We start from the raw sequence: 144,179 nt of genomic DNA, 5'->3' as shown, positions 1-144,179 counted from the left end.
AGATATCCCCACAAAAGATTGCTGGCAATGGCCGAGAGATAGCCGGGACTGACCCACTCTGGTGATGGGATGGCCAAACACCCTAATAGTTGTGCCAGAAACCCCTTCCAAGTACTGAGGAATCTGGATGCAGACATCCACGGCTAGGCCCCAGGTGGAGCGCTGGGAGTCTAATTAGCGAGAAAGAGGAGGTTTTATATGAGCGAGAATTGTTGAAACCAAGGTTGGATAAAGCACAGGGACAAATAGCCAAACGAATGGAAACACATGAACTATGAACCAAAGGCTGAGGGGCCCCCAACTGGATCAGGCCCTCTGAATAGGTGAGACAGTTGATTGGCTTGATCTGTTTGGGAGGCATCTAGGCAGTGGTACCAGGTCCTGGACTCGCTGCATGAGATAGCTGTTTGAAACCTGGTACTTATGCAGATAGCTTGGCTCAATCTGGGAGGAGGGGACTGGACCTGCCTGGACTGAGTCTATCAGGTCGATCTCAGTCCTCGGGGGTGGCCTTGATCTGGAGGTGGTGGGAATGGGGGTGGGCTGGGGGAAGGGGAGGGGGGCAGGAAGGGGGAGAACAAGGGAATCTGTGGCTGTTATGTAGAGCTGAATAGTATTGTAAAATAAAATAAATAAAAAAATCAAAAAAAAAAAAAAAGAATTATAGGCAATCGCAGAAAGCTGAGAATGGGAGAAATAGTCTTCCCCAGGGAAGAACACACCAATTGGCTATCAGGTACCAAATGGTCAGCCCTGAAAACATATTTATAAGTAATATTATATGGACTGGACAGGTCATATTTAGGAATATATATGTATATACAGAAATCCATGCAATAACAATGAAAGAAGAGGCCATGAATCTGAAGGAGGGTCAGAATGGGTGCATGGGTGATTTGGATGAAGGAAAGAGACAGGAGAAATATTGTGATTCTATTATAATCTTAAACATAAAATTTTTTTAAAGAATATATATGGAAAATACTAGTAAAGCTTGAATATTGGAGGTGGGGTAATTCAATGCTTGATGTCTAAGTTCCAAAGTGCCTGGCCAGCTCTACCTATCTGGGTCTGATATCCACAGCATACAAAGCATCACATAGGCTCAGATCTGATATATCCACAGCTGTTTCTATGCTTAGGAGTCATCCCATAGTACTGTAATCTCCAAGGTACTGTGGGACCCCATCACAACTGAGGCTACACATTCACCAGTGACCCTCTTTTTCAGGTTCTCCAGCCCTACCACACAGTGTCAAGTCTTAGCTACTCTCAATGACCTCAGCTACTCTCATGACTTCAGAAATAGTTCCACCTGAGTGATACACATTTCTAAGTTCAGCTGTCTGAATAAGATGCAGCTTTGGTCCCCTCTAGACCACAGCTTCTATATACTGAACTGAGGAAATATTAGCAAAATTCACTTCAATGATGTTGGTCTCTTTCTAATCACTAATTTCTCAACTCCAGCTAACCAGAATCATTTGTCCCAGTAAAGCATAGGTTTTACTTCACTACTGGTCTCTTGTAAATCATTTCTGATTCTTTAGTCCCAACTGATCAGAACCACAGATTTTTTTATTCAAAACATTACTCAAAGGGCCCCAGTAGTACTCTCTCTGAAACTTCACAAGCTGGGCCTCCATCATCTGCATTGGCCTTAGCATTTTTATATTCCACGCTCTCACAGAATAGCCCACTGAGCTCTGACCACTTTTCCAGACCAAAGCTAAAGTGCTACCATAATCATCCAAAAGACACATGGTCAAGTCTGTCACAGAATGTTTGTCTTATTTGGGATGTTTATTGCTGTGATAAAACACAATGACTAAGAACAATTTATGAATGAAAGAATTGATTTCAACTCACAAATGACAGTCCATTATTGAATGATGTTAAGGAAGAAACTCAAAAGGAACCTGGAGGCAGGAATTGAAGCAGAAGCCATGGAGGAGTAATGCTTACTGGCTTGTTCCTCACAGCTTACTCAGCCTGATTTCTTATACAACCCAAAACTGTCTGAGTAGGGATGGAAACACTCACAGTTGGCTGAACTCTTGGATGTCAATCATTAACTAAGAAAATGTCCCACAGTCTTGCCTACAGGCCAACCTAGTAGAGGCAATTTTATGACAAGATTCATCTTCCCAGATAACTCCAGCTGTGTCAAGTTGAAAAAAAAAACAGGACATAGGGTATCACTATGTAACTTCAAACAATGGATTCTCTTGCCCTAACTTGTCAAGTGCTTAAATTACAAATGAGAACCTCCATTACCAATCTATTCTCGCATATATATGTTCACTCTATCTTCTATTAATGTTATATTTCTTTCATAGGATTTCCCTCTACTCAATAGTATTACTTATTGTTTGGTTGTTTGCTTTTCAGACTGGGTCACATGTAGTCCAGGCTGATCAGAACTTACTATGTAGCTGATGATGACTTTGAACTTTTGATCATCCTGAGCTACAGTAACATCTATATACCATTATGCACAGTTTCCAGAACTTTGTGTATTCTAAGCAGGCACTCTACAACTTGATCCATGTCCTTAGCCTCAAAAATTATTTTTTTTACTTCCTTGTTATCTTCTTTCTGTCTAGACAGTGAGCTCCATAAGAGATCACATCAATCTAATATATAAAATAGAGGCCAATGCTAAGTAAGTATAGAAAGCAGGTAGAGCCCTGAGTTAATGTACATTGTTAACAAAAGCACAACCATGACAAGAACCCCAATACCTCAGACCCATATAATGGCAGGGCCTCCCCCTCCCAACCCCAATGATGCCCATGAGAATAGCAAGGCTTTCCCTTGGTCTGAGTAAAGATGGTGACAGTATGTATAAAAGTATCAACCATGGCTTCCTACTCTTGGATTGCTTCAGACTAAGAATGCTCTATAAAGAACCCCTACAGAGATTAGATCATTTGGCTCTATATAATAAACTTGCTGAGTTCCTAGTCTGCTGCTACATCTCCCTCGGAGCACATGGCCCACCTGATTCCAACCTTTCTATACATGTTTCTAACACTTCTTCATTCCTTGTCACCCTCATCAGGACCCAAAGTCACAGAGGTCATGACTAAGCTTTCAAAGGGCTGTGGATTCAGAACTGAGGCACAGATAAGCAGTATTAGATGTAGATGTAACCAACTGTCTTATTAAATAAGAAACACAGAACCAATGCAAAGAAGAAAGCCAAGAGATCAGAGCTAAGAGCCTTACCTGTCTGCTGCAGCTAGCCTCTTCAGCCAAGAGAGACCTACTTCCTGTGTGTTTGTCTTTATATAGACTTTCTGTTCTGCCTTCTCATTGGTTGTAAACCCAACCACATGACCACCTCATCACTGCCTGTCTGTACAGACCTCCAGGTCTTCTATGGTTGGTATTGAGATTAAAGGCATGTGTCTCCAATGCTGGCTGTATCCTTGACCACACAGAGATCTACCTAGCTCTGCCTACCAAGTGCTGGGATTAAAAGCTTGTACCACGAACGCCCAGCTCACTATGGCTTACTATTAGCTCTGACCTCCAGGCAACTTTATTAACATACAAATAAAATCACATTTCAGTACAAATAAAATATCACCATATTTCCCCTTTTCTATTTTAATAAAAAGAAAATATGAAAAAGGTTATAACTAACATAAGAAAAACTATATACAAAAGTACAATAACTATATACAATATATACAAGTAACAAATACCTAAATGATGTCTAGTCCATTTGTATTTGACAAATTCAGAGAAAATAATTCCATTATCTTCCTATTTTGGTAAGTCCAAAATGTATCTAATTCACTTTCTATACTAATTAATCTTCAACTATAACTAACTAATCTTCAACTCCCTCAGAGATCCAAGAAGGAAAATAATATTACCTAATAAAAAATAAAAACAGGAAGTGCATGCAAGCAACTTCCAAAAAATTTGTGAGTTGACAGAAACAGCCAGCTGCCTGGACAGTCATCTGAGGTTTCTCCGCAGTGTTGGGGCATCATCTTTAGCCTATAGGCTTAGCATATCTGACAGACTCATTTGTGAAGTAGGATGTACACAAGGTCAACAGTCTGACCTCACATTTGGTGAGAGCATTCCATGTGCCAGAAACACCTGAATTCCACTAGTGTCATGTCATGATTCAGGATTTTAAATTCTGGAAATTGTTGATGGTTTTTTAATTCAGCTGTCCATTCTTCTTGGCTGTGTATATATGTGGCTTCATCTCAGCATCCCATTCTTCTTCACATCCCTCTATTAAATGCCAGTCTACTATTGAGAGGTGTGAGCTTAGTTACTCTTCAAGAATAACTGTTTCAGCTGCTGTTCCATTGCACATCAGAAGCCATCGGCCCACTGCCTGTTCAGATGCCTTCGAAGAAAAGGGCACAGTACCTTTTCTGGATTGTGAAGGTCACTTCAAGGGATGGTGCAATATTGTCCTGGCCTCAGAAGATGCCTTTTAATAAAGCCATAACCACACTTGTTTTGGCAAGAATCGGTAGTCCTTTGTTTCATGCCCTGTCTGTCCTATTTGTCAGCAGTTGATTCAAGGATATTTTGTTGTCCAGTGGCTAACTTTTGCCACAATGAAAGTTAACTCCATATGCAGTTTTTTTCAGTGCCCATATTTTCTCTGAATTAGATTGGTACTGCCAGGAGCCGACATGTCTCATAGTCATAACAAAAAGAAAAATTTTCTAAGTTATTAAAACATTTTAAATGCCGTATTCTGTAGATCTCTGAAGGGTTTGAAGATGACCTGTCTATCTAATATATCTGCTCAATCTTGAAAACATACCTAATATGACTACAAGTTCTATTGTAATGTCTAACTACTAACTTTCATTTCTTTTTATCCTAATAGTTGGTAATAATAACATTCAAGGATCAGAAAATTGCATTATTTGTTAAATGAATGGTATAAGTATAATTAGAAATATACATATAGCATTTTCTAACAATATCAATTTCAATATATATAATTTGTATATAATATAAAACAATCCAATCCAATGTAAAGTATTTAAAACTAGTAATTGTCTTTTTCTTTTTCTTTCTTTCTTTTTTAAACAAGAACCTTAAATCTAATCTCCTTTGCTTAGCCTTTTTCCTAACCCTTGACTGTAGAAGGATTCTTAAAAGTTCTTATTAATAAAATCAAACCCGAGGCCAGTTATTGGGGTCCATGCTGGTAGATCAGAGAGACAGAACAAGCCACAGCTATCTCACCTTGACAATTCCTCAGCTGGTCCTGTTTCCTCAGACTGGAAGCTTCTGAGTCCTCATCCGGAATGGGTCTCAGCTGAATTACTGCTCAAAAGCCTGAATGCTTAACCAGCCAAAATCTTCTAGTTTCTGGTCCTCACGCCTTATATATCTTTTTGCTTTCTACCACCACTCCCTGGGATTAAAGGCTGGCTTTCTGGGATTAAAGGCGTGTGTCACCATGCTTGGCTGTTTCCAATGTGGCCTTGAACTCACAGAGATCCAGAGGGATTTCTATCTCTGGAATGCTAGGATTAAAGGTGTGAGTGCCACCATTTTCTAGCCTTTGTATTTAGTGGCTGTCTGTTCTCTGACCCCAGGTAAGTTTATTAAGGTACACAATATTTTGGGGAACACAATACTACCACATCTCCTCTCTTCTTGTAACCAACCCCCCTAAACAATGAAAATTATCCCAGACCCAAAACCCATTAAAAGACCAAAAAACCACCTGCCCCACACCACCTCTTTGGGAATGTGGGCGTCATATTCTTAAAATTGCTTCCTGCTTGGTATGGGCGAAGTAATCTTTATCCTGAAAGAAAATTTTTGGATTAATTGTCAAGTCCTATATTATTTGTCCAATCTCTGCATAAAAGGAAAGTTTAGGGCTTGTCATAAGTCCTTGCTCAAGTAGTATGTCAGGCTGGATCATCTCAGCTAGTCATCTCGAAATTGTCCTGACCAGTCTGTAGTCCAAAGTCAATCTTTCCATGGTGTTAATCAGCTTAATGGCTTTACCATAGTCCATGTAGAATCATGGTTGTGGGTTCCCATCATCCTTTTGAATATTTCAAAGTTGCTGTTAGGCATGGTCATGATTCCCTGCAGACTTTTTTTGTGTGTGTGCCTCCTCTGTGGTTTGGAGCAATCACAGTCTGACAAATGTCTGTCTCTCAGAACCATGAACATTCTTCCCTAGAACAGAAAATCTTCACAGCAATTTCTCCCCACCATTTGTCTTCCCAAACTTTTCCAAACTGACCTTTGCTGATGCTTTCTTATAACATGATGGTACTGCCAATTCTTCTCTGAACCAGCAGCAGTAAACCCTTCGTCTCAGGTAGCAGCATCACTCCAGTCACCAACACGATGAAAAGGAGCTGGCAACATGGAGCAGTAGCCACTGCTTCCATGGTTCCACCACTGTTTGTGGCTCAGTCCGGGCCGAAGCTTCTCCCAAGCCTCCTAGGCCGGCCTCAAACTTGGGATCCTCCTGACTCTGCCTTCTTCAGTAAATCCTACCGGCATGTGCCACCACAACCGGCAACTTATAGCTCAGGTCTGAGCTGGAGCCTGCAAGGCCCTAGCCAAGTAACTTTTTCAAGAATTTGTAGCATAAACGTTGGGCGCCAGATGTAGCATGAATCTTAAAAGTTCTTATTAATAAAATCAAACCCGAGGCCAGTTATTGGAGTCAATGCTGGTAGATCAAAAAGACAGAACAAGCCACAGCTATCTCACCTTGCCAATTCCTCAGCTGGTCCTGTTTCCTCAGACTGGAAGCCTCTGAGTCCTCATCCAGAAGGAATCTCAGCTGAACTCTGTTGCTCCAAAGCCTGAAAGCTTAACCAGCCAAATGCTTAACCAGGCCAAGCGCTTCTAGTTTCTGATCCTCACGCCTTACATATCTTTCTGCTTTCTACCACCACTCCCTGGGATTAAAGGCTTGCTTTCTGGGATTAAAGGCATGATGAGTCACCAAGCCTGTCTGTATCCTTGAACACATGGATTTCTGCCTCTGGAATGCTAGGATTAAAGGTGTGTGCTACCACTGCCTATCCTTTATGTTTAATATTGTGGCTGCTCTTTCTCTGACCCCAGATAAGTTTATTAGCATGCACAATATTTGGGGGAATACAATACCACAGTTAGATATGAATCAACCAAACCCAATGCTATGTAGCTTGTGTGCCCCAAATATCTTGCCTAAATAATAGGGTTATTATGGTACTTCAATTATTGATTCATCCTGAGAAAATTTTTCCCAAACCAAAACAAATACTTTTTTGGTGGAAATGAAGATATGCATAAGAAGTTTGCTATGGTGGTTTGATAGTCAAGTTTAAAGGCAGTTTAAAATAATGCCACCCTTTAAAGTCATCAATAGTCTCACCCAGTTGTGGACTCCATGACTGAATATAGACTTGCCAAGCAAGATGTGATCATAGGAGCAATAGATATATGAGTGTTGTAGTAGTAACAAACCACTTTCTTATTGAATTGGAGGCCTGTTCCTCAGGGAATTCATACCTGGTATTTTAAACCTGATTTATTTAAAAAAAAAAAAAAAAAAAAAAACAGCTAAAGGAGATCAGAGATCATGAGGTACAGTTGGGGGACACAGACACGTACACTTACTACTCTTGTTTTTCTAAACAGAGATATTGTCAAACCATCTTCAAAATATTTAAGTTTATGCTCACAGCTGAATCTCTTGGTCTGAGAAGATTCTTTTTACAGTGGGCAATGTTAATGTAGAGACTGATAAAATGATGAGAATCAGTGACTGTTCAGTGTTTAGCCTCATATGGAAAATCTATATCACCTCTTTCCAGAGCTTAGGGAAGATGGTATAGGAAGATTGTAAGAGCAAGAAAATGAGGAGAAGTGCCATGAAATGCTGTCTTCTGAACATGGCATGTCCATTACAGTTATGAACTCAAAGTATCTGTGGTTACCTGCACAAGACCTACACAATATTGGGCTTGTCAACAAAATTTTGACGAATGAGGAGGGACCTGAGATTCCCATATTCCTATCTCCCTGCAGAGTCATTATTTAATGACTACTAAAGAAAAAAAGAGTCATTTCTTCCATGATATTGATACTAGTTATTTGCCCATTCTCCAGTAAACATTGTTCATGTTCATTTAACCAACACAAATTAAACTCAATAGGTCGCTTAAAAAAAAAAGACATGATATAGGAGGGAAACTTATGAAAAAGAGGTCAGCAGGAGTACAAAGGGGATGAGAGAGAGCTAGAAAGAGTGATATGATCAAAATACCTTTCATTCATGTATGAAGTTGCTCAAGAATATTGTTTTAAAGAAGGAGAAATAAAAACAATTCTTATCTAAAGAACCAAGCAGAATGCTGTAAGAAGCTTTGGGAGAGATATCAAACCATCCTTACAGAATGAGGGTGATGAGAAGTGGAAGGATTTACTTTAGCAACAAAGGGAAACATGATTCAGACAGACGAACAACACAGGCAAAGGCCCACAGACAATCAAGGGTAAGACATATTTGAGAAGTAATTTTACTAAACATGGCTAAGACACAATGATAGAGGGACTGCAAAATTCAGTACTGAAGTTCTAGAGAGAACTGAGATCATTGTGGACAATTGGAGAAATTTTAACAGAGCCAAAGCTATGGCAAGGGGGTTTCTGGTAATCAGATCATGACCCTGCAAATGAATCCCACAAGGACAGATTCGCAGGTGACTGGTTGTTGAACTAAGGTCAGGCATGAAGCAACTTTAGTGCCAGTTCTTCACTTAGAAAATCTGACTGATAACATTAAAGAAATAACTTCCTGCACAAATTCTCTCAGCAATTGACTCTCTGCATGAACTTCTAATCTCAATTTTTTGATACAAGACTAAAGGTTCAGCCAACTAACTATTTATGTTTAGGTCCTGGGATGCTTTTAAGGTCATTGACCCTTGAGCAATTGTGGAGCACTGGAGCACTATGTGCCTCCCGCCTGCTCAACATGGAGCTTGGCTGACAGTCAATCCCAGTCACAAAGGCTGCCCAGTCAGTGTAACATTCTAAGTCTGAGAGAAACTGTGTGACTTCACGTATGTTATCAGAATGGCTCTGCTTTTTATTGTTTACTCGGGAATTGCAATGTGACCTTCAAAATGTAACTCATATACTGTACAAAGATTTCTGACATTATTGAGGGATTTCTTTTTGCCAGGCAATGCTCTTAGCACTTAATGTGAATTGAAGTTTCTCACAGCAGGATAAAGAGGTTCTGTCCATTTTAAAGATAAGACAAGTAAGCATGGTAAGCTGAGTATGGCCACCTACAAGGCTGTCCACATCTTGGACCCCAGAACCTGTAGGAATGTTACTTTAAATGGATATATATATATATGTAAAGACAAAGGAAGAAGAGATTTCAAGATGCAATAATAAAAAAAGTTGCCATCAGAACATGTGTGCTCCTTTCCTACCCCTCAGATGGAAAAAGTTTACTTCTTGCTGACATCATGGGTTTTTTGGGTTTTTTGTTTGTTTGTTTGTTTGTTTGTTTTTTACATACCCTGGGTGAGGTCTTGGAGTAGACTCTCCAAAGATTGTGATAGGATTCAGTTCATACCATGCACATGAAAGCTCATAATACTATAGTGGGTAGCCATTCCAGCTTTGATCTGGAAGTTCCAACCCCCATTGAGGCTTCGGTAACTGTCATGCCTACAAGGTGGGGCCAAGAGAGGGCCCTGAAGACCCAAGATCCGGATGCGCAGCTCTCTGTTCCTGGACCCTGGAGGCTGGAGGTAGACCGAGCAGAGTTCTCCAGAGAACACCGCTGGACTGTGATACATCTTGCCTAGACCCTGCGACCTACCTATCCCTTCATTTGTAAGTTACACCACTAATAAACCTCCCTTTTAACTACATGGAGTGAGTGGCCTTAATAATTTCACCAATATAATACCCTGTAATGCCAGGTCCAGTGAATATGATTTCTTTTCTGACCTCTACAAGTACCAGTCACACACATAGTGAACAAAAATGCATGGAAGCAAAATACTCATAGATATAAAATAAATAAATCTTGAGTGTGTGAGGGGAGGGTGTAATTGTAATTAAACAAAGGACTTTCATCTAGTGCTGTTAAGAAAGTGAACTTGGAATTAAATGAAAGAAAGGCATCTCACTATACAGAATGCCAAGAAATCCACCACATTCCTTGGCTCAAGATCTCTTCAAAACCAGCAAGCTGGTGGCTAGTGGCAGCTTCTTTTTTCTTTGACCTTTACCTCTGCCTTCAGGAATCTCTGCTGACTCTGATCTGCTAGCTCCTTTGTCTAAAGACCCTGTTATGACATAAGCAAAGAGACAAACCATCATTTGAGTATCCATTACTCAGTCATATTTGCCACCTGCCTCTTTTGCCATTTAAAGTAACATCCCTACAGGTTCTAGGGTCTAAGATGTGGACAGCCTTGAAGGTGGCCATACTCAGCCTACCATGCTTACTTGTCTTATCTTTAAAATGGACAGAACCTCTTTATCCTGCTGTGAGAAACTTCAATTCACATCAAGTGCTAAGAGCATTGCCTGGCAAAAAGAAATCCCTCAATAATGTCAGTAGCTACTCTTACCACAGACTTATTTATCCACCTTTCTTTGGGCCTAGTGTCTCTGCCTTGACTCAGCCCCCAAACACTTCAATGCTTACAGTCATCTGTCTTCAGTTTTTCTCTCCGCTACACATCCTACACCTACACTTTCTGCCCTCCACACCAACAATATTGTAGAGCCACAGAAGTATCAATTTACAACAAAGTCAGTAGACATACAGTAGAGAAATAACCCCCACAGTATCTGGCACTTGAACATCCTCATTTGGTGTGCTGTTTGGGAAGATTTAGGCAGCACAGCTTTACAGGAGGAAGCCCATGGAGGCAGGGTTCAGGGGTCTTTAGATTAAAAGCCTCCAGACACTTCCAGTTTGTACTCTGCTTTATGTTTATGGTTGAGATGTGTGCTCTCAGCTTTCTGTTCCTGCTACTATGCTTCCCTGACATGATGGACTCTTATCCCTCTGGAACAGTAAGCCTAAATAAACTCTTTCATTAAGTTGCATTGATCATGACATTTCATCACAGGAACAGAAAAGTCACAGTGATTCCACTATAATCCAAATACAGTGTGTCTAGTGTACCCCCAAACACCTGCATTACCTTTGTATCCAATTCCTGAGCCAAGAACTCAACCTTGTTTATCTCTCAACCCCAGAATTTCTGAAAGCTGGATGACCACAGGCGCTTGCTAATACCCAATGAGTGAGTTAAATAACGGACACATATAGAACAGTGCATGGTTTGAAGATTGTGCACCAGTAAGAGCCTCATTCTCATCACGAAAACACTTTCTGGCTATCTGTAAAGCAGTTGAGATAATATGAACAGTTTGCAGTGTCACTCAGGACATTTCTAGAAACATCTGAGCCCCTACCATCCCAGGGCGACACAGACAGCACAGAGGGAAGGAACCCGGGAGGACAGGCAGAGCAGGTGTACCATATGCCTTTCTCTGCAGTGCGGCCCTGTGACTTGGCTCCCATTTTAGTTGAGATATGTTTTTTCTCTTGCAGTGTAATTTCATTTACCCTTCAACACCAAAAACATGAAAAGAAATTAAATAAAATTTTAAAAGGAAATAAAAGCTACTGCGGAAAAGGGCCCTTCTCCACACTCCCCATTCCAATGTCTGCCAAGCCAATTAATACCTCCCAAATGAATGTTATCTCCCTACTATGTTAATGTTATGTTAATAAATGCAATTAAGATAACATTTGGGAAGTGTTAATTGGTTTGGCAGATGAACGTGTACAAGAAGCACACATTCCCTATTTGTGGAGGCAGAAAGTGACACAAAGTTGGACAAAAGGAAACTTAATCTGCCTTCAGTCTCTCTCTCTCTCTCTCTCTCTCTCTCTCTCTCTCTCTCTCTCTCTCTCTCTCTCTCTCTCTCCTACTCAGTCTTTTTCTGTTACATTACATGAGAAACATTTAAAATGCTGATTTGGATGGGTTTGCAAAGATCAGGAGATTGTCAGATGTTGTAAAAAACAGTGAGATTATCTTTTCCATAAGAAGTAACTACATTGACTCTTAAAATGCTATGTGCCACATATGCTATACACACTGCCTCTGTTTAACTGCATCTATAGCATCTATGCAAATAAGCTATTATACTACTCTAGGAAGCAGATTGTTCCAGAAGCCTAATTTCTAGACTATTTTTAATGTACTTCAGTTTTTGGTTGGGGATTTTTGTTGTTGTTTTAACATATCTGATGATTTGAGAAGTTTCTCTTTTTTTTCTACTTTAACTAACAGAAGAGGGTGACCTTTACATGCTGTGTTAGAAATTATACACACACTCACAACATGGTATGTTACTTTGCAAAACAGTAATGAACCTAAACCTCCATCAATTTGGAAGAATTTTTGCATTATCTTGTATTTATAAGAACATCACACAACCTTAGTCTGACACTAGAACATGCTTGTTAAAAAAAAATGTACTCTATGATCTATAAGTTCAGATCTTGTACACATGTCATCAAGGTGTGTGCTGACCCACTCTCCCCAAAAGTCAAGTGGGGAAAGTTAGGATAAAAGTAGGAAAGGGGTTTCTTGTGTACCATACTGGGATGATGTGGGAAATCAGGAAGGAGTCCTCAGTCTTTTCCACCTGGGGTACTAACAAGGTCCCTTTGTGGGAAGAACCTGGGCATGGGGATAAGATATGTGTGTGGCTAAGCTGTCTTCTTTAAATGTGATCTGGTTGATCACTGTCCCACTGTATAGTTCAACAAGGTCCTTCTTTCTTCTAGTGTAGGGGAAGCTGTGATCACTGAAGTGGGCAATTCAGTTCCAGTGGTGAAGGCTGCTCCAGTTGAGCAGGCAGTCCTGTGATGACATGATCTGCCTGCAAGCCTACTGTCCCTGGAACCCGAAAATACATTAGTTATATACTTATCATACTGGTGTCTACCAGCCTTAGATATGTACCCTTAAATGATCTATGTCTCTGTATATGTTCCCCAAAATATTGTGCACCCTAATAAACTTATCTGGGGTCAGAGAACAGAACAGCCACTAGATATAGAGGCCAGAAAATGGTGGCACACACTCCTTTAATCCTAGCATTCCAGAGGCAGAGTTCCTCCGGATCTCTGTGAGTTCAAAGCCACACTGGAAACAGCTAGGCATGGTAACAAGAGCCTTTAATGCCAGGAAGTGATGGCAGGAAGCAGAAAGGTATTTAAGGCATGAGGACAAGGAACTAGAGCTGGTTAAGCTTTCAGGTTTTCGAGAAGCAGTTGAGCAGAGATTCATTTGGATGAGGACACAAAGGCTTCCAGTCTGAGGAAACAGGATCAGCTGAGGAATTGCGAGACCTTCTAACAATTCATGCTACATCTGTATACAGAGTTGAGCCTAAATTTAAAGGAGTGTTTAAAACAAAACAAAACAAACAAACAAACAAACCAGAGCAAATGAAAGCAAGGGGGCCAAGTTTTTTATCTTGCTTTGAGTTACCCACCAGCCATGTGCAGCCCCAGAACCACAGAGCTTCTCAGCAAAGTATCACTAAGTCCCTGCTATACACAATCTGCCAAGGTTCCTTCCAGTGAGGGAAAATTATTAGTGTCTGCCTCAACCAACTGATGAGAAGTAGTCTGAGACATTATGAGAGATGATGCTCTACCATGACTTCAAACTTGGTGAGCAGTATATGACCTCTCCTTGAAGGCACTCCCTGCTGTGGATTAGATATGTCTTGAATGAGTCCCCTGAAGCACACACTTTGGTATTTAATGTCCATTGTGAGATATGCAGAGGTGGGAAATGGAATATGACCTCGTTATGTGGTGGGGGTGGTGAGAGTTGATTAGGATTAGAAAAGTCCATTAAAGTGCAGCCTCCTTGCCTGAATACTGATGACCATATAAGATGAGGGGGAGGTAAGAAGAGATACACTCACAGCTTTTTGACTCCTGCTAAGAGGTATCTTAAGCTGTCTTGACCTTTTGCCAGATAGATGCCCTTGAACCTGAATGATGTGAGTTAAATGACCCTCTTTTGTTTATAAAGTTACCCATCTTTAGACATTTTGTTACAGTAATGAAAAACTAATACACTATCTGTGATGTATGTAAACTTTTTAAAAAGGGATTTCCAGGGAGTGGAAAGAAGAAGGATAAAAAATGTGAAAAATCATGCTCATTTCAAAATTAAGCATGACTTCATAAGTACTAAAATGTACATCTCAAATTAAAGCATGTAATGATTACCTAGAGAAAAGATAACAGTTAGTAGCCAGTACATAGTCACCAATTTGTTGCCAATGAGCTGTGCTGACCCTGTATAATCAGAGAGAATTTAATAGTCCTTCAGAAATACATGTGCTTTCTATACTAACTGCACAACTGTGCCCTCCTCCAAATGTAGAATGCTGGGACTTTCCACTGTGGGCATTAGTAATTTCTTTTTTTTAGCATAAACAATACAAATATTTTAATTTTCAAATCATGAACTACAGAAGATCAAGTAGCAACTACTGATTTACAAAAAAGTCATTATTAGCATTTAGAAATAATACTTATCTAGAAGTTCAGGTGATTGTGAGTCATTCCACATGGGTGCTGGGATACAACTCAGTTCCTCTGCAGGAGAGCCACAGCTCCAGCTCCATCAATGACATTTCTTTGCTAATGTTACATAACTTCCCAACAATGACTATATAGTAGGTGGTATATAATTTAATAGAGTCATGCCAATTTTACTAACTATAGTTTTTTATTTCAATAGGATCTCAACATATAGATCTTCTGCCTCAGCCTCTGGTGTAATGAGGTTACAGGGATACATCACTAATCAGTAACAAATACTCACTGACAATCTGTCAACCCATACATCTAGGATCATTTGTTCACTAGTAAATTGAATTATTTTCACTGATGTGAAATCGTTTTGCTTGAATTCTTTTTTTTAATCCAAACAAGAAATGTGTAACTTCTAAAAATTAAATTACTTTTACAAATTGCATTCTCTGATTTTCTTGTCAGCTTGCTTTAAAGTTATCCATGTGTTCAATGTGCTGGCTCGAAGTTTGGCCCACACCAAATGGTTATTTAAGCCAAATATCTGAGCAGCAAACTGGGCAGATCCTTCTGGAGAAAGTATAGTTGAACAGCCAAGACCACTGGGCAATTGAAGAGATGACCAGACATCCTGAGCACCCCAGTATGGTGTGATGGGGGCACAGCTGATAACTGGATATGCAGTATTACCAGACATCACTGGGCCCAAACCATTGCTTCTGCCTTCCACTTCGACAAATACAGTTTGTATGCCATCACCTTCATTTCTGCTTTAATCCTTGAAGTTTCATCTGGTCCTTTATGGACAGATGGAGAGCGCTGCTTCTCTTTCCCGCGCAGGATACACCTACATCCCACCTCGGATAATGGCGACAGCTGAGGTACTGAACATTGGGAGAAAACTCTATGAGGGTAAGACAAAAGAGGTCTATGAATTGTTAGGTAATCCAGGAAGAGTCCTCCTGCAGTCCAAAGACCAGATTACAGCAGGAAATGCAGCTAGAAAGAACCACCTGGAAGGCAAAGCCGAAATCTCCAATAAGATCACCAGCTGCATTTTTCAGTTGTTACAGGATGCCAGTATCATAACTGCTTTCAGCAAGAAATATGGAGAGACTTCTTTCATTGCACCCCAATGTGAAATGACTCCAATTGAATGGGTGTGCTGAAGAATAGCAACTGGATCTTTTCTCAAAAGGAATCCTGGTATAAAGGAGGGGTATAAGTTTTACCCACCAAAAGTGGAGATGTTCTTCAAGGATGATGCCAATAATGACCCACAGTGGTCTGAAGAGCAACTCAGCACTGGAAAATTTTGTTTTGCTGGACTTGTTGTAGGCCGGACTGAAGTGGACATCATGAGTCATGCTACACAAGCTATTTTTGAAATACTGGAGAAATCTTGGCTGCCCCAGAACTGTACACTGGTTGATATGAAGATTGAATTTGGTGTTGACGTAACCACCAAAGAGATGGTTCTTGCTGATGTTACTGATAATGATTCCTGGAGACTCTGGCCATCAGATCGGAGCCAGCAGAAAGACAAACAGTCTTACCATGACCTCAAGGAGGTAACTCCAGAAGGACTCCAGATGGTAAAGAAAAACTTTGAGCGGATTCCAGATAGAGTGGAGTTGCTTCTGAAATCTGACAGTCAATGCATGGTCATAGTGCTGATGGGTTCAACTTTGAACCTTGGGCACTGTGAGAAAATTAAGAAGGCTTGTGGAAATTTTGGAATTCCATGTGAACTTCGAGTAACATTAGTAATTTCTTAAGTGATACAAGGATATTACTTTACACTGGCAATCGAATGTTAAATGAAAACTGTTACAAAATACCCTTCTAATATGAATGCATGTGTATGCAAATGTGCTTGCCACTTTACAGTAAAAGAATTATTTAGTTCAAATTCTTTAGTTTTCATAACCCTGATTCCTCTCTCCACACAGCTTGGGTCAAGGAGGCATTCCCCAAATACCCAGTGTTTAGAATGAGTCCATTCAGATTGTTTTGTTCTCTGAAGTGGCAATGATGTCTTCACCCAGATTCCACATAAAGCCTGTTGTGTACTGTTCTGTACTCTTAACAGATATGTTGCTCATGTTGGGCATCTCTCTCCACACAGCTTAGAATGACTCCCCAAAATGGAATCATGCACAAGTCCTCATCCTCTAAGAAGTGAAGTTATACTCATAATTTTTCTTAGTGAAATTGTAGCACCCCGATTTTGTAGCAGGGAGAGAAGACTTTTAATATGTATCTGGAGGACTGAACCTTATCCCTCCAAAGAACACAGCATGAAGCCCTAACCTCAGTAACCAAGGATTTGACTGCTTTGGAAATCAAGCCTTTAAAGAGGTGATTAGATCTGGAGGCAATTGGGCCCAGCCCTAATCTGGTCTGTCCAGAGTCTTTGGAAGGCACACATCCACAGTGTGTGAACATAAACAAGATATAACCAGAGGACACTCCTGGGTAAGCCCAGGAGACAGGCCTCGGGAGAGACCAAAGCTGGCTTCCCCGTGAACTGTCCCCCAACACTCTGAGAAAATACATTTCTGTTGTTGAAGTCACTTCCCACCCTGTGGTATTTTATTGTAACAGCCTTAGTAGACTCATACAGCAAGTGAGTGTTACTGACTAGGCTGGGACTCCAAAAATGACAGCCCTACAAGTGGCACTTTGAAGTAAAGCAATTTAAAGAAGCTGAATTAAAAAGCTGCCACAAGGTCTCACTGACCTGCCCCCATCTCTTTTTAAAGAGCAAGACAGGGCTCTCTTAGTAGCTCCAGAGAGCCACTTGCAAGAAGGAAGCTGAGAACACACCCAGGAGACTGGCAGATTCTGTCCCAGGCAGTCTGCTTTTCAGGCCTATTCACTTTCCACTAAAATAAATAAATAAATAAATAAATAAATAAATAAATAAATAAATAAATAAATAAATAAATAAATGTTTTTTCTCCTTCCATGGGTGCCCTGGCCCGACTTCCCCCCACCTTGAAATGTCAGCCATCTGGCCTTCTTTGAGTTTCACCTCATGTGACTCCCATGTAGCTGCTTAAACATTTATACATGTGTGTCTTTCTTCCTACTCCATCAACACCCATTTTATTTTCTCAGACTCAGCAATCAACTCCCACAGGGAGAATGGCAAGTTCCCTCAGCCCCAGCAACCATTGGAAAAGGATTCTGGCGGCACAAAACATGGCCACAGGAAGTAGAGTGGTAGAGCCCGTGGCCAATATTGCATTGTTGCTTCCGGCTGAAATGAAGTCTGCAAGCCTTGTATTTACCTGCACACGAGAACGAACACAAGAGCACAATGGAGAAAGCTTGCTTTGATTAAAGTTGGTGCACCCTCGCCAGGCTGAACCATGGGGCATCTGCCTAGGTCAGGTATCTCAGCACACACAAGACATCTACCTGAAATCCCACTTTACTTTTAGTTACATTTCACTGAAGTTGATTTGAATGAGCACCTCAGAACAGTTGCTCAGTTCATCATGAAGAAAAACTTAAAACACCCTGGTATCAGTGTTTGTAGAAAGCTAAGACTATGAATAAGTGAATCTCCTTTGTTTGGTTTGGGTTTTTAATCTTTTTTTTTTTTTTTTTTTTTTTTTTTTTTTTTTTTTTTTTTTTTTTGGAGGGAGGTGTCTTAGTCAGTGTTCTACTGCTGTGAAGAGACACCATGACCACAGCAACTTTTATAAGAGAAAGCATTTAACTGGGGCTGGATTATGTTTTAGAGGTTTAGTTCATTATTCAGTATTGTCATGGCAGGAAACATGGTGGCACTCAGGAGGAAATGGTGCTGGGCAGGGAGGCGGGGACAGGGAGTGTAGCTGAGAGTTCTACATCTGGATCCACAGACAGCAGAAACAAAGAGTGAGCCACTGGATCTGGCTTGAGCATCTGAAACCTCAAAGCCCACCCTCAGTGACATATTTCCCCCAGTAAGGCCACATGTCCTAATCCTTTCACATAATGGCACTCCCTATGAACTTACGGGGGTCATTTTCATACAAACCACAACAGAGGTGTTTGTTTCTCTATTTGGAATGTATTTATTTTTGCTTCATTTCTCATGCTAAAAGATTCTGGAAATCCAACAATCCAGAGGTCCCTGCACCTCAGCTTTCCCACAGCCATGCTCTGGCCTAATGTTTCCGTATTGTCCTCTCCTTTCTTGCCCTCCATGAGCAGCATTCAAAATATGACCGTAGTTCCTCTGATTTTATGGCACCCTAGTCCAGGTTGTCACAACACTCACCAACACAATGATGACAATCACCTAAGTACCTGTTCTTCCACTTGGCTTTGATTATGCCTTTTCCTACAGGAGAAGTGTTATTTGCTTCAGTTTGTTTCAGGGAAGAATGCAGCTAAGAGACCCAGGCAGGCTTTGAACTCATATTTTTGGTGACTCAGCCTCCTCAGTGCTGTTTTACAGGCATGTGCTATTAGTTCTGGGTTGTTTCTTTTGATTTTCCTCCCTTGAGCATGTAGCTCAACCCTGTCTTAAATGTCTTTATTCTCTACATGCAGGTCAGGGACTAGAAATCTAAGAATGTGAAGCCACTGAGAGGAGTCTGGGTAAATCCCTCTTCCTGCATGATGACAATTCTCCCTGTTGCATTCTCCTCTGGCCTTCCTATGTGTGTGGGAGAAAGGAGAGAGGAGGTCAAGAAGTCCATTTGCATGTACCTTCTAAGAGAACAGAAGTTCTATGGGATTAGAGTTCCACTTGTATGATTCCACTTAACCATAATCACTCCATACAGACTCAAAAATAGTTGAACTGAGGAGTTTGAGTTACTGAAGATCAGCTACAATTCAATCCATCACGGTTGGAATCCCTAAGGTAGGTGACACACAGGCATACAGACAGATGGCAGACATTGACAAATGATGATCTAAATACACTATCTCAACTAATGAAGACTAAGGAATTAATAATGGCCTAGTAAATGACTGTGGGGGGCAGAGGACACCCAAGTGTGTAAGGTCCTGACTGAACATGTGTCATTAACATGGGCATGACCACATCAAGGACCCTAGCTTCAGATACAGAGGAGAATGGCAAAGTCTTGTCTTCTGGTTCATGTGTAGATGCTGATAGTGTGTATAGAAAATATCCACATAGCTCCCCCAAGAAAATTAGATATTTATGGCCTGAAGGCTGTTTGCTCCCTATATAGACTGTTCCTACTAAGATTAGCTAAACATATCTTTTTGAGCCAGCTGTATACTATAAGCCCTGGGGCCTTATCTGTATGTAATGATCCTGCCTCCTTGTTCAGCTGTATGAAATAATTTGCCTCCCTGTTCAACAATATATAACAAATATGCTGAACTCCTGGGGTGCTGCAGTTTCTTCAGCAGAGATCCCAGTCCACCTGACCCAGCTTTTCTGTTCATATGTCCATATATCTGTCTTTTCTCCTTTCCCTATTCAGGTCCATCCCTGACACCTAACAGCAAGGCCATCACTTTTCTATGCTGTGTTCAAATGAATATATTTCCTTCTATTCCATCTCTCAGAGCTTTTCCTTTTGAGGCTTGCCAATAACTCAGCCTCGGCAATAATGTTGCCTATTTGCAAGTTCTTCCAGCCTTGGTCTTAGCCGATAACAATGATCTCACACTGCAGACAGTGTGAGTGAGAATGTTCAAGAGACTTTCCTACTCTACTCTCCTATTGCTCATCAGCCTTGTCCAGCGCCCCACTCTCCCCTGCAGCTCCAATTGTTTCCAATCCTTTCCAAATATCCAAAACCCAGCAACAATAAAACAAGATTCTTAATAATTGTCTCTTTTCACAGTTGTTGCTGCCAACTTAGAAAACTTCCCGTTTCTTTCTTACTGTACATTTTGCAGTGAAGAATCTTCCTCTGACCTGGAGAGATGCCTCAGTTGGCAAACTGTCTACAGCACAAGCATAAGGACCTGAGATTATATCCCTGCCTGGGTAGCCATTTCCTTCCTATTTAAGCATTCCATCCTATAGGGAAGCACTTTAGGACAGAAGGTAAATAACCCAAAATAGCTTCAGCAAGTCCATGAAACTGAGCAGATTCACTAAGCTCCTCCCTCCCAAGAGTAAACAATAAAGACTGCTGAGAATCACTCTCCTCAGATGAGCCCAGCTGCAAAGAAGACTCTGAGGCCAGATTGACTGCCTGGAAGAAGCAGAAACTAGCCCAGCTGCTGGGGGAAAAGGCTTAGATCAACTGAATAAATTGAAAAGGACGCTCTCCAAACTGTTGAATGGCCTATTGGCCAAGAAGTGTGCTCCAGGTTCCCAGTTTTTGTGAGCTGTCACCCATGCTAGGATGGGCTTTGGTGATGCAACTGACTGAGTCATTTCTGTTCCTGTTAGTTATCCCTGACCTATATTCCTATAATTAACCCCAATAAGACTAATTAGATCACCAGGTTGGACTGTGATGTTATCAATACTTTGGTCTGTCATGGGCTCCATATCTGGGGTAAGTAGACATGTGTCCTGTAGGTCTTTAGGAAAAGTCTTGACCAGTATGAACATAAAAAGGCACACATATATAACCTCACCAGTGGGGATAAGAATTTGTGCTGAGACAGATCCACAGAACTCATTGGCCAGCCACTGAATGGCTTTTTCAGTCCAATATTCCAAAATCCTTCCACAATCCTCCCAACACAATTTGATCAGGTCTGTCACAGCAATAACCCACTATTGTGGCACCAATTTCTGTATTATTTATGGTTTCTATTGCTGTGATAAAACATCATGACCAAAAACAACTTGGAAAGACTTATTTTGCTTACATGTCCACATCCCTGTTCATCAAAGGACAGAAACTCAAATGGGGCAGGAACCTGGGGGCAGTGGTTGATGCACAGACCATGGAGGAGTGCTGCTTACTGACTTGCTCTTTGCAGTTTGCTCAGCCTGTTTTCTTATAGCACTCAGAATCACCCAGCACAAGAGTAGTACCACCCACAACGTGCTAGGCCTTCCCCCATCAATCACTAATAGAAAAATATGCCTTACAGGCTTGTCTGCCTTTATCATGATCATATGGATGTATTTTCTCAATTGAGATTTCCTCTTCTCAGATGACTCTAGCTTGTATCAAGTTGAAAAAAAATAGCAAGTATGTGTACTAAGTCTGCTCAGTTACCTTGTACATGGCCTTAAGTCCAGTCTGCATAGGTGCCTGGCCCCACGCTTGTGCACACAAGTCAACTCCCTCACAAAACACTTCTTAAAATAGGAGCCCAAACTGGAAAAGGTACCACATATTTTTTTCTGTCTGTGACACTCCACTTTTAAAAACAAAGCTACAACTCCTTGTCTCCTGAATGCCCCTCTTCTATTAAATGGGTGCAGGCCTGAGAATACCTAGTTTATACTGACAGCTGATTTTGTGATCTTTAACCAGTTAGTTGTTTCATGCCTCTGAACCATAATTTATGTAAAATAAATCATTTGTTTATGAATATTTATTTACTTATTTTGTTTTTCTGAGACAAGATTCTCACTCTGTAGTCATCACTGGCCTGGAACTCACTATATGAATCATGCTGACCTTGAGTTCACAGAAATCCCACCTCCTCCCTCCCACATAATGGAATCAAAGGAATAAACCACCATACCTGGCCATTTATAGATCTTTTTTTAAGATGGTGAAAATGTCTGACATATGTAAAGCCACTTGTGATACATAGTGATGCTGTGGGATGTTCTGTAGGTCCTGTGGGAGCCCATTCTCAGGTTCTTTGTGGCGTTACCCAGCAGGTCCGTATAGAGGATGATTAGGACCATGGGCCTGAGTGCAGGTGTTTGAGATGGTCTGCACTTGGCTGTGCTGGGGGATGATCTGTATGTCAAGTTGCTCTGATTGGTTAATAAATAAAACCTGATCGGCCGTGGCTAGGCAGGAAAGATAGGTGGGACTAACAGAGAGGAGAAATAAAAGGACAGAAGGGCAGAAGGAGACGCTGCAGCCGCTGCCATGACCAGAGACACTGCAGCCGCCGCCATGACCAGCAGCATGTGAAGACGCCAGTAAGCCACCAGCCACATGGCAAGGTACAGATGTATGGAAATGGATCAATTTAAGATAAAAGCACAGTTATCAAGATAAGGACAGTTAGCAGGAAGCCTGCCATGGCCATGCGGTTTGAAAGCAATATAAGTGTCTGTGTTTACTTGGTTGGGTCTGAGCGGCTGTGGGACTGGCGGGTGACAGAGGTTTGTCCTGACTGTGGGCGAGGCGGAAAAATCAAGCTACATAGTGACAGCTCAGAAAATGTTGTCATTAGTGTTATATGTCCTAATGCAGATTCTCCCTTTCCCACACAGTGATATCATGATCCTGCCTTTGAACAACTTTTTCCTTGGACTTTAAGACTTCATTCACTTTCATGGTAGCTCACTGCTTTCCTCTTGGTTTTTAGTTGACTGGGATTTTCTCTGATATTTGACCCTCCTGTGTACCACCTGTGGACTTGATATACCTCAACTCAGTCCTCATCCCACTCACAGTGGAGATGCTGTGAACAGAGAAAGATGACCTCCCCAGGAAACTTGCATCCAGGTTCATGTCCATTCCCACTTCCTATCAGTTGTTTACTAAGTTGTGAGTTGAACACCTGACACTTGACCTTGCCATAGAAATAGCCTAAGAGAAAAAAATTGAACAGTGAATCTGTTTCTGGCTGTCTTCAAATTTATTTTGCTTATAATGCTTTAAATAAGGAAAGTAGATTTGTTGAAATGCAATGAATTTAGGTCTGTCTGTGTCTGTTTTCTGGTTACCTACAAATCATATTTCTAATCATCCACAATGTGCCCTTTTCTCCTTTTTTGCAGGAAAAGTAAAAGCTCCCAAATGTGTCCTTGGATTAATCGTAGAACCTATAAATTGGTTACTTGATGTGGCAAAAGGAGTTTCTAGATATTGTTAAGGGAAAGAGCATTGAAAGGAAACTCCTTGGTCGTCCGAATGGGCCTCATCCAATCACAGAAGCCCTTAAAAGCCAAGAACGTTTCCAACCCATGGTCAGAGAATAATCAGTGGTCTCTGAGAGCCACAGTGTTGGTGTCTTAAAGATGGAGGAAGTCTCCACAAGCTGAGGAAAGTAGGCAGTCTTTAAAAGCTAGAAAAGGCAAGAAACAGATTCCTCTCTATGCTCCCCAGGAAAGAAACTGAGTAGGTAGCTTGTGCCAAGACATTCACTACACTCAGAGGCTGTGACAGAAACTTTAGGAACTCAAGGCCAGGCTGAGCTATATAGTGCGTTTCAGATTAGCATGGGTTAAGTAGCAGAGAGGTTGGGGGGAGGGGACTGAGACTACAGTTCTGCTTGCTCCTGTACTTTAGCCCAGTAAGATCTGTTTTGGACTTTTGACCGAAAGATATGGTGATTAAAACCCATGCTCTTTTGAACCATGGTATGTTCATTTCTTTTAACAGTGAGAGGAAATCAGTAAATTTGTTGTTAAATTTATGCTTTGAAGTATCATAGAATTTTCTTCAAATTCGTGTTGGTCGGTGGGAATTAAATTTCACCAAGACCCAGGAGACAGGTGTAAGTCTGGTGTACTGTGGGCGCGATCAGTGAAGTGAGAGTGGGCATCCTCAGTGCAGGTTCAAACGAAGTCTCCCTGCAAATCTCTTAGGGAAGCTGCACAGCATTTCCTGTTCACAGTCAACAGTCTGTAGGATCGCTCCTTTACCTGTGGTGTTAGACTCAACAAAGCCAAGTGAGGCTTTCCAGAACTGCACGCCATTCTTACAATGTGCGCAATAATCATATCACAGAAGCGACTTTGGTGAGCTGTGGCCCAATTAGGTCATTTATTAGCTTCATGAATTTAAATAGCCACTCATTACTCATTTTCATTTGTCTGTATCTCATATTGCGAACCTAGAAACATTAGAACATTTATTGAGATCATCTCTCAGCTCTCTGTATTTCTCCAAATTACTGTACTCTGTCAGAATATACACTTCAAGAAAAAAATCCTGCTTCATTGCTGATATATAAACTGAAATACAGAGTGTTAGTCTCTTGTTCCTGCTGTCCCCTCCACAGGAAATGGCTTCCCTTTACTTCCTTTTAACATTTATATCCCTTGGCTAGTAAAATCCTATTTTACTTTCAAGTCCCAAATGTCACTTTTCACAAAACTGCTTTGACCACAGCACCAGGAGTTAATTTTGCTTCTGTCTAGAAAACTAGCACCTCCTAGCTATGGCTAAGCACAGACAGTTATTAATCTCCTTTTTAAAATGTCTTGCATGCAAGCAGACTACAGCCTCCTGCAGATGGGGCCATGCTCCTTGCTGTTTGCCAATAGTAAGTGCTTAGTAAGCGCTCTCATCTCACTCTGCTGCAGAAGTGGCATTCTGGCCCTACCTCACACCCATTGCCTCTCTCCTCTGACCTTTCCTCTCCTGCCTCTCAATATACTCTGTGGCAATCTTTATTACCTATCTCTGCTTTCCATCTAACTTCAAGCTGTCATCCAGTCTCAGCCTATCAACTCAGCTCTCTCTTATTTTCAAAAATTCCTTCATAAACCCCACATCAAATGCTAGCCACATCACTGGATTTTTCCAGGGCCATTTGTCTTTGACCAAGTAGAGTTGTTAACAACTATAGACTTGTACTTCAATATCTCCGACTCATGTTCCCATGCTCTGCCCACTTCAGTTGAATTTCCACCCTGTCACTTCCTAAATGTGCTTCTGGAAGACTGCTAGGTGCTGTCCAGTCAACATAGCCAATGGTTTCTCTAATACTTCTCTTCTAGACATTAGGTTCCATCACTGACAATGACTCCCTTCTTGAGAGGCTCTCTCATGGTTTCCCTTGGCCTTTTACTTCTCCTCGCTCATGCAGCTAACTCCTCCCAGTGATAGGAACTCTAACCCAGACTCTCCCCTGTTTGCTCAAAAGAATTTTCTAGATTCTTTCCCTCTCCAAAGCACCAATTTTCGTGGGAGAAAAAAGGCAAATTAGGCTAAGGTACTGGTTTATGTCAACTAGATATGTATGCCACAGTTATCTGAGAGGAGGGAATCTCTATTGAGAAAATGCCTCCACAAAATCAGACTTTGGGCTCGCAAGCCTGTGAGCACCAAACCTGCTGATTCTGGGTTCTCTAAGAAAGCAGACTGCATAAGCTAGTAGGCAGCACTCCTCCATGTTTTCTGCTGCATCAGCTCCTGCCTCCAGGTTCCTGAGCTGTTTGAATTCCTGTCCTCACTTCTTCAATGATGAACAGTGATAGAGAAGCACAAGCCAAATAAGTCCTTCCCTCCAACTTGCTTGTGGTCATGGTATTTCACCATAGCAATAATCACCCTACTTAACATAGTGTTATTGTTTGTGGTGCCATGTTTGAGTTCCTGCCTTGGCTTCCCTTGGTAGACTGTAGTTCAGGATATGTAAGGCAAACAAAACTCTTTCCTGCCCAAGTTGCTTTTGGTAATAGTGTTTCATATCAGCAATACTAGCCCTAACAAAGACATTCAGTAAAGCCATAGTTCTCAAGAAGTTCATCTCCTACTGCAAAGGGCTCATGGCAGACTACCTTATCCTGAGTTTTTGATTTCCTAAAGGAAGTGAAAACCCCTTGTCTCTGGGCTCTAATACACCCTACACTGCTACCTCCTACCTCTACACACTCAGAAATAGTTTTTCACCTGCTGTACACTCCACACAAAGCAGGTCTGTCTCTTTCAGAACATCATCCTTCCCAGTACCTGAGACATGAAAGTCATTCAAGATGGATTCAATGTAATTAGTTGAAAGCAGCTTGCAAGATAATTGAAAACAGTTCTTCACACTGCTATTTCCATCACAAAGTTTGTTGAACAGTTGTAAACTGATTAATGTGATTTCAATGGAATACTCAGTGCTAAAGGTCATCCAGTTGCATAGCAAAGATTAGAGAAATAGGAACTCAGGGCAGCTGTGAAAACCACAGCACACGCCTATTGTTTTTACTAATGTATTATTGGACACATAAAATATTCATCTGCTATAAAACTCAAAGGGCACATAACTGAAGGAAGAGTGTTTCTTACTCTCTTCATTTAAGCTATCTCCTTCTGGAGACATCTGACTGATTTCTTCTATTTTACTCTCCTGTCCTTGGCTTTGGTATATATAAAAATTCTGGGCTCTGGGCTCTAATCAACCCTAAACTTCTACTTCCAACTCTGCACACTCAGAAATAGTTTTTGACCTGCTACAAACTCCACATAGAGCAGGTGTGCCTCATCCAGAGCAACATGTCATGTTATATATATATATATATATATATATATATATATATATATATATATATATATATTCCCATATCTCAGCTTTGTAGCTATTAAAGTATGGGATCCAGTGCCTCCCTTAAGAGGCACACTCTGGAATTTTTTTTTCTCTTGGCCATGATCTAGAGAATTCACATATTTCTCTACTTGAATTAGAGTTTAGAATTGGAATTCTTTCTTCCAAATCATTATGCTTACTAGGTTCTTTTGCACTTGGATACTACTGTTGTGGAAAATTGTTTAACTATGCAAAATGTATTGCATTTGTTTATGTTGCAGAATATTTGTCTAACTATGTAAAGGTGTGTTGCATTTGTTTAATGTAAATATGTGTTGCTGTTTTACCTTGCCTGCCTAAGGCACCTGAGTGGTCTAAAAAAAGACTGAATGGCCAATAGTGAAAGAGAGGTATAGGCAGAACTTCTGGGCCAGGAGTGTAAGGAGGATGAGGAATTTAGGCTTGGGAAAGAAAAGGAGATGACAGGGAAATGCCAGGGACCAGACAGACAGACACAAAGAAGTAGGAAAATAAGACATACAGAATGAAAGGAAGGTAAAAAGTCCTGAGGCAAAATATACATGAATAGAAACAGGTTAAATTGTGTTAAAAAAGCTAGTGGGACAAGCCTAAGCTAAGACTGAGCATACATAATTAAGTCTCCATATCTTTATTTGGGAGCTGGTTGGTGGCCCAAAGAAAATTTCAACTACATATTACCAATCATTAAATAGAGTGATAAATCTCATTATACAGTTATCTTTCCCCATGTACAGAGTATTGAAAAATCAAATCTATCTTTTCACATACTGTTGAGATCCAAGATATCACATGTCCACTCCTAAGACAAAAAGTGTCAGTGTCAGAATGCTTGGGAAAGAATGACAGGACATAAAGCAAACCTTTTCAAAGATAGTCATAAATTTTTAGTTATACTTTACCTCAGTGTCCATAGTGCCAACACTTTATTTGTGTCTCTGTGGATCCAACAATGGGCTAGCAGACACTACTAAAGGTAAAACCAGAAGCTAAAAGATGATTGATTTGCATTTATCATAGCCCTCTTGTTCCCATGGCTCTACCTCTGACCATACTGATACCAGATAACAAGGCTCCAAGAAGGAATCAGACTTAGTTTTGGTGTCTCTTATCATCCCAACAATGAAAACACAGTACCTGTTTGAATGCCACTAAAATGCATTCCAAAACTTTCAAATTTTGGTGTTTGAATGACGCATTTATTAAAGTAACTTATCAGTGTGAACTAATGTCAAAACATCCATTTAACCTTGTATATATACACCCAAAAGACTCTACATCCTACTACAGAGATACTTGCTCATCTATACTCATTACTGCTCTATTCATAATATCCAGGAATGGGATATAGCCAGGGTGTCCATCAACTGATAAATGGATAAGAAAATGTTGTGTGTTTATTATGATGGTATTTTATTTGTACTGAAATGTGATTTCCATTGTATGTTAATAAATAAAGTTGCCCAGGGGTCAGAGCTATTAGAGCCATAGAAAGAGTGTGGCGGCGGTGGTGGTGCACACCTTTAATCCCATAGATCTTTATGTGTTCAGGGATACAGCCAGCATTGGAGACATACACCTTTAAGACCTGGAGGGCTGTACTTATAGGCAGTGACTTGGCAGTCATGTGTTTGGGTTTACAACCAATGAGAAGGCAGAACAGAAAGACTATATTAAAGACAAACACACAGGAAGTAGCTCTCTTTTGGAGAGGTAGGAGCACCGCAGGAGTAAGGGTAAGGTTTTATCTCTGAGCTCTGACCTCTTAGCTTTCTCTTTTACATTGGTTCTGTGTTTCTTATTTAATAAGACACTTGGTTACATCTACAGTTTATGAAACAGGATATGAAAAGCAAAATAAAATAATAAAATGTGAAGATAAATGGATGGAAGTAGAAAAAAATCATTTTGAGTGAGGTAACACAAACCCAAAATAACAAATACTGCATATTTTCTCTTATATGTGTATATTGGATTATAAGTTGTACATATCTGTAGATGAACTTCCTTGTTGGAACTGCCAGTTCACAAATATGAAAACTTGGCCTTAGCTTAGGCTTGTTCCTAACTAGTTCTTATAATTTACATTAACCCATATTTTTTAATCCACATTCTTTTACATGGCTCAGTTACCTTTACGCTGCACTGCCCATCCTGTTTCCTCCCCATCTGCCTGGCAACCCCATTTTCTTCTTCCCTGAGTGCTCTCTCTCTCCAGAAGTCCTGCCTAACCTCTTCCTGCCTAGCTAATGGATTTTCAGCTCTTTATCAAACCAATCACAATGACACATCTTCACACAGTGTAAGGAATATTTTGCAACACATATATGTCTTCAAGCCAAATAACCATTGAGGTTAGTTAGCTAATAGGGGACCAGGGAATCCACAACAAGCTGCTCCATTTCTCAACATATCGTCTACCATTTAGTTGAATTTAGCTGCTGGGGCTGATGTGTAATACCTGCTTTACTTTTCTAGTCAGTGGAACTTTCAGGACAAGGGAACCTATCTCTACGCTTCTTTGTTGGCAAATCATCCCTTGAATCACAAACTTCTAGAAAAATCCTACCAACTTGGATGGTTTGTGAGATTTCCTCAGGCATAGCTGCCAGGAAAATGGACAGTAGAAGTCAGAAATATTTAACCAGAGAGAGAAAATCAGCAATCTTTGTGCATCCTTATGCTCCATACCTTTGGCTGAAAAAGATTGTCAATGGAGGCAACTCTCTTGTTACCACTCAGAAGCTCAACATAGTTTGCAGAACCTCTTTTGCCATCTCTACTACCAAGTAAATAAACAGAACCTGCATCTGCTGTGGGATGTTCTGTATGTCCTGTGGGAGCCGGTTCTTGGGTTTCTTGTGGCTTTACCCAGCAGGTCCGCATAGAGGATGATTAGGACCACAAACCTGAGTGCAGGTGTCTGAGATGGTCTGCACTTGGCTGTGCTGTGGGATGGTCTGTATGTCAAGTTGCTCTGATTGGTCAATGAATAAAACCTGATTGGCCGTGGCTAGGCAGGAAGAATAGGTGGGACTAACAGAGAAGAGAAATAAAAGAACAGGAAGGCAGAAGGAGACTGCATGGAGGGGCCACCAGGACAAGGAAGATGTAAAGTACCGGTAAGCCACGAGCCACGTTGCAAAGTAAAGATTAATAGAAATGGGCTGAATATAAGAGTGAGAGCTAGACAATGATAGGCCTGAGCTAATGGCTAAGCAGTTTAAATAATGTAAGAGTCTGTGTGTTTATTTTATAAGTGGGTTCAGGGACTGGCGGGACTTGGCGGCAGGAGCTGGAGAGAAATTCTCCAGCTACATGCACCCTACAAACGGCATCTGTACTTTAAATGTTTGTTGCCTGCATGGTCTCCTGTGTTGTTTCTCACAGATTAGTCGTGACACGGAAGCTAATCTCCTACAATGAGTGTGTCCCCTCTATCCCGCCTAGGTCTAAGAACGTGGAGCTCAGTGAACCTCATGGCACCATCACTCAAAAACCTGAAGAAACACCCAGCACTGAATGAACCGAGTCACACACACACCCTGCAGCATGAACAAAGGGGTGAAGTAGAAAGCACATAAGCCTTCATCTGTTTTCTTTTTGTCTCGAACTTCTTTGGAAGGTGAATGGTGTGGTGATGTTTTTCATACTTAATAACATGTGGGCATCTTTTCTTCTTTTTTGAAATGGGGTTTTACTCTGTAGCCCTGGCTGGTCTGGAATGCACTATGTAAACCAGGCTAGCTCAAACTCAACAGAGATCCTCCTGCTTCTTTCAATGCTGGGAGTTAAAGGTGTGCACCCCATGCCTGGCCCATATTGACATTTTAATGGAAAAACACATTCTCAAGGGCCCATGATTCCACTGTAAAATATTTTATTATAACATCATTCTTTATATTGCATTTATTTCTCTCTTTATCCATCCATCTCTCTGTCTCTGTTTCTGTCACTCTCTATCACCTATTCTCTCTCTCTCTCTCTCTCTCTCTCTCTCTCTCTCTCTCTCTCTCTCTCTCTCTCTGTGCATTTTTGTATGTGTATGTGAGGGTGAGTGCCAATGTGTACATATGAGGCCCTTTTGATGTCAGTTCTCTCCTTCTACTGTCTGGGTCCTGGGGATCAACACATGTCATTAGGCTTAATGATAAGTGCCTTTACTCACTGGGCTGTCTTGCTATCTCTACAGTATTATTCTTAATATGTATATACTTTATGTAAAAATATTGTTTATATATTGTTGCTATACAATAAAACCAAAGCAAAACTGAAGGTCAACAAATGTGGGAAACAAAATTAGAATGATTTATTTTTTTTTAATCTCAAAGACAATTTTATTAGGGATTAAGAGAAAACATACTACAGGTTAGTACAAAATCCTGGCAGTTGCCAAAAGAGATGGATAAAATGTCACACTTCTTAAGTTAGCCATGGGCTAGAAATAGTTTATTAAGAACAGCAAAAGCAGTTAAGAATACTTGCTGCTCTTGCAGTGGACTGAGGTTCAGTTGTTAGCATCCACATGACAACCTGTAGCCATCCCTAACTCCAGTTCCAGGAGATCTCACACCTCCCATTGTCTCCACTGGCACCAGACATGCACATCTTTAAAATAAAATACTAAATTATTAAGAACAATTTAAGTGCTATACCCCAGTTGATTCTCTACCCTGGTTCAGTAGTAACTTGAAGATGTTATGCTTCATAGTCCTGTTCCACTCTTGTTCCTGCTCCTGTATGAAAAGCCTTCACTGCTGAGTCATCCCTCCTGATTTTAATTATGTATTTTGAATAGTGACTTACTTAACTTAGTGTGGGTATAGTCTTTTTGGTCTCATTACTGACTTTTGTCTCTGTGGTAATGACATATGGTATTAAGGACTGACTCATATATTTAACATAAGGACTATAAATATATGAAAATAAGACAAATATCCTAGAAAATAGTTGAGTTGGTTTTCTTAACTCTTTGGGTCTTTCGGTGGCCCACCACCCAGATCCCAAGTAAATACACACATAGAGTCTTATTCTTTCTTATGAATACCCAATCTTAGCTTGTTTTGTTTCTAATCAGCTTTTCTCTACTTAAATTATCCTGACTACCTTTTGCCTCTGGACTTTTATCTTTCTCTATTCTATATTACTTTTTTTATTTCTTATACCATGGCTTGCTGTGTAGCTGGGTGGCTGGCCCCTGGAGTCCTCTTCTCCTCCTTTTCTTGCTCCTTATCCTCTCTTCCCAGATTTCTCTTCCTATTTACTCTCTGCCTGCCAGCTCCACCTATCCTTTCTCCTGCATTGCTATTGACCATTCAGCTCCTTATTAGACCAATCAGGTGTTTTAGACAGGCAAAAGAGCACAGATTTACAGAGTTACAAATGCAACATAAAAGAATGCAAACACATCTTTGAATTATTAGACAAATGTTTTATAGCATAAATAAATGCAACACATCTTAAATTAATATTTTACAACAAATACTGTTTATTATTTGCTAGGTTTAAATTGTACATACACAAATTATATATATATATACATATATATATATATACATCCTTACATAGTAAATATCTAAAATTTATCTGAATTGAATTCTTTTGAATATGAGTAGTTTAAATAAAACCTATGGTGGGATCTCCAGTTAGTTAAAATTCACTTGTCTTGTAATCTTGATTCTAATGTTGGATTTACTCAGAATGAAATATATGTGTATGTAGAATATAAAGATGCATGTACATACAAAAGCCCTTTAAAATAGAATTCATCTTTTCCTATAACCAAAATGTTCTCTACCTATAAAATAGATTTTTGCTAGCATTAGCATCATTGCTCAGGTTTGTATTTTCATGTTTCTGATCTACTGTTATAGCTAGCTATACATGTAAATTTCTGTCTGGTCCTTCCTACCCCCTCATAAACCAGTAAATTTTAAAGTTATGATTAATTCTATAAAGTATAGACTCAGTGATCAAATCAATACAGCCAGCATATACAGAATAATTCATTCTACTCACAAAGCATTTCTATTTGTAAAAATGTAAATTGTACTTCACTGTAATAAAATCTGATGTAAGAAATTTTAGAAGAAAGGAAAAAACTATTCCCAAAACAGAAGTGTTCTGATGAGCTGAAGAAGGAGCCTCAAAAGCCTGATTTTTTTTTAAGATTTATTTTTATTTCATGTATGGGTTCACACACACACACACACACACACACACACACACACAATGAGTGCAGGTACTGAAAGAGACCAAAGACTTCAAATCCCCCTGAAAATGGAATTCAGGGTCTGTAAGCTACTTACAGGGGCTGAAAATCAAACAGTGGGCCTCTGCAGGAGTAGAAAACACACTTAACTGCTGAACCATCTCTCCAGCTCCCAGATAAACAATTTCAAGATGGTGAGACAAATGCCCAATGGCATGAACTGGCACTGCCTGTCCACACGAGGCTCTTCCGGTTTCAGTGTGCCAAGCATGAGCTTTGTGATGACTGCATTAACTCAACAGTTCATCTCATCTATATCACATAGAACCCTCTTTTGTACCTCCTGTGGGGAGGTAACATGGCTGTTGCTTGCTAAGAACACAACGTTAGTATATGTTCATTCTCATATTCCTCTCCTCTCCTTCCTCTCTGCCTCTCCCTCTCCCCTGCCTCTGTGTGTGTATGTGTCTCTCCCCACTTTCTGTCAGTCTCTCTTGCTTTCTTTTTCCTCTCTATGCCCACGGTGCCAACAAAAATCTTTAACAATGACAAGTATGCAATGGCTAAAAGGATAGGACAGCTGTCACTTGGGGTGATTATCTATTGAACCAAAATATGTAGCTATTTATTATTACCATGAAAACAAAAGCACATAATTAAATTCTTGTAGAGACTTTAAAACCCTTGAGAATGTCTGCAAATTTTCTAGTATCTTTAGGCCCTAATTCAGGAAATGTAAATGAAAAGAGGTTCCTGATTTAAAATGAAGGGGGAAAAAGACAAACAAGGCCAAGTAAAAATTCCAGCCCTAGAAGTAGGACATGGTGGCACATTCATATAAGCACAGCATTCAGAAGGAGAACACATGAGGATCAGAAGTTCAAGGTTTATTCTCAGCTTTATTTATTGTGAGTGGGCCAGGAATGTTTATCTTATAACCTTACTAGCAAGATTAAATAAACTCATAGTGATCAAATTCCCTGTGGGATTATCCTTAAAGTAAGTTAGGAAATGTTTTAATGTCTTAGCTGAACCTCCTGAGAAACAGGAAGAAAAGTGCCTTCTGACACCAATGTGGAGTGCAGAGTTCTGTTATGGGCTACAGGAATAAAGGCAGGCAAGCATGGGCTGTGCTGTAATCATCAAGGTGTGCTTTAATACAATATGAAAAACTAGAGTATACTTCTAAATTTAAAATACACAATTGTTCTATTTTTAGGACATGGACAGACTCTGCCCTCATTTGTACAAACAAGACATGTATAAACAGACTAACTTGGGGTTTGTTTTAATATAACCTCACTTCCTGATTGTGGTCATATATCAATGAAAGTATCTCTGCTGACACTAGTCACGTAATTGGAAACGCAAAACTTTAGAACCTCAAATATGCATTGCAAATAAAGAAAGCACCATGTTCAACCCAGACAAACCTAATCCAGAGCAAGTCTACTGTTAATAATACAGCTGGGAAATTCAGAAATAGACTAGGGAGAGCCATGTATATGCTAGGAAAAGTGGATGAATTCAGGAGGATTGTAAATTCCAGGCCAACCAGGGACTCAGAAAACAAAACAAGGAACACATGGTGTCACTAACTGTTCTTGGTTTGCTGTAAAGATTAGTCTTACTTTATCTATGAAATGATTATAACGATAATGTTGGAAAGGAAACTATCAAAAGGATGTCCTTTATGTCTAATTTTTTTCCTACCCAGCTGTTTGGAAATTTTCTCCTCTCATTTCCAGGCTTAGGCATTCGGTCCTACCAACTATATGCCACAACATTTTAGACATGTATTAACGAACAGTAATGATTAGGCTTCTGGCAACACAGCTAGCTAGGGTTAGAAGCTATTGCATAAGACAATGCCACTGTGTTGAGTGAGCAAACAGTGTTCTTTCAGTCCCCAGGAGGTTACTTCTACTAGAGGACTTTAAACACTCCACACCCCATCATGGCACTTGGCAAGGCAGAACGGGAAAGGCCCTTTCCTGAGGACAAAGGCCAAAACAGCACAGTTGTCCCAGCAAATTAACAGAGGTAATATAACTGAGTGGGAGGAAGTAGACATCTCTGCTCAGATCTAGCTGGAGATGAGGGGTGGGAGGGGAAGGGAAAAGAAGAAGAAAGAGGGGGAGGAGGAAGAGAAAGAGAGGAAGAGGAGGAGGGAGAGGAGCAGAAGGAAGAGGAAGAAGAAGAAGAAGAAGAAGAAGAAGAAGAAGAAGAAGAAGAAGAAGAAGAAGAAGAAGAAGAAGAAGAAGAAGAAGAAGAAGAAGAAGAGACCATGAACCCTGTCCAAACAATACAGAAATGCCACTGAGGAATAACTAACAGTGAACAAAATATAAGCTTCCCTTATATGGTGCTTTATAAAGACATGAACATAAACTACTATGTTTTTTATTTGCTTTTGAGTATAGTACAACCAATATATTTTGCCCTCTTTGAAGTTTCAATTTATAAATACATAAATATTATCATTGTCAACTTATAGAAAGTCAGGATTTGTCTGATTTTTTTTTTTTTAGCAAAATAGTAGTTACCAAAATGGCTAAAATCAGATCAGACAGAAAGGTTTATATGTTGTAATATATATATACATGTATGTATAAAATGTGTGTATGTGTGTATGTTGGTTTAATGAGAATGGCATCTACAGGTTTATATATTTGAATGCTTGGTCCCTAGTTTAGGGAGGGATTAGGAGGTGTGACCTCGTTGGAGTAGGTGTGGCCTTCCTGGAGGAGGTGTAACACGAGGGGTGGGCTTTGAAGATACAAGCGCCCATAGCAGGCCTGCACTCAATTTCTCTGCCTCCAACTTTTGGATCAAAATGCAGTCTTTCAGCTACTGCTCCAAGTGCCAGGCCTGCCTTACTGCTTCCATGCTCTCACCATGATGGTCATGGACTCAGCCTCTGAAACTCTAAGGATTTCCCCAGTTAAATGCTATCTTTTATAAATTGCCATGGTCATGTTGTCTCTTCACAGCAATAGAAAATTAAAACTATATACATGAGGTGTATGCATGTTTGTATGTATGTATTCCATTGCATGGGTTCGAGTTGTCATGCATGTGCTATATCAGAAACAGATAGACACATTTGTATCTACTCACATGTCTGTGGCAAAAATTTGTCATCTATTTTTTGCTTTCTTTGATAATCCTGGCTGAGACAAGAATTTTTGGGCTTTTTATTCCAATTTTAATTGTGAACAAATTTCAAATTACATATTACACATCGTGCATATATATGTATAGACATATATATTTCTCTCTCTCTCTCTCTCTTTTTTTTCTCTCTCTTTCTGTGTGCAATTAATCTATAGTGGTAGCTACTGTTTTGTGTGACCACAACCTGTTTTTCCCTTCAAAGAAGAAACTTGGAAATGGTCTTTGTGATTCAAGACGCATGATGAAGAATCTCCATTGTCAAATTGAAACATTCATAATCACTATGGAAACACATTTGATGTGTCTGTGTCTTAGTTAGGTTTTTATTGCTGTAAAGAGACACTATGACCATGGCAACTCTTATAAAGAAAACATTTAATTGGGGTGGCTTGCTTACAGTTTCAAAGGTTTGGTCCATTATTGTCATTACAGGATGTATGGTGGCATGCAGGCAGACATGGTGCTGGAGCTGAGAATGCTACATCTTGTAGGCAAAAGGAAGTTGACTAAGACACTGGGTGGTATCCTGAGCATAGGAAACCTCAAAGCCCACCCCAGCAGTGACACACTTCCTCCAACAAGACCATACCCACACTAACAAAGCCAAACCTCCTAATAGTGTCACTCTCTATGAGATTATAGGAGCCAATTACATTCAAATTACCACAGTCTGTGAAGGTGCTTCTAGAAAAGTTTAACTGAAGAGGTAAGACCCATCCTGAATGTGGGTGACCTCATCCAAGGGGCTTGACTTATTATGTATATACTGTCAGAAACATGGACAGACACATTTGTATCTTTCCTGTAATCTAAATTTCCAGAACACCAATATGTTCTCTAGATGCAGCAATTTCATTGGCAAAAATCTGTCATCTATTCCTGCTTTCCTTGATTTTCCTAGCTGATGCAAACCAACATTGTTGGGCATTTTATTGTAATTTTAATTAGGAATAAACTTCAGATCATACACTATACATCACATGGTAACTCTGTGTGTGTGTATGCCTATGTGTCTCTGTGTGTGTAGGTTATGAGGAATTAAAAAGGCAAGAAGTTTCTAAGAGGCCCAAAAACCAAAGCAGAAATTGAGAAGGACATAATAATATCCAACATAGTGATAAAGTAAGGAGCTCAAACTGAGCTTCAAGCAAGAAGATGAATGATGTAGGTCTGCAAGCAAAGCTGCAGAGCTGAGCCCAGCTGCAGAGGTGAAAGGGTATAACCAGGTCCAGACACAGGAAAAGAATGAGGAATCAAAACCCAGTCCCAGGGTGAACAGGAGGATAACCAGATGGCAGTTAAGTGGACTACACCAACAGCAAGGACAGAACCAGGCTGAAGCCGTGGGGACAGTTGCTAGTTCTCTGAGTATTGGTCTTAGATGTACATACCAGTGGTCAGATGGCAGGTTGGCAGGGACCCTGAACATTATGGTGGTAGGTAGTCACCTCTTTGTGGAGTGTGGGTAAGGAAGTTACACATTTTCTTTGAACTGGTATATCTAATAAGTTCTTGGGCCCAGTTTCCCTGATGAAATTTTAATATGGGGGCTGGATACATGGTTCAGAGGCTAAGAGCACTTGTTGCTTTTTCAGAGGATGCAGATTTGATTCTCTGTACCCACATAGTGGCTCACATCTGTAGCTAGAGTTTTCCTGCCTTGCCCACAGTCAGGACAAATCTTTGTCACCCACCAGTCCCACAGCCGCTCAGACCCAACCAAGTAAACACAGAGACTTATATTGCTTACAAACTGTATGGCCGTGGCAGGCTTCTTGCTAACTGTTCTTTTATCTTAAATTAACCATTTCCATAAATCTATACCTTGCCACGTGGCTGGTGGCTTACCGGTGTCTTCACATGCTGCTGGTCATGGCGGCGGCTGCAGTGTCTCTCCGCCTCAGCCTTCTGCTTCCCATAATTCTCCTCTTTCCTTGTCCCACCTACTTCCTGCCTGGCCACTGGCCAATCAGTGTTTTATTTATTGACCAATCAGAGCAATTTGACATACAGACCGTCCCACAGCACACATCCATGTCTAATTCCAGTTCCAGGAGATGTTCTCTCTCGCCTCTGCAGGCACCAGGCACACAAATGATATGCAAGCATACATTCAGGCAAAAACACCTATACACATAAAATAAAATATATTAGCCCCCACTGACTTTCTTACGGGCCAATCTCATGGAAACATGTTCTCATTTGGAGGTCCTTCTTCCCAGATGACCTTACCTTAAGTGAAACCAACAAAAAAAACAAAACAAAAACAAACAAACAAACTAGAAAAAACAAATCAGCACATAGCTTAATGGGTAGAGTTCTTGCCTAGGATACCAGAGGCCCTTACTTTGTTCTCCACACCTACCTAGTCTGGGTAGTGGAAAACAGGCCTGTAATTCCAAGACTCATTTGTGAAGTAGGATGTACACAAGGTCAACAGTTTGACCTCACATTTGGTGAAAACAGTTCATGTACCAGAAACACCTGAATTCTACTAGTGTCATGTCATTATTCAGGATTATAAATTCTGGAAATTGTTGATTTTTTTTTAATTCAGCTGTCCATTCTTCTTGGCTCTGTGTGTGTGTGGCTTCATCTCGGCATCCTGTTCTTCCCCACATCCCTCTATTAAATGCCAGTTTACCATTGAGAGGTGTGAGCTTAGTTACTCTTCAAGAATAACTGTTTCAGCTGCTGTTCCACTGCATATCAGAAGCCATCAGCCCACTGCCTGTTCAGCTGCCTTCGAAGAAAAGGGCACTGTACCTTTTCCAGATTGCAAAGGCCACTTCAGGGATGGTGCCATATTGTCCTGGCCTCAGAAGATGCCTTTTGATAAAGCCACAACCACACTTGTCTTGGCAAGAATCTGTAATCCTTTGTTTCGTGTCCTGTCTGTCCATTTTGTCCTGTTTGTCAGCAGTTGATTTGAGGATACTTTGTTATCCAGTGGCTAACTTTTGCCACAATGAAAGTTAACTCCATATGCAGTTTCTTCAATGCCCATATTTTCTCTGAAGTAGATTGGTACTGCCAGGATCTGACATGTCTCATAGTCATAACAAAAAAAGAAAAATTTTCTAAGTTATTAAAACATTTTAAATGCCATATTCTGTAGGATTTGAAGATGATCTGTCTATCTAAAATATATCTGCTCAATCTTAAAAATGTACCTAATATGACTACAAGTTCTATTGTAATGTCTAACTACTAACTTTCATTTCTTTATATCCTAATAGTTAGTAATAATAACATTCAAGGATCAGCAAATTGCATTACATCGTTAAATGAATGATATAAGTACAATATCCTGAACAAGATTAGAAATATATGCATGGCATTTTCTAACAATATCAATCTCAATATATATAATTTGTATGCAATATAAAAAATCCAATCCAATGTAAAGTATTTAAAACTAGTAATTGTCTTTTTTTAAACATGAACCTTAAATCTAATCTCCCTTGCTTAGCCCTTTAACTCACTCTTAACAACAACTTGTAACCAACCCTCCTAAACAATGAAAATTATGCCAGACCCAAAACCCATTAAAAGACCAAAAAACCACCCTCACCACACCACCTTTTTGGGAATGTGGGCATTGTATTATTAAAATTGCTTCTTGTTGGATGTGGGCTAAGGTATCTTTTTTTTTCCTTTAGAATTATTTTATTAAATCATAAATGTACAACAGTTTCTTAACTCTATACACGCACTTAAATTTTTCAAGGAAAAACATTATGTCTTATTACACCATGATCCTGGCTAATAGCTTTTTAAAACTTTTGAGAAAAATCTTAAAAAAGGTTTCACATGTCACCTGAAACTTACAAATTTAACATTATCAAAGAAGGAATGCTTCTACACTCTTACAAAGACCACTAGAAAGAAACAACAACTAAAAAGCTAAGAAACTGTCTCAAAGGAATTTTTTTACAATCCTTCCTCCACAGTAAGGTAATGTTATTAAATAATCCAATCCATTCACAAAATGGCTCTGCATCTGCTCTGGTGTCTTCTGCCATATCACTGCATATTTATGCATGACTGAGATAAGAGTTTCCTTAACATTGTTATTTCGAGAACCTGAAGCTGTTCTGTTACCTCTGGGCTCTCATCCTCTCCTATTTATACAGTGAAGGCCATGGTAAGTAGGAAGAAGCTCAGTATCGGCTCCTCCCACCATAGCCCCCACTTCCACCACTTCCTCCAGGACCACAGTTTCCTCCGCCATATGGTCCTCCCATGTTCCTGCTACCAAAGTTTCCACTCTTCACTGGGCCATAGTTAGAAGGTTGATGGTTATAATTTCCAAAATCATTGTAATTTCCACTTCCATAATTTCTTCCTCCATTGTTGTCATAACCACCTCCATAGCCCCCACCCTGGTTGCCATATCCAGGTCCTCCACCACCACCATATCCTCCTCTTCCTCCTCCGTAACCAAGGCTACCTCCAAAATTGCCACCTCCAGGTCCTCCTCCATACCCATTATAGCCATCCCCAAATCCACGTCCACTTCCATATCCATCAGATCCCCCCTAAAGTTGCTTCCTGGTCCTGGTCCAAAATTGCCACCGCCACCACAAGAATCCCCGAAACCAAAGTTTCCTCCTCTTCCACTCCTTGAACTCTGGACTTCCTGCATTTCTTGTCTAGACAATGCCTTTCTAACTTCTGCATTGTGACCATTGATGGTGTGATATTTTTGCAATACAATTTTATCCACAGGATCCTGGTCATCAAAAGTAACAAAGCCAAAGCCTCTTTTCTTTCCAGACTGCCTATCAGTAACTATTTCAATAGTATCAATTTTTCCATATTCTTCGAAATAATCTCTAAGGTGGTGTTCCTCAGTATCTTCTTTAATTCCACCAACTAACAGCTTCTTCACAGTCACATGGGCACCTGGTTTTCCAGACTCCTCTCTTGCTACAGCACATTTTGGCTCAACTACCCTGCCATTAATGGAATGAGGCCTTGGGGCTAAGGTATCTTTATTCTGAAAAGAAAAATTTGGGGTTAATTGTCAAATTCTAAGAAAGGTAGCTATATCCTTTGTTGTCCAGTCTGTGTATAATGCCAAAGTTCAGGGTTTATCTCAAGTCCTTATTCAAGTAGTCTTTGAAACTGGATCATCTCAGCTAGCCATCTCAAAATTGCTCTGAGCACTTTGTAGTCCAAAGCTGATCTGTAGATGATGTTTGTCAGCTTAGTGGTATTATTATTGTCCATGTGGAGTTATTGTTGTTGTGGGGCCCCATCTTCTTTACAGACCTTGAAAGAGCAATACTCAACTTCATATAGAAAAACAAAAAAACCTGGATACCTAAAAGAATACTGTACAATAAAGGAACTTCCAGAGGTATCACCATCCCTGATTTCAAGCTCTACTACAGAGCTATAGTAATAAAAATAGTATAGTATTGGCATAAGAAACAGACAAGTGGATGGATGGAATCGAATCAAAGACCCTGATGTAAATCCACACACCTACGGACATCAAATTTTTGACAAAGAAGCCAAAATTATACAATGGAAAAAATAGAGCATCTTCTACAAATGGTGCTGGCATAACTAGATGTCAGCATGTAGAAGAATGCAAATAGATTCATACATATCACCCTGCACAAAGCCCAAGGCTAAATGGATCAAAGATTGCAACATAAATCCAGTTACAGTGAACCTGATAGGAGATCAAGTGGGAAATAGACTTGATCACATTTGCACAGAACACAACTTCCTGAATAGACCTTCAGTAGCAAGACACTGAGACTGACAATTAATAAATGGGACTTCATGAAACTGAAAAGCTTATGTAAGGCAAAGCACACTGTCAATAAGACAAAATGAGCACTGGGGAGGCAGAGCCAGGCAGATCTCTGTGAGTTCAGGGCCAGCCTGGGCTACCAAGTGAGTTCCAGGAAAGGCGCAAAGCTACACAGAGAAACCCTGTCTCGAAAAAACCAAAAAAAAAAAAAAAAAAAAAAGGCAAAATGAGAGGTGAGCCTACAGGATGGGAAAAGATCTTCACCATCCCCATATTTGATAGAGGGCTAATTTGATAGAGGGCTGATCTCCAAAATATATAAATAATTAAAGAAATTAGACATCAGAAAAATAAATAATCTAATTAAAAATGGAATAGAGATCTAAAGAGAGAATTCTTAAAAGAAGACTCTCGAATAGCCAAGATACATATAGAGAATTATTCAATATCCTTAGCCATCAAGGAAATGCAAACCAAAATGACTCTGAGATTCTTACACCAATCAGAATGACTGAATTCAAATACACTAATGACAGTTTATGCTAGAGAGGATGTGGAGCAAGGGGAACACTCCTGCACTGCTGATGAGAATGCAAACTTGTAAGGCCACTTTGGAAATCAATATAGTGGCTTCTCAGAAAACTGAGAATCAATCTACCTCAAGACCAAACTATACATCTCTTGAGCATATCCCCAAAGGAAGTTCAATCAAGGACACTTGCTCAACTATGTTCATAGCAGCTTTATTTGTAATACCCAGAACCTGGAAATGACCTAGATGTCCCTCAACTAAAGAATGGATAAAGAAATGGTGATATATTTACACAATGAAGTATTAAGAAGCTGTTAACAAACAATGGTATCAGGAAATTTGAAGGCAAATGGATGGAACTAGCAAAAATCATTCTGAGTGAGAAGACCCAGACCCAGAAAGATAAACATGGCATGTACTCACTCATAAGTGGATATTATTGTAAAAATAAAGAATAACTGTGCTACATTCCACTGCCCAGGAGAGACTAGGTAACAAGTAGGGCCCAAAGGGGAATGCATGGATTTCCCTGGGAAGGGGAAATAGAAGAGATCTCCTGGGTAGACAGACTTGAGGTGAGTGTGGATGGGAACATGAGGTATCGATTTGAGGGGTGGGTAGAGCAGGGAAGTAATGAAAGAGACGACTTTATGGTGGGGGTATTTTGGGGTCAGGTAGAAACCCGATGTAAGGGAAACTCTCATGAATCTACAAGAATGACTCCAGCTAAGATTCCTTGCAATAGTGGACAGGTAGCTTGAATTGGTAACTACCCCAGTTATCATCGAACAGCCTTTGTCCAGTAACTGACAGAAACATGCAGAGATCCACAGCCAATCACTGGGCTGAGCCCAGATAATCCTGTTGAGGAGAGGGAGGAAGGATTGTACGAGCCAGGGTGGTTAGGGTCATTACAACGGAACCCACAGAAGCAATTGGTCTGCTCACCAAAGCTCACAGATTATGGACTGAAGGATAGGGAGCCTACATGGAACCACCCTAGGCCTTCTGCATATGGGTGATGGTTGTGTGGCTTGCTCTGCTTGTGGGACTCCTGGCAGTGGGAATGGGGTCTATCCCTGATGCTTTGCCTGGCTTTTACTGGTATTTTGGAACCCTAATATCCTCTCTCTCTCTCTCTCTCTCTCTCTCTCTCTCTCTCTCTCTCTCTCTCTCTCTCTCTCTCTCTCTCTCTGTGTGTGTGTGTGTGTATCCATGAGCTTGTGCAAATCATTTATGAAGGATATACTCCCAGAGAAGGGAGTGTTGATGTGAGCAGGGGAGGAAATCAGGCAAACTCCATTTCTTAGCCAGATTCTTCATTGGGCTCCTGTTTTTTTGTTTGTTTTTGAGGCTGATTGCCACATAACCCAGAATGACTTGGAATTCACTATGTAATCTAGGCTAGTTTTGAACTCCTGATCTTTCTGCTCACATTTCTCTAGTGCTGGGAGCTCTCAAGGTTCAATCACATTCCAGACAACAAAGTAGGAACTTCAGATGCTCATACCTGCCTCTCATTAGCTAAATTCCATCTCTAACCTCAGGCATTCCTGCCCTCTGCACAGTTGAATAAAGCAGTCTCAAAAGCCAGAGAAGGCAGGAGAGCCCCCAAAACAAAAGGAGGGCCATATTGAACCAAGAAAAGGGAACCATTGAAGAAAACATCCAACATGGGATTTGGGGGAGTTTGGCTGATTACATCCCTCTCTCAGTGGCAGCACCCTGTGTGGTCTAAACCCTTGAAGGCTCTATGCATGCTGCCACCATCTCTATGCATGCATATATGCATTAGTCCTGCTGTTTCTGAAAGATGCTATTTCCTTGGAGTCATCCATCTCCTCTGGCTCTTGCATCCTCTCCACTTCTTCTTCTGCATATTCCTCTGAGCCCTGAGAGGAGAGGTTTGATGAAGACATTCCATTAAGGGCTGAGTGTTTCCACTGTTTCTTACTCTATGCACATTGTCTATCTGTGTGTAGCTGTGTTTGCTCCCACCTCCTGTAAGAGAAAACTTATCTAATTATGGCTAAGTGACACACTGATCTCTGGATATAGCACTGATCTCTGGATATAGATATATGTTTCTAGAAGTCATTTTATGACTACATTCCTTTAGTAGGACAATAGTATTTGATTTTCCCATAGGTTCATGGCCTATCTAATCTCAGGTTGTTTGCCACCTATGAAGGGCCAAGAACTGGTTTCATCTCATGGAATAGGCATTAAATCCAATCAAAGTGGTTAGTTACTCCCACGATGTTTGTGGCACTATTTTATGAGCATCTCATGCACACAGGTCACTGATATAGATTGCAGGGTTTGTAGCTAGGTTGGTGGTTTTCTTTTTCTTCTGGTAGAATTCAGAGTAACTTCCCATACCAGGAACACTAGTCAGGAGAGGTGAATACTCTAGAGGGCACCAGATTGATTTTTCCATGTTCAATGAGCTATGTGAGTATTCTCTTCAGCAATAGGATTCCACTACTTACCATCAGTTTGAGCAGAACAACCAATAGCCTTGGCAATAGCCTGAGATGTTTGGGGGTTTTCGTGAGGACCCTTTAGGCAACAACTCAACTAAGTGTAACACATTTCTGGATCTGGATGATTCATTGGGTAGCAAAAATGTCTAGTTGGGTCATTGTCTCCTCCATTATTTGGTGAGTCTGCTTAGATTTCGTGTGTGTGTGTGTGTGTGTGTGTGTGTGTGTGTGTGTGTGTGTGTGTTAATATCTGGTCATGTCTTTGTTTGATTCCTTTTTTTTTTTTGATACCCTTAGAGAAGTGTCATAATTGATGGTTCACTTGTTGAAAATGTTTTTAGAGATCCATGAGTGGCATAGAGAAATAGAGACAGATTGAGAGAAAAAGGCTAAGAGGGGATTCCAAAAAGTGCTGAGAGAATCCTATCCACATCAAATCACTAGGACCACAGGGAGTTGGAGGTGTGGTAGGTCCTCCTACAAGTAGGTTGCAGTAAGATAGAGAGTGTGTCTGAAAAGACAGAGATGAAAGGGTTAGGGGGGAGCCTGGAGATGTATGAAATGTAGGGCCCTCCAGGGAATGGAGGTGGGAAGAGGGGCACCTACAAACAGGTTACTAAGGGGCCAAGTGTGAGAATGGAGAGATTCTAATGGAGGGCCAGAAGGATAATGTGAATCACATACCTGAATGTACCTGAACCCAAGTATGGTATTGCTACTGAGGTCTCAGGTTGAAGTGTTTCTAGGTATCAGGAGCTGACACAAACGAATGGGGATGTGTTAGAAGCACATGTGAAGGAGCAAAGTTGGGTCCACACCAAGCTTCAGAAGAGTCTCTGGGGAATGAAAGTATTCTGGTTCTGGTTTTGTTTCATTTTATTATTAAATTTCTGATGGGGGCTGGTAAGGGTACTTCAGTGGTAATGTGTGTGCTTAAATAGATACATTTCTGGCTATTTGTGTTTCACATGGATTGACTTTCAAACTTATGTCACTTAAAATACCTTAATATCTTCCTTTAAAAGAATCTTCCTTTATTTGAAAATAAATGAAATTTGTATTTCTATGGACAGTAATCAAAGTGATCTTAAATAATAAAGTATAGAATGGTTGTTGTCTCATTTCTCAAGGAATATCATGAAAATGAAACACAGATCAGACACGAGGTGGTGATTCTCATTTACAACTATTTTTACTGACTATGATAGGTGGCTTACCCTAAGTTTAGCCTTAAGCACTAGGCTGGTATCAAAGCAGAAAAAGAGACAGACAAAAAAATACTACTTGATATCCACATTGTTGGAATTTTACAGTAATGAAAGGAATTGCTGTAGGAGATAGTTAAAAAGAAAGAGTGAGGATTTTCAAAGGAGTCATCTTTCTTTCATTCTTTTTTATTATGTCTTTGTAAACCCTTAGCTTCTGAACTTTTTGCTCCACAGGCAATGCAGCTGGGAAAACCACGGGTGGTCTCATCCTGACTCCATAGAGATGACTCACTCCTGGTCACTGCCCCTGAATACACAGCCCAAGGCTTGAAGAAATCAAAGGAGTTATTTTTACAAGAGGGCTTTTCTTTCCTTTACTGTTCAGGGACATTATGGGAGTGTCTAGCTGGAAACTGGGATGACTGAAATGAGTGTGGCAAGAAGAGACAGTGACCCAACACCCTTTTGCTTATCTCTTCTCTTGTGTTTCAGTCCTTCCCTCCACAGCTAAGCCTTTCTCCACATGGCAACCGAAATAGCAACACCTCCCTGTCTGACTGAAAATTTCCTGGAATCCCATGATGACAAAGTTAGGAAATACAAAGGGTTTGTTAGTTGGTTGGATATTGATTTGTCTTGAAGAAAAAGACATTTCCCATCATGTTAGTGACAGGGAAAGGAGAGGAAGAAACAGCACGATAAATGAACACTTGGTCAGCTGAGGAGCACCGTTTCTGGGCTCTTTTTCCAAACAACCCAGCATGGGTCTGGGTGGTATAGAGCTAACGTGCTCAGGAAGGTCACATCCTCTACCACTTACTATATGTGTGTAGAAAATTATGAATTTAATTAAGAAACTCTGGAGCCTCTGTGGTAAAGAGCATGTACTGCTTTGCAAAGCACCTCACAGTCACCTGTAACTCCAGCTCCATGGGATGTGATGCCCTCTTCTGGTCTCTGGAGGCACCCTTATCTTCTACACACAGAGACAGACATACCCATACATATAAAAACAAATATAAATAAAATTAAAAAAAAAACAAAGAAAATCTGAAATTGTCATACATATACACACATATCATTTCTACATGTAGACTTCTCAGTGTTTCATCATGGAAGAAGTATAAAATCATTACAAATGAGTCATTATTCTCCTGGCTATTCCCACATGCCAGCACTACCAGGAAGATGGACCTGTTGTTAGTGAGATACAATCTAAACTTTAGACTAGACATTAAACTAGACTTCAGACTAGATATTAGACTTTACCTTTTGAAACTTTGTGGCCTTTACATAATGTACATTAACAATGGCAGAAGGAAAGGCCCAGAAAGGAGTCCTTTCATAAATGTGTTTGTTCTTCTGGGCTTTGACGAAAGTGACTATATCACATAAAAGAACCTTTATTTAAGGTTACATAAACTAGGTTACTTTTTCATATTACCCAACTATTCAAGAGAGGATATATGTATTTTTAATTGCTTTGGTTGAGTATGAAACCCTGTGAAATAATTTTATTATTAGAGCTGTGTGCAGTTATATTGTTTATTACTTACCAATTTTTTTGAGTCTTTGATCAGTGGTTCCACAGCACTTATGCAGGATCTTGTGGACTTGTTTTACAAATGGGCTTTCATGTGTGTTAACAGCAATATCTGTTAGAGACAATAGCTGGACACTTGGAGTGAGTGGTAAAATCAGATTATACTCAGGAACTGTTGCAATAGAGGCAAGAGACTTCCTTAAGGCAGGTATAGTTGCAAACACTTGTAATCCTAGTTCTTGGGAAGCTAAAGCAGGAAGATCAAGAGTTCAAGGCCATTATCTGGGCAGATGGCTCAGTAGGAAAGAGCACTTGCTCTACAAGCATGAGGATGTGAGTTGAAATATTGCTGAAGCTTGCTGGCTGACAGTATAGCTCTAAGGTCAGTGAGAGATCCTATCTTAATACAACAGAGCAGAGAGTGACAGAGCAGACCACCTGACATCAGCCTAAGATCCCTGCATATATAGACAGGTATGCATATACACACATGGGGTGATATTTTAATTGTGCTGAAATGTGATTTTATTTGTATGTTAATAAATAAAGTTTGCCTGGAGATCAAAGGTCACATAGCGAGGTCACACAGTGAGCCATAAACAGAAGTCAGGAGGTTGTAGCCCACACCCTTAATCCGATCACATGGCAGGCAGTGTCTCTGTGTGGTCAAGGACACAGCCAAGTGTGGTGACACGAGCCTTTAATCCCAGTACCAACCATAGAGACCTGGAGATTTGTATAGACAGGCAGTGACAAGGAAGTCATGTGGCTGGGCTTAGTGCCAATAAGAAGGCAGAACAGAAAGGCAATAAAAACACAGGTTAGATGGGAAGAAGCTCACTCTGGGGAAGTGATGGTGGTAAGATGGTAAGATAAGGCTAGTCGTGGCTTTTCGCTAGTTCTCTGATCTCTTTGGCTGTTACCTCTGTATTTGGCTCTGTGTTTCTTATTTAATAAGACTGTTTAGAAATTTGTCTATACACACATATATAGCTACAAATAAAAATAGCTTTAATTAATTAAAAAAATAGAGTTCAAGTCCAGCCTTGACTGCAGAGTAAGAACCTATCTCAAGAATGAAAAAGGAAAAGACCCATCAGAGAAGGAGAGAAGAACTTAATTTTGATTGTCAATGTGACAGGATTTGGCATCACCTAGGAAACAACTCTGGGCACCAAGAAGGACATATTCAGAGATGGAGGGAGAAAGACTTATCCTAAAATTATATGGCACCTTCCAACATAAGGCTAAGATATAAAGAGGCAGAGAAAGAAATTGAATCCTTTACTTCCAGAGTGTTTCAAGTTGCCACTTTGGCCATCCTCTGTTGACATCAACCTGAAGCTTCTTTGGTCTTTCAGTGCAGACCTGTTAGAAAAGCACACTCTCAGCATAGCACAACAAAACACCAGAAAAAAGCAAAAGTAATTGAGCAAGGCAATTTCTTTAGTTAAAAAAAGGTGTTCCACAACCCAAACTAGGCTACTAAGCAGTGCATGTAGCCCAAATGGCCTCTGTCTTTTGTCTTTAATCCAAGGGGGAACTTGGCTGTTACTATTGGCTGAGGTTCAGTCTCATGCTCTACTCCTGACTGGAGAACTTGGAAAGAAGCATGAAAGAAATGAGTTTCTGGATCATCAAGTTCCAGGATGCATGGGCCTTTGCAGAAACAGAAGTTTTACATGATTAGGAAAAGTAAAAGATTTACATGAACATTTTGCAAGGGTGGGAAGATCTGTGGCATGTCGGCCCTTAGTGGGTTAGACACCTTTGATTACAAAATAAATAAATAAAAGCTATTTTCACATATAGGATACCAACATCTCTCTAGTAGGCCTATAGGTTGGGATGAAGCAGCTGTGTGGTCTGAAAAGCTAGTGGGATACCGATAGTCACTGTTGAACTACCCAGTCCCTATCATGTGAGCCAATCTAATAACCCCTTTAAAATATATATACACTGCTTTATAGAGGCATAACTAATGCAGATTTTGGTACTAGGAATCATTCTATAATTTTATGACAAATGAAGATTTGATCAGCTGAATGAATTGCTTTAATGGGCTTGATGATGTGTAGAGCTGGCTCTCCAACTGCACTAAAACTACAGTTGCTGAGAACTCTCCTGGTATCATGGAAAGTCCTAATTGCATGTAAAGTTTGTGAACATTTCCAGAAAACTAAAGAACATAATGATGCTGGCTGGCTGCTTCTGGTGTGTCTAGGTAAAGTAATGAATGAAAAGCATGAGCTCAGAGATGCAATTTTCCAGCTCCAGATGTGTATAATCACTGTAAAGGCTAAGTGTGCCCTGTGAGACAGTATTTTCTATTACATCCATAAGAGTGAAGTTGCTGAAAACCAAGTACAAGCCTTCATCAAGTGTACAACATAAGCTTATGTTCCAGGGATGAAGTATGCCTGCAGTTAAAGCGAGAGCACTAATTGGAGTAGAATGGGACTCTGTAATTTGGTATATAGGTGTATGGAAAAAGACTGACAAGGCTGATAATTTTGAACTCTTAAGATTTCAAAGGACTTGTTCTCTCTGAGCAAGCGCCTTTCCCCGCTGTTAAGTGTAGATACAAATATTTGGCAGACCTAGATACCATTTAGGATGGGCCCTTTACCTCATAAGGCACATTGGGGAACAGCTCCAATATTCATTGTGAGACATCAATTTTAAAGAATAGATACCATAATAAATTTCTCCTCAAGATTTACAATACCATATGGGAGAGAGGAGAGCAGGGATATCAGGGCTTTGTTAAGCCCATCAAGGGAAAGCTACTTTCTCCTGGTCAAAAGAAAGGTATTTCAGCCGGGCAGTGGTGGCGCATGCCTTTAATCCCAGCACTCGGGAGGCAGAGGCAGGTGGATCTCTGTGAGTTCGAGGCCAGCCTGGGCTACCAAGTGAGTTCCAGGAAAAGGCGCAAAGCTACACAGAGAAACCCTGTCTCGAAAAACCAAAAAAAAAAAAGAAATGAAATGAAAAGAAAGGTATTTCTGTTCTACCTTTGACCATGGGTAGAGACAGGACATTCTAAATGACCTAAAACACCATGCTCTATTTCCCCTATCTTAAGACAATCCAACTGGCCCTACCAATCACCTTACCAGCAAACCACTTTTTGGAAACATTGACACATCAGAGGAAAATTAAAGGAATAATTATTCCCTTGGTGAGATAATTAACTGAGATAACCCAAGACCTCCTCTCTAAATGCATCTGTTTACAGATCTTTACTACAAATTATGTACACTTTTCTGAGTTTTATTTTTAAATGATATGCCTTTTCCCCCAGTTTCTATCTCTTCTTTGGATTGCTCTGGTTCTTACACTCTGAGGACTTCCTGCTTCATCGGGTGCTTGGAAACCTCCATTACTGATCCTGCCTGCTCTCTAGTATCTAAATTAAAAAATCACACCTTTCCTTCTTTCCTCTTTTCTATCTTTCTCCTCCTAGCAGCTGGTGAGATTTATAGCTTGTCTACTCTATTGTTTTTCTATTAAACTCTAATAAGTTGGTCATTGAGTGTCTTTATAATTCTGTTTTTAACTTCTTTTATCAATGAGGTTAAGAATGCACATAAGAGAACTATCCAGTAATACCACCCTTAGTGGCACATGCAACACCAAGCCTGCCCCTTGTAGCATTGTCCTTTCAACCTTCACTTGAGGAAACCAATCATGCATCATCTATGGTAAAAGGCATGACTCTTTATAAAAGAGATACCACACAAAACAATGCAGATGCCTCTGCTGTGGATATCACTCTATATAAATAAAACACTGATGGCCAGTGACCAGGCAAGAAGTATGGGTGGGACAAGGAGAGAGGAGAATTGGGGAAACAGAAAGAAGGAGGGGAGACACTGCAGCCACAGCCAGGAGAAGCAACATGTAAAGACGCCGGTAAGCCACCAGCCACGTGGCAAAGTATAGATTTCTAGAAATGGGTTAATTTAAGATATAAGAACAGTTAGCAAGAAGCCTGCCATGGCCGTACAGTTTATAAGTAATATAAGCGTCTGAATGATTATTTTATAAGTGGATTGTGGGACTGCGGGGCTTGGGGAACCTGGAGAGAAGCCCTCCAGCAACAAATGGCGCCCAACGGCTCGAGTTTCCACCTTAAACCTAACAATATTTAATAACCAATTCTAAACAGAGCCAAAAACAGGTTCCTGCTTCTTGTCTCATACAGGCAGCTAGATGCCGCAAAAGGCAGGTGTGAACACTGGCGGGTTCCTGGCGTGTGCACTTGACCAGCAGTATGGCGGGAATGAGGCGTCTGCCAGGGGCACATTAAGCTCTGTGGTAGATTTAGTCTTTACTAGTACTAAAAATAAAAAAAGAGGTTTCTGGGCTACACGCTGCTTTGATAAAAGCGTAGACCCACTATTTCTGAGACTTAATGACTCCCAGAGCTGGAGAAAATGTACCACCGCCATGTTAAAAAGCTGAAGGGGGAGGAGCCAGCAGCCACAGTGCTGTTTCAGGCTTAGAAGGCAACAATTTAAAGCAATAGGCTCACAAAAAGACTGATTCAGATAAAATCGTTTACAATGTGTGTAAAATATACGTAGGCGTCAAAGAGACAAAAAAAAATAAATTAATATAAAAAGCCACATAAAGATGAATATTACACAGAGAATCTGGGTTATGTTGTCTTTGGGATTTTTAACTACAAAAAAACATTTGATCGAAAAAGATGTTAAATTAAACCAATATGCATATTTTAAAGGTACCTTGACTTCAAAATTTGGATTTAAGGATATGTTACTTTGGAAAAGAGGTTCTGCTTTTGTTTCCACAGAAAGCCAGAGGCTATGGATTTATTCCAGATTAAGATACATCAGGTTTGACCAGCCAAGACTCCCTGAAAGGTCTCCAATGACACCATGGCCCAGATGATCCAACATCCAGAGCGGTTTCAAGGCAACTGGTTCACACAATACAGCCTCACGGACTACCCCATAGGCCTAAAATTTTCTTTGCATCCCCATAAGATACAGCGCCCCCCTCAAGCAGGAAGTAGTGAGAGATGCTACGCCCAAATTCCCAAATATACCAAGCTGGCTTTAGAGGTGGAATTGGCTCACTCCCCCTCTAAATCCAGACATATTGCTTTAAAAAAAATGGTTAGTCAATTCTTGTGTCCCAAATCAAAAGAGCCCTCTGGTGTGGGACAGAAAAAAATCAATATTTTTATTTAAGACAGGTTGATTATAAATGTGATCTCTTTCTAAAAAAGAAAAGGGGATATGATATAGATATATAGGAGGATATAGAGATGATAAGATAAAAGGGTAGATTAATGAACCTACTTTTAAAGAACTTGTTTAAAATGTTTTACATTGGTATAAATTTTAGTTTATTGATACAAACTTGAAGTTAATTTTGTTATACTGTACATATATATTTCTATTCTTGTTTGAGGTATGTTTATGTAACTCATTTAAAATTGTAATGGATAATTAAAAATAGATTAATAATTAGTCATCTATGATAATCATATTTGTAGCCATGTTAGTTAAGTCTTCTAGGTATACATAGATATATTTCAGATAGATGGGTAATCTTCAAACACTTCATAGACCTAGAGAATATGGCATTTAAATAACTTAGAATTCTGTTGACGTGAGACACAATTGCTCCTGGCTGCACCAATTGATCCCGAGAGAATGTTGGGCTTCTAAGACATTTCCATTTGGAAGTTTGTCTTTTTGGCACAAAATGGCCTACTGGGCAAAGAACTGCCCTTGCCTTGATGGCTGACAGTACAAATGCAATGCTGTCCTTTCTGGACAAGCAGGACACAAGGAAAGCGACCATTGTACTCTGCCAAGACAGGGTAAGATGGTCTCTCAGAATTCCTGCTTCTGAAAATGGTCTGTCAGATACTCTAGGCCTGTAGCCAATTTGAATGCACCAACAATGCTGAGAAACATTAGGTGACTGTCCAGGCTGCCAGCTGTCTCTGTCTACTCTTGCAAGACTCCCAAAAGTTGCTTGAATCCATCTTCCATTTCTCAGGTATCATTATGTTCCTTCTCAGATCTTTGATGTGGTTAAAGACTAGATAGTTGTAATTTCCTCAGTTATGATAAAAGATAAGTTAGATATAAAACCTTAAACTCACAAATATAAGATAGATAGGACATCTTTAATATTGTAACTATAATTCTTGCTTGATAATTGTTTTGTTATATGTAATTTTACTATGTTAAAGTTAAAACCTTCCTTTTTAAAAAAAGAAGAAAAGGGGAAGTGCTGTGGATATCACTCTATATAAATAAAACACTGATGGCCAGTGACCAGGCAGGAAGTATAGGCGGGACAAAGAGAGAGGAGAATTGGGGAAACAGGAAGAAGGAGGAGAGACACTGCAGCCACAGCCAGGACAAGCAGCATGTAAAGACGCCGGTAAGCCACCAGCCACGTGGCAAGGTATAGATTTCTAGAAATGGGTTAATTTAAGATAAAAGAACAGTTATCAAGAAGCCTGCCACAGCCATACAGTTGGAAGCAATATAAGTGTCTGTGTTTACTTGGTTGGGTCTGAGCGGCTGTGGGACTAGCGGGTGACAAAGATTTGTCCTGACTGTGGGCAAGGCAGGAAAACTCTAGCTACATGCCTCTGTGGACCCAATCATTTTTGCCTACAGAGATAACCAGACTCAAAGTCTCAGTAGGCCCCCAATACAAAATCTGCACAGTGTAACCTCTGAGGGGTTCTCTATTTCACACAAACAGCACATTGAGATCAATTTTAGTTACTTCACATTATATGAAACAATGTTCTTTCAGGCTGTGCTTTATCCTGAGAAATTTCATTTTCTAAACATCCTTTGCCACTATTTTGAGTACAAATGCATGATCACAATGACTCTAAACCTTAGAGGACACATAACACTATCTGCTCAGCACTACCCATGAGGTATAAACTGATCAATAACATCCCTAAAAGTGACAAAAAAAAAAGTCACCTATAAGATTATCAAAGGAAATAGGACCATATGAGACATGTACATGTTAAAGTCAAATCAGGAAAACTCAGATCAAAAACTAATTGGGCCCTGCAGAAAGAATGAAAAACCATCATCTGGATCCCCTAAGGAGGAAGATGCCTAATATTATGATGGCAATGGAATCCACCAATCTGTCATCAAGCCAACAATTGTGTGCATCAACCAACCAATAGGTGAAGAACTTCAATGGTCTCAGCAGATCCAATGGTCTCTCAGATACCCCTCTTTTGATGCAGCCTCTTAAAATTGTGGTCTGTTCATCTACACCTGGAGCTGCACCTATGCTTTACTACAACAGTCTCCATGGTCATGTGCCTGATTTCTGCAGCTAAACTCTTGAGTCTCATCCTTCAGCATGCAACTTAAGTCTATCACAGCAATGTTTCCAGCACACCTCAAACATTATTAGTAACCCTGACTTGTAGTCAGACTCAACTGAATCCTTAACAGCTTCTCAATTCTACCTCTTAGTTAGGCTGTGTGGTGGTTTGAATGAGAATGCCCCTTATAGGCTCATATGTTGGAGTACTTAGTTCCTAGTTGGTAGAATTATTGGCAAGGACTAGGAGGTATGCCATTGTTGGAGGAGGTGTCTCACTAGGGGGTGGGCTTTGATGTTTCAAAAGACTCATACCATTCCTAGTGCCCTCTCTCTGTGTCTCATGGTTGTTGATCAAGATGTAAGATCTCAGCTGTTGCTTTGTCCAACCATCATGGACTCCAACCTTCTGGAATCATAAGCCAAATTAAATGCTTTTCTTTATAAGTTGCTTTGGTAATAATGTTTAATCACAGTAATAGAAAAATAATCAAGACAAAAGATGATACCAGGGAGCAGGCTATTGCTGTAACAAACCTAACTATGTGGGGGGTTTTTGTTTTTGTTTTGTTTTTTGCTTGTTTGTTTGTTCATTCATTCATTTGTTTGTTTGATTGTTTAGAGGAATATAGAAGTCTTTGGGACTTTGGACTAGAATAGCAATTGAGCAATCTAAGCAGAGCTTAATGGACCATCCTAATAGGATAGTGGAAGACAGTAGTGTGAGAGCAATGTGGACTATGGATGCCAAGACCAAGAAGTTTCTGAGAGGAACAATATTAGAAGCTGGGCTAGAGATCACACATGGTATTTTGGTAAAGAATGTGGCTGCTTTTTGACCTTGTCCTAAGAATATGCATGAAGATAAATTAAGAAGTAGTAGACTAAATTGCTTAATGAAGGAGATTTCAAGACAGCCTAATATTGACTCGGTTATGTGGTTATTAGTAATTACTCTTATGCAGGTTTACCATGTGTGGTGGATTGTAAGAAAATGGCACCCAAAGGAAGTGGCTCTATTCAGAGTTATGACCTTGTTGGAGTAGGTGTAGTCTTGTTGGAGTAAGTGTGTCACTGTGGAGTTTTGAGGTCTCATATATGCTCAAGACACTACCCAGTGTAACAGTCCATTTCCTATTGCCTTCTGATCAAGATGTAGCCAGCACCATGCTTGCCTGGATGCGGCCATGCTCCCAACCATAATGATAATGAACTGAACTTCTGTAAGCAAGCCACTCCAATGAAATGTTTTTCTTTATAAGAGTTGCTGTGGCCATGGTGTCTCTTCACAGCAACAGAAAACATAACTAAGACACAATGAAAAAGAGCAAAAGGGACAAAAAATAAAATAAAATGTATGGTTTAAAGAGAAAAAGAGCACCAGGAAATTTAATGTTGGAGCCAAGGCTTGTCCTAAAAGAGATGAGACTATTAAAAAGATCCTAGATCCAAAATGGAATAAAGAGAGTGGTACCCTCCTGGCAAGATCCCACCCATCAAAGCTTCTAACTTGTGGAAATGAAAGGCCTAGGGAAATTTGTAGTCTTACAAAGCAACAACAGAGGAATCATCTTCTGTGATTCAAGGTGGCCCACTCCATAGCAAGTAGGCAGTCAAACGTGGCCATGTTTTGTACATGGTTCTGACTTTAGAGTCATGAAAGATACATAAGCAAATGTGTTATGAAATCTTCTTCTATGGTTAAAGGCAATTTCTGAGGACAGGCATGTGGCAGGGCAGGAGAACCCCTGCATTAAGGTCCAGATAGGGCATTAAGTAAAGCTGTGAAAGTGAAGCCTGGGTTGCAGTGGAGAATCCAAGATTTGTAGATGCCAGAGCCATCAGATGTCTTCCAAGTAGAGCTAAATGCATAAAGCAGAAGCATCCCAATAAAGAGAAGTGTGTTTCCCTTGGCAAATCTGGAAGGAATGGAGTATAGAAAAGGCTATCTAAGACATTTGATATCACACATAGAGTTAAATGATTTGGAATTTGCCCAGGTGAGTTTTGGTCTTGCATTTGTCCAATACTTGCTACCTATGCCCCCATTCTTCCCTTTTGAAATGGTAATGTGTATTGTGTGCCATTGTATGTTGGAAGTATGTAATTTGCTTTTTGATTTCCCAATAGTTACAACTAAGAGATTGCCTTCAGTCCCAGAAGAGACTTTGAACTTTCAAGCTGTGTTGAGTCAGTGAAAGACTATGCACACTTTTGAAGTTGGACTAAATGTTTTGCATTATAATATACCATGACCTATGGGGGATAGGGAGTGGTATTGGTGATCTGAATAAGAATAACCCCCAAAGGTTTACATGTTTGAATATTTAGTTCCCAGTTGGTGGAACTATTTGTGAAGAATTGTGGGGTGTGGCCTTGTTGGAGAAGGTGTGTCACTGAGGGTGGGCTTTGAGCTTTCAGAAGACTGGCACCATTTCTAGTCCGTGCAGATCAAGATGTGAGCTCTCAGCTGTTCCTTCACTATTATGGACTCTAGCCTTCTGAAACTTTAAGCCTAACTATGCACTTTCTTTTTTAAGGTGCCTTGGCCATGGTGTTTTATCACAGCAATAGAAATGAAACTATGACAGGGTTATTTGAAACTTCTTGAATTCTGCTCTGGTTTTTCTAATCCTTTGTAGTCATTCTGTAAGATACACTTATACAAATTAGGTAGATAAAGATAGATTGATGAATTGATTGACTGACAAATTTGTATGATGTAATATATAGCCTGAGAGTTAATGTCAGAAGTTAAGATTAGAACAAGTTTACCTTACCTTGTTATTATGGGAATCTGAAGTACTTGGAAAATTACTGCCATAAAATTGCTGTTCTTTATGACTCTACTGTTATTCAACAAATTCTGACAATCTGAAAAGAAAAAACTGTGTTCATCTGTGTTTCTAACATGCCATTCTTATGATACAGGTGTGGGGAATATGTATGCTAATAGAATTTAAGGGTATGATAGGATGAATGGTAGACAGAGCATAAAATTAGGTCAGGCTAAATTTGTCAATAGGTATCCGTTGAGCAGAGATTCTGAACTTAATGTTTCAGCTCACATAATTATAAAATGTACTCACATTGTATTCAATTGGTTGGCTGAATGTAGGTCAAAAGATAGGTCTCCTGTAAAGGAGCTGGAAATGTGTGATAGCCTTTGATTAATACTGATGAAAGGACCATTGGGAAAAGTACAATGCTGAAGTAGATCTTCCATGCAAAACCTATTCCTCCTTAATGGGAGAGTCTAGAAGAATATTATAAGAAACAGATTTATTAGAGGAGCACCAGCATATCTGAAGAGTTTTGTTATTGATTTTCTCTGTTTGCCAGACTTTAACAAGGAAGCTGCAGTTGGTCAATTGGATAACTGAAAATACAATATGTCTAATTCAAGCATTGAATAGTAAGAGCCAAGTGACAGCATTGAATCACCATCAAAGGCAAGGTGAAAGCATTTACTATAATGGTCAGTAGAAACAAAGAAATGATCATAACAGTCTGATGGATAGACCTATGGTACTGGCTAATTGAACATGCTGTATCTAGAAATTAATCAGATAGGAATCTGACTAAATTCTTGTTCATTCTGTAAAAACGAAATAATTCCTGAACAAATGGAAAAAGTATTGCCTTGAGTCATGACAACAGAGAATCATGACCCCTCAACCATTTTCCAGGCTTAAAAGAAGTATAGCCTCAGACCCCTTGAATGAAAGAGAGCCAGGTCCCCTTTAGGAAGGACCTTAATACACTACAGAAAAGTTTTACTGTTAATCTTTCTCCCTCATCTCCCCAAAAGGTTCATGGCCTTTGACCAGGTTAACATTAAAGACAAGGAAACAACTAGACCTTTCAAGATTTATTAGATCCTAGCTCTGAACTGATATTGACTCTAAAGAATTTCAAACTAGCTAGTCAAATTAGAGGTTTATAGAGGTCAAGTTATGAAGTTTTAGCCAAGGTCCAACTCACAGTGAGTCCTTTGGGTCTCCAAACTTATACTATGGCGATTTCCTAGTTCCAGAACACATAACTGGGACAGTTATACTCTAAAGTTGGCAGGATCCTTGCACTAATGCCCTGACCTGCAGAGTGTTATTCCACAAAAAAAAATGTCAATGGACACCATTATATCTGTCTCTACCTGGGAAAATAGTGAACTCAAAACAGTATTACATACTTGGAGTTTAAGTTTTAGCTCTTATAGCCACCCCCCCCCCTTTTTTTAGTTCCATTTTCAATTATCCTTTAGCTGAGGACAAAACTATGCTAAGCTAAAGACACAGAAGTAAGCTATCATCTCAAAGATACGAAAAATAGATATTATATTTATGGCATAATAAAACACATCAGGATCCTCTATAAACCTTAAGATGTCTTTGTATGTCTTTAAGGTGGATAAGCAATTTTTTGAGTAATCATATTTTTACTTAGTTTACAGTTTTTAGTATTGTATCTATCCTAGCTTGACAAAAGTAAGGAATTTGCAAATGGTGTTTTTAGAAGACAAAAAAAAAATATCTAGAAAAAAGTGTTCTTAAGGAGTCAAAAATTATAAAATGTTCATATATACATGCTTAACCATACACACATCAATATACAACAGGCATCTTAAATTTAGACCTATGCTACAATAGTGATTAATAACATCTAAAAGATTTATAAATGAAGTGCTAACATTTTGTTATTTAAGTTTTTTTCTCATGACATAAAATTAAACATAAAGGCAATTATATGAAAGCTATTATCATGGACACATTTGATAGTGGCCATGAGACAGAATGACAATATAAACAATTCCAAGGATCTCAAATACCATGCAACAAGATTTCACTAAGAGAATCATTAGCTTTTAACTGTTCGCTGAATTTTCTATGTGAGGCTCCAAAGTAAGTGTGAAAGGAAGGAGTGTTTTTAGGAAGAGAGCTTAAACATTTGGAGAGAGATTTTTCACTGCAGAGATCAGAGAAGGGTAAAGAAGAAAGAAGAAGAATATTGTTAAACAGATGTGTGGCTGAAGGCATTTTTGCCTGGCTGCAGGGAATAACATGAGATTTTCTTTTCCTTTGTGCATCTGTGATTGAAATTGGATAATTTTTTTAATGGAATTCAGGGATGAGTTGGGGATGCTCACAAACTGAAATTGGCCAAAAATCAGCTAAGAGAAAGAGGAACTCATTGTTTTGGAGAAACTGAAAACCTACCTACTTGTTCTTATCAGGAAGTCTGGCTGGGAAGAAAAACTGCAGGAACAAAACCTATAAGAGAAACAGGAGCTCAAAATAAAAGATTTATTAAAACCTCAAGCAGTAAAGTGTGTGGATGATAGGAGTTCTGGAGTAAGAATCTTTAGTACTGCCAAAGGGAGTTGCCTACTTTTTTAATTTCTGAAAAAATCCCATAATATATATAGTGTGTATGTGTGCACTTGTGTGTGTATTATCATGCGTGTCCAGGAGTTGGTTCTCTTCCCCCACCACATGGGCCCTAGGGTTGGAACTCAGGTCATTAAGCTTGATGACAAGAACAAGCTGGAGTGGCTTGTTGTTCTTTTGCTCTTTTGGGGCACCTGCCACCAAGCTCCCAAATAAATCACATACAGAGGCTTATTCTTAATTATGAATTCCCAGCCTCAGCTTGGCTTGTTTCTTGCCAGCTTTTCTTAACTTTAAAATTAACTCATCTGTCTTTTGCCTCTGGACTTTTACCTTTCTCTATTCCTGTACACCTTTCTTTCTTACTCTGTTGCTGGTCATGTAGGCTGATGTTCTCTTTCTTCTCTTGTTCCTAGATCTCTCTCTCCCAGATTTCTCTTTCTATTTATTCTCTCTGCCTGCCAGCTCCACCTATACTTTCTCCTGCCTCGCTGTTGGCCAGTCAGCTCTTTATTAGACCATGAGGTGTTTTAAACAGGCACAGTAACACAGGTTCACAGAGTTAAACAAATGCAACACAATCAAAAGTAACACACCATAAAATAATATTCACCAACATTGGCTAGGTGTCTATTATTAATGATTTAAAAAGAGGAGAAAAATCCTGTACCATGAGGTGATCTTATTCTTGCACACCAAGAGGGAGATTTATCTCCATATGATATGTTCAAGGGGAGAAAGGATTCAAGTATGTCCTGTCAGCCCTTTCTGTGAGCTATGGGGGGAGGGAAGACTGCAGATGCTTTGGTGGGGCTGGATCTATAAGGCTCTTTGGAGCAGTATCTGGAAAGTCTGAATTCTATCATTTAACATGGTTCTCACTTTACTAGCTTGAATAGTAGAATGGCCTTTTAAAGACACAGCAACAAAGAAAACCATGTAACAGTATCTTAGATAGCTGGGATAGAATTCTTCAGAAGGCTGTTTCTGCTTGGGAAAAGCATCAAATGTATGACACTGATTCTCCTGTATCCAGGATTTAGGGGCCCAATAATCAAGGGTTGGCAGTGGAAATGGCATCACTCACCATCACCCCAGGAACCAGCTTACAAAATTTTGTCTTACTATTACTGCAGCCTTAAGCTCTTATTGCCCAGAATTCTTTGTTTCATAGAGAGAGATTGCTTCTAAGAAGAGGCACATTTTATTGAAATGGAACCCAAGACTTTCCCTTTAGTAACTTTGGGCTTCTGATGCCCTTGAGATCACCAATTAAAAAAGGAATTACATTATTTGAAATAATTAAAGTCTCATTGAGAAAGAGGCTTAAAAGATACAATTTTGAATGTCATAGTTAGCTTCCTGTTATTATCATAACCCTCATGACTGAAAAAAAACTTACAGGAAGAAAAGGTTTATTTGGCTTACACTTCCACATCACTGTTCATTATTGAATAAGTCAAGACAGGAATTCAAGCAGGGCAGGGACCAGGAGGAAAGAGCCATGCAGGAATACTGTTTACTGGCTAGCTCTTCATGGCTTTCTCAGCTTGCCTTTTTATAGAACCCAGAACCACCAGCCCAAGGTTGGCCCCACCAAATATGAGCTTGACTCTTCCCTATAATGTAGTTGGACTTTCTTTTTACCGCTAGCTCCCAAATAATGACACAGCGACTTATTAATTATGAAAGCTTGGCCTTAGCTTAGGCTTGTTCTCAACTAGCTCCTGTAACTTAAATTAACCTATTTATATTAATCAATGCTTGGCCACATGGCTTGTTACTTCTCCTCATACTGTACGTCTGACTCCCTCTGTGTCTCACTGGCAAATTCCATGCCTCTCAGATTATTCCCCCAAGTTCCTATCTCTGCCAGGAAGTTCTGCCTATCCTCTTCTGCCTAGTTACTGGCCATTCAGCTCTTTATTAAACCAATCAGAAGGTGCCTTGACAGAGACACAACTTCACAGTGTACAAAAAGATTATCCCACAACACCATAAATCACTAATTAAGAGAATGCTTTATTCCTAGATTTTATGGAGGCATTTTCTCAATTGAGTTTTCATCCTTTTTGATGACTCTAGTTTGTGTCAAGTTGAACATTAAAGTATCCAGCACAGTTGAATCCTTGCCAACTTGACACACAAACACACCACTATTAAGCCCCAGTATTTCCTTTCTTACTCATGCCCAAGATCACACATTAATATCAACATCACATTACAAATATTCCAAACTTTAAACATCCCACAGTCTATAAAAATTCAAATATTTTAAAAGTTCAGTCTCTTTAAAATATCTGGTCTTTTTCAAGTTTCAGAGCCTTTGAAAAATCCACTCGTTCAACTGTGAGCTCCTATAAAATCAAAAATAAGTTAAATATGTTCTTACTTCAAGAGAGAAGAAACAGGGCACAGTTACAATGTCATAAAGTAAAAAACAAACTCCAACTGTGTAAATAACTCAATGTACATTATCTGTGATTCACTCACAATTTTCTGAGCTCTTCCAAGAGGCTTGAGTCACTTCTCTGGTTCTGCCCTCTGCAGCACACACAGCTTGTGTTATGAGCTCAGGCAGGCTCTACTCCATGGCTGCTACTATTCTTAGTGCTCTTCCCATGGTACTGACATCTCCAAAATTTGGGAGTCTTCTGCAGCAACTAAGTTACACATTCATCAATATCCTCTTCTGGGCTCTCTGCATGGTGCCAACCTCAACTTATCATCATGACTCCTTTAATTTTAGGCCTTCAACTGCTACTGAGAATATACCTTCAAAAAATGGCCACTCTTGGCCTCCCACAGTCCTAAGCTTCAGCTGCTCTCCGTGACCCCTTCATGCCTTCAAAACCAGTACCAACTGGAAGACCCTTACACTATCAAGTTTGGCTGCCAGTGTGCAGTATAAGCTTGGCCATCTATGGAATAAAATTTCTGTGGCTGACTCTTAGGAAATACTTCCCAGAAATTTTCACTTCAATGATACTGGTCTCTTTTTAACCAGGACTAATTTCTCAGCTCCAACTAACCAGCATCAATTATCCTCATAAATGAAAAGTTTCACTTCAGTGGTACTTATCTCTTGTTAATCATGGCTGCTGACTCTACAGTCCTATGACCAGAACTACAAAATCCTAATTCAAAGCAACTAATGATCCCAACAGAATATTTAAAGTTCCCTCTGAAACTTCATATGCCAGGTTTTCATTTTCTGCATTTCTGTCAACACTCCTTTCTTCCAAGCTCCCACAAAGCAGCTCATCAATCTTTGAACATTCAATATCTTTTCTAGCCCAAAGTTCCAAAGTCCTTCCACAATCCATTTCAAAACAACATGGTCAGGTCTGTCACAGCATACTCTACTCCCATTACCAATTTCTGCCCTAGTTTAGGGTTACCACTACTGTGATGAAACACCATGACCAGAAGCAACTTGGGAAGGAAAGGGTTTATTTGACTCACACTTCCCTATCACTGTTCATCACTGAAGGAAGTCAGAAAAAGAACTCAAGCAGGGAGGGAATCTGGAGGCAGGAAATAATACAGAGGCCATAGAGGAGTACTGTTACTGACTTCCTGTGGCTTGCTAAGCCTGCTTTCTTGTAGAATCTAGGATCACAAGCCAAAGTCAAACAGTGAGAAGACACAGTGTACATACACCTTATGCACAGCCATACACATATGCTAAATAAATAAATAATACATTAAAAATAATTTTAAGGACCCCTGCTGAATTGGTGTCTTGGTATCTATCCTCTGACTCTCTGTGAACCACACTCTTGGAAAACTCTGAGCAAGTGTCATAGGACTACATCCTGAACCTTAGCTAGCAAAGCAGTCTACATTTGTAAGGAAGAAGCATTGAATTAGAACTGCAAGGATTCAGTAGGATGGAAACCTGGTCAAAGCCAGAGTCTGCAGAGGCATGAAGTTCCAAGTGTTTCACCAAACATCAGGAAGGACCACCCAAGAGTAGGGTTTGCATTTGCTACTGGCCTTCTAAAGTATTTTCCAGATGTGAAATAAACATCTGCAAGCTGGTCTATGATGGAATGCCTAGTGACAGAGCCACCATCTGTGACTTGACTTCCCAAAGTATCATCCAGAAGGAAGAACTACATTTACAACCTGACAAATGAAAAAATATTAATAATTGTGACCAGCATCTTTCACCTGACCTGAGAAGAACCCCACAACTGAGATCAGCATCTGTGACCTGCTCTCCCAAAGGACCACCCAAAGATGAAAGTATCATTCACAATGTGACTAGCATTTGTGACCCAACCTTGTAAAGTATAACCTAGGGGTATGACTTGTATCTGGAAGCCTGGGAAGGAATTCCAAGTCTTGAAACTGAAACCAACAAATAACCCAGACTGTGTTGATACTCTATTCCCTATTTAGCTCTCTCCAGTCACATTTGTTCCTCCATATTTCAGGCTGAATATAAAGGAGAAAGTGAGCTGAGCACTAGCATTAATAACTGTTTCATAACTGCAGATACCTCAAATTCTTGCTGTCAGGCTTTTTCTACCACAATGGATGGGAGGCAATAAATCTTCCCAAGCTTAAGTTGTTTGTTGGGTATTGTCTCACAGCAAGTAGAAAAGTAACTAAATCAAACGCTAAATGTACCAGAAAGAAAGTATACTGAAACCTACAAGACAGAAATATGAAGTTATGTGTAAAGGTAACCTATTAGAATAGCAGCAGATTTCTCAATAGAAACTTTGAAAGTAAGGAGGACTTGGTATGCAATATTAAAAATTCAGAAAAACAACACCTGAAAATCCAGACTACTATATTTGGGAAAGTAAGAGGAGGAAGAAAAGGGATCAAAATCAAAACATTGCCATGAATGAAGGAAAAAGAAAAACCTATCACTATCAAAATTGGGTAAATGAATTCATGACAACAGAGTTAGCACTACAAAAATTACTTGGAGGAATTATTCAGACTGAAGAAAAAGAAAATTAAATCCATGAGGCTACAAAAAATACTAGAATAGTGTTTCAGCAAGTCAAGAACAGAAAAATACTAAATATTGATAGGAATTAATAAAAAACTTCCAATAAGACCTCTAATATTAGTGGACTTAGCCCACCCATTCAAAAAACCATGATTGAAGGGATAGATTTTAAAAATAAAATCCATCTACTTATTGTTGACATGAAACAGTCTTCACGATCAAAGACACATGAAATCTTAGGAGAAAGTATGGAAAAAGAAACTCGAAGAAATGGAATTAACTAAAATCAAACCAGTGTTACTATTGTAACATCTGATGAGATAAATTTCAAACCAAAATTATTAAGAAGTGTTAAAGCTACTTTGTCCTGGCTAAAGGAACAGCACATCAAAAGGACATTATAATTCTATACATATATGCACTAACCACAAAAGTGACCCAAGTTCATACAACAAATGACAATAGATGTAAAGATACAGATTAAACACAGGACAATAGTAGTGAATGACATCAATATCACACTCATCAATAGACAGGTCATCTCAACAACAACAACAACAAAAATCAATTGATAAATAGTGCAGTTAAATGGCTCAAATGGATCTATAAAACATTTATTCCAAATATTCCAAAATGCACATTCTCCTTAGCAACTCACTGAACTTTCTTTAAATGAATCATTTGACTACACAAAGCAAGTCTTAACAAGCCTGATCACCAAAGTTCAATCCACACGATGAAATGAGAGAACTGAAGACTGCAAGTTGTCATCTGACCTCACATGCCCTTATGGATCCAGTACTTTCTCATTTTACCACAAGCAAGTTCTTAGGACAGGGACAAAAGGCAAGCAGATTCTTTGTCAAACGATCACACATATGGCTTCTACCACAGTTTTTAATAGAGGACTTTTCCACCTCTGAAGCTTCATGAATGATGCCTCCACCATTCAAACTAGTCTAAACACTACTCTCTTAGAAGCTCCTATTAGAACATCCCATTAATCTCTGGTTATAGCATTTCTCCGCGAATTTCCAACGTCTTCCATGTTTCTCAAAAAAAGTACAGGCAGCTTCTTCACAGCATCAATGGCTATCTGATACCAACTTCTGCATTAATTACTTATTGTTGCCATGATAAACACTATGACCAAAGCAATTTATAAAGGGGAGAGCTTATGTTGGATTATGGTTCCTATAATAAAGACCATAATGGCAGGCTACACTTTATTCTTTCCATTATTACTTGGAATAGCAACAAACTGAAAACAATTCAACTGGTTCATCCAACAACAATAATTTAGCCAAATAAATTTGAGGAGTCATAAAATTCTGTACTTAAAAAAAATAAAAAGCCTTATAACAATATGTTCTGGAAATAGGTTTTAAAACTTGGGGCCAATAACAGGAATGACCTGGGAAGAGTACAGAAAAGTAGAGGCTCATGAGAATTAGCTACTTTATTCTTAATTCTACATTTTAAACTGCAGTGTTAGTAAGATTATATATAGGCACTAGTAAAGCCAAGTAGAAAATAATTAGAGTTGTGGAAACTGGAGCAAAGACAAGACAATTTCTGAATCCCCTAATCCTCATTTCCATAAAGTTGAACATGAACTGACTGAAACAATTTGTTAGCACTAGTGCATAGCTCTTACTTTAAACAAATCATGATGACTCATGCCTGTAATCCTACCACCTAGGAGACCAGCTTGAGTCACACAGTAAGACCCTGTCTCACAAACTGTTAAATAAACAGAAAAGGTTTTGCTGAAAATTTTTCATTTGCCTAGTTGGGTATTCCCATCACTGGGACACTAGAGCAGGAGTCTTTTGAGTCTAAGATTAGTCAGTGCTACAAAGCTGAATACTGCCATAAACCATTAAGAAATTATGGAGCTAGAAGAGTGGTTCTTTGGGTAAAGGGTCTGTCACACAAACCTGGCCACCTAGGTTTGATGGTATGGTATAAAGAAGGAAAGAGAAAATCAACTACACAAAGTTGTCCTTTGAACTCTACATGAACATGGAACATGCCATTGTATGTATGTATATATTTTTTTTAATTTAGTTATATATACATATATATATACATATACATATATATGTATATATAACTAAATTAAAATATTAGGGCAGTAAAAATTTTAAGAAAAAAATTCAGGAATATTGACTGTAAGAGCTTTCTGACAATTAGTTTTAAGTTTTGCAAAAACACTATGTATTTAAAACTGAATTACTTAAACAAGATAGTTCAAACTATTAATTGTTACATTGTAATAAAATGAGGTTTAGGTAAAACACATTTACTAAAACAATTGTAACTAAAATAACTTATGATGTTATATAATGAAATATAGTACATCATACCTTTTTGAATATTTAATTTTAGGGACTGCAGAGATGGTTCAGTGGTTAAGAACACTAGCTAGTCTTCTGGAGGGCTAAGGTTCAATTTCAAGCACCAACATGGTAACTAACAACTATCCATAACTCCAGTTCCAGAAGATCTGATACATTCATCTAGCCTTAATGAATACCACGTACATGCACAGTACACAGACACATATGCACCTAAAAAACCATAGATAACAAATATTTGACAGAATAATCGCCCTATAATTTGTTGAAAAAAAAAGAATTTCATGCTAAAGTGTGAAACATTTCCAATCCCAATTATTTTGGATAAGAGATTCTCAACCTGTGTTAGAGTATCCTCTCTAACTTGAGATATGAACAACTGCCACTATACTAAGGACTCAGAAGTCAAATTATTAAACAGTGAAGATAAAGGAAGGAGCTGGTAAAAAAAAATAATAATTTTAAAACACTGCCTTGGTGCTCACTGGAGACAGAGCTTACTCCAGAAAAGATGAGCAGCAGCTACAGAAAGGTAGTGCCCAAAGCAATATGGAGACACACCAAAGAGAAAGCCAGGGTGAAAGGGTTATCCAGTGCCAAATCTGAGAAAGTCTGGGGATCAAAAGTGACAGTAATATAACTTATTGAATAATCTAAGAATCTATGAGTACTTAAATACTGTTCATGCTTAGCTAATAATATGCATAGGGAATAGAAAGCTCTTCTTACAGTAAAATGACAACTAATAGTAGCTCCAAAGACGGTTCAGCAGTTGCAAGCACTACCTAATCTTCCAAAGAACCTGGGTTTGATTTCCAGCATCTACATGTGTTGGCTCACAACCAACAGTAATAGCGGTTCCAGTAGATCTGGCACCTTTCTGGCCTCACTGGACAGCAGGCATTTACATGAATGCACAGACATGCATGTAGGTAAAGCCAAAATACCCCAATATGCACATACAATAAATAAACAAATAAAATTTTGCCAACTAATAAAGTTATAAAGAATGATAAAATGAGTGTATATTTAGTGGATACTAAAAAAAACAGGATAGTTTCTCAAAACATGCCCACAACCTAGCATGCTGCAGCACATCTATAATTCCAGCAGACAGCATGTTGAGGTTGAGGCCAGAAGATCCTAGATTTAAGGCTAGCCTATGTATACATCAAGAGTTTGCCTCAAAAAACAAATGACTACAATTAGTAGAATAAAGGCTCTAGTTTAGCACTAGAGAAATCGAAATGATCAGAGCTGATATCACTTTTGACTATAGATTATATAGATCAATGCATAGAATGAAAGATACAAGACCATGAAATATAAATAATGAAAGAATGTAAAAAGTTCATTCAGAAGTAATTGTGCAATTTTTTGGCATGGAAGGGAACACTTGCCCTTGAAGCGCTATATTGGACTGCTGAGAACACAGTGCTGCTTCCTTTAAGTCTTTGAATCAAGTCAGTCTCTTGAAACGGCTGCTTTTCAGTTCAAACACGAACCACTACCCCTTGTGATTGCAGGAGACTAAAACATATTTATGATATAGTTCACACAGGTGCTGACTTACAAATGCAAACATTGGAGCAGAAGATAAAGCTCCCATGAGGCTAGACCTGTGTGTCTTTGTTATTGCTATAATATTTCATTAATGGTCAGAGTAATGCTGATGTCAATATTCCTACAGTCACAGGAATGAGAAAATGAATCACCAGGCAAACTATAATACAAAGACATTCTGAAAACTGTTTCTCCAATACAGTAATGATGCCAGCCCCTGTCATGAATTTTAAAACCTAAGGTTTCCTTTGCTATTAAACATTGAAGATGTGAAAAAGTTTAAGTGATTTTGAAAAGAATTTTTTTCTCTCTTTGATATAAAAGAAAGACAGAAATGGGACATATGCTTATCTTGTTATCTTTTGAGTAGTTCAAGAAAAAAATTTACCTCTGAGTTTGTTTATTGATGGCTAAATACTCTTGAGTATGAGGCCTGCCCTGAAATATGGTTAATATACTCAGTGACACTACATTAGAAAACCTAATTTTTCCTTTGCCAGCAAGGTGTCAGTTGCAGGTAGTTTCTTGGTGAAGAGTGGGAGCATATGTCTATTTCACCCTCTCCATGCTGGGACCCCATCTGACTTGAACCTGTGCAGGCCATGTGTATCTATCAGTCCTATTGTATCTGCAAGTTACTGTGTCCATGGAGTTATCCATCCCCTCTAGCTCTTACAATCGTTCTGCCTCTGCTTGCACATAGATAGATCCCTGATTCCTGAGGGGAGAGGTTTGATGAAGACATCTCATTTAGGACCGAGTTTTCCAATGTCTCTCACAATCCAGTTGTGGGTTCCTGTGTTAGTTATAAGAGGAAGCTTCTCTGAAGATGGCTAAGTGACATATTGATCCATGGGTGTTATAGAATGTCTCTAGTAGTCATTTTATTGCTATATGTCCTTTAGCAGGATAGTATTTGGGTTTCCCCTAGAACCATGATCTTTCTAGTCTTAGGACCTTAGCCAATGAAGCAGTGTCAGTTATGGGTTTTATTTCATTGAAATGGATCTATAGTCAGAGTGGTTGGTTACTTCCACAGGCTTTGTGCCACTATTTCACCAACAAAACTTGCAGTCAGGAATTGGGTTGATGATTTTTGCCTCTGGTACAGTGTAGAGTGTAGAGTACCTTGCAGAACCCTGGTATTTCTTGTTTCTGGTCCTTGTTTTTATTTTTTGATGTTCATATTGTTTTAGATGCTAACCCTCTAACAGATATATAAGTAGTAAACATTTTTCCCATTCCGTAGCCTGTGACTTTGCCAGAATGATGGTGTTCTTTGCCCTTTTCAAACTCGTGGGGTCTCACTTACTAATTGTTGGTCTTAGGGCCTGTATTTTTGGTGTCTTATTCAGAAAGTCTTTTCTTGTGTCGATAACTCCAAGCCTATTCCCTTCTTTCTCTTCTATCAGATTCAGAGTATCTGCTCTTATATTGAGGTCTGTGATCCATTGTGAGCTGAATTTCAGGCAGAGTGAAACACATGAATCCATTTGAATTCTTCTCAACGCAACCATTCAGCTTAAATAGCACCATTTGTTGTGGCCGCTGTCTTTTCTCCAGTGTGTATTTTTGACTTCTTGTCGGAGATCAAGTGTCCATAATACTTATAACTAGGCCTTCCATTCAATTCCATTGATCAAATTGTCTGTTTTCATGCCAATGCCCTGATGATTTTATTACTATAGTAATGTATAAAACTTGAAATCTGCTGGGCGGTGGTGGCGCACGCCTTTAATCCCAGCACTTGGGAGGCAGAGGCAGGCGGATCTCTGTGAGTTCAAGGCCAGCCTGGTCTCCAAAGTGAGTTCCAGGAAAGGCGCAAAGCTACACAGAAAAACCCTGTCTCAAAAAAAAACAAAAAAAAAAAAAAAAAAAAAAAAACTTGAAATCTAGGATGGTGATACCTTCATCAGGTCATTTTTATTCAGGATTGTTTTAGCTATTCTTAGTATTTTGTACTCAGGATGGTGAGGCAGGAGGTTTACAAGTTCAAGGCTTGCCTGAACTACATAGTAAGTTTAAGGCCAACCTGGAAAACTTAATGAGCATTTGTCTCAAAGTAAACTCCAAAAGATGCTGGGGATATTGTTTCAGTGGTAGAACACTTGTGCCATATAATCAAGACCCTCGGTTCAGTTGGTGCTGCTACAGGACATGCTACTTTGGTGGGTAATCACAAGCACAAAATTCTGCCTTGGACTTAAAAATTTGGTAATCAGTTCCCTCCTGTCTTCTGACAGCAGGATCACCTTGGTAATTTAATAAACTTTGTGCTGTCAGCTCCACATTTTATGGATTTGAGTTTGAGGAAATACTTTGGGAGTTATAGCAGGGTTTTACTCACATCTGCCATCATTAATAGTGGCTTGTGAATCATGAGGTTATTTAAATATTACTTCAATTTAAACCTCACAGGGAATCAAATGAAATTTATGTTGTGATTTTAATTTTTAGAATTATAATTTTAAAATGAGTTTTAAAATTATTGTTATTAAGTGAATAAGCATACTGAATAAATGTGATTACAGTCCTATGCTGTCAGGCTCAGCTGAAATTACATAATTATTGAATGTGGTAAAACCATTTATAAGTTCTGAAAGATGGCAACCTTGTTTATAGTTAAAACTAACTAGAAATTCTTAATTTTTCATTAAACATGGGACTACAGCTAGGTGCTGGTAGCTCTCATCTTTATTCTCACGTCTCAGAAGGCAGGGGCAGGCTGATCTCTGAGTTCAAAGCCTGCCTAGTCTACAGAACAAGTTCTAGGACAACCTGCACTACTCAGAGAAACCTTGTCTTGAAAAAAAATGGGACTAGAGTAGTGAAGAAACAATCTTCTCTCTGCCATTTAATTTTTATATTTATTAATAAAATTCCATAGTATTGTTTATTTTATCATAAATCCTATGTCTCAATTTTATTATAAATCCTATTTCACTTAATAGATGACTTTATGAAAAGTTCATCTAAGTTGCTATTCAATAAGAGCTAAAGTAACCCTGAGAATATTTTGCAAAAGATATTAGAGACATAAAACACTATGAAATACCCCATAGCTATGTTCCCTGGTATTAATTGTAAATATTATATTCTGAGGTGTTAGACATAACTCAGAAAATTTAAAAGTGTATTAAAGGTAATGCAGCTTCATGTCCCTATAAGTGAGCAAGGAAAACAGAGTGGAAAATGTCAGTGGCTGCAAGATTATCAGCCCCACAATGTGTCCCTAAGCTTCGGATATTGTTCACACCTATGTTCAGAGGTTACGCCACACAGCTGAACAGCTATGAATTATACATGCTTTGAATATATGGGCTGTTTGGAAAAAACATTGCTCTTTCTAATTTCTTGATGATGTGATGCCCTTTAGGCATGCAAAGAAAGAACTTGGCTCATTTAAGGTATCTTCTCTTCCCTCTTCCTTCCTCTCTGTGTTGGGTACCTACATCATTATCTTCTGTAGTGAGCACCCCTGTAACATCTATAGTAAGTCACATCTCAATTTCTCATTCAAAAGTGCGTCAATATCTTAGTTGCAGAAATAAGTGAATAGATACATCTCTATTATTTTTTTAAATTTTACGTTTTGCTTCATTCAACTATACTTTTATATTCTGAAGATCAGTGTACACTCTTTCATAAGAATATAACCAAGATACACCTTCTTAGGTTTCTGTTGTTTTGATAAATACCATGACCAAAAGGAACTTTTTGAGGAATTAGTTTATATCAGATTAAAGCTTATAATTCATCATGAAGAAAGTCAGGGCAAAAACTCAGTCAGGAACCTGGAGGCAGGAATTAAAGCCGAAGCCATGGAGGAATGTTGCTTACTGGCTTGCTATCCAGGCTTATGTTCCACTATCTTTCTTATACCTCCAAGGTCCACCAGCCAAAAAATAGAACCATCTACCAGTGGGTTGGGCCCTCCTGCATCAGTCATTAGTCAAAGAATGCCACACAGACTTACCTATAAGCAATCTGATGTAAGCATTTCTCAACTGAGGTACCTTTTCCCAGATGACTTTAACTTATATCAAGTTGACAAAAATCTAATGAGGAAACCCCTTTTTATGCTTAGGTTGACTGGAAGAGATGCTAATTAAAGGAACTTTCAGTTGCAGATGACTAGTTCTAGAGATTTAATATGAAGCATGTTGACTAAGGAACAAAGCCAGGCTGGAAAAATGGCTCCCTGGTTAAAAGCCTTGCTGTGCATCATGAAGACATAAATTTCAGTCGTAGCACTGCTGTAGAACACCCCATTTCTACACTGTGAATATGTATTACTTCCATTGGTTAATAAAAAGCTGACAGGTCAGTACCTGGGCAGGAAGTTAGGTGGGAAAGCCACACTGGGAATGATGGAAAGAAGGAGGGTGGAGTCATGAGAGATTCTAGACAGCCACTTAGGAAGCAGGACGTGTAGAAAATGAGGTAACAAGCCATTAGCCACATGGTAAAGTATAAATAGAAATATTGATTAATTTAAGTGTAAGATTTAGCTAGTAACAAGTCTGAGCTAATAGCTAAGCATTTATAATTGATATTCAGCCTCTAAGTCAGTTATGTAGGATGGGGCGATTGGGATAGGAAACATCCAATTACATAGCACAAACCAGATGTGATCTCCCATGCACCATCATTAACCCCAGCTCTGTAAGGGGCAGAAAAAGGAAGATCACTCAAGCATTCTGGTTGTCAGCATAGCCAGAAAAACATGAGCTGCAGGTTCTGAGAGAGAGCCTGCTTCAAGTAGGTGATAGAGGAGGATGTCATGGGCCATAACATAAATACAACAGATGGCAGTCAATAATTTGACTCACCAGTTGAATAACTCTCTGATGGAGAAATCTTGTTAAGCAAGGCTTACGTGATCACAGACTCTGAAAAATGGTTGTTTATGTCTGTAATTGTTATCATGTGCCACTACATTTCTTCCCTAAAAAAAAAAAAAGCTATGGGTATTTTTTTCCACTGCCTGTGTGTTTATCTCATAAATATATTTCATCAACTGGGCACACATATAGCTGTGAATGGTCAGAAAGAGGATTTCTGCTTAAATTGTATAATTTTGATGAATAAAAATACTAGGATATTTTTTCATAACTCAGACTGACATAGGAAAATAACAGTATTCTCAGCTACAATGACAGTTTTTACACATTTAGCTGATTTTAGAATTTAAAGGAAATGCAAAATAGACTAGTTGCCCCTGAAAACAAATTACACACTGGCAAGTTCCCAGATGTCTGTTTGTTGAACCAAAGTCAGACTGGTAACATTCAGACAGATATAACTCCCTGCAGCAACTGACTTTCTACATGTACTCAGGTTAAGATACAAGATTCAAGGTTCAGCCAACTAAGTATTTATTGTTTAAGTCCTGAATTTCAATGTCACTCCCTGTCTGGGAACACTGACCACTTAGAGCTATGTGCTTGCTTACTCACTGGCTGGTCAGTGTGACATTCTAAGCCTGAGAGAAATCATGTGATTCCTTACGTCAGAATGGCTCTGTCTCTTATTGTTTACTCAAGCAATGCTATGTGGTCCTGAATATGTAACTCACTTATTGTCCAGAGTTTGTTCTGGGAAAAAAGAGTGAGTGAAGAGTAAGTGAGTGAGTGAGTGAGTGAGTGAGTGAGTGAGTGAGTGAGTGAGTGAGTGAAGAGCGAGTGAGTGATGTAGAAGAGAAATGAAAGATATGAGGGAAGAAATATAGCAGGGTGGAGAGAAGAAGGTAGGTAGAAGAAAGATGAAGAGAGATGTGTAGAGGGAGAGAAGGGTAGAAGAAAGGTCTGTATGAGAGAACTGTGTGAGAGAGTGCGTAGAAAGAGCTGTGTCAAGACAGAGAGATGGTCAGAGGAAGATTTTTTAACATAGACAAATGACAGAGAGGTAGCTCACATTCAAATCTCCAGTACCAACATTTAAAAAGACAAGATAACACTGCCGGGTGGTGGTGGTGCACGCCTTTAATCCCAGTATTCAGGAGGCAGATCCAGGTGGATCTCTGTGAGTTTAAGGCCACCCTGGTATACAGAGTGAGATCCAGGACAGGCACCAAAACAACACAGAGAAACCCTGTCTCAGGAAAAAAAAAATACAGATAACACTTGCTTGTAACTCTAGTACTAAGGATAGGTCATGGAGATAAAATCTCTCAGGGAATGACTGGCCTGCTACTTGAGCCAAAATGTCAAGCCCCAGGTTCACTGAGATATCCTGTCTCAAGAAAGTAATGTGGGTGAATATTAATAGAAAAAGAAACCTGACATGGAATGCTGGCCTCTGCATATATAAAAATGCATCTCCCTCCCTCCCTCCCTCCCTCCCTCTCTCTCTCTCTCTTTCTCTCTCTCTCTCTCTCTCTCTCTCTCTCTCTCTCTCTCTCTTTCACACACACATACACACACACACACACACACACACACACACACACACACACACACACACATTTAAAAATGAGGGAAAAACCCAAATGTCTTAGTTGTGTTTTATTGCTGTGAAGAGACACCATGACCACAGCAACTCTTAGAAAGAAGGCATTTAATTGAGGTGGCTCACTTACAGTTTCAGAGGTTCAGTGTATTATTGTCATAGTGGAGAGCATGGCAGTATGCAGGTAGAAATGGTGCTAACTACATTTTGATCAAAAGGCGACAGGAAATGGACTGCAACACTGAGTGAAACTTGAGCAAAAGAGACCTCAAAGTCTGCCCCCAAGTGACACACTTCCTTCAACAAGGCTAAACCTCCAACAGTGCCATTCCCTATGAGCTTACAGGGGCCAATTACATTCAAACCACCACAGACACCCTTGTGAAATTCCTGGCCTCTCTCTCTTTTCTTAATTGCTGAGGGAGATTCCATAATCCCTTTCTTCTATCCTTGACTCTAAAGTCACAACCATATGGCTGAAGCTGCCAAGTTCTTCTGCTTGCTGGGGTTATAACAAGGCTCCCTAGTTCAATTACATCTTCACCAGCTTTCTGTTTTCAATAGTTTTCTTCACTGCCTAAGACTGTCCTGAAAGCCAATCTGTAGACGAGGCTGGCCTCAAACTCCGAGATCCACCAGCCCCTGCCTTCTGAGTACTGGGATTAAAAGTGTGCACTAAGACTTTTCAGACAAGGGTAAAAAGCAGTCATATTCCTCACCAAAATATCACAAGACCATTTTCCAGGCCACATACTAACATTCTTCTTTGAAACCTATTAAGCCAGGTCCCCACAGTTCAAATCACCCCCAACACCAATGTCTTTCATGCTCCTAGTATGGCCCATTAAGGCACACTTAAAGCATTCAACTTCTTTTCTAATCTATAGTCCCAAAGTCCATATTCTACCAAACAAAAACATGGTCACACCTTTTACAACAATACCCCGGTCTCTGGTAACAACTCTGTGTTAGTTAGGGTTTTATTGCTGTGAAGAGACACCAGAACCATGACAAATCTTATAAAGGAAAACATTTAATTGGGGCTGGCTTACAGTTTCAGAGGTTCAGTCCTTTATCATCATGGTGGGACATGGCAGCATACAAGCAGACATGGTGCTGGAAAAGGAGCTGAGGGTTATACATTTTGATCCACAGGCAGCAGAAGGAGACTGTGTGCCACACTGGACTTAGCTTGAGCATATGAGACCTCAAAGTCTACCCCCCTACACATACACATAATGACACATTTCTTTCCAGAAGGTCACATGTGGTGATGTATTGTGTCACCCAATATACTGTGTCCCCCAATAAAATTTATCTGAGGATCGTAGGAAAAAGCCAGCTACTATATTAAACATAGAAATCAGGCAATGAGAGCACGTACCTTTAATTCTATCATTCAGGAGGCAGGGATCTGTCTGGATCTCTGTGAGTTCAAGGCCACACTGGGAACAGAGTCAGGCATGGTGACACATGTCTTAAATTCCAACACTTGTTAACTACAGAGGTCTGGAGGTCTGTACAGAGCAAATGAGATAGCAGAACAGAAAGGCATATAGGCATGGGTATACAGGAAGTAGGTCTGAGGTATCAGTGAGGTGAGGTTAGCCTGTGGCTTTTCCAATTCCTCTGATCTCTCAGGCTTTCATCCCTATATCTGGCTCTGGGCTTTTATTTAATAAGACTGTTTAGCAATTTGTCTACAGCCACATCTATTCCAACAAAGCCACACCTCCTAATAGTGCCACTCCCTATGGGCCAAGCATTAAAACACATGAGTTTATGTGGGCCATTCCTATCAATCCACCACAACAAGCCATTAGAAAACATCACAAACAGAAACCCTGTCTCAAAACAAAACCAAGAACTACAGTAACTGAGGCTGTAGTCTCAACCTTCCTAATATTGTGAGTCTTTAATACAATTCTTCATGCTGTGGTGACCCCCAAGAATAAAATTATTTTGTTGCTACTTCATAACTGTAATTTTGCTACTGTTATGAATTTGTAATGTAAATATCTTATATGCAGTATATCTGATATGGGATCCCGTCCCCAAGGAGATTGCAACCCACCTGTCGAGAACCTCTGAACTAAGGATTGCTGAGAGCAGAAGAAATAATCTTCTCCTGAAATGAGCATGTAAATTAGTTATCCAACACCAAATGGTCACCTTGGAAAACATACATACAGGTAGCATTATACAGACCAAGCATGTTGCATTTACATATTTAGAAATATAAATTGAGAGAGAGAGAGCGCAACAAATAAAGAATGAAGCCATAAATTTGAAAATGTACATGATGCAGTAGGTAGGAAAGTTTGGGGGAAAGGAAAAAAGATGTAATTATAATATCAAAATTTTTAAAAATTAAAATTATCAAAAAAAATTTCTTAATTTGTATTGAACATGGGTTTTTTCATACAGTGTATTCTGATTATGCTTTCTGTTCCCTGCATTCCAATAGTTTCTCCCCACTTCCCCTTGCATGTAAATCCACCCCCTTTCTGTCTCTCATTAGAAAACAAACAGGTTTCTAAGGGACAATAATAAAATAAAACAAAAAGAACAAACTGGAATAGGACAAAAATAGAAGGAAAATAACCCAAGAAAAGGCACAAGAAACAGATATAGACAGAGACAGACTTGTTCACACTCTCAGGAATCCTGTAAAAACACAAATCCTAAAGTCATAATATCTATGCAAAACACATAGGGTAAAAATTAATAAATAAATAAATAAATAAATAGCTCTGATATTCCATGCCATTGAGATAAGGAAGCTTTAAAGATTCTGATGAGTTCTGACATTATGAGACAAGGGAAGCTTTAAAGATTCCATTGAGTTCATTTTCTGTTGGCCATCTGCTGATGGGTATGCAGCCTACACTTGAGCAGTTTGTTTCCCCAAGTGAGACTCCCTTGGAGAAAACTAATTTTTCATTTGCATTTAGTTACCAATTGGAGATAACTTATGGGTTAAGCATGAGGCCTGTATCCAATTCTCCTATAAGATCTAGGGCCCTGTCTTAGTTAAGGTTACTATTTCAATGTTGAAACACCATGGCCAAAAGCAAGTTGGGGAGGAAAAGTCTATTGGGCTTATACTTTCATATCACTGTTCATCATTGAGGCAAGTCAGGACAGTAACTAAAATAGGACAGGAACCTGCAGATAGGAGCTGATGCAGAGGCCATGAAGAGGTGCTGCTTACTAGCTTCCTCCCCATGGCTAGCTCAGTCTGCTTTCTTACATAACCCAGGACCATCAGCCTAGGGATGGCCCCATCCACAATTGGGTAGGTCCTCCCCATCTATCACTAATTTAAAAAATACCTTATAGGAGTATCTTATGGAGGCATTTTCTCAGTTGAGGTTCCCTCCTTTCAGATAACTCTAGTTTGTGTCAAGTTGATATAAAACTAGACAGCACAGATCCTGTCTGGTGATGAATCTTGCAGGCTTTGTGCATGCTGCCTCGGTATCTGTGAGTTCCTATGTATGCTGGTCCTGCTGCATTTAGAAGGCCTTTTTTCCTTGGTGTCCTCTATCCCCTCTGGTTCTTTCACTCTTTCCATTACTTCTTCCACACGGTTCCCTGAGCCCCATGAGGAGAGATTTGATGGAGACATCCCAGTTAGGGGTAGCTTTGCCTTGCATTTTCCTAATCAAGAAAAAAAAAAAAAGATGCTGGGTACAATTGAAGTGTTTCTGAGCCATTTGAGTTTCCTCTTTTGAGAATTATCTGTTTAGCTCTGTACACCATTTTGTAATTGGGTGATTTGTTTTCTTGACATCTAGTTTCTTTAGTTCTTTGTTTATTTTGGATATTAGCCCTCCATCATATGTGTTCATGGTAAAAATCTTTTCCCATTCTGTAGGATGCTGTTTTGTCCAAATGACACTGTCCTTTGCCATGTAGAAGCTTTTCAATTTCTCTTCTATTTAGTTCAAATATCTGATTTTATGCTGAGGTCTTTGATCCATTTGGAGTTGAGTTTTGTTCAGGGTGATCAGGATGGATCTATTTACACTCTTGATCTCCTACACGCAGCAATTCAGTTTGAGCAGCACTATTTGTTGAAGACACTGTGTTTTTTCCAACGTGTGTTTCTGGTCTCCCCATCAAAAATCGGATGTTCACAGGTATGTGCATTTATGTCAGGGTTTTCTATTTGACTCCCATGATTACTGTGGCTGTTTTGTGCAAACACCATGCAATTTTTAGTACTATAGCTCTGTAGTACAACTTGAAATTGGGAATGGTGAGTCCTCCAGCAGTTCTTTCATTATTCAGGATTGTTTTAGATATTATTGGTTTCTTGTGTTTCTATATGAAGCTGAAAATTGCCCCTTTCAAGATCAGTGAAGAATTGTGTTGGAATTTTGATGGGGAATACATGGAATCTGTAGATTGCTTTTGGTAAGGTGGCAATTTTAATCCTATCCCTACATGAGCATAGGATGTCTTTCTGTCTTCTGATATTTTCTTCAAAGTCTTAAAGTTTTTATCATACAAGTTTTTCACTTACTTCATTAGAGTTACCCCATGATATTTTATATTTTTGAGGCTGTGGTGATATTGTGTGCCCCAATATAGTGTGCACCATAATAAACTTATCTGGAGTCAGAGAACAGAACAGCCACTAGACAGACATAGAGGCCAGAAAATGGTGGTACATACACATCTTTAAAACTAGCATTCTGAAGGCAGACGGATCTCTGTGAGTTCAAAGCCACACTGGGAACAGCCAGACATGGTGACACACCTTTAATCCCAGGAAGTGATAACAAGAAGGAGAAAGGTATATGAGGCATGAAAACCAGGAACTAGGGTCTGGTTAAGCTTTTAGGCTTTTAGCAGCAGTTCAGCTGAGATTCATTCCAATGAGGACACAGAGGCTTCTAGTCTGAGGAAACAGGATCATCTGAAGAATTGGCAAGGTGAGGTGGCTGTGGCTGGTTGTACTTATCTGATATTTCAGCATTCACCTCAATACCCGGCTTCAGGTTTGTTTTTATTAATAAGACCTTTTAAGATTCATGCTACATGAGGCTACTGTGAAAGGTGATTTCGTTCTCAGTCCATTTGGGCGTAGGTGCCACCATCTTGTATTTCCATTTCAATCTCCATTTGGTCAATGGGTGAAGCAAAGATGGAAACATTAAAACCCAGTATGCAGCCCTAGATCCCCCTTCCCTTGTCATGAGTTCTCAGCATGGGACAAATACACTATGATGGACATGTATCAGCAGAATCCCCATGAATTTTTGCCTTAGCAATAAAATTTGTCCTTGCTTCCTCTAGTGTCATATCAAGATGTATGTAAGTATGACCTGTGGTAGTTTGAATGAAAATGGCCCCATAGGCTTGCTCATGAGGACTGGCACTATTGGGAGATGTGGCCTCACTGGAATAGGTGTGGTGTTGGAGGAAGTGTGTCACTGTGGATGGGCTTTGAGATCTCAGACGCATAACCCAGGCCCAGTGACTCACTCATTCCACTGCCTATGGATCCAGATGTAGAACTCCCAGCTCTTTCTCCAGCACTCTGTCTGCCTGCATGCTGCCATAATTCCTACCATGACAATAATGGACTAAACCTCTGAGCTGTAAGCCAATCCCAATTAAATGTTTTCCTGCTGTGGATATCATTGTGTAAATAAAATGCTCATTGGCCAGTGGCCAGGCAGGACAAGCAGAGAAGAGAATTCTAGGAAGTGGAAGGCTGAGGCGGAGAGATACTGCCAGCTGCCGCTATGACAAGCAGCCTGCCACGGCCATACAGTTTGTAAGCAATATAAGTCTCTGTGTTTACTTGGTTGGGTCTGAGTGGCTGTGGGACTGGCGGGTGACAAAGATTTGTCCTGACTGTAGGCAAGGCAGGAAAACTCTAGTTACATTTTCCTTTAAAGGAATTGCCATGGTCATGGTGTCTCTTCACAGTAATAGAAACCCTAAGACATCACCCAACTTTTTTCCAAAAATTCTCAAAAGTGATGTGCAGCACTGATTCACAGATCCCATGAGCCAGCTGAACAAATCTCCAGATTCTTCATCCTGTGGAAGAAAATATATTGGTGTTTGAAATTGGCTATGGTAGAAACATTTATACCACAGAAAATCAGGATTTTCTCCCTCTGGAGATCCGACTGCTGAACATTTACCACAATACTACCAACTGCACAAGCCAAACTGCATGTGCTATCTTAAGTTTGTGCCTGTTGCTGGGGTTCTTGGACTGGGTAGGCTTCCAGCTTCTTAGTGCCTTACTCAAAAATGAAATAAAAAGTATAAAACTGGAGGCAAAGTAGCAAGAATACCTTATTTAAAGCAAATAGATAGAGCAGGTCAGATTCGCTGGTAAGAGTGACAGTGGCTCACATGTGTGGGAGCATCCAAGGGCCCCAGGTTATTGCCTGGGGTTTCTTTTTATAAGATCTATAGGGAAAAGATGTTTGTTTACCAGGATTAAGTTTGAATGGTTCTCTATTTTTTTTTAATGTATTACAGTTATTTATTTATTTATTTATTTACTTATTTATTTATTTATTTATTTATTTATTTATTTATGTGTGTGGGTGTGTGGGTGTGTGTGGGTGGTGTGTAGTGTGGACACATGTATACATGTACGGGCATGTACATATATCCACATACCAGCATGCACTTGGGGGTAGGAGAACAATTTCCAGGAGTCAGTGGGTTCCTTCCATGTGGTTTCCAGATATTGAACTTGGGTTCTTAGGCTTGCATTTACACCCTGAGCCATCTCACTGGCCCTGATTCCATATCTTGATTGGCAGACCATGATATAACCTCATTTCTAATGCACATGCCCTTTCCTATATTGCATTTGATTTTATTCATAGGCAAGCCCAATTATGCATAGGCATCATATGGTAAATAAGGAATTCTGTCTAATAGTTCACCGTGAGGACATAGTTTGCCTTATTGCTAATACACTCACAACCAGGTTAGGCCTGATCAGTCTGTACCCATAGATCCAAGATGCATTGCAGGATATGGAAAGGGGATGTTCTCATGGGGCTGATATGGGGTAGTTCTGATTGTGACTTGACATAGTCACCTGGAAACTAGTCTCAATGAGGGACTATCCAGATCACATTGGTCTCTGGGCATATCTGGGGAATCATGATTATGTCAAATTGAAAGGACCTGCCTGTTGGTGGCACCATTACCTGGATTTGGTTCTTCAACTGTGTAAGAATGGAGAAGGTGAGCTGAACATAATCATGCATACATTCATTCTTTCTCCTCTTGACTGTGAATATCACTACCTGCTTCGAGTTTCTGCCATTTGAATCCCATAATGATAGACCAATGCGGAACTGTTTGCTAAAATAGCCCTTTTCCCATAAGTTGCTTTTGATAGCATATCTTATCATGGCAACAGGAAATTAAGACAAGGAATATATCTTATTTTTTGTTGTTTAAAGCAGGTCTAATTACAGGCTGGTGCAAGGTGGAAGTTATTCCTTATGTACCGCTATATCTTTGTGTCTTGTTACCATTAACTTGTTATTTAATACTACAGGCAGAATTTGAAAACCTTCCACTAAGGATCATATTGTTCTACTCTTCATTTTGGAGTACAGACTTAACACGTGAATTAGAGCTAGCTATCAGCAAAACTTGACTGGACTTGTTAGTCATTTAATAACGGCAATTTGAGCCAGGCATGGTATCACATATGCCATGGTAGCACTTGAGAGACTGAGACAGGAGAATCATTCTGACTGTGAAGGCAGCCTGGACTACATAGTTCCAGGTCAGTCTGGCTTATAGTGAGACCCTGTTTCAACAAAAAAGACAATTTGGCAAAGTATGGTGGCTCATACCTGTAATCCTAGCACTTAGGAGGCTGTGTCAGGAAGATTCCACAAGTTCAAAATCAGCCTGAGCTACAGAGTAAGACTCTGCCTCAAACAACAATTTTTAACAGGCAGTTTACAGTTCTCTACATAATTAAAATGTACAAATTTCAATAGTCAGGTGTGAGGTTCACATTTGTATTAATAGTCATAAAAACCACTGCTGTAAATACAGAAGGAACCTGCTTCCTGTCAGTACCAACAAGCAACTCCATTGCTCCAGTAGTTACTGTGGATAATGTTAATTTAGCTACCGATTCTGGAATTTAATCACTATCTTTAAGGACTTAAGAAGTTTTATTTGTTTGTTGATTGTTTTTGTTTGGTGTTTGGGTTTTTATGGTGATGGGAACTGAACCTAGGTCCTCTTCTAGGCAGATGTTCTACCTCTGAGCTATATCCTCAGGACCCTTAGGGTTTATAAAACTAAGTCATCAGTTTACAATTTGGCAAAGAATAAGGATGTATATGCTTGGATCTTAAACACTGATTCATTTCTATATTAAAATTCTAATTTGAATCTCTATAAAAGGAATATTGTCTTACTGGGCATCGTAGTACATACTATTAATCCTAGCATTCAAGGGGCAGGCAGATCTCTGTGAGTTCAAGGTCAGCCTAATCTATGCATTGAGTTCCAGGCTAGCAAAGACTATATAGAGAGACCTGTCTCAAAAAAAAATATTGTCTCTATATCATCACCCTTCATAGAAAATTTTGTTAATTGTGCTATAATTATTGACTCTTGTCTGGGAAGAGACTTCAAATAGACTCCAGGACAGTGAATAATGCTCCCTTCTCCTGTCCTCATAAGTCCCCATGGCAGTCTATCGTGCTTCTGAAAGAATGGAAAAGGAAGCAAGGAAAGGGGAAAGAAATAGAGAAGGAGGGAGGGAAAATAAAAGAGAGGGAGAGAGAGAAAGGAGTGAGAGTGTGTATCCAGAAATGGTAAGAATGTGTGGAGAGGCTGGAGGAGCACAGATCTGGCTTCAGCTGGAAGGAATGAGAAAAGGCTACTGCAGCTGTTGACAATAGTTTCTAGATTTAGTTGTAAGGAGTTGAGAACTTGTCATCCATTTGAAGAAAAAATTGTCTAAATTTCTTTCAGTCTTGCAGAAACAGTTACTCCAGCTTCTCCTTGCCGGAGCTCACCAGCTCTTCCTCGCCTAGCTTTTCCCTGTGCGTGCAACCAAGGGAAGAGCCATCAGTGAGGTTAAACTATTACTGACCATGAAGCAATAACATTTTGAATAGCACTTTGGGGGATAGAAGGAGTTAATCCATCTCTCGGCCATGCCGAGAGCTTCACAGCTTTGGAATATTTGAGGCCCTGAAAATTTAGACTATTTATTAAGAGAATGAAAATGGCCTAGTAAGTGACCTCATTCACTAGGCAGAAAGAACATGATTACACATGACATTTGAACATAAGGTGTCAAGAAGGTTTTACTAAGAACAGTATGGTGTTGAAATCAGTTCACATCAAATTGTTGCGTAAAATAAAGCACAGGGCTATGCCTCAGCCAAGGAGACTGGTTGTGGGAGTTTGAAAAAAAAAATGTCCCACAAATGGAATGGCACTATTAGGAGGTGTGCCCTTGTTGGAGGAAGTGTGTCACTGTGGGGGCAGGCTTTGAGGTCTCTTTTGCTAGTTTCCCTCAGTGTGACAGTCACTATTGCAGTGACTTCCTGTTTCCTGCAAGATGTAGCACTCTCAGCTCCAGCACCACATCTGCCTGCATGCTGTCATGCTCCCCACCATGTTGATAATGGACTGAACCTCTAAAACTGCAAACAAGCCCCCTCAATGACATGTTTTCCTTATAAGAGTTGCCATGGGAGGCCTTGCCTTCTTGGGGGGGAGGATTGGGAGGGAAAGACTGGGGGAGCAGGAGAAGGGAAGAGGGGGATCTTTGGTGTATAAAATGAATAGAAAATTTTTCTTAATAAAAAAAGAGAGTTGCCATGGTCATGGTGTCTCTTCACAGCAATAAAATCCTAAGTAAGACACCAGTCATCATAAAATCCTGCTTGCTGAGCTGAAGAGACGGCTTGGCAGTGAAGATCACTGTCCGCTTTTCCAGAGGGTCAGGATTCGATCCTCAGAACCCACATGGTTGTTCACAACTGTCCATAACTCCACTTCCAGAGGATCCAGTGCTTTCTTGTCACCTCAAAGGGCAGCAGGCATGCATGTAGTACACAGACATACATGCAGGCAAAACACTGATACAAACAAGTAAATAGGCTGCTTGTTGATTTGGACCCAATGAGATTATCTACAAATAAGTCCAATGTTCTGTTGTTCTGTTCAGACAGGAAGAAAAAGTAAAGAGTAACAGGGCCCCAGAGCATAGTAGGTCCACAGACATTAGCAGGTTCCCAGACCTTAGCATAACTGACTCTGTGATGAAAGTACCATTCAGGCAGTAAACTCAGCATATAGACAGTACCACCTGCCAAAATGAAAACAAAGAGCAAATCCATTAAAGTCCATAGTTGTGGGAAAGTCTCTAAATGTACTAACTTTCCTCTTTGGACTTCTATAGTTCTGCTTCTGGCTAACTGTACTTGTTATCTTAAGTATGTCAACCCAGAGCATGGTTTTGTGTGTGTGTGTGTGTGTTTAATAGCTCACCCTGAAAAAGGTTAGGAGCTACACTGGGATCCTGAACAGTTGGTGTCATTGCCAGCCAGCTAGTAAAGACTTTCTATTGGTTTAAACCCATGTTTAAGAAGTGTTCTCTGGTGGATATCCCACAACATAAACTTCATATCCATCAATATATTTTGCATGACATCGTTAATAATTTCTGGGAACTCAAATGGCTACTATTTTTAGGAATTAATCACACGGTGATTAAGGTTCTTTTGTTTATAAGTAAGAGCAATTATAGTTTCTAAATATGATTACCTAATATCTATTCTAGCCACACGGTCTTGTAATGTGATTTTAACACTTTTCACAGAGACACAGGGTCTCCTTGAACCTGGGTGAATTCAATAATTCATGAAATTCCATGAACAGGATGAAATGCAAATGACAGCCAGTATACATACTAAGACTAGGGACCCCAGGAGCAATGAGGCTTCTGCCTTGCCCATCTCCTAGGGACCTGAGCCTCTGGAGTCCAGTGACTTTCTTTGATGCTCCATCTATCCTGAAACCATCATAAAGCAGAGACCAAAGAGAGATTTAAAATATTCTCATGTAGCCCCCTCTTCCATTCCAACTCCTGGAGTTGTGAAGTTCTGATTCTTCCAGGCATGCTAGCCTAGTGGGCTGGTTGGTTTTTTCCAACTCTATACAAATCTATACATATTTGCATTGTTTTTTGCATTACTTTCTAAGGTGCCACAATGGAACATTTAGCTCTATATTCAATAATTTTTCTATCCAAAAATTCTAAATTCTTTCTATAATCTCCCCCAAAAAATTACATGGTCAGGTCTATCACAGTAATACTCCATGATCCTGGATAGTTTCTGTCCTTATTTGTTTTCTCCTTCTGTAGTAAGACACCATGACCAAAAGCAACTTGGGATGGAAAATTTATTTGGCTTACACAGCTCAGTCATAGTCCATCACTGAGGGAAATCAGGACAGTAACTCATGGCGGGAATCTGGAGGCAGGAATTGAAACAGAAGCCATGAAGGAATGTTCCTTACTGATGTTCTCTCCCTGGCTTGCTCAACCTGCTTTCTTATGGCAACCAGGACTACCTGCCTAGGGGTGGCATGATTCAGTGTGCCACAGACAGGATCCGCACTGATGCTGAGGCTCCTGTCACCATCAAAGGTCATGCAGCTGCCTGGGACCTAACACCACACCTGGGGCCATGTGGGGGTTTTAGGACCATGCTGCCATTGTGTCCATACTGTTCTAAGTGACCTACACTGCCAATAGGGGTCATGGTGACATTCAGGTCCAGGATGCTGCCAAGGACCATGTCTGTAGCTAAAAGTTTTCCTGTGTCCTGCCTGGTCCTGCAGCCACTCAGACCCAAATAAACAGACAGAGGCTTATATTATTTTTAAACTATGGCCATGGCAGGCTTTTTGCTAGCTAGCTCTTATATCTTAAATTAACCCATTTCTATAAATCTATACTTTGCCACGTGGCTTGTGGCTTACCAGTACTTTACATCTTGTTTCTCCTGGCAGCAGCTAGCAGCATCTCCTCTCTCTGCCTTTCTCCTCCTGCTCTCTCTAGTTGGAATGTCCTGCCTAACCGTATTCTGCCTTACCATTGGCCAAACAGCTTTATTTATCAACCAATCAGAGCAACACATAGTCACAGCAAACAGAAAGACATTCTACAGCACTTCTCCTTTTCTATCTAATCAAAAAGGAAGGTTTTAACTTTAACCTAGTAAAATTACATATAACAAGCAAGAATTATAGTTACAATATTTAGTCTATTTATATTTCACAAATTTAAAGAAAATATTCTATCCTATATTTATGAGTCTAAAGTTTTATATCATAGCCCAAACACAGCTGCAGTCTGTAATGATGTCCAAGGCCTGTCATACAACTAAGGACCACATGGACATCAGGGACCTGGATTGCTAGGGCCAAATTAGTGTACAAGGGTTGAGCCTCTGCTGGGGCAATGCAGATCTGAATAGTCTATGCTGCCATCCGGGGCCATGGTGTTATCCAGGCCTGGGATGCTGCCAGGGGCCATGTCTGGGTCAGTGGCCTTCCTTCCTCTTGCCCCTTGCCATCTGCAGCAGGTGAGAGAGCTGGTCCTGGGGCCACAAGAGTGGCAGAGCTGGCTCTGCCCCTTATCAGCTACAGCAAATGAGAGAGTGGGCATGGGGAGCACACTAGAGCTGACTCTGTTGGCAGGGTGCAGGTGATCCAGGCCTGTGGGCATGAGAGCAGAAGAGATATCACACACACCCCAATATGCCATGGGATGGCAAAGATAAGGGAAATATGCAGGAGAGCCAGCCTCAGGGGCATGAGAACGGAAGAGCTGTCATGCCCTTCACTAACTGCAGCAATTGGGAGAATGGGTCCTGCATCTTACCTGGGCAAAACAGAACTGGCCCTGGTAATGTGAGTGCAGGTGAGCTGGACACAAGGATATGAGAGCAGGAGACTTGCCTTTGCTCCTTGCTCTCTGCTACGTGGGGTGAGCTAGGCATGGAAGTGCTGGAGAGCTCACCCAGGTGGTTATGATGAAAGAAAGCTAGTGGGCTGACCAAGCCAGCTACCATCCAAGCTCAGAACCAGGACTATGAGGTAAGCCCACCCCAATATCCATTTCATCTATGAACTGCTGGATCATGTGAAGTTGCTGGACCTGAAGATTTCCTGCCTGGCTATAACCTGATTCACCATAGGCCAGAGCAGCTTCTTTATTAACCAATCATAGTAACACATATTCACAGCATACATAATGAGATGCCACAGCAATGCATATTTTTGAATACACTGTAACCCGTTTAGAGGTTTTTGTTATTGTTTTTTTTTTCTCTTAATCTGTCTTTACTGCATATCTCTATCTTTTTCTGACCACATGAACATTTAAACTACTAAGTGGATGTGGCTAGGACTAAAGTGGCAGCTTTGGCAGCTGGCTGTGCCCAGCTCCTTGATCTGTGAGAGCTTAGCTTCATGGAAGAGGTACTGACAAGAGCCACATTTACCACCCCAAATCTGGGAAGTTTTTGGATCCATGCTGCCACCAAGTAGAGCACCACTTGCTGCTCACAAAACCCATTTAAGTGTTCAGTAGTAGGACCTCCCAAAAGAGCTGTCCATGTTGCCAGCATGAACCAGGAAGCCACATTTTAAAGGAGCTGCACCTCTGCTTACCTCTAGCAAATGGAGCCCACACAAGAAAATGCTACTACCAAGAAGCCATGCTTAACTCTGTTCTTCTGTGTGTTTAGAATCCTTTTTTAAGCTTTCTCAGGTTTTATGTGGAAATTCTTGCCAAACGCTTGGGCACCATAGGTAATCTCAGGGTCCTCCCCAACCTGATCACAAATATATAGCAGCTGCTTCCCAAATAATTGACTCAGAGGCTTAATATTACTTATAAATGCTCAGCTTGTAGCTCAGGCTTATTACTAACTAGCTCTTACACTTAATCCATAATTCTTATCTGTGTTTAGCCAAGTGGCTTGGTACCTTTTCTCAGTATGGCATTCTTATTTTGCTTCTTCTGCATCTGGCTGGCAACTCCTAGCTCTACCCTTCCTCTTTCCAGCATTCTTAGTTTGGTTACCCCACCTATACTTCCTGCCTGGCTACTGGTCAATCAGCATTTTATTAAACCAATTCCAATGACAAATCTTTACAGTGTACAAGAGGATTGTTCCTCAGCAATCCAGTGCTCTGAAGCATTTATTTCCACTCATTTCTGCCCTCTCCCCCTCCCTTCCTCAATAAAGAGCTTTCTGAGAACATGGTGACATACATTTTCCTTTCACACACAGAATCAGTCAGGTGTTCTGACCTCATGTTCTGTCCTATGTGGTCCAGGGCAGGCAAGCAACTGATGAAGGAGAGAGAAAGGTGACAGGAATACACAGCGAGCAGCAGAGGCACCACCTCCAGCTAAGTACCAACATGCAATGTATCTCTGTGTAGTGGGGAGGTGGTCTCTTACCCATTAGGGTTTTTCCAAGGAGGAACAGGCTCTTTCTGGTTAAAGGTAAATGCTGGTGGCCAAAGAACTCGTGTTTGAATAATACCTCTGACACTAAACTTAGATAAGTAGTCTAAACTTGCCGCACCTCAGTTTTCCCTTCTGCAAGATAGGGAGAATAACGACAATGAGCTAACAATTATAAAACACTAGAAATAATGATCACCCAATCATTGTTAACTGTTGTTATTAAATTGTTGCTACTGTCACCTTGGACTATCTCCAGATCCTAATTATAATGCAACCTCATTATATTTTCCTCCATGCACGTGCTATCAAGCCACCCTACAGACAAGTTATGACATTCTCTAGTTACTGAACTCTTTGTTATAAAAATCAACATGAAACACTTTAAAGCTGCTTTGGCAGTAAAGATAATGGGAGCTACTAGGAGAACTCAACTTTTCCAGGAATCCTACTTCAAGGCATTCCTTCTGAGGCAGTTTTCAAATGTACAAAGAAAAGACACCTCCATATTATTTACAGGTGGGAAACTGCACATGGCACCAAATAATTGTGGAAGAGTCTGGGGATGAGGAAATAAATTCCAGCCTCAGACTCTTGAAAATTATAATAAGCCATTAAGAGCAGCACTTCTGAAGAAATGTTAATGTCTAATGATGTTCATGAATTACAGATAAGTAGAACAGAAAAGCCACTTTCAAAACCAGGTGTGGTTCATGCCTTTAATCTCAGCACTCAAGAGGCAGAGGCAGGTGGATCATTATGAGTTCAAGGCCAGCCTGGTCCACATAGTGAGCTGCAGGCAAGCCAGGGCTACATAGTGAAACCTTATCTTTCTTCCACAAAAAGTTAAGTCATAAAATCAGAACATTTAAACATAGAGACAATCTTTTGGAAAATGCACAGTTGAATAAGAACTATGGCTATTTTTCCTACCCTCCTGTTTTGCTTTGAGCCTAAAATGAGTCCCCATAACAAAGACAGGAAGGGTTCTTCTTAAATTTCTTTATTATGGAAAGAAAAGCTAAGAGTAATCTCCCAGTTTTAAATGTACATTGATGGCTATAGAGGTGGATTACCAGGTAAAGAAGGGTACTTGCTGCCAAGCCAAATCTGATAACCTGAGTTCAGTCTCCAGAACCCAGAGGGTAGGAAAGAACTGACTCCCCAAAGTTATACTCTGACCTCCACACACACCTAGACCATGTATGCACCTGAATATAAACACACACAAATATACATATAATAAATAAAATAATACATAATAAAACAATTTAGTGTGCACACATATGGACAGTGGTAACTCCATGGATGAGCACCTTTCCTGGGTCTCAGGATACAAGCCAGAATTGGCAGATTGTAACTACTTGTTTTCACAAACTGGAGAGACTCATCTTTGGCCTTCAGTTAGGCAGTAGAAAGTTATCAGTCTATCAGTTTTGTTGGAAGAAATTTTGTTTTTTAAGGAAAAGAAGATAATTAATATGTGTAGTCCATAAGATAAATCTAGAGAAATACCAGAAATAGCAAATCTTAACACTTCTGTAATACAATAAATAAGATACATGTTACAAAAGGCTAAAACTCACTTGCAGCTGTGCATAAGAAACATTTTCAAAATCTTTTGATTTTTAGGTATTTTTTTTTTGGAAGGGTTTGCACAAGAAATTCTATCTCACTGGTTTAAGATGGGATCTCAAAATGAAGCCTAGCCTGTACTCAAACTTATAATTCTCCTGTTTCAGCCTCCCAAATTCTGGGTTACAAACAAAGCAGTGTCATGTCCAGTGTGGTGGTTTGAAAGAAAATGGCCTGCAAAGGAAGTGGCACTATTAAGAGGTGTGGCCTTGTTGGAGGAAGTGTGTCACTGTGGGCAGGCTTTGAGGTCTCTTTTGCTCAAGCTTCCCTCAGTGTGACTGTCAGTCATCTTCCTGTTACCTGCAAGATGTAGGCCTCTCAGCTATTCCTCCAGCACCATGTCTTCCTGTATACTACCATGCTCCCCATCATGATAATGGATTGCACCTCTGAAACAGTAAGCAAGCCACTCCAATTAAATGTTTTCTTTTTAAGAGTTGCTGTAGTCATGGTATCTCTTCACAGCAATAAAACTAAGACCCAGCATAACTTTATTATAGTTCTGATAACTTCCCCCTTTGTTGCTGAACAACATTCCCTGAAGATATTGTTCATTAACCACCTGGTAGTTCATTCTCCTTTGTTCTGTGATGCCAGGGAAGGATTCATCCTGGTTGATCTGATTTGACCTCATATCAGCAGTGGGGGGTAAGTGATAAATGTCAAAGAATTAGTGTTAATAAACCTTTAGGCCTGGTTTAAGAAACCGAGGTACATAGATGTGGATCTTAGGAAGAAAGATCTGAGGTCCAGTCTACTTGTCCTGTGGATAATGCCCTAGCATCTAAAAATGTTGCTGTTCCTTTGTTAGAGGTTGCAGGTCTGTATACTAACCAGTTAGTTATAAGACTTGACAAAAACGTAACTGTCAAATAGAACACAGTGGTTAGGTACAAGATTTTATAGAAACACCAAAAAGAGTAAAACTATTTGGAACATTAAGTAATCGTGTACAGATTTATAAATATCTAACACCTGTAAATCTTTAGAAGGCTTACATAGTTTAAGAAGTATCTATACCTAAATCTAGAAATAATTAGCATAATGACACAGAACCACTATACAGAAGGTACTTTTAAGACAAAAATCAAACATTTCTGGTTGAGTAGAAGGAAGCAGAAGAACATTTTTTAAATGTCTTTTTAAAGTTTGTAAGACATGAAGAGTTCAGCATTATACCGCACATGTAGTGGAACCTTTTCACAGAGGGTGGGAGGGTCTCCGAAGGCCCAGCGCTATCTATATTAAGCAGGTACAAGTTGGGTGCAGGAGCCAGTAGTCAGAGGGACTAAAGAAAAACAAAAGCAAGGACCAACCGACAACGTATTATTTTGTAAAAGTCAACTGTGCCATCGAGAAGACTTTCATTTTAATTTCCCCTTAGTCCACAAATTGTCTCTCTTACTCACCCAGGTGCTGTCATGAGGCTTTTTACATCTTTTTTATCCTCCATGCAGTGAGCTTAGGCTCTTCAGCCTTGCCCATGGGCAAACGGAATCAGGGCTTGTTTCAGCCTGCTGTGCCTGTTGCTCAAACTGGCTCCTGCCAGATGCAGCCCTGTAATTGTTTCTCCTTCAGCCACATCTGGCTGCTACAAAGACGTTGTACTGAGCAACAGCACTTGTTGGGGATTTCACAGAGTGTATAATGTTTAGATACACAGCTCTACATGTTCCTAGTCAGGTACATTAACAGGGACCAAATTCAATTTGAAATACTTTGTTTACAAAGTTAACATTCAAAGACTATGACACAAACTGATGCTTAGATGAACCTTAACTTGAAGACAATTTCCTAGGAAACCAAAGGTTGAAACACAAACTGTAGAAAACATAGAACACTTTTAAAAATAAATGTAAAATCTTATCTTAATTTATCACATAAAACAAAATAATTTCTTTCAGAAGATGGCAGGCAGACAATACATATGCATATGTATTGTCCACAACAGACAAATACAGGCAAAGCACACAGATTACTTTTAAAACAACCACCCAGATCCATTCACCATACATTAAGACCTAAGCAACTGGAATTAAAGGAGATGTATTTTTAATAACAATAACTAGATGAGTTTACACAGTTTGGAAAATAAAAACTTACAAAATTACTTGAAAATTGTGTCTTCTAAATCACACCACACACACACACACACACACACACACACACACACACACACACACACAATGAGACCAAGACACACAGCACAGTCACATTTTAAAACTAATGAGCCTGTAAAACTACTGAGATATTAGGTAGTCACAGGGAAGAGTGATCGAAACTAGCTAGTATAAGCCACAGAGAAAGCATTTGTTGAAACTAGAATTTATAAGAAAGTTTATGTTAGATTAGAACTAGGCTATTTAGGCCATGCCTACCCCTCTCCCTCCTTCACTTCCTCCCTCCCTCTATCCTTCATAATAAATAAATAAATAAAAATGTCAGGCACTCTACTGAGTGCCTACTTGTGAGTCTTTAATTTCTATTTTTCATGGGTAGCGTTCTGAAGCCTTAAGTAATTAGAGCTCATTTTATATGACGGGCACTATTAACTAAACTTTTGCTTTTCCCTCTTTTAGTAATAGTTTACAAACAGCTAACGGAACATGACAAGCACAGAGTCAGAACAGAAGGAAGAAGGCACCTAGCATCAAAGTTTTAAACTCACGAAATGCTTAGCATTGAGCATAGTCTGTTATAATATGAAGTTTTGCAAAGGCAACTCTCAATACTCCAAAAATAAATAATTAACTGTTTGAACAAAACAGAAAAGCTGACAGAATGCTCAGGTGAAGATGGAGAAGAGAGCTCATTGTCTTTTATCAGAAAGGCAGAAAATAAAAAGCTAGCTTTCAATAACCCTGTGAGCATAGATTCTAAATCTAGCACTACCCTCCTGTGAATGATATTGTTTTTATTGTAACCGAGCCAACTAAAATTTATAAAGATGTCTTGTCCTGCAGCAAGTAGCTGTCCTTAGTCAGGCACTGATAACGAGAAGTAGAAAAGCCTCTGCCAAGCTGGCCCACTGACTGACTCACCCTTCACCATTATTGACTGATTTCCCCAGACATCCTTCCTTTAGTGTTTTAGTAGGGATGCAAGACTTTGGTAGGCCTGGAGAGCTAAAAATGCAGGAAAGGCAGAGCAAACGCCCACCCTTGGAAGAACTTTCACTGGAGAACAAAGTCATCGACTCATGGGATTTTGTTTTCCCATCTATTTTTTTAATAAAAACCCCTGAGATCACCTCCCACTTGGAAAGTGCTTATGATTCCTGCTTCATTTTTCCAAGCTGGGACTCAAATAAAACTATTCCTCTACCAATTACTGTCTTCCAATTTATTTTGTTTTAATAGAGGCTGCCAGTATAAGACACGCCGGCACCAGTAGCAGGTTTGCTTCAATTCTACCCTCCCATCTTTTTTCGTATTAGATGGTCCTCAAGATTTCTTCTGAGCCCCATTTTCAAATTCCCACATCAAGGAGACTAAGAGCCAGGGAAAAGGAGCACTAATAATATATTTTAATTTGATACTAAAATGTATAACAAAGTGTAATATCTCTTAGTAACTACTTCAAAGCAAAGGCTAGCCCATCTCAAAATCCTCAATACATGTATATGTTAAATGAAACACCTTACAAATATCTCTTTAGACAGGTCAGTCGTGAAATAATCCCATTTAGCACTTTGTCTAGCAAGTCTAGTGAAGCAGTTCAGATTCCTTTTTTTTAGCACTTAATAAAAAGATGTGTTTAGCTATCTTTAGGTTATCTCAACTAAATTCTGTAATCAGATTTTCCTTCAACCTGAGTTTCCATAATTAGCACTTGAAAGCACCAGACCCAAATAATTTTAGAGAAGTATATTTAAAATTCGTGTTTTAATTAATTTTAGATAAGCCTGGTAGAGGTAAAGCCTAGAAACCATTTTTTTATTCTTATATTTAAATTTCCTGAATCCTTGGATTTTAGCTTAAAAAAATCGACACAGAAGCAACTGCTCTTTATGAAGTACAAAATGACCCAAGACACATTTATACACACTAAAACTCAAACATTTTTTAAAGCCATGCCAATCATGTTTATCAGTGCACCTTGAGTTTAAAAATAAACACAAAACTGAAGTGGCCAGAATTTTCTCTTCAGGAGTTCCAGGAACAGAGATTGGTTTGTCCCATTTCTGTTTAACAAATCATCCTAAATGTATAAAAGATTGGTCAGCTGCAGTCCTCCCTGTGGGGGAGCAGACTAGCAAAGACTTAATCTTTTCATAGTTACATAAATCACGACAGGTCTTAATGTTGCCATCTAAGGGTCTTGCTCAGGTTCATTTTCTCTGCCAGTTAGAGTTAAAAGGCAGGAAAATCTGGAGTACCACAGGTAGCAGCAGAGAAATTCTCAACATAGCAGACAGAATCAGATGGTAAAGAAAGGCTTTTATCATATATGAGGAATTGAAAGAGGCAGAGGCATGCCTACACACAGAGAGACAGAGACAGAGACAGAGAGACAGAGAGAGAGGAGGGAAGGAGAGAAACAGACAGAGAGAGAAAGAGAGAATGCAGTCTCTCTTCCAGAGTGTGTTTTTCAAGTCTTCCAAGGGTCTTCCTACCCTCATTTAAGGTTGATGACTGACTGACTCACAACCGTACTGTAAACATGTCCCCATCATCCTTGAACAACTCAGGTCAGATCTTCAGCAGTGGACCCTATTCATAGAAGAAAAAAAAAAAACCTTCTGGGCCTCTGTTTTTTTGTTTGTTTTCTTTTGGGTCATGTTTTTGCCCCCTCTGAACTCTTCCCAGATCCTACCCGCCAAACTTCATCTCTCTCTCTCTCTCTCTCTCTCTCTCTCTCTCTCTCTCTCTCTCTCTCTCTCTCTCTCTCTCAGTTTGTGCATGTGTAAACAAACAAAACAAAATGAAAATCAAAACAAACAATAAAAAGACAAAAATGCCAAAACAAAAAGGAATCAGACAACACAGAACAAACTCCATGTTGTTTTTTGTGGGACTTGCTTTAAGACAGCAGGCTTTTCCCTCAAAACAGTAGGGCAAGAAAGGAGCCAGAAAGTTTGGAATGGCCCCCTCTCCCTGTCTGTCTGCATAATAGGGATCTGTTTAACTCCTAATCCCTCTTCACCACCCTTGTTTCTCTATCCCAAATGATTCCACAGAACCCAGTGGCTCAAGAGAACCCTCCTCAATTCCTGTCACATAGTGGATGCTCTATATCTTGCAACAAAACTGCAAATTTGCTTAAAAAAGCTTCCAGATTGACAAGTCTTGTCCTACAAGTGGCATTATTGTTAGATTATGGGTCTGTTGATTTCAGACACTCATTACTTTACAAAGTCAAACCATGTTCCTTCCTAGAGCTGACTGGCTCCTTCTGCATTAGTCATAGGTCTCCAGGAAGCTCCTGATCAGTCAGGTTCCCAATGCCTTCCAGATCTCTCTGTTCTACTTCTAAGGCTGCTGTGTTCTCTGTTTTACAATAATACTCTAATAACTTTAATATTATTCAACAGAAGAACACAAAGAGACAAAGTCAGTCACCAAATGGCAAGCCTTCTCCCCCAGGTGGTTCAAAGGAACCTCAAAGTGTTCAAAAGAGTATAAAAGCAAACAGGAAGGCAAAGCTCTTCAGGGAGAGAGGTACCAAAGTCAGAATTTCTCAAGAACCAAAAACAGTGTCCAAAATCACTTTTTTTTTTCTTCATCAAGTGGATGACAGCAAGAGGAAAGACAGGAAAAGGTCTGTGTTGGTGTGAATGAGAATGGATCCAGAGGCTCATAAATTTGTATAGTTGGTCCCCATTTGGAGGAACTGTTTGGGAAGGATTAGGAGATTTGGCCTTGTTGGAAAGGGTATGTCACTGGCAGTGGGCTTTGAAGTTATGAAAGCCTATGCGATTCTGTTAGCTGTCTGCCTCGTGTTTGGGTATAAGATGTAAGCTCACAGCCACTGCTGTAGTGCCATGTGGGCCTGCCTGCTGTCGTATTCCTTGTCATGATGGTCTTGTACTCACCCTGTGAAACTGTAAACCCTTAGTGAATTCTTTCTTCTATAAGATGCCTTGGTCATAGTGTCTCTTCACAGCGTTAGAGAAGTAACTAAGAAAATGTCTGTGGAATAAAAATCCCCAGCAGCTGCTAGGTTCATGTCTATTTTTCCTTTATACAGAGTCAGCTAACTGCTAGTGATGGACATTCTCAAAACATGTCTTTATTCCTTCATGGCTGTTATTTGTTATTGAACTTGTGGGGTTGGGGGGTGTCACAATCTGTGCCACAGTCAAGTCTGGCTGCATGTCCTCCATAAGCCAATTAAAAGAGCCAAATTCGAAGTGAAGAGCAGAAAATGTAAATTTATTCATTGTGGCCACATTGGGAAGTGGGACAAAGAGATCTAGCAAAGCTAGCATGTCTGTCTTCAGGTTCCTGAACTGAGGTCAAAGTTTAAATAGAGGCCCAAGTATATGCCCATCTAAGCAGTTCTGGTCAAGGTATGGTCCCTCCAGCAAGAAATATTAAACATGAGTATTTTCTATAAACTAATGTAAACCTTGTGTTTATGACAAGGAATTCAAATGTTTTTATTTACCCCGCCTTGTAAAACTTTTATGCAAATGTTTAATGCCCCTCACAGCAGGTAAACTTTTGTTTACACTAAGTCCTTTCTACAGTCTCTATTAAAGTGGCTGACCCCAGCCCTCTTCACTTCTTGTGTGCCAATTCTTTTAAGACTAGCCAATTGAATAAGACTATGAGGTAGGACCTCAAATAATGGAGTAGAGACTCAGTCACCACCTTCTGCAGGGGGAAGAAAAAAAACAAGTTCACTTTCTGTTTCTTAGTACAATTCTTAGTACATGTTCTTGATGAAGAGTCAAGTTTGGTCTTGTCCAGGAGCTTCAATAGGAGTGGAGGTCTCTTTATTTGTAACCCCAAACTATGCCTAATACCAACCCCACTGACTGATTATTATCTGGGTTTCAGTCTCATCCTGTAGGGCAGTCTAATAAGTTGTTAGGACTACTTTTTGTTGGTTCATTGGTTGATTTTTGCATGTCTGGCTCTCCTGGAACTCACTATGCAAACCAGGCTGGCCTTGAACTCAGAATTCTGCCTCTGCTTCCTGAGTAGCAATCAAATAATTTTATGGGTGGAGATCACCACCACGTGATAAACTGTGTGAAAGAGTCACAGCATTAGAAATGTTCGAACCATTGCTTTAGAATAACCTTATTTCTTTCTTCCAGGCCAGTTAACATTCTCAGTATCCTTATCTTACAAATTTCCAGAACAGCCCATTAAGCTCTGAGCACTCACTGGCTCTTCCAGCCCAGAGTTACAAACACCTTCCACAGTCCTCCTAAATACAACAGAGTCGAATTTGTCATAGCAATACTCTGAGAACCTCTACCAATTTCTGTCCGGATCTGCTTTCTATTGCTGTTATAAGACACCATGACCAAAAGCAACTTGGGGAGAAAAGGGTTTATTTGACTTAAAGGTTGTAGTATTAGAGGAAGCCAAGGCATGAACCTGGAGGAATGCTGATTACTGGCTTCCTCTTCACCTGTCCAGGGGTGGCACCTCCGAAGTACGCTGGGCCCTCCCACATCAATTATGCATCAGGAAAAGGCCCCCACATGTTGCCTTCAGGCCACTCTGATGGGGGAGCATTTTTATCAGTTAGTTTCCTCTTCTCAGATGACTCTGGCTTGCATCACACCAACAAAAAACAACACAATATCCCTCCAGCTGTAGTTAGCACTTCCCTTGTTTTTATCCTTCAAGAAGACTGGCTGATTCAGGATTGAGAACCCCACATCCTTCTAATTCTAGGTTATAATTCCTGGGCTTTTAGCCATCTCTGCCCTTTTCCTTATCTATGCTAACACTGTTCCTTTCCCATGCTCAGCAGCACCCTGGATTAATGGCTAACATCCTACTGTTAGTGGTCAGCTCGCTGCACTAGACCACAAAGAAGTTGCCTGATGGACATTTTCTGTATAGATATTAACTTGCTAAGCACTGCTTTTGTTTTAGAGGTTAACTTATTTAACTTAACAACCTGGTTCTGTCTCTTAACCATCTTAATATTTCTGGCCTTTGGAGTCCCTGGTGCTGAATTTTTACCTCAGGGATTCTCACCCTGGGTCTCTCCTGGTCTACTAAGATCAGCATCATCTGGGAACTTTCAAGCAATTCCAATTCTCCAGGACTTCTTCTTGACCACAAAAATCTGAAACTCTCAAAGTAGAGTCTAACATTTTCTGTTTTAAAAAGCTTGTCAGGTGATTCTGATTCATTTTAATGGTGTTTGAATAACAGTGCTTTAGAGGAACATATTTTTCATTTAATGGTTCTGGATGGTTCTGTATGATTTTTGTAATCCCAACACTGAGGAAGCTGAGGAAGAAAGATTGTGTACTGAAGGCCAACCTGGACACATACCGAGTCTATCTCTACAAACAAACAACGAACAACAAACACCTGAGGATTTCAAAAGTAGCTAGGCTGGGACTTTAGCTCTATAGTGCAATATTTGCCTAGCATGTACCAGCTCCAAAAAGAAAAAATAAAGAAGGGTGGAAAGAAAAAAGAGGAAGATGGTAATAGAATGAAAAGCAAAGAATATATTGCATTGGATTTTTAGAAGAGGAATTTTCTGACAGGATAATTTCAAATAGGTGACACTTTAAAGAACAATATGAGCTGGGCAGTGGTGGCACATGCCTTTAATTCCAGCACTCAGGAGGCACAGGCAGGTGGATCTCTGTGAAATCAAGGCTAGCCTGGTCTACAGAGCAACTTTCAGGACTGTTGGGGCTGCTTACACAGAGAAACCCTGTCTCAAATAACAAAAACAAACAAACAAAAAAAAAAACAAAAAAAGAAAGAAAGAAAAGAAAAAGAAGACAAACAACAATCTGCTTTATTAACTGTTCTCCGCTGTCAGGCTTGGGTGTGGTCATGCTGGAGGCAGGGTTTGGAAGGTGACCTTTCAGGACTCATGGTCTCTGATTTCAAAATGTGCCAGGTGCATTTAAAGAAATATGGTTTAGGTGGCAAGCACATAGTCAGGCTTCCAACAGACAAGGAGGAAGGTACTTTTTTTTTTTCCTTTCCCAGATAAGTCTTTGCCAGTCAGCTCTAGAAAGGAGTGGCCAAGATCTTTCCAGAGAGGTGACTGTTCTTAGGCCATACAAATGAATCCTTGCGTTGTTTTCAAAGAAACCTGCTCTTCACACAGCCTACACAAACTGAATGACAAGTGGGTGAGTCCAGGATTGGAAAGATAAAACTTTATTTGTTGGTTTCTGGCCTAGCGCTGAAACAATGGAACAAAGGAAAGGCTTGTTTGTATAAGCGCAATAAAAGACAATAACATTAGTCATGTACGCAGAAGAAAATAGGAGAGGCTTAATGTGATAAATTACATCTAATCACCACATTAGGGATTAAAATATTCTAATTAAGCAAACACTAAAAGGCCTAGAAGAGAGGATAAAGGGAAGAGTGTTAACTTCAGATTCAGAAAACAATGGCCCTTTCTATCGAGAGTGCTATATAAAAAGGATAGCTGTCAGCTGCTGCCTGAGCCAACTGTGAGCTCTCATTAAGATACTACGGTTCTGTTCAACATCCTTCACCATCAGAGAAATGCAAGTTAAAACTACTTTGAGATCCCATCTTATCTCCTTCAGAATGGCTATCATCATGAAAACAAAACGTTTTTGTGTAGAGGCCACTGAGAAGTCTCAGCAAGTAAAGACACTTGTCACCAAGCCCGAAAAGATGAGTTCAGTTCCTAGAACCCGCAGATGGAAGAAAAAAACTCCAGCAAGTTTTTCTATGGCTACTATCTTCATGCAAGTTTTTCTATGACTACTATCTGCATGCTGTGATAAACTTTATAACTACAACAAATGCTAGTCACATTCACTATCCTGTGTAGAACCTAGATTCTAATTGTTATATTGTATATTTATGTAAGAATATGTATGTGTAGAGGCCAGAAAACTAGAAATGGGTCTATGAGAGGAGAAAAAGAAGCTTTAAGGCAAGAGGATGGGAAGAGAAATAAAATGCATATGATATGTCAATGAAAGAGGAATTCTGTGGGACGAAGTGTACAGGGTACAAGGAAATGGACAGGGTGGATTAACAAAATCTAAGTATATATGAAAATGCCATAAAGGAAATCTGTTACGTTGTAAACATATTTTTTAAAAAAACTACCCCCCCCCCCTTTTCTTCCAGCAGACTGTGGTAGGAATTGCCTTTAGGCCCAGCATTCAGAAGACAGAGGTAAGCTGATCTCTCTGAGTTCAAGGCCAGACTGATTTACATAGCAAGTTCCAGGCCAGCCAAGGCTATGTAGTAAGACACAGCCTAATAATAATAATAATAACCCCACATTTCATTACAAAAAAACATCTTATGCTCAAATCTCTGATGTACAAATCAACACATTGTTTTCTTACATATTACGTCTTGTGAGTCTGTGAACTTGGGTTTATTCTGCTTTCCACCTGTGAGCCTGTGAATGCAAATTTCTGACTGTGTTTGTACCCTGAGAATTGTTGGCCTAACTTTCAAACTGTTACTCAGTCACTGCTGGTTAATAAGCAATGGACAAATGGTAGACAATATTTAATACCACTGGTATGCTTGTGTGAACAGTAACCTTCTCATACTGTCTTTATGAGGAACTTTCAGCAACTGAGATGGAACTGATAGATTGGAACTATTTCAGCAATAGCACTGCTGGGTCTGAAATCAATGTCATATGCTGACACAGTTATCTGTGTTTTAGATACATTTATAATGATGGAACAGTTTTATTCTAAACCTAAGAATGAGGAAACTTTCACTGACCCAGTTTTTCCATAAGTTTCATGGCAGTAGGGATAAGCAAACAGTTGGCACCAAGCATTTCAAGAGAATAGAATGCTGAAGGTGTTTCTGAGTGCAGCTCTAAGCACATGAGAGGCCTGGGGGTTGATATGTCTAGCACTGAAGGTAAAAGAGTTCTTAGGAGCAGAATGGCTTTGAAAAAGTAAGGGTGCTCAAAGAGTTTGTAAGAAAAATATTTTCTGTCAAGGGCAATGTGCTCACTCCTCTCGCTTTCTGTAGCAATACGCATTGTGGTAGGAAAAAATTGACCAATTTGAAAGTTAAAAATGGTCTTTACCACTTTCTTAACAGGTATTTCTTATTTGTTCATCATATACTCTGAGGATTGTACTTCAGAATTGTGTGTGTGTGTGTGTATGCATTCTATGTATATATATATGTATATATATATACATACATATACTTATATGTACTATAACATATGCTTATATGTACTGTGTCTAATTTTAGGTAGATAGATAATAATATGATTCCTCTTGATTTTTTCAGACATCCCTACTGTTACTTTACCCTCCTCTTTTTATATTTATTTCTCTCCCCATCCCTAATTAGAGGCCCCCTCATTCCCTGAGAGCACATGTAACCTGCTACCCCCCTCTTTATTACTCATCGCCCCATCCTCTCCCACCCCCAGGCAATGGTCTCTTTATTTTTCTGGTTTCTGCAGTTATTCACATCTGAAGATTTGGTGCTAGGAACCTCATATGAAAAAGAATAGGCAATTTTTGTATTTCTGGATCTGAGTTACTTCACTCAATATGATCATTTCTAGTTATATCCAATTACCTGCAAAGTTCAGGATTTTATTTTTCTTTGTAGCTGAAAATAGTGTATTTCACTTTACATAGTGTATATATACCACTTTTTCATTGTCTTTTCATCAGATGAAGGACATTTAGGTTGTTTCAATTTCCTAGTTATTGTGAATAAAGCAACAGCAAACATGACTGAGCAAGTATCTGTGGACGAAGATGTTGAATCCTTTGGGCATCTGATAAGGAGTGGTATAAGCTAGGTCACATGGTGCACTTATTTTTAGCTGTTTGATATTGTCTCCACACTGATCTCCAATAGTCTAAAATCTCACCAACAGTGAATAAGAGTCTCCTTTTCCTCAGTGTAACACAAGTCTTGAAGGGTCTTATTAAATAAATAAATAAATAAATAAATAAATAAACAAACAAACAAACAAACCACGGAGCCAAATATAGGGGTGAAAGCCTTAGTGATCAGGGAAATAGGGGAAGCCATCAGCCAACCTTACCTCACCAACTCTGCAGCTTCCAAAATGGCACAACTTCCTGTCTACCCAGAATTATATGCCTTGCTTTTCTGCCCTCTCATTGGCTCTTAGCCCAGCTACCTTACTTCCTCTTCCTACACAGCTCTGTCACTGTCTCTCTGTTTGTCCAGACCTCCAGGTCTCTATGGTTGGTACTGCAATTAAAAGTATGTGTCACCAGGCTTGGCTCTGTTCCCTAGTGTGGCCTTGAACACACAGGGATCCTGCCTGCTAAGGGATTAAGAGCATGTGCTGCCTGACTTCTTTGTTTACTTAAAATGGCTGGCCTTTTCCCCCTGATCTCCAGGCAAGCTTTATTTATTAATGCACAAATAAAATATCACATTTCAGCACAAATAAAATATCACCACACCTCAGATCTCCTCCAGCATTTGTTGTCAGTTGTTTTGTTGGTCTTTGTCACATTGACTGGAGTGAGATGAAATTTCAAAGTTGTTTTGATTTGTATTTCCCTAATACAAATTCCTAGGGTTGATGAACATTTTTGCAGTATCTTAGTCATTTATCCTTATTCTTTTAAGAATTCTCTGCTCAGGTCCCAGGCCCATTTTTTGAATCACCATTAAGTTTTTTTTTTCTTTGAGTTCTCTCTATTTTCTGGGTATTAGTCCTCTGTCAGATGTATAGCTGGCAGATTTTCTCCCTATCTGTGGGATTCCTTATTACTGAATTCATTAATGTTTCTTCATCTACGCAGCTCTTTAATTTTGTGAGGTCTGACCTGTCAGTTTTAGGCTTCAATTCCTGAGCAAAAGGATTTCTATTCAGAAAGTCCTTTCCTATACCTATATCATGTGGGGTACTACCTATTTTCTTCTAGAAGTTTAAGTCTTTCCGGTTCCATATCTGTTTCTCTGATCCATCTGTAGTTGGTTTTTATGTAAGGTGATAAATAGGCTTCTACTTTCATTCTTCTACACGTGGACATTCAGTTTCCCCAGCACCATTTGTTGAAGATGACTTCCTTTTTCCAGTATATGTTTTTAGCATCTTTTTCAAATATTAGATGGATATAATTATATGCAGTAATTCTTTCATATCTGATTTTGTTCCATTTGTCTATATGTCTGTTTTTGTGCCAATACTATATCATTTTTATTAGTATAGCTCTATATCTTGAGAGTTAGAATGGTATCCCTCCTATGTTGTTCTTTTTTGTTCAGGATTTTTTTGGCTATGAGAGTCTTTTCTGGTTCCATCTGAGATATATATATATATATATATATATATATATATATATATATATATTCCTGTGAAAGATGAGATGGGGATTTTGATTGGGATTGTACTGAATCTGCAATGGCTTTTGGTAGAATTGTCATTTAAAAAATATTAATACTACAAATCCATGAGTGTGGGATACCTTTCAACTTTTTAGTATCTTTATGTCTTTCTTTAGCAATTTAACATTTTCATTGTAGAGGTATTTCCTCTCTTTAGTTAGAGTTATTCCTAAATATTTTATTTTATTTGATGCTACTGTGAATGGAAGTGTGTCCATGATTTTTTTTCTCAATATGTTTGTTGTTGGTACATAGAAAAGCTATTCATACTTTTCAAGTTGATTCTGTATCCTGCTTCATTGCTGAATTTATTGATTACTTATATAAGAACAGGCAATATTTGGAATTTCTTATATATAATATGTCATCTGAAAATGGGAATAGTTTGATTTATACTTTTCCTATTTATATCTCTTCTATTTCCTTCTTTTGTCTTATTGATCCAGCTAGTGCCTCAAGTACAACATTGAAAAGAAGTGAGGATAGCTGACAGCCATATCTCATTACTTTGAATTTTTGTCCATTAGGATAATATTGACCATAGGTTTCTCATATGCAGTTTTGCTTATGTTGAGCTATGTTCCCTCTAGTACTACATTCACTAGGATTTTTATTATGGAGGCATGTTAAATTTGTCAATTGATCTTGTGATTTTTGTCTTTAAAACCATTTGTGTTGTTTATTAAAGACAGTTAGGTCATGGTGGATAATCTTTGCAAGTGTTTTATTAGGCTGTTTTCAATAAATGTTCATCAAGATATTGCCCTGTAGTTTTCTGTTTTTGTTGTTGCTGTATCTTTCTTTACCTGGATTTGGTATTAGAGTGATACTGGATTTATAGAAGGGGTTTTAACTGTTCCTTCTGTGCCCCCCACCCTCACCCCAGCTGCAGATCTTCTATGAAAGTCTGGTAGAATTCTGTGGTGAATCCATCTGGGCCTGGACTATTGTTAGTTGAAAGGATTACTACTTTTTCAATCTCATTTCTTATGAGTCTACTTAGATTGTTGACCTCTTCTTCATTTATTTAATGTTGGTGGTTTGATGAATCTAAAAATTCATCCATTCATTTTAGATTTTCCAACTTAATGGAATAATGTTTTTTTAGCATTCCCTTTTAATATTCTGAATTTCTTTGGTGTTTGTTATTCATTTTGTTTCCATGTTCATTTCTGATTCTGTTAATTTGGGTCCTCCCTTTCTCTCTTTGGTTAGCTTCTCCAAGCATATGCCAGTCTTGTTTATGTCCTCAAAGAACCAGCACTTAGATTCATTAATTCTTTATATATATATATTTTAGTTCCATTCACTGATTTCTGCTCTGGTTTTTAGTAATTTTTGATGTCAACTAGGTTCTTATTTAGTTTGTTCTGGTGTTCCCAAATTTTTGAGTTGTGCCATTATGTCATTTATCTATGCTCTTTCTGACTGTTTAATGTAGACACTTAGTGTTATAAATTTCCCTCACAGGACTGCTTTCCATGTGTTGCAGAGGCTTTGTTATATTATGTTTCCATTTTAATTTAGTTCTAGAAATTTAAAAAATTTCTTCTCTCTCTCTCTCTCTCTCTCTCTCTCTCTCTCTCTCTCTCTCTCTCTCTCTCTCTCTCTCTCTCTCTCTTGGTTTTTCCCAAGAGGGTTTCTCTGTATAGTCATGCTGTCCTGTGTAGATGTAACCAACCATCTTATTAAATAAAAAACACAGAACCAATGTAAAGAAGAAAGCCAAGAGGTCAGAGCTCAGAGCTAAAACCTTACCCTTCCTCCTGTGGTGGTCCTACCTCTCCGAAAGAGACCTACTTTCTGTGTGTTTGTCTTGATAAAGTCTTTCTGTTCTGTCTTCTCATTGGTTGTAAACCCAAACACGTGACTGCCTCGTCACTGTCTATAAGTACAGCCCTCCAGGTCTTAAAGGTGTGTGTCTCCAATGCTGGCTAATGCTGGCTGTATCCCTGAACATACAGAGATCTACCTAGCTCTGTCTATCAAGTGCTGGGATTAAAGGCATGTACCACCACCACCACCACCACCACCACCACCACCACCACCACCACGTTCTTTCTATGGCTCTAATAACTCTGACCCCCAGGCAATTTTATTTATTAACATACAATTAAAATCACATTTCAGTACAAATAAAATACCACCATAGTCCTGGAACTGACTCTGTAGATGAGACTGGTCTTGAACTCACAGAGATCCACCTGCCTTGCCTCCCAAGTACTAGGATTAAAGGTGTGAGCCACCCCCACCCAGATTCTTTCTTGGCTTCTTATTTGACCCATTCAGTAATGAGTTGTTAACTCGCCATGAGCTTGTTTACTTACTAGAGATTTGTTTGCTGTTGACTTTAATTTTTATTGTATTGTAGTCAGATAGAATACATGGAGTTATTCAATCTTCTGTAATTTTTAAGGTTTGCTTCATTTCCCAGGATGTGATTTATCTTAAAGAAGCTTCCATGTGCTGCTGAGTAGAATATATATCTGGTGTTTGGCTGAAATATTCTGTAGATATCTGTTATGTATTTTTAATGTATGATGTTGTTTAATTCTTGTATTTCTTTGTATTTTTTTCTGTCCAGATGACCTGTTTATTGGAGACACTAGGGTGTTGAATCAACCTGAAATGAGTTGATGTTAACCTATGTCTTTAATTCTGGTTATACACTTTTTATAAAATTGGGTGCACCAGAGTTTGGTCCACATGTAATATCTTCTTTGTTAACTGTTTCCTCATTTATAATGAAGTGTCCCTCTTTATCTCTTCTGATAAGTTTAAGTTTGATGACACCTTTATTCAGATATTAGAATGGAGACACCTGCTTGCATCCTGGGGTATTTGATTGGCATGCCTTTGTCCACCCTTTCAAAGATAGCCTATCTTCAAAGCTAATATGTATTTTTTGTAGACAACAGATAGATGGATTTTGCTTCTTGATCCATTCAGGCAGCATGTGTCTTTTGATTGGAGAAATAAGGCTTTAATATTTAAAGTTATTATTATTGACTGCAGCCATTGTGTGATTTAATTCTGGTGTTGTTTGTCTTCTCAGTGGCACTTTGTGTTTCTTTCTATAATTTCTTGGCTATAGTCATTCCTCCTTTCATCTCAAACATTGTTTATTGAGTTTTATATTTAGCCTGTTGTATATACACCTTTGGCTGTTTTTATCATGAACATTTTTTTCTTTCTCCTTCAATTATGGCAGATAGATTTGCTGAGTATATGTTTGCTATTATTGTCTTTTAGGATTTAGAATGCATTGCTTTAGGCTCTCCTGGCTTACAAAGTTTTCACTGAGAAATCAGCTCTTATTCTGGGGGACTTTCCTTTATACGTGGCTTTAATTTTTTTTCTTGCCACTTTAAATACTCTTTGTTTTGTATACTTGGTGTTTTAACTATGATATCCATTGTTTGTTGTTGTTATTGTTAGGTTGTTTGTTTTCTGGTCCTGACACAAAGGTTGGATATAATGTGTGAAAGGACTTTAGATTGTGGGCAGGCAGGTATAGTCTTAGCAAATGCCTAGAGATTGTAGGTGGTGCAGAGAGGAGTATCAAGACCAGGCCTGGGCCCTGGATATAGGACCCAGGCCAGATCCAGGGGTTGGTACATGGAGGAGGATATCAGATTGACTCACCTGGCTAGCCCTTGGTAATGGATGTACACAAAATCTCTGGGCAGAGGACTTGGATATTAGTACTATCTTTGAAAAATGTAGCTGTTGTGTTCTTAGCATGGGATCTAGAACGTGCCTGAAAACATTTGGCAAAATTAATTTGACTGTATTATTCATACATACCCATGCCAGGCAGCTCATAATCACCTGTAATTCAGGAAGATCCAATGCCTCTGTCCCCCAGGGGTGCCTGTACCTAAATACACTGTCCCCATATATACATGCATACATACATATAATTCAAAATAATAAAAATCTTTAAAAAAAAAAGAAAAATCTCCCTACTAGAAAAAATCTCAGCATGAACTGGATTCCGCACACAATTCTAATAGACCTTCAAAGAACTAACACCAGCACTCTTGAAATTATGTGGAAAAAAACAAAATGAACCTTTCTAAACTCTTTTTACAAAGCCAGTACTACCATGATAACCAAACCAAATAGAGACCCAATTTAAAAAAAAAAAAGAAGAAGAAGTAAGGAAGAACAAAGAAAAGAAAATTTATAAAACAATATCCCTGATGAACATGTACACAAAAATAAAACTCAACAAAATGCTTGCAAACTTATTCAAGAATGCATCTAAAAGTTTATCAGCCATGAGCAAGTTCGTTTCATTCCAGTGATTTAGGTATGACTCAACATATGTAAATTAGTAAAAGCAACTCATCACATAGATAGATTCAAGGACAAAAAATACATGATCATCTCAATTAATGAAGAGAAAGGCTTTGACAAAAGCCAACATCCCTTCATGCTAAAAATTCTGAGACAGGAGGAAAGAAGGGGACATATTTCAATATGATAAATGCTATAAATGGCAAGCTGATGGGCAAAATTACATTAACTGGAGAAAAACTCCAAGCATTCCCTGAAAAGACTGTGAATCAGTCAAGGGTTTCCACTTATACCATCCCTGTTCAATACAGTGTTTGGAGTCCTGGCCAGAACAACAAAACAAGAGAAGAAAATAAAAGGGTTACAAACAGAAAAGGCATGTTAAAAATTAATATACATAAATCAATAGCCTTCTTATATTACCAAAGACAGACTGAGAAGAAAATCAGGGAAACATTATAATTCACAATAGCCCCAGGGGAGAAGAAGATAACTTGAAATAAACTTACCAAAAAAAGTGAAAGACTTATATCATTAAAACTTTAAAACACTAAAGAAAGGAATTGAAGATGGCCCCAGAAGATAGAGATCTCCCATGCAATGGATTGGTATACTTAATATTATGCCATCCTACCAAAATAATTCTTTACATGGAAGCACAAAAAAACCCCTGTATGCCCAAAGTAATCCAAAACAATAAAATCACTCCAGGAGGAACTGGAGAGATGGTTCAGTGTTTTAGTATTTGCTACTCTTGCAGAGCACCTGAGTTTAGTTCCTAACCCCATGGCTGCTGACAACCATCTTTAATTCCAGTTTCAGGGGATCTGATGTCCTCTGCAGGCACTGTATGCACATGGAACACTTTCATGACAAACCTTATGCATAGATAAACATACAAAATATTTTTTAAAAGAGAGAAAGACTTCTGGAGGTATCATCATTCCTGATTTCCTGTTATACTATAGAGAGATAGTAATAAAACAGCATCATAACAGACACAAAATGACAGATCAATGGAACATAATTAAACAGATACAGGTTTATGTACCTTCAATCACCTGATTCTCTAAAAGATACCCAAAATACATATTGGAAAATAATATAGCATTAAATAAATGTTGTGAAATTGAAACTTGATCCTTCTCTCCTACCCTGTACATTAACCAATTCCAAATGGATCCAAGATCTCAATTTTACACTCGGAACTCTGAAGTTTCTAGAAGAATGAGTAGAAAGTACACTTCAGAATATAGGCTTTGATAAGAAAACTTTCTGAATTGGACTCTAGCATACAGAAAATAGAACCAACAATCAAGAAGAATTCATGATGTACTGTAAAAGAAACTTTTAACGAACTGAAAAGGCAGCCCATAGAATGGGAAATAAAAAACTTTTGCTAGCTATACATTTGACAGAGGATTAATGCCTAGAATATACATAGAAATAAAGATAGTAAACACCAAGAAAGCAAGCAATCCAATTAAAAAATTGGCTGTGAATGGAATAGAGTTCTAAAAAGAAATACAAATAGATAAGAAATATATTTAAAAGTATTTACCATCCTTAGCCATCAGGGAAATGCATATTAAAATGGCTTTGGGTTTCTTGTTACCCCAATATGAGTGACTAAGATTAATAAATGAAAGACAACATATGGATGAGGATGTGGGTAACAGAGAGCCCTCATATACTCATATTGGTGAGAATGGAAACTGGTGCAGACACTATGGAAATCAGTGTGGCAGTTCCTCAAAAAACTAGAACTAGACCTACCATATAAATTAGCTATACCATTCCTGAGCTTCCATCCAAGGAACTCTGTTTCCTGATATAAAGACACATGCTCATCCATGTTTATAGCTAGTCTATTCACAGTATCTAGGGCATGGAAACATTCTTCATGTCCATTATTTGATGACTGGATAATGAAACTGTGGGACTCATTATACAATGAAAATTTACTCTCCTGTAAAGAAAAATAAAATTTGTGGGTAAATGAATAGAACTGGAAAACATTATACAGAATGAGGTAACCCAGACCCAGAAAGAAAATGTCACATGTTTTCACTAATATGTGGGTTTTAGTGTTGAATCTTCAACCTCGTAAGTTTAAGTTGAAAGTACATGCAAAATCCAGTAAACTAGAAAGGAGCCATTGCTGGGGAGAGGAAAGAAAGTTCTTAAGTGAGGAGATAGAGTAAAACACAGTTGTTACGAAGGTGGAAAGGAGAATAATGAAGAGAGAGGTTAAGTAGACAGAAGGATGGGAAGGTATGGTGGAGAAGGATCTGAGAAGAGAAATAACATTAAGGTTGTTTGAAAAATCCATACAGAAATATACTATTTCATAAGTGCTATATACATATATATATGAATGTATATATTCATAAATGCATATTCATCTAAAGGAGTTTAATCGGAGTTATCCTGCATAGAGGGGAGTGCTCCTCCCAGAAGCTATAGGTTGCCAAATGAAAAGCACAGCATCAGATATGGAATGCCTCTCCTTGAGTTGCTGGTCAGTGGTATCCCAGATGCCCATAAAACAATACAAGATATTGCCACTGCTTTTGCTTGCTCACCAGAACTTGAAGATAAGACCCTAATGCTAAAGACAACACACTCAAGCTGGGCAACGGGCATGCAAGACCCTAATGCTAAAGACAACACACTCAAGCTGGGCAACGGGCATGCACGACTTTAATCCCAGCACTTGGGAGGCAGAGCAAGACAGAGCTCTGTAAGTTCGAGGCCAGCCTGGTCTACACAGTGAGATCCAGGACAGGCACCAAAAGAACACAGAGAAATCCTGTCTCAAAAAAAAAAAAAAAAAAAAAGCACACTTAAGTCACAGGACATGGAGACGCAAAACTGGTACCAACTGGGACGCTTCCTCCCTGCTACCTTTCTTTTACATCTGTAAAAGTGGTATGCAGGCTGCTGGGGGTGGAAGTCATCAACTGTCTTACACATCATCAGACCGTTTTAGTTAGAATAATTACTGTCTTACCAAGACATGCCCATAGATGTAATTGTGGCACAAATGTTCTTAGGGTAACTAACTGCCTTCTGATTGGATTTAAGATCCAGCCCACAGGAAGAAACATGTACTTGGTACTATAAATCTGTCCAAACACCCATCACTAGGAGCTCATGGGTTCCAGGATCAAATGTACTAGTATTATTTTGCTAAATGAACATAATTTCAATTGCCTTCTAAATTTATATCTCTATAGATTAGAGATTAGTACAGCTCTCATACCTCATCAGATTAGTTATTTTGTACAATGAGCAGTAGTTAACACTAAAACACACAACTGGTCAAAGTACAGAGAATTTAGAGTGTCTTTAGAGTTTTCAACAACTAATGGGATTGCTACATCACATCTCCTTTCCCCAAGGCTCAGGGACAATATGAGAAGAAAGGGTGGAAAGATTGTTAGGACCAAAACAGTGCCTTTCGCACATGACTGGACCATTGGACTCATGAACTCACAGCAGCTGTGGTGCCTACATCAGACTAGCACAAAATCAAACATCATAAACATGGCGTAGAAAGGGGCTCATGAATTGCCACCCCTAACTGAGGAATAGTTGATGACTTCTGAGGGAGGCACAGTCCGTTTTCATTATGGTAGGCCAAACATATTCCAATAGATGTCCAGATACCATGAATACATCTTATTATTATTATTATTTGAAAATTTCTTCCAAACTGAATGAACCAAATTGATTTACTGCTCAAACTAAACACTCACTGCCTTCAGCACCTCTCTCTTCTACTAATTGCATACCAAATTAAAGTAGTAGAATTGTATTTGTTTTCAGTTTCTTTGAGAAAAGACTCATTATACACCCAAGGATAGCCTCAGTCTCTTTAGGTAGTCAAAGCTGGACTTGAACACTCAGTCCTCATGTCTCGATCTCCAGAGTGCTAGAATTACATGTGTATATCACTATTCCAACCTAGAATTTTAAATTCATCAAATTCTCTCTCTCTCCTCTCTCTCTCCTCCCTCCCTCCCTCTCTCTCTCTCTCTCTCTCTCTCTCTCTCTCTCTCTCTCTCTCACACACACACACACACACACACACACACACGTCCCAAGCTCTGAACTCACTATTATTTTTTAGTTCTATGGCAATTTCCTACAAATTTAGAAATTCCATTCTGTAGAAGCAAACAACTCACAGATCTCAGGGAGTTTTTGAAATTTATAAAATCCACCCCCATTCCAGGTTATATAATCAGTAGGAACTGCTGAAAAGTGGAGCCTCCCCAGTTGGGAGCTAACTGCAGAGGTGTGTGTGTGTGTGTGTGTGTGTGTGTGTGTGTGTGTGTGTGTGTGTGTGGTGTACACACATTTTTCTATCAGTAGATCTGTGGGAGAATCACTGGAAGAGCAACTATTGTGCTAGTCATGACCAGTGTCTGTTAGTTAGTTCTGTGGAATACTAGAATTAGAAACAGAGCTCTTCCACATGAGACTCTTAGCTTCAGATTCCTTGCCAGTAAAATAAGGACAATGGAGAGGGAGCAGGAGATAGAAACCACTAAGACAGTTTGAGGGATGGGGACCAAAGTACTTATCTATAGCCAGAAGATATAATTGTCTTTTGTTTTGTTCTTGAAGTGTTTTAAGGGCTCTGGTCGCCTGTCTGATTTTGCTTCTCCTTTCACATGGCTGCCTGGAGGCTGTATGCTTGGGTGTGAATGAAACTTCAGTACACACCTGAGAAGGTGAGGCACAGATACCTGGTGGGTGAGCCAACTAAACTGGCTCCCTCTGCTTATCTCAACCAAGCTTCTACCATATATCCTATAAAAACATCCTTAAATTAGTATCCCAATGACTCTCTATCTCTGGAACCCACTACTCCTACACAGGCACTCTGCTTCTGCTTGCTTGTTTGCTTTTTAGCTCCTACCTATGAGGCTATAGTAAACTGTTTCCTAAAACCGGACCATGTCTGTGGCCCATGAAATCCATTCTTCCAAGTCATGAGACAAGAACCCAGAGCAGCTGAGTCAGTAGAACTTTCATGTGACCATGAACTTACAACACCCTACCTCCTGAATTAAACTCACAAGAGGTTAGAAAGCCTCCACAGTACTCCAGGATCCTGTTTACCCTAACCTGTTAGAGCCTAAGTTACATTTTAAGTTTTAATTACTAGGTCTAAGAGATCCATGAAATAAAAGTGCCTCTGATCTCCAAGCTGCTTGCCCAAGGATAGATAGTTCCTGAAATGCTGGAGGCTATTATTTATGTAAAATAACAAGCCACACATTTTCACTCCCCTTAACAAGTTTGTTTGACCCAACTGCTGGAATTCCTGGCCATTCCCCAGCCCCGCACATGCGCCGTCCAGTCGCCAAGTAAGAGGCTTAGTCATCCCCGGGGCCTTACTTCCTACATAATCCATGTGCTGCGTGGTCATGTAATTTGCACACAGCATGATCACGTAATCTATGTGCATGAGTGGTGTAGCTATATAAGCCCACATGTGCATGTGCAGGGGAATCCACAAAAAGTGGGTCACAGACCCCTCCCCCTCTCTCCTTGCACGACCATTTCCATAGGCCTAAGCACACTCCCCTCTGTTCTCTTTCCCCTAATAAACTTCTATAGTGGGTTTTGTTGTGCCTCGTGGCTTCTCTCAAATGGTAAACAGCTCCACTGCATAATAACACCAACTACAACAGAAGTGCTTGATCATATGTGGCCAGGAGGTTCACAGGCAAGAAGTACATCAGGATGTATGCTTGCCCCTGGTTGGACCTGATGGGAAATACTTTAAGACTATGACCACTATGACTCAGAGCCATTTCCTGGGAACCCAGGTGTAGACCTGGCCAGAGTCCCATCTACCTGGCCAGTATTTAATTAAAGCTTGCTTCAAATTTGGCTTTCAACTGTGGTCGTGGTCTTATCTTCGACCAGTGAGTGGGATAAACATTTTCTGGAGGCTCCCAATGAAATTCAGACCACCCACCCAAATTCTAAAACTGGACCTTCAATCTGGAACTCCAGGGGTGAGGGCCACTTCAGGAGGCATGTGCCTTGAGATGTTCCACGGATCTGAGGCTGCCTTCAGCTCACGGACTATCAGGAGTGAATGGTCATTTTTAGAAATGAAGTAAGCATCTACAGAGGCCTCCTGGTGAATCACAGTCTTGCTCTGTTATGTGGGATCCCTATCTGGGACATGGAGGGTGTTATAATTTAAAAACAGTGGGTGAGAGCAGACAGACACACCATGTGACAGGGCTCTCGTGGAGGGTTTACTGGAAGGGTTGGGGAGAAAAGGGACATGGAAGCCTGCCGCTGAAGGAGAAGTGATGGAAAAGAGAAGGGGGAACAGGCAGAGCTCACTTTTAAATGGGACTTAGTGCATGCACAGAGACTATGCAGTGATGTAGCGGCCGGGGCTGGCCAGTGCACCTGCCTGAATGCTAGCAAGTGCATGTGAGCAGGGGGTGCTCTTAGTGGTTATAGATGAGGACCCCAAAAGCAGGCTAGCATAATGTCTGAATGCTAGTAAGCACATGTGGGCAGGGAGTGGCTGGGGTTGGTGACACATCCTGCTAGGTTCCCAAGGGCAGGCTAGTATAATGCCTGAATGCTAACAGAGGGCATTCAGTGGAACCCAATAATCTCTTCTCAAGGACAAATAATGAGTCTCTGCCCACCCAGCTGGTTCTTGTTATCATTTCCGATAGCCCTCCTAGCCACTTCTGGAGTTGCTGCACTGTCAGCATTCAGGCAAAACGCTTAGTCACTCCAGGGACTTAGGTCCCACATAATCTATGCACAAGTGTGATGTGATTATGTAAGCCCCTATATGCATGCACCAGGTGATCCTTAAAAGCAGATTCACCTGTCCCCTCCTCCTTTCCACACATTTCTCTCCAGCAGGCCTGCAGCACTAGCTGCTCTTTCCTATCCCCTTAATAAAACTCTTAAAGGGGTTTTGTTGTATCTCATGGTCCATTCTTCTGCCTGGTAAAGAACAGTTCTGGTTCTGGTTGGAAAGTTCTGTTTCCTACAGAAGGTTTTGTCTGTCTGTTTCTTGTGATAGTTGTGTCTGCCTGTGTTTTCTGGTGTGTCTGTCAATTTCATTGCAATATTTTTGCTGTCTCTGTGTGCCAGCCACCAAACACCACCTCTGCCATGGCTGCTTTTACGGCCAGGGCTCACAATTTATCTCTGAGCTCTCTGGTCACTGGATTCAGGTTAGCAGGAGTTCAGATGTCTTTTGGGTATGGATAACATTAAAGTTGTTTTATGCTGTTATATTTTATTGGAAAGCTGGCTCTAGAGCTGGGTTATAGCTCTCCCTTCTCTAGACCCAAGCATATTTAAAAGTTTCCTTTATGTATGTCCTGTGTCAGTTGATCTACCTGGCACTGTCAGGGGAAAAGGAAGCAAAGCAGAACAGCCAAAAAATTAGACTTGGTCTATGTAAACATTCTGTACCTCAAGGTTTATAAGTTTATTTTATTGGATATGGTTAAAAATCTGTAAAATCTATGAAAAAATTAACGTAAAACTAGTAACACTGGGAGTTGATTGCTGAAAACCTATGCATAGGTAATCTTAAAGGAACCATGTGGCACAATTCCATTTTGGGATATAAGTAACATGTGAATTGCCACAATCTTGAGGTAGCCACATGGTTGGTAGCCATCTTTGCTAAGATTGGAGAGGGTAGATGTCATGTGACTTCACTGACATCTTGATTAAAGGTAACATGAGGAGTGGGCCTACCTGTTAGGATTCTGCCACTCCAGCTATGACCACACATGCACAGTTCAGTAGCTAAGCAAGGGGTCTTATGTCTTACATCATCAGTGTGCTTCATGATTAAGCAAATGCGCACAGAGTGGTCATGCAATCAGCATATGCATAGCATAGCTCTGTAAGCCCACCTGTGTATGTGCAGGAGAATCCTTAAAAAGCCAGACACAGATTCCTCCCCTCTCCTCTGCTCTGTCCTCCCCCTCCCCCTGCACATGTCTCTGCCCCAGACCTGGCCACACTCTTTTCTGTCCCCCCACTCCTAATAAAGCTCTGATACTGGGTTTTGTTGTGCCTCTGACCTTTCTTGCATGGTAACCAGCACCATGTATTTTTTAAAACCAACACTACCAAGGAGGTAGCAACATGTCTCCAAGATAAAGCTGCATCTTCATGCATTCATATGCAAGAATGTACGTTGCACTGGAAGCAGAACTTTGTAATGTAAGAGTCACATAGGTGATATTGATTTTAAAGACATGAAGGTATCATCGGGGAACAGCTGAGGCTTGCCAATGTGTGGCAGGATTTGAGTTCCTAAAGAGAGCCCAGTTGAAATTGGGACCCTAGCAATTTTGGAAATGCCAGTGTTATGTGAAGTCACCAGAAGCACCAACCACAATGAAACAGAGCAGGCTAGGATGTAGAAGGCAGGGTATGTATATGCTGCCAAGAGTGGGGCCAAAATGGTAATCCAAGCCCCTCAGGAAAACCCAAAGAATTATGAATGAATCCCTGGTATTGAGCTTTGAATTAATCTCACTGTTGGAGCTTCGTTTTGCCTTATGCAGGTTGTGGCTGTGCCCTGTATCTTTCCTCTTGAAGTTAAAAAAAAAAAAAAAAAAGGAACTTTATGTTTGGTATTTCAGGAACACCCAGTTGAGAGATTTTGAAATATTTTAAAGGGAAATTTTGGGGTTTCACAGAAAATTTAAATAAAAAACTGGATAATTTTGAAGAAATGGTTTTAAAATATTTAAATTTATAAGGCTATAGGACATTTTAAGTTTATAAAATATTTTATATTATTAATATTTGAATTTAAAAATAAAAGGTTAAAAATTAATGCCACAGCTATGAGCACCAAATTCTAACATCAGAAACTGGGATATTTCTATCTTATGATGCAGCAAGACAATGCCCTAAGCAGTCTGGCAAATAACTTGAAGCAGCTTCTTAACTTGTAAGTTTCAACCCTTTAGGAACTGAAAGACCATTTTACAGGGGTAGTCTAGGGCCACCTGCATGTTGGATGTTTGCATTGTGTTTTATAACAGTGGCAAAATTGCAGTTGTAAAATATCAATGGCAATGATTTTGTGGCTGGGAGGTTACCACAACATGGCAAACTGTGTTGAAGGGTCACAGCACTAGAAAGGCTGAGTTCCACTGGCTTAGAGAATGTCTTTCCTCACCACTAAGTTCTGTTTATGCTTAAGAATGCATGTCTAGCCTCCTTATCTTTGCTAACTTTGTTAAGCTTAAGATATTTTGATAAGCTGAGTCATATAAGAAACTTACATTCTGTAATGGTATACTAGGAAAGGACCAGGAAAGCAAAGTTGCCAGTCTTCTGGTGGACTATATTTATGAATTAAAGTTTTATTTTGATACTAAAGGAGCTTCAATTTAGAAGTTGTTTTTAAGGGTCAAACTTAACAAAGATAAAGCTATAAAGTCCTAATCTTATAAAAGCTTATAATTGTAAACTGTTAAAGATAATTAAGACATGCAAACTAATAGCCACCTTAAAAATGATCAAATTCTTTAATGTGTTCAGAACTATAATTGTAGTTATGCTAAGTAATAATGTAATTAATTATAGGAAAAAGGTTTATTTAGCCTCCTATTTGTGTTTTTAAGGTTTAGCCTAGGTTTATTTGCTCATGTCATATAACAGTAAAACAGTAAATGTATAGAACAAAGAAAGGATGCTGAAAGCCACAAGAGAAAAGAAATACCAACTCACACATAAAGGGAGGCCCATGAGAACAACAGCAGCAAGGAAGACCATGCGAGCCAGAAGAGATCAGAATGATGTTTTACAAGTTATGACAGATCACAGATGCAAGACCAGACTACAATATACCTAGCAAAACTATCATTCATAATTGAGGGAGAAAGGAAAATTTTCTATGATAAAACATATTTAGGGAATTTATGACCACTAAGCCACCTCTACAGAAGATACTGGCAAGAAGACTTAGGTCTGAAGATAAACACACTCAAGAAGGTACAATCAGCAAATAATTCCAGAAAACTGACAGAAAAGAGGCTTACGAATATGTGCATGATGGTGCACACCTTTAATCATAGTACTCTGGAGGCAGAAGTAGGCAGACCTCTGATAGTCAAGGCCAGCCTTGTCTACACAGTGAGTTCCAGAGTTTCAGGATAGCTGGGGCTACATAGAGGGACCATGTCTCAAACAGCAGGTAAGTAAGTAAGTAAATAGATGACTGAATAAAAGAGGTCTGAAAAGAAACCCACAAAACAACATGACAGAAAATACTGTTCAGTAACTTATTAATAATCTGAATTCCCCAATAAAAATACAGATTAATAGAATGGATCAGAAAACAGCATTCACATTCTTTGCTGCCTATAAGTAATACAATAGTGCAGTAGTGGCACAAATGTCAGGGGAGCAACCAACCATTTTCACATTGGATGTAAAGGCCACTCCACAAGATCAAACCCATACCTGGAGCCATTATGGAGCCAAGAACCCTGTCAAGTCATAGGCTCTCAGAAGAACCTACTACTACTACTATTCTGCTAAATGGACATAGCATTAATCCAACTCTGTGTGATTTATCATTATACCCATAGATGAATGCATTTCTCAACTGTCATCAGAGAAGCTTCTATTTGCCATACATGATTAACACAGAGATCCATAATTTGTCAAGGTACAGAGAATAAGAGACTTCAGGATGCTCCATCTTAAATATATAAAGGAACGTATAGACCATGGACCCCTTCAAAGGCTCAGGTATCATTATGGAAGAGAGGGTGGAAAATGTAAGAGCCAGATATAGTGACTACAAGGAAATATTTTCTTTTGGACATGGCATGGCAGCATCACATATGTACTCACTGCTATTGTGGCAGCATGTACAAGACCTGTTCAAGCACAAACCAGACCTAATCCCAGCATGAAAAGGAAAGTTGGACACACAATCCCACCCTCAGCCACGGAGCTACTGGTTATTGTTAGTTGGTGTGGAAGGAAGAAATAGTTTTCTCTAAGAGTGTAGCCAATTGAAGAATGTTTGAACAGCACAAATTGGTTTTGAAAGTTTTGTTGTTATTTGTTTGTTTGTTTTTCTTTTTTAAAAACACAAAGTTAGATGGTTAGGGAATAGGGAATGATGAATTTGAGAGGAGTTGGGGGAGGGATGAATATAATCAAAGCATTGTACAAAGCTCTCAAAGAACTAATTGTAAAAGAAGAATTTTTCTAGTTGTGCAGATCAATAATGCAGTTAAGAGACAACCTCTCAGGAAGGCACATACACTTTAATCCAATCAACAGTGATTTGAACGATAGCTATCCCTTTAATAAGATAATGCATTTTTTTCCTTCTCAGAATTCCTGTCCCATAGAGCAGTTACTTACAGAGATTCAGCCATATAGCTTTTTAAGTCTGCTTGCTTTTCTAAATTAGTCAGAAAACCGTAATTTTCACTTTCTTTCTCTCTCTTCTAAGCATACTTTCCCTGACATTTGGGGCTTCTCTCTTTTCTAAAACTTCCCATTCTGTCATGTGGCTTCTTCTCTGCCATGTAGTTCTCCTCCATTCTGGCCTAACTCAAGTGGCATGGCTTTCTTCCCTTCTCCGTCTAACTCCTCTGGGTAGCTACCAAGATTTACAACTTGCTTGCCCTGAGGATTATTTATTTATTTAACCATTTATTATTTTTCCAATGATTAGACATGTCTTTCTTAGCCATGGCTACTTGGAGGTTGTGCAGCAGTGTGTAAAGTGGTCAAAGTATGTGGTACCAGTGCCAAGCCAGCCATGCATTAGAGATGTGTTGATGATGGAGAACTCGCCCAGGTAATAGCCAATTATCTCTGGCTCTATCTCCACCTGATTGAAGGTCTTACTGTTATACTTGCCTACTATGTTGCCCACCATCTCAGGCAGGATGATCATGTCTTGCAGTTGGGTCTTCATCACTGTTGGCTTATGGTACGTCCTTCTTTGCCTTGGACAGACACTTGAGTAGCAAGTGTTGCTTCTGCCACAGCTGTATGTCTGTGCACCAGATGCATATATTGCCCCTAGAAGCCAGAATTTCTTGGAAATGGAATTATAGACATTTGTTAGCTGTCATGTTGGTATTGGGAATTAAACCCAGGTCTTCTGGAAGATCAGCAAGTGTTCTTACCTGCTAAGTCATCTCTCTAGCACCATTGATCCATTCTTAAATTCTTTTATTTACCACACTATGAACTGGAGGCAGAGTTTTTCCTTCCAGGAGATGCTTCCACATTACCATATAGAGACTTACATTAATTGTAAATGCTCAGCCAATAGCTCAGGCTTATTACTAACTAGCTCTTACATTTTAAGTTAACCCATATTCCTTATTTATGCTCTACCACGTGGTAGTACCTCTATTAGCCTGCCACATTCATCTCCTACTCCCTCTGCATCCGGCTGGTGACTCCTGACTCTGCCCTTCTCCTTCCCAGAATTCTCAATTTGGCTTTCCCTCTGAACTTTATCCTTTTCAGCTATTGGTCAGTCAGCTTCTTTATTAAACCAATCACAGTGTCAAATCTTCACAGTGTATAAAAAGATTATCCCATAGCATTCCTCCCTTTTTTGTCAAATTAAAAAGGAAGGGATCTCTGTGAGTTTGAGGCCAGCCTGGGCTACAGAGTGAGTTCCAGGACAGGCTCCAAAGCTACACAGAGAAACCCTGTCTTGAAAAATAAAAAAGTAAAAAAAAAAGATTCCTTTTGCCAGGCGGTAGTGGCATATGCCTTTAATCCCAGCACTCGGGAGGTAGGGCCAGGTGGATCTCTGTGAGTTCAAGGCCAGCCTGGGCTACCAAGTGAGTTCTAGGAAAGGTACAAAGCTACACAGAGAAACCCTGTCTCGAAAAACAAACAAAAAACAACAACAACAAAAAGGGAAGGTTTTAACTTTAACATAGTAAAATTATATATAATAAATATTATTAAGTAAGAATTAGTTACAATATCCAAGCAGACATCAATGAAAATGGATGGCCCAGCTGATCCAACATTTCAAAATGCCTCTGTTACAGTCTTCTTAGAATTCTTCATCCAGAACAGCTTCAAGGCTTCTGGCTAAGATGATCCAGCCTCACAGAATACTCCACTCCGGACTTGATCATAATTCTGAATTTTCTCAGGTTTCCCCAAAGATTACCAGCACCCTCAATCAACAGAAAGTAGTCTAGAGAACTATGCCCACATTCCCAAATGATTGGCAATGGATGTTCGTCATCATTTAAGAAGGGTTGGTTTCAAGTTGTTATTGGCAATGGTCAGGAAAACAGCTGAACAAAGGAGATTAGATTCAAGGATCTCTTCCTGAAAAGAAAAAGGGAGGATATACAAATAATAGGATAAAAGGGTAAATTATTGGATCTACTTTCAAATCAAAAAAGCAGCTACTAATCTTAAATATTTTACATTGGTACGGATGTTTGTATATTGATACAAATTTAAAGTTAATCTTGTTATACTGAATTAAGTTTCTAGTCTTGTTTGGGTTATTGTGTTTATGCAAGTCATTTAAAATGTGTATGATTAAAAAATACAGATTAATAGTCATATGTAATAGTCAAACTTATAGTCATCTTAGATATGTTTTCAAGGTCATAAACAAATGTATTTAGATAGAAGCTCTTCAAAGACCTATAGAATATGGCATTTAATATGTTTAATAACCTAAGACTTTTCATGACAGTGGGACCCATCTGCTCCTGGCAGCATGAATCTGCTTCAGAGAATATGATGGGCATCAAAGAAACTCCCTATAGAGTTTATTTTCTTTATGGTAAAAGCTAGCCATGTGGGCAAAGAAACTGCCATTGCCTCAATTACTGACAATAATTATATTTATGATATTTATTAATTACATTAATTGTATTGATTTATTACAGTCATGATATTATGTCCTGATACTACTGTCCATTTGTGGGACTTTTCCATCACACAAAACAGAGATTCTGTACTTAGGAAATCATTGCTCTATACCTTTAGCTTCTCCATCTGGAGATAACATCTAATCTTTCTGTCTCTATAAATATGCATAATCTATAGTAATACAGTTCTATAATATTTGTCCTTTTTCTGAATGTAAAAACATTTTATGTACAACTGCAGAAGAAATAATACACAAATAGCTTGAACATAAAAACAGGTTATAATTCAAAAGTCCAGGGTTATTTTAAAGAGTAAAATATTTTCTCTGTAGACAATAGTAAAATTGATAGCATTTCCTAATAAGCCCTTTTAAGCCAAATATTAGCTGAATTATATATATATATATATATATATATATATATATATATATATATATATATATATATATAAATATTGATTAGATTCTGGGATATAGAAGAAATCTATCTTCATCTGTTCAGATATATATATATATATATTATACATATACTTAATACAAGTATAGACTGTGCATTGTACATAAGTCAGCCAAAGATGATTTTTTGTTTTATGTTTGAGTAGGAAAATATACATCATGTGTCCTGTGGTTCTTTTAGGTTTATTTCTTTATGTTTGTAGTCAGAATTTTCAGGGTGTCTTCCTGGATCAAACTTGATTTTCTTTAACCTGGAATGAATCCACAGCTTCTCATTTCCCACTGAAACAAAAGCATAACCTCTTCTCCAAAACAACACATCTTTTGACTTAAATTCTAAGTCAAGACATTTTCAAAATATGTAAGTTGGTTTCATCTAGCAGCCCTCATAATCCAGTGTGTCTTAGCAGCTATCACTCCTTCCTCAGTAGTCAAAAAATTCAAAGAAAAACAATAACATACAGTTTCCAGACTGTATATTTTAATCTTTACATGGTTTATGTCTTTTATATTACTTTAGTCTCCTTTTTAAGGACTTTACTATTTCAAAACTGTATTTTTAAATCTGAGACATTATATACTCTTTCTTTTCTCTCTCCCAAACATATGCATGTTTTCAAACATACTGGGACTTGTTTAGAGGTTCTTTCTGTCTGAATCTGTACTTACCGTTTATCTGTAACCTTTTCTGTCTATATGAGCAAAAAAACCGGTGTATAACTAAAATCATGGATGTTGATAGCTGGCTCCCTCCTCTCAGTTACCTGAGAGTCTAGTCTCATAGCGGAGGTACAGTTATCATCAGCTCTGGGAGCCATGTTTACCACCCCAACTCTGGGAAGTTTCTGGGTCCATACCACCACTGAGTAGTGAGCCACCCGCTGCTCATGAACTCCATTTAAGTGTTTGGTAGCAGGACCTCTGAAAAGAGCCATGTCGTTTTTGGCACTAGCACCGAGCCAGAAAGTTGTCTCTTAAAGGAGCTGTGCCTGTGCTTGCTACCAGCAAACAGAGCCCACCTAAGGAAATGCTGCTACCAAGAAGCCATGCTTGACTCCATTCTTGTGTGTCTAGAATCATTTTTTAAAGCTTTCTCAGACTTTATGTGGATGTATGTGGCCCTGGATGTTGGGCACCATAGGGAGGCAGAGTTTTCCCTTCCTGGGAGATGCTTCCAAATTACCACACAAAGACTTACATTAATTGAAAATGCTCAGCCAATAGCTCAGGCTTACTACTAACTAGCTCTTACATTTTAAGTTATCCCATATTCCTTACTTATGCTCTGCCACATGGTAATACCTCTATTAGCCTGGCACATTCATCTCTTACTGCCTCTGCATCTGGATGATGACTCCTGACTCTGCCCTTCTCCTTCCCAGCATTCTTAATTTGGCTTTCTCTCCTAACTTTATCCTGTTTAGCTATTGGCAAGTCAGCTTATTTATTAAACCAATCACAGCAACAAATCCTTGGTGTACAAAAGGACTATTCCACAGCAATGAATCTAGAAGACTAAAATGGGTAGTCTTATTTCCATGGTAATATGTGGCAGCTCTGTTGGTACTCCTCACAATTTCTTCAAGGTACACTTTTCAGAATTTCTTTCCCCTTTAAAACCTATGAACTTTTTCTTTTTCTCTTCTTGTTTTTCTGAAACAAGGTCACAGTCTGTAGTCCAGGCTGGCCTTGAACTCACACAGATACACTTGGGATTTTCCTTCCTCCTTCTTCAATTGCAGGGGTTGCACAAGTGGAATCATCATTCTCATTTTTACCTTTAATTAATTTCTTTCTTTTTTTTTTCAGGATGTAAATAAGAGGACATTTACCTTTTCTCCAGCAGAGGGGAATAACTTCTACTGAAACACTCCCTGGAGTTTGAAGATAGTGTCTTCATAGAACTGCTAATTGAAAAGTACTTTTCTTAAGACAGGCATTATTCCTTGTGAGAGGCTGTTTACATTAACCAACATTTCTGTAATACTTGTCAGTGTTTTGTAACACATTTTCAAGTGCCGATTTGCCAGTTCTCCCCAAGTGTGGAGACTGCAAAAGGAGGAAACTAGAATGGAAAGGCAGTCCCCTGGGGTTGGAGACTGTCATAGTGAAACACAGCCTCTTTCGTCATTCTCATTTTAGTTAATTACTGGTATATAGATGGTAGCTAGAAATACTGAATGAACTGATTAGTCATTGTGTGTGGAAAGTGGCAGTTTCCATGTATTTTCTTATTTATTGTCCTTTGGGGCAATTGATATTTATTACAAATTGCAGATTGATTGGCTGAAGAAATGGCTCAATGGCTAAGGGCACTTGCTGCTCTTGCAGAACACCTGGAGTGGATTTCCAGCACTCATATTCGAAACTGTCTCTAAATCCAGTTCCAGGGCATCCTCCTTTGACCTCTGTGGACACAGACACAAATACAGCCAAAACACCCATATACACATACATAAATAGATAATAAAATAAAAAACAAAGTGCAGACTGAATCTATTTACACACAAATTATAACATGTTAATGTCAAACAAAATTTTCCCTTTAATAAACATAATACAGACTGAAAAAAAAAATGAAACTAAAGAAAAATCTATTTTCTTTAAAGACAGGGTCTTATGTAGCTAAGGATGAATTCAACTAACTTGAACTTCTCTGATGCCCGGCCTCCATCTGCAGTGCTGGGATTATAAGTGTGTACCACCATGCTCACTTGGTTCACTGCTGGAAATCAGACCCGGGGCTTTGTACATGCCAGGCAGAACTCTTACAATCGAGTCATATTCCTACCATAAAGAAAGAAATAGATGCACGGGGCATATTAGGTATCTCTTCTCAGGCTACACCTTATCACTTTTCAAGGTATTTCTAAGACACTATTTATTAATATGTTATAAACACAATGGGCCGGCCCTTCATTCCTCTCAACTAATTGCTACTTGAAAATAGTGAGAGGGAAAACTGTTTGTACTGAACATTACAGACTCTACTGTGTCATCTGTTAAATAATGACATAGAATGACCTCACAACATTTATATTCCATTAGGTAATGTAAATAATCTAGAGATGACAAGTACACAGGGGGTTTGTGCATCATATATAAGGGACATGAGCATCCACAGATTTTCACGGAGGAGGCCTAGAACCAATCCTCTAATGATTGCACTAGAGGATGATTTCAACTGTTAGATTTAGTGCTATTTCTAATCTCCATATTAACATGTCATGCTGAGTACACAGTAAAACAGTGGACATCAGGATCATACTCCAAAACATTGAGAAAATTGTGCTGCAAACAGCTCCGTGCTTCAGTGCATTGCAAGCACAAAGCCTTGAGTTCAGATTCCCAACACACTTACATAAATAAAAAAAGCCAGTGCTGGGAGTTGGACACAAGGATTCCAAGAGCTTGTTGGCTAGCCACTCTATGTAAATGGATGAGTTCTAGGTTCAGTAAGGGACCTGCCTCAAAAACTAAGGTGCAGGATCAGCGAGCTGGGCAGGCTTACCAGTAAAAGGCACTTGTTGCCAAAACCTGAGGGACTGATCCCTAGAATCTACATGATGGAAGGAAAGACCTGACTTCTGAAAGTTATCCTTCTAGTTCCATACATGTGAGTTATGTATGTGTGCTTGCACACACACACACACACACACACACACAATTTTTTAAAGGAACATTAAAAAACCCACCTAATAATTTATAAGTTTCATGTCTGAGCTCAAGTGATAAAAGGCTAACAGATCAACTATTCATGAAAGGAGTTGATATCAGGATTTTTTCCCCCCTGTTGATTAAAAGAATAAAAAGGCAGGAAAAGCAAAGTCTCAACAGTCAGCCATAGTTTATTGAAAGTAACACACACTTTCATGCCTGTACACACACAGAGAGAGAGAGAGAGAGAGAGAGAGAGAGAGAGAGAGAGAGAGAGAGAGAGAGAGAGAGAACACTAAGCAAATAAAACTGACAGACTCCTCAGGCAGCAAGGAAACCCATAGCCCTGTTCCAGACTTCCCAGGTAGTAGGGTGTAGACGAATTTCTAAATTTCTAAACAGTCTTATTAAATAAGAAACACAGAGCCAAATACAGGGTTGAAAGCCGTAGAGATCAGAGAAATAGGAATAGCCACCAGCTAACCTCAGCTCACCATGTGGCCATAGCTTCCCAAGAGAGCTACTTCCTGTCTAGCCTTCGCCTTTATTGCCTTGCTGTTCTGCCCTCTCATTGGCTCTTAACCCATCTACTCCTCTTCTATGGTGATATTTTATTTGTGCTAAAATGTGATTTTATTTGTATGTTAATAAATAAAGTTGCCTGGAGATCAGAGGTCATAGCCATTAAGCAAAAGTCTGGCAGTGGTAGCACACACCCTTAATCTGATCACATGGCAAGCAGTCTCTGTGTGTTCACGGACACAGCCAAGCATGGTGACACACGCCTTTAATCCCAGTACCAACCATAGAGTCCTAGAGGTCTGTATAGACAGGCAGTGATGAGGAAGTCATGTGGTTGGGTTTAGAACCAATGAGAAGGCAGAACATAAAGGCAATAAAAAGACAGGACACAGGAAGAAGGTCTCTCAGGGGAAGGATGGCAAAGAGTGGTAAGCTAAAGGCTAGTGCTCTGATCTCTTGGGCTTTTAACTCCGTATTTGGCTTTGCGTTTCTTATTTAACAAGACCGTTTAGAATTTCATCTACACACTTCCTTGTCATTCAGACCTCCAGGTCTCTATGGTTGGTACTGGGATGAAAGGCATGTGTTCCCTAGTATGTCCTTAAACACACAGAGACCCGCCTGTCAAGTGATCGGATTAAGGGCATGTGCTATCACTGCCTGACTTCTATGTTTACTTAAAAATGGCTAGCTATGTCCTCTGATTCCCCAGGCAAACTTTATTTATTAACAAACAAATAAAATATCACCACATCTGGAGTTGGGATGAGTTCCCTTTCACCCTCAGCATTGGCCAGTATGTACTACTTCAAGGGACTGCACATTCCATACAAATAGAGGGAAGTTGAGTTGTTCCCACCATATAGATTTGAAAGTCCCATGGAAGGGTTGTGTGTGGGAGGAGTCTTTGTCTGGAGAGGGACATGACTACCTAGATCCTCTTTTCATTGTCTGTTCTGTCTGACTCTTTATTCCTCAAAGAAGCAGTTTATTTGATATTTAACATAAACAGTTTGTTCTTTATCTTATAATTTTTTCTAGTGATTATGAGTGTCAAAGTTCACAAAATGATATACTTTAGAGGATTATGAAGCCAATGTCCTAATATATAAAAAAATATCCATTTTATCCTAATAGATAACTGGTAGATGTTTCAGGAAAACAAACAAAAGTAAACGGAATAACAAAATTTAAACACCTGATGATCCAGAGCAAAACCACTATGTAGCATGAATCTTTAAAGTTCTTATTAATAAAATCAAACCTGAGGCCAGGTATTGGGGTGAATGCTAGAAGATCAGAGAAGCAGAAAAAGCCACAGCTACCTCACCTTGCCAGTTCCTCATCTGATCCTGTTTCCTCAGACTGGAAACCTCTGAGTCTTTATCCAAATGAATCTCAGCTAAACTGCTTCTCAAAAGCCTGAATGCTTAACCAGCCTAGTTCCTGGTTTTCATGCCTTATATATCTTTCTGCTTTCTGCCCTCCATTTTGGGAATAAAGGCCCACTTCTTGGGACTAAAGGCACGAGTCACAATGTCTGGCTGTTTCCAATGTGGCCTTGAACTCACAGAGATCTAGGTAGATCTCTGCCTCTGGAATGCTAGGATTAAAGGCGTGAGTGCCACCATTTTCTAGCCTCTGTATCTAGTGGCTGGTCTGTTCTATGACCCCAGATAAGTTTATTAGGGTGTACAATATTTTAGGGAACACAATACCACCACATCACTGGGCAATACTTTATTACTTATGGCAGTTTTTCCATGATCAGAAAAAAAAAAAAAACCCTTAAAACTTTTTTTTTTCTAGAGATGGTAAATCAATTTGTAAACTGAAGCAAATGGCATTCACATTAGAAAAAGAGGTGTGGAGGCTGAAGGGTCAGCCCAGCTATTAAGCATTCCAGCTGTTTTTCCCGAGGACCTGGGTTCCATTCCCAGCACTACAGGTGGCTCACAACCATGTGTAACTCCATGGGATCTAAAACCCTCTTCTGGCCTCTTTGGGCACTATATACATTTGTTCCAAATAAATAAACGCAGGGTAAACACTTATATACATAAAATAAAGTTTTAAAACCAAAAATACTGTGGGCAATGAATTTATTTCGCCTCCCCCCCCCCCCCCCGCCCTTTCTCTTTTTGGTTTTTTGAGACAGGGTTTCTCTGTGTAGCTTTGTGCCTTTCCTGGATCTCGCTTTGCAGACCAGGCTGGACTTGAACTCACAAAGATCTACCTGCCTCTGCTTCCCGAGTGCTGAGATTAAAGGCATGCACCTCCATCGCCTGGCAAATTTATTTTCTTAGACTTAAAAAAAGTATTTAAATTTTGTGTGTGTGTGTGTGTGTGTGTGTGTGTGTGTGTGTGTGTGTGTGTGTGTGTATGACTTGTACATTGCATAGTGGTCCTTTAAAGTTCAGAAAACATGATGCAGGGAGGAGGGTCTCCAGTTGGATTTCTGAGCTTGAACTCAGGTGGTAGGCTTGGCTCTAAGTGCCTTTACTTGCTGGCCCATCTAGAAAGCCTCTTTCTAAACTTTCCATCATGAAAAATTTTAGACACAAAAAAGATAAATGGATAATGAAATGAATAGCTGGAGATTCACCCCATAAATTCAGTAACAGCAAGCCTGTTGCTAAATTTGATTTCTTTTCTTTCTGACATATTTGTTGTAGAATATTATTTCAAGGTGTGTTACTTTTATGTTGCATTTGTTTAACTCTGTGAAGCTGTGTTACTGTGCCTGTCCAAAACACCTGATCATCTCATAAAGAGCTTATTGGCCAATAGCAAGGCAGGAGAAAGGATAGGCAGGGCTGGCAGGTAGAGAGAGTATATAGAAAGAGAAATCTGGGAGGAGAAAGGAAGAAGGGAGAGAAGGAGGAGGACATTAGGGGCCAGCCACACAGCTACACAATCAGCAACAGAGTAAGAAAGAAAGGTGTACAGGAACAGAGATAAAAGCCCAGAGGCAAAAGATAGATGAGATAATTTAAGTTAAGGAAAGCTGAGAACAAACAAGCCAAGCTAAGGCTGGGCATTTATAATTAAGAATACGCCTGCATGTGTTATTTATTTGGGAGCTGGGGAGTTGCCCCCCCAAAAAAGAGCAAAAACAAGTAATAACACACATTATGTATTTGTAGCTACAGACATTGCCTTTGTATGCTTTATCATTTAACTGCACATAATAACAACCTACTGATATAATCACAACACTTTCATTAACAAAAGAAACTGTTCTATGTTACCTAATATCCAACACACATTAAAATACCTATAACCTGTTCCAGGCTTTCAGTCCAGGAGCTAAGAGAATTTACACATAGCATTTTCTTCCACCCACCCAGCCAGACCCAGAGATCTTGCGACATTCTCACACTTATCGTTCTCTTGCTTCAGCCTTCTGAGTACTGGCATCACAAGCCTGAGAGGCTACACTGGGCAAAACCATACAGAATATCAGATACTTAGCAGACATCAATTTTTTTTTTGTTTTGCTTTTAGGTGGATCATATCCAGGGTCTTGAATATGTTGGACAAGACTCTACAAGTCAGCATTTTTTTTTCCCTTTTTTCTTTTACTCTTGACTTTAAAAATAAATTTGTTTGGGAACTGGAGTCATAGCTCAGAGGTAAAACCATTTACTATTCTTTCAGAGAAGCTGGGATCAGTTCCCATTACCCACATGGTGGCTTATAAGCATCTGTATCTTCATTTCCAGGTTATCCTACCACCTCTTCTGACTTCCACAGGCACCCAGCATACATGTAGTACACATACATACATGAAGGCCTGTGGGTGAACTTTTCTTTCCCATCTGCCAGTTTCCAAATAACCTACACAGAGATTCAATATTAATTACAAATGACCAGCCAATAGTTCAGGCTTGTTACTGGCTAGCTCTTACAATTTAAACTAATCTATTTGCATTAATCAACATTCTGCCATGTGGTGTTACCTCTCTTTCATCTTTCATCACTTCCTGTTTCTTCTCTGTGTCTTGCTGGTGACTCCTCTGACTCTACCCATCTTCTTCCCAGTGTCCTTAGTCTGGTTTTCCTGCCTAACCTTATCTTGTCTAGCTATTGACCACTCAGCTTCTTTATTAAACCAATCACAATGTAATTTACACAGTGTAAAGCAATAAAGGAATATTCCACAAAGGCCAAACACTTGTATGCATAAAATAAAAATAAATAAATCTTAGATAAATAAAATAACTTTATCTCTGTATTTATTATTGTGTGTATACATATGAAATGTATGTGGGAATAGTTGTGGAGGGCAAAGGACAATTTTCTGGAGTCAGTTTTCCCCTTCCATCATTACATAGGCTCTAGACACTGAACTTAATTTAAGTGTAAGAGCTAGTCAGTAATAAGCGTGAGCTAATGGCTGTACAATTTATAAGTAATATAAGTCTCTATGTGTTTACTTGGGTCTGAGAGGCTGCAGGACTGGGCGGGACATAGGAAAACTTTCAGCTACAATCTTGTCTTCTCTTCTCAATGTCTGTGATGAAAATATGTGTGGCCCAAGTGCCTAGTTGGTTTAGATTTTTGAAAAGAGCCCAAGGATTGTTGGTTTGTGGAATGTCCCAACATTCAGTTAGTTTATGGCACCTGTGGCACCTAGACTTCTTCTAGACCTAGACTTCACATTTTGGAAACATGAAGGTACCTTGAACATACCCTGGTGTGACTGGGTTCTGGTCCCCAGACATTAAGAACACCAGAGAGCTGGGCGGTAGTGGCACACGCCTTTAATCCCAGCACTTGGGAAGCAGAGCCAGGCGGATCTCTGTGAGTTCGAGGCCAGCCTGATCTCCAAAGCGAGTTCTAGGAAAGGCACAGAGCTACACAGAGAAACCCTGTCTCAAAAAAACCAAAAACCAAAACAAAACAAAACAAAACAAAAAAACACCAGAGATCTCCTATTAGTTAAGCTAAGCCTTAAACTCGACCTGGTTAGTTCCAGAAAGAAACTTTATTCAAACAATACTGTTAGAACAAAAGCTTTCAAGATCTGGAAAGTATCAGGTTCAACCTGTCTGTTGATTTTCTAGCAATTCCTTGCCTTATAGTCATTAAAGGGGTCACGTGTCCCCTCTTATTAAGCAAATTTTTAGGAAGCAGCATCAAAGTACTGTTCAAACCACTTCTGTCTTGTCTACCAAATATTCTTCAGCTACAGTCCAGCCCAAGGCAAAACTAACCTTTGACCAACTTCACAGTAAATTAAAATAACAGCAGAGATGTGTTCACTGAGATCCTTTACTAGACTGGAGCTCCAGGCAGCATTTGATCAGGTTCCCAAATACTAGCTCTGCTTTTCCAAGGAACCTGGCTAGGTGCACAGGGGAAATCGCTAACAGGAACCTCTTCTTCTTCTTGAAGTACTTCCAAGAATCTAATGTTAAATGTTTTATTGGTGTGAAAATCCCTCACTTCTTTTTTTAGACAATCTCAGGTTAGACTGGACTTCATGAGAATGACCTTGAACTTCCTGATCATCTTGTTTCCCAAGTGCTAGAATTATAGGCATATGTCACCATGCCCAGTTGATATTGCACTGGACACTGAATTCAGAGCTTCTTGCAAGCTAAGCAACTGTCTTATCAACTAAGTTATATGCTCCCCTTGTCCTAAAAAATGAATTGGACGACCCTAACTGGAAGGAGTGTGCTACCCCAGTGCATGAGAAGTAAACAGAATTAGAAGGAAGCAATATGCAAAGGAACATACAGTACAATTCCATTTCTATCTCAGCATAGTAATGTCTCCTTATAAACACATGCCCTTTGGGTTGATACTTCTTAAATACAGACTTAGATAAACAAAAGTTTGTCCCTGGCTGACTGTAGTGTTCTAGGGCCAAAGACACAAGACTCTTTACCAGCCTGATTGACTGGCTTCCAGCTTCAGAGTGTAGCACCTCTGGTTTTCAAAAGGCTTACTTGAATACTGAGTGAATAGCTAATCTCTTACAAGTTTGGGGGCTTTAATGAGGTAAACAAGTGACTGGACTGCAAAAGTAAACACTGCAGTTCCTCCCAGGCTCATCTCAGTTTCCAGAATTCTTTTCCTCTCCTTTCACTAGCCCCTGTTTTCTCGAGTTTGGTGTCTTATCCTGTGAAAGTATTGAAATTGCAAAAGAGACCTTTTTAATTATAAGTACTACAGTAATGAATTCAAGTACACTCATTTATCATAAAGGGCTTTCCCATCTGTCTCTAAAGCATACTTAGAAATGCTGTGTATTTGATAACATTAGCACCAAGCATCTTCCACATGTTAATGTTTAGCTTTTTAGATGTTGTTGCTGTTCCTCTCCTCCTTACAACTTAGTGGTGGTTCCAGAAACAGCACATTCATCTGTGTATTTAGGAGTGCCTGTGTGGTCTCTTCCTAATTTATTTGTTCTCCTGTCCTAAGGGATCCATCACAATCCCCCTAGGCAGGGAGATTAGGGAATAGGGCTGTCTGCCTTTGCCCACCATGCCAGGCGAGGAAAAACAACTTCCCCAAGTCCCTCAAGTTCTTCTGGCCACTGTACAAATTGTTCTTGAGCATGGAGAGTTTCCAAAAGCCCTAATTAGCAACTCACAGCAAACATTTCTTTGCATTAGCTAATGATCCGGCCACACTTGTAAGCAAACAGAACCAACGTATCTAATCAATGCTGAAAACCAACCAAATGACTATTAAACATCTGGATGTAATTTTCTAGTTAGAACAAAATGAAAACATATGCAGGTCCCTTTGATCTTCATCTTAACAAAGAAATTGTTGATAAAAAGCATACTGGTCAGTCAATGTGTAATTTTCATAACGTCTGCTGGTTTCTCTTCAAATGCTCCTAGTTTAATTTGGTTGGTTTCCTGCAATCTCTAATTTTACCATATTGTGTGAAACCACAAGAGATTCTTTGGATGTGATTTTATTTGCGGTTTTACTGCTGCATGGATCTGCTACTGATTTCTTTTCCTCCTCTGCCTTCTCTCTTCCACCTTCACTCTTTAGGAATGGGGTCGGAATGAAATGTTACAAGTACTGCTGAGAAAATTCCTTCTGGACTCTATTCCTAGGTTTAAGAAAACATTCACTTCAAACCAAACCAACCCACCCCAGCCCAAGAATGTTGACTGATGCCTATAATCCCATTATTTTGGAGGCAGAGGCAGGAGGACCATTAGAAATTTAAAGGCCAGTTGCATTTACATAGCCAGTTCCAGGCTAGGCAGATTTACAAGCAGGACCTCCATCTAAAAGAAATAAATAAATAGCTCAAAACAAAACAAAGGCTGGGGATGTAGCTAAGCTGGAAGAATACTTGCCTTGCCTGCAACAAACCCTGTGTGGTGACATTCTCATAATCCTAGAAGCAAGAGAATCAGAAGTTCAAAGTCATCCTTTGCCACATGGCAAGTTTGAGGCCAGCTTAGACTACATGAAACCCTGTCTCAAAAACAAAAGAAGACAAAATGGCCACAATTATTTATTTCAAACCATTATTTATGTTGAGTTGAGAAACTAATTAGCAAGAAATGAATAAATACACATCTATATATGCACCAAGAAAAAGTGAACCCACTAACAAGCTTCTCCCCCACAGAGGATAAAATGGGTATTATTTTTTTCCGAACACAATTTCCTACAGAGCTGGTATAGTTAACATTGTTAACAGATTTCAAATGAAAGCCAGGCATGGCAGTACATGTCTGAAGCCAATCCCAGCACTTGGGAAGCAGTGGGAAGAGGAGAGCTACACATTCAAGCTTGGTCTACACAGTGAGTTCTAAGTTTGCTGGGCTACAGAATGAGACCTTGTCTCAAAAAACAAGCACACACAAAAACATGAAATATCAAAATTATAGATTTAATGAGCAAGACCATGTTCTTTTAAATAAGCTACAGGTAATTGCACATATATTATTCATTTCAAACATACGATTAAAGCAACTTGATTGTCTTAAACATCATCATCTGTAATGCAGTTTGATGAGAGTTTTGTAGTATAATTATTACAGCATGCCAATCACAGAGTAAATATGACCTTGAGAATGAAAAAGGACACAGCCTTCTTCTAATCTCAAGAAAGATGACCTGAATGGAAAGATACATTCAAAACCCTGTCTTTTTTGTGCAATCAAAGGGCTCCCAATTTTAAAATCATTATGCACCCCCAATCCCATAATTCATTTAAAAGAAATCAGAAGGTTTCAAAGGCTACTACGAAGAAAGCATTAGTTAAGAAAGAGAAATTCTAGTTTTTACTCACAACAAACTGGAAACTCTAGTGAGTGGCCACACTTTCTTGAACAGTTAAGAGTGGAGAGTGTAAGCAATGAGTTAAAATGGATTTGGAAAGTGGGCACGTAGCAACATTTTTGCTTCTGATCCTAAACCTAGTACTTTAAAATTTAATTATCAGTGTGTTCCAGGTAGGGAAGGGACACCTGATAGGTAAAGCTTGGGGACTGGACCTCAGGGAGAAAATTTAATAGTAGGGCACAAGGATAGACTTGTGGCGTCCCAAGCACTTCCCACCCAGCGTGGGAGCTGATCATACAGTCAGGCCACTGACTGGGGACTGTGATCAAGTCACTGAAGGATGATTTCAAGGAACATGTTAGTTACCCAGGATCAGAGGAGTTCAAAAAATCCCGTTTGGCCAACCCATACATCACCAAATCTAACCAAGGAAAGAGAGGCCTGTCTTTCTTCTTTTTCACTCTGCATGCTATGAAAATGCGTAAAATAAACCTGTTTCCAATTCTATGAGAAAAGAACGACCTCAAACGACACTGAATCAGTTTAAGCGTTTACTGTGGTCTGAGATTGGCTGATAGTGTTCTTTTGCTTTTCATTTATAACTGATATTGGAATTAATGCACTTACAGACATATCAGTAGCACACATGTTTAAAAAGAACATTACACATACTGTAATGTATTACCTATTTTTTTCTGTATTTCAAAGAAAAAAATCTGTTAAAAGCAAATTCACATCTATTTCAGTAAGCTCCTTCCGGTATGTCTCTATAAAGTAAAATAATGGGGATGGAGGTATTAATGTCCCAAATTTGTTAACTAGGTTTCAACAAAAGATAAATGTTTGCCCAAGCTGTACCTTGGTGCCTTTCTTACCAGAGAAATTACCACCAGGAGGCTAAAACAGCATCATTCACTCGTGGCTCACATAAAGAAAGAAGAAAAAAAAAAAAAAAGCTCCACGAACAGCTCTTAAAGAAAGCACACGTGTGGCCATACTGCAGGTTTTCTGCTGGAGAACCAGACAAAACCCGGAGACTCTCAGCATTAGTTCCATAGCATGTCTCCTTTATTTAAAACTTGGAAATTCCTCTTATGTCAATCCTCATTAAACAAGACCCTTCATTTACCAACTCTCAGTGGTTCACACGCCTCTGCCAGGAGTACAACCAATGCAATCGGGGCGGGGGAAGGGCAGGTTTCAGGTCTCAACGCTCGTTTATTCCATTGTCTTTCATTTCCCAGAAATTTGAAACTGACTAGTGCTCTCCGGGCAGTCTCCTAAAACTCTCGGCCACTTCCCTCCTATCCAAACAGTGAAATCATTTCAAGATCAGAACCCGGATTTCTCGCGGGGCGCAAAAGCATCTCTTCTGCGCGTGGGACACGAGTGTCTAATACTGCTGGCCCCTTAGGGATCTTCCCCGCCAAACCGAGCCAGGTCGACCTTTCACGAAGTAGTGCGAAATCTTTCCAAGCCTGTACAGCGAGCGGTCCAGTCTTCCCGCGATGGTGTGCGCATGCCAGCAGCTGCGATGCTCACGCACTTCCCATCAAAGGCACAGTTCACTTCTCGTGCGTCCGTGGAAAGGCACCTCGCGGAAAAATAAGCTCCCGACAAAGTTGTGAATGGAACCTCACCTTCAGAGTAACACCGAACCAAGGGAACCAATACAGGCAAATGCATTCTGTTCTTGTTACCAAGATGCATACCCTCCCCCAACAAGAAACCCCGCGGTGAGTCTCAGGTACTTTCACTGAGATTTCCTTCAAGGAAAAGAGGAGCGAGCAGCAGGCTTCTGCAAACTTCAGCCCCCCGCTTTTCTCGCCCCCGGCGCGCAGGCCGCTCGAGCTTGCGAGCACTCGCGCGCTCCCCAACTTGCCCCACGTTACTTTGATTGACAGCCCGGCTCGCCGCTCTCCTTCCCACCGACCTTCGGAGGCGGCTTGCCAATCTCAGCGTCTGACCGCTCCCCATTGGCTGGTCTACGCGTCCCGCAGCTCCTCGGGCACCGCGGCTCTCGGAGCGCACAGGACGCGCTGGCGGAGGAGGGGCGCAGGCTGGTGGGCGGAGAGCCGGGCCAACAGAGGCCGCGCGAGGTGGGCGGAGCGAAGGCCAACACTGGCCGTGGCCGGCCCGCGTCAGCGCCCCACGTTGGCACGGCGCACGCGGTTGGCTGAGCGGCCGCGGCCCCGCCCACGTCCGCGGCGGCTCTGGCGCTTGCAGCCCCCGCCGCTCGGCTCGGGCGGGGCTCTGGTTTGCTAGCGAGTGTGAAACCGCGTGTTAATGTAAGCGGCGCGAGAGGCGCGGGCGGCGGCAGGAGCATCGGCGGGGACCCCGCGTCCCGGGGCAGGAGCCGGGACTCGCCTTCGACGTGGCCGGCAGCAGAGGGAGGCCGAGCGGCAGCGCGCTCTTCGTCGCGTGGACGTTTGCCTCCCGGGTTGTGAGAGAACTTTGCGGCGGCTGGAGCTGGTCTGCCCTTCGCCAAGAGTCGGGGAGGGGGAAGGCAGGCGCAGGGAGCGCTGGAGCCGCGGAGCGCGCCCGGCGGCCTGATGCCCGGGCTGGAGGAGCGGCGGGCCGCCGAGGGGCTGCACCGCGAGCACTAGCCGCGGACCGGAGGGAGGGCGCGTCCTGGCGCGACCCTGCGCAACCCCCCGCTTCGTCCCCGCAGCTCCGCGCCGACCCGGAGACTCTGCAACGCCGCTTGCCGAGCCTCCGGTGACCCGGAGCTCACCGTCGTGGGAGCGGGTGACCTCCCGACCTGAGACGCGGCGTTTGCCGCTGGCTGTCTACGTGGGTTTTAGCCAAGGCGCCACCTGCGCGGCCGCCGCCGCAGGGAGGAGGAGACTCACAGCCCGCCTGCATTCGTGAGCCGCCAAAGGGAGCGCGGCCGGGGGGCACCGGGTGGAGGACCGCCGTAGGACCCGGCGCCCCCGCTGCGCAGACTCGCAGGAGCGGGGCCGAGGCGCCCGCGATGTGGTCTTGAGGGCGGGGGCCGCACCCGTCGCGCCCTGGCCTTGTATCCTGAGCGCCCCGCGCGCCGGCCTGCTGCGCTGCTCCGCGGTTCCCGGCGGGATTCAAGTTGGAAGTGGCGCGGAGGATAGAGCTGTCCCGGAACAGAGCCTCGGCTGCCGCCAGAGCGATGTTCCCGCAGAGCCGGCACCCAGTGAGTCGCCGGCGCGGGTGGGACCCTGTCCCGCTCCGGAGCCCACGAAGCCCCGCTTCCCCCTGCCCCGCCCCCTCCTACTGGATGTCTAGACGCGCGGACAGGGGTCTCGCAGTCGTCTCCCGCCTATCCCGAGGCCGGAGTGATCCCGCCTTTGCCCCTCGTTTCGCCTGTTTACATTTAGTCAGTGCAGCCCGGTCACTCCAGGACTGGGGGCTGAGAGGGAGTTGGCATTTCTTCTCCGATCCCCGGGGTCTTTATCGCACGGTTTGGGGAGGGGTGGCCCTGAACGGTGAAGCTCTGGCCTGGGCCTTCTCAGCCTCTCCGGGCCGGGTGACCCCCAGGGCGTCGGGCACGCTCGGTCCACGCTGGAGGTAGACTTGGCTTCTGAGCCTCTTGAGAAATTAGGGCCCCGGGAAGGTCCGCTTTCTCCCTTTCTAAAGTGAACCGAGGGCTCGAGTTGGGGGCTCTGTTTTCCACCTCTAACTTTATTTTTTTGTTTATGTCCCATCCGCTTCCCCCTCCTCTTGACTTTTCTCTGCTTTACGCCCTCACCCTCATATCTCCTTCCTTGGTCCCCCTTGCTGGTCACCTGCAGACGCCGCACCAGGCTGCAGGCCAGCCCTTTAAGTTCACTATCCCGGAGTCCCTGGACCGGATTAAAGAGGAATTCCAGTTCCTGCAGGCGCAGTATCACAGGTGCGTGTCGACCTGCTGGGGGTGGTGGTCACCTGGGGGGGGGGGTCCTTTCTCACCAGGCCAGGCTGCTAGGGCTGTGTACTTAGTGCTTGTGTCCAGGCGGTGGCGTGTGGAGTCACAGTTAAGCCCTGTCATTCATGTTACCCCCCTTTCTTGGCTCTTCCTGGGCCGCCCCTTCTGTTGTCTCCTCCTCCTCCCATTGTTTCCCCTTTGCGCATTTGCGGCTGTTCCAGGGAGTCCCTTTTCGTGTATTTTGGAGTTGCATGAGAACCGTCAATATTTGCACTTCATTTATTTATTTTGCAACAGGCTGAACTAAAACATGGGTTCAATCAATGGCTCAGCCCTGGAGTGTGCGTTCAGGAAAGCAAAGCCATGTTGAAATCACTGTTTGCCATACTAGAAAATTGGGTTGTCTGAGACAAAGTCCATTAGGGAAGGCTAGATGCGTTTAGCTGTGCCCATCATGGGTGATTAGGCGGTAGAATGTAGATAATGTGGTGGCCCACACTGGGGTGTTTGGATAGGCCGAGGGAATAGAATCACATTCACATTGACCTCGGTTCTGGGTTCTTTATGTAATGATATCTTTTTCAGCGGATTTGTAAGTGAAAATTCTTGCTAAAGCCCCCATCTATAGTGAATATTCCAGAAAGGTTACTTACTTTGCTCCTGTTCGGTTTTGACTCATTGGAGCTAAGCCATAACTTAGAAGGAGATTTTTGCTTTTGTCATGCTTGAGAAAAAGGACAAACCCAAGGCTTGGTGGCTTGGGTGTGAATTTTCCTATTTTGTCAGTGGCTTTTTGATTTTTGACCTTTTATCTACTTTCAGATGAAATCTCTAGAACTCGAGGCATACTTGCACACACTGTTTACTGAACAGGGGCAGAACTTCAGCCCACTTCGTTGCTGTGGCTGCTTGTCATATTTTGGCAGGGATTCAAAAACCAAAAGATTTTGAAAGGCACTAGTCATTATAGGAGTAACTTTCCCAGTAAAGTTTTTCAAACCTGAAGACTGCCTGTGCTGGAGAGTAGAGGTTGTGCGAAGGACAGACTTTGGTGCAGTCGAGAAGTCGGATGGGGACAGCTGAGGAGTCTGTTTTGATAGCTTTTTCGTTCTTGCCCTCTCAACATGATCTGTGCCCCAGGAACAAAAAGAACAGTAGTTGGTGGATATTCCCCTTGTTCACCTTCTTTTCCAGCATTGAATACAAAGACAGCTTTTAGGATGTTTTCCTAGCTTACGACTTTTCCAAATTGTTTTTGCTTAAAGTGCAAATATGTGAGGCAGATGTTAAAACAAGTGACATAATGTTTACCTTAAGCTGCCTGTTTTGTTTTCGTAGTCTTAAATTGGAGTGTGAGAAATTGGCAAGTGAAAAGACAGAAATGCAGAGGCACTACGTGATGGTAGGTATCAAAGATAGGATGGCTTTCTTTTCACGTAATAGTGTGTGTTCTTACTACAAAAATGTGAGCTAACGACATGCTTGGTTCTTCTCTTTACAGTATTATGAAATGTCATATGGATTAAACATTGAAATGCATAAACAGGTAAGTTTCATAAATGTTAAGCTGAGAAAGCAGTTTATAGGATTTTACCATGCTGGTTTTGTCTTCAGTCACTGCATGTTAGTGGTGGGTGTTTGTGGGCTATTTTTCTGCCCTTCTTCAAGTTTGTGTCAACACTCTGCAGCAAGGATTGCTTCTTCATGGTTACAAGACTAGCTGAGGTGCTTTGGAGATGTTTACAGGCAGACAGGAACTGAGCTCAATTTACTTTTCCACATGGATAGACTTATCCTTTAAAGATCTCAGAAATATTGTGGTTACTGGAGTTTAGGATAGTTAGTATTTTTATATGTTTGGGTATAAAATGTGGAAAGTGAGGGGTACTTGGGAGTTTCTCTCATCAGATTTAATAAAGCATATGACTTTTGGAGTGCTCTTACGCTTTGGTGTTCCGTAAAGTGACACTCGGGATTAGTGGCTTATTAGCAAACATGTTTTTGAAAATTTTCTCAGTTGATGCAGATTTGGAGGTGAAAAAAACTGTCCTTTTACGACCAACAAACATGTTGGAAGGTGCTTCAGTTCTAGTGGTTTTAAAAGCATGGAAAGATTAGTGACTGGAAAGCTTTAGCAATGACTTGAGTTTGCAAGTTCCCATAAAATTCACACTTATGGCTACTATAATGGTGTATAAAAAGAGTATTGAGCTGGAACAAGACACTAAGGACCTCATAAGAGAAGAAAAGCTAAATGATTGCTCAGCCCAAAGGACCCTCAATTGAGTAGTCATTGTCTGCCAAAGAAAGCATTAATGGCAGGGTGCAAGTGTTCTGGAGATATGCTGACATTCACTTTATCAAAATGCTGGTACAATAAGTCTTTTAGAAATCGATTGCCTCTTAAAAAATTATCATCAGATGAAGTTGCACAGTTGGACACGTTTCAAAGTGCAACAATACAATTCTTACTTGATGTATATGTGCTATTTCATCTCAGACCCTTGTTTCATTAAATTAAAGAGCATGGCTGACCGGCTGGGGCATGGTGGAGAAATTGATTAGTTCAGCCTTCAGATCTTCCGTATATTCAAAGATTTTCATTAAGCAAATCCATTTCAGAGTTGAATTCTGCTTTTGTAACTCTGCATTCTTTGATTTTTAATTCATCATAGATTTCATAATTATGTGCATTAGATCTGTTCTCAGATACATGTTTTCATAGCGCTAAGTCAGAGCCTTTCAGTAATGTAATGAGCCTTTCACAAAATGTTTGTTTTACTGATTTGCAGAGTTCTTTATGTGGTGCTGTTTTTCTGTGTTTCTGCGGCTAGTGTGCTTTGTTGAGGTTTTTAGTCAATGATAGTGAGCTGGAATATCTTTGGTCTATGGCCATTTAAATTAAGTATGTAAATAAACTTGGTGTAAGAATTCTAATTTGCATCTTTTAAGTTACTCTGTGGGGCACTTTTTTTCTTTTCTATTAAATATTCTGGGCACTGAGCTTTTTCTTAAACACATAAACTGGAAGGATTTAATGACCCACAGACTCTTGTACTAGGGAACAAGTACCTCTAGGTCCTGTGATGTGCTGGTGTTAGTGGGGAAGCAGAAAGAGGTATGTTAATTCTGAGTTCTGGTGACTTTTTGTTTACTATGTAGAGAGAAAGTCAGACACCCCTGGTGTGAACCAAGTTTTCTCTGGGTTCTGTACTGTTCTGTCTTGGACATTTGTGGGTATATACTATCTCTTTGGATGACAGTCTGCATTAATAATACACTGTGTATAATTTGACCAGTAATTTGAAACAAGTGGGAAGCTAAGAGACACTGTGTTCTTCATAGTAGAGTATTAAGCCCCCTAAAATTTAGTTTATATTGTGAATGTTGACAGATCCTTCACCAGAGTGGTGTGCAAAAGTCGTGCTGTAGTAATTCAGTTTAAAGTGGTCTTACATTT

General features: G+C 40.0%; 1 protein-coding gene and 2 pseudogenes across 18 annotated transcripts in view; 2 read left to right on the top strand and 1 right to left on the bottom strand.

Annotated features, from left to right (window-relative positions):
* Positions 1–15,483: 15,483 nt before the first annotated feature.
* On the top strand, positions 15,484–16,413 carry LOC102926412 (bifunctional phosphoribosylaminoimidazole carboxylase/phosphoribosylaminoimidazole succinocarboxamide synthetase pseudogene; annotated as a pseudogene).
* A 23,622-nt stretch (positions 16,414–40,035) lies between these two features.
* On the bottom strand, positions 40,036–125,204 carry LOC102926725 (heterogeneous nuclear ribonucleoproteins A2/B1 pseudogene; annotated as a pseudogene).
* A 13,913-nt stretch (positions 125,205–139,117) lies between these two features.
* The window catches only part of LOC102925382 (TLE family member 1, transcriptional corepressor), a 97,112-nt gene continuing 92,050 nt past the window's right edge, over positions 139,118–144,179 (top strand). For 6 of the 18 annotated variants that reach the window (XM_076564388.1, XM_015999945.3, XM_015999934.3 and 3 more), the window contains exons 1-4: positions 139,120–140,008; positions 140,607–140,707; positions 142,058–142,121; positions 142,221–142,265. In XM_076564388.1, coding sequence (XP_076420503.1) covers positions 139,985–140,008; positions 140,607–140,707; positions 142,058–142,121; positions 142,221–142,265 — 234 coding nt within the window. In that variant the 5' untranslated portion in view covers positions 139,120–139,984. Of the gene's footprint in view, positions 140,009–140,606; positions 140,708–142,057; positions 142,122–142,220; positions 142,266–144,179 lie in introns of those variants that run through there. The other 12 variants (XM_015999938.3, XM_015999940.3, XM_076564384.1 and 9 more) reach the window with 7 other exon arrangements.

Source organism: Peromyscus maniculatus, chromosome 2, assembly GCF_049852395.1.
Source record: "Peromyscus maniculatus bairdii isolate BWxNUB_F1_BW_parent chromosome 2, HU_Pman_BW_mat_3.1, whole genome shotgun sequence".
Taxonomy (NCBI): Eukaryota; Metazoa; Chordata; class Mammalia; order Rodentia; family Cricetidae; genus Peromyscus; species Peromyscus maniculatus.
This window is presented reverse-complemented; position numbering and strand designations above follow the sequence as displayed.